General features: G+C 47.4%; 10 protein-coding genes across 10 annotated transcripts in view; all 10 read left to right on the top strand.

Annotated features, from left to right (window-relative positions):
* LOC123356097 (serine-rich adhesin for platelets-like) overlaps nucleotides 1-3,769 on the top strand; it is a 3,872-nt gene extending 103 nt beyond the window's left edge. The window contains exons 1-3 of the mRNA XM_044999070.1: nucleotides 1-49; nucleotides 2,119-3,663; nucleotides 3,744-3,769. The exon at nucleotides 1-49 is cut by the window's left edge and continues 103 nt beyond it. Coding sequence (XP_044855005.1) covers nucleotides 2,157-3,663; nucleotides 3,744-3,769 — 1,533 coding nt within the window. The 5' untranslated portion in view covers nucleotides 1-49; nucleotides 2,119-2,156. The remainder of the gene's footprint in view (nucleotides 50-2,118; nucleotides 3,664-3,743) is intronic.
* An 8-nt stretch (nucleotides 3,770-3,777) lies between these two features.
* LOC123356094 (mucin-19-like) lies at nucleotides 3,778-16,108 on the top strand. Its single transcript, XM_044999069.1, has 2 exons — nucleotides 3,778-15,776; nucleotides 15,959-16,108. Exons 1-2 carry the CDS (start codon nucleotides 4,074-4,076, stop codon nucleotides 16,106-16,108), a joined length of 11,853 nt encoding a protein of 3,950 aa, XP_044855004.1. The 5' UTR covers nucleotides 3,778-4,073.
* Nucleotides 16,109-16,582: 474 nt separating this feature from the next.
* On the top strand, nucleotides 16,583-39,567 carry LOC123356093 (mucin-5AC-like). Its single transcript, XM_044999068.1, has 4 exons — nucleotides 16,583-16,707; nucleotides 16,834-17,052; nucleotides 34,945-39,236; nucleotides 39,535-39,567. Exons 1-4 carry the CDS (start codon nucleotides 16,677-16,679, stop codon nucleotides 39,565-39,567), a joined length of 4,575 nt encoding a protein of 1,524 aa, XP_044855003.1. The 5' UTR covers nucleotides 16,583-16,676.
* Nucleotides 39,568-40,339: 772 nt separating this feature from the next.
* LOC123356092 (mucin-5AC-like) lies at nucleotides 40,340-43,585 on the top strand. The gene is made up of 2 exons (XM_044999067.1): nucleotides 40,340-42,714; nucleotides 43,551-43,585. Exons 1-2 carry the CDS (start codon nucleotides 40,491-40,493, stop codon nucleotides 43,583-43,585), a joined length of 2,259 nt encoding a protein of 752 aa, XP_044855002.1. The 5' UTR covers nucleotides 40,340-40,490.
* A 433-nt stretch (nucleotides 43,586-44,018) lies between these two features.
* LOC123356091 (mucin-5AC-like) lies at nucleotides 44,019-46,668 on the top strand. The gene is made up of 2 exons (XM_044999066.1): nucleotides 44,019-46,094; nucleotides 46,636-46,668. The coding sequence occupies exons 1-2, from the start codon at nucleotides 44,019-44,021 to the stop codon at nucleotides 46,666-46,668; spliced, it is 2,109 nt and encodes a 702-aa protein (XP_044855001.1).
* A 4,700-nt stretch (nucleotides 46,669-51,368) lies between these two features.
* On the top strand, nucleotides 51,369-53,136 carry LOC123356090 (mucin-5AC-like). The gene is made up of 2 exons (XM_044999065.1): nucleotides 51,369-52,562; nucleotides 53,104-53,136. Exons 1-2 carry the CDS (start codon nucleotides 51,369-51,371, stop codon nucleotides 53,134-53,136), a joined length of 1,227 nt encoding a protein of 408 aa, XP_044855000.1.
* A 735-nt stretch (nucleotides 53,137-53,871) lies between these two features.
* LOC123356089 (mucin-5AC-like) lies at nucleotides 53,872-59,608 on the top strand. The gene is made up of 3 exons (XM_044999064.1): nucleotides 53,872-57,402; nucleotides 58,183-58,628; nucleotides 59,534-59,608. The coding sequence occupies exons 1-3, from the start codon at nucleotides 54,015-54,017 to the stop codon at nucleotides 59,606-59,608; spliced, it is 3,909 nt and encodes a 1,302-aa protein (XP_044854999.1). The 5' UTR covers nucleotides 53,872-54,014.
* Nucleotides 59,609-61,638: 2,030 nt separating this feature from the next.
* On the top strand, nucleotides 61,639-65,029 carry LOC123356088 (cell wall protein DAN4-like). The gene is made up of 2 exons (XM_044999063.1): nucleotides 61,639-63,076; nucleotides 64,993-65,029. The coding sequence occupies exons 1-2, from the start codon at nucleotides 61,854-61,856 to the stop codon at nucleotides 65,027-65,029; spliced, it is 1,260 nt and encodes a 419-aa protein (XP_044854998.1). The 5' UTR covers nucleotides 61,639-61,853.
* Nucleotides 65,030-73,525: 8,496 nt separating this feature from the next.
* On the top strand, nucleotides 73,526-116,365 carry MUC16 (mucin 16, cell surface associated). Its single transcript, XM_044999062.1, has 57 exons — nucleotides 73,526-74,344; nucleotides 75,718-75,788; nucleotides 77,369-77,422; nucleotides 78,836-78,982; nucleotides 85,520-85,647; nucleotides 91,037-91,179; nucleotides 91,273-91,340; nucleotides 91,480-91,652; nucleotides 91,779-91,805; nucleotides 92,059-92,204; nucleotides 92,298-92,365; nucleotides 92,505-92,677; nucleotides 92,936-92,962; nucleotides 93,250-93,392; nucleotides 93,486-93,553; nucleotides 93,693-93,865; nucleotides 94,124-94,150; nucleotides 94,429-94,571; nucleotides 94,665-94,732; nucleotides 94,872-95,044; nucleotides 95,171-95,197; nucleotides 95,805-95,917; nucleotides 96,011-96,078; nucleotides 96,218-96,390; nucleotides 97,079-97,105; nucleotides 97,373-97,515; nucleotides 97,611-97,678; nucleotides 97,997-98,169; nucleotides 98,986-99,012; nucleotides 99,513-99,661; nucleotides 99,755-99,822; nucleotides 100,907-101,079; nucleotides 101,480-101,506; nucleotides 101,681-101,823; nucleotides 101,950-102,017; nucleotides 102,423-102,595; nucleotides 103,468-103,494; nucleotides 103,669-103,811; nucleotides 103,938-104,005; nucleotides 104,372-104,544; nucleotides 105,413-105,439; nucleotides 105,614-105,756; nucleotides 105,881-105,948; nucleotides 106,354-106,526; nucleotides 107,404-107,430; nucleotides 107,604-107,746; nucleotides 107,873-107,940; nucleotides 108,354-108,523; nucleotides 108,867-109,030; nucleotides 109,761-109,828; nucleotides 110,844-110,998; nucleotides 111,532-111,692; nucleotides 111,842-111,909; nucleotides 112,663-112,838; nucleotides 112,962-113,006; nucleotides 114,305-114,384; nucleotides 115,714-116,365. Exons 1-57 carry the CDS (start codon nucleotides 73,664-73,666, stop codon nucleotides 115,810-115,812), a joined length of 6,567 nt encoding a protein of 2,188 aa, XP_044854997.1. The 5' UTR covers nucleotides 73,526-73,663; the 3' UTR covers nucleotides 115,813-116,365.
* Nucleotides 116,366-140,403: 24,038 nt separating this feature from the next.
* ACTL9 (actin like 9) lies at nucleotides 140,404-142,021 on the top strand. The gene has a single exon (XM_044998827.1). The coding sequence runs from the start codon at nucleotides 140,518-140,520 to the stop codon at nucleotides 141,853-141,855; it is 1,338 nt and encodes a 445-aa protein (XP_044854762.1). The 5' UTR covers nucleotides 140,404-140,517; the 3' UTR covers nucleotides 141,856-142,021.
* The last annotated feature ends 961 nt before the right edge of the window (nucleotides 142,022-142,982 follow it).

Here is a 142,982-nt window from a genome sequence, read left to right as displayed (position 1 = left end):
CAGTGACAGAACAATACAGAAAGGAGGATTTTACACCCCAGCTATTGATGTGAGTTCTTGCCAGATAGGATGCCAGCAAACTAAGTTTTCTTTAAATATTTTAGGCTCATCCCTTTCTCTGGTGGCGATAGATCGGATCACCTTTCTAACAGCCCCAGATTGCCTGATTTCATTGTGACTAGTTTGGGATGTGAAGATGTGACCGTTCGCTTCCCAGCTTATGGCTGCCTCTGCTGCTTAGCCAAAGGCCTTACTTAGCCTAAGAACAGGGTCTTAGACTGTCACAGTGAGAAAAGGCCCTCAACAGACAGTGATTTTGATTCTTTCTTTTATACCTCTATAACTAGCTAAGTGATAAGAATACACCTAAATTCTCAAAGTATAGACCTAGGGTGACCAGATGTCCTGATTTTATAGGAACAGTCCTGATTTTTGGGTCTTTTTCTTATATAGGCTCCTATTACCCCCCACCACCGTCCCGATTTTTCACATTTGCTGTCTGGTCACCCTATATAGACCAGGGGTAGGTAACCTATGGCACATGTGCCGAAGGTGGCACTCGAGCTGATTTTCCGCGGTACTCACACTGCCCGGGTCCTGGCCACTTGTCCGGGGGACTCTGCATTTTAATTTAATTTTAAATTAAGTTTCTTAAACATTTTAAAAACCTTATTTACTTTACATACAACAATAGTTTAGTTATTTATTATAGACGTATAGAAAGACACCCTTCTAAAAATGTTAAAATGTATTACCGGCACGCTAAACCTTACATCAGAGTGAATAACTGAAGACTCGGCGCACCACTTCTGAAAGGTTGCTGACCCCTGGTATAGACCTTTGCAGACGGGCCTGAATATCTATATCCTAACAATTGTTATCAGGAATGATTCTGTCGGATATTCAAGGTTTCAATTTTCTCTGATCAGTTTTACCTGGAGTTACTTCATTGACTTTGATCTACACAAATGAAAGTGAAAAGATAGGTCCTCCATCTTGAATAGTCTCACAACCCTAACCCCATACAGACAGGCAAACCTCTTTTGCTTAAAGGTGCAGTACAGCAAGAACAGAATCTTACCTATATTCACCACACACGTAATTTTGGCCTAATACAGTCCAGCACAAGACAAACACTAGAAGCTAAAATTACAGACAACACCGAGCAGTCATGAATTGAGTTCATATTGTCCATGTTCAATTTGTGTTACAATGACCAGGTTTCTTAAAGGAAAGTATTCCAAGTTTATCACGTGGGTCTGTTTCAGCAGAACTGGTGATATCGTTTAGTAAAATTGGCATAGATCCATTGGCTACAGAGCAGCTATGCTAATTCACACCAGCGAAAGATCTGGACCAGTAGCTTCTTCCAGCTGTGTGGAACTAGAACCCAAAGAGTCTGCTGAATGTTTTGTTTCTCAAGGCTAAGCAGAAACAACTGATTTGTCAATCTGCCCACAAGAAGATGTTAATTACACCTGAAGGATTTGCACTTAAAACTGAAAATAAAAATGCACTGTAGTAAATCTAAACTGAGATTTAAAAAATACTAGGGGAAGTTAAAATTCCATTAAAATCAAAGGACGTTATGAGTCTAAATCCCATGGATAGCTTTGATAACCTCAATGAGAATGTCTGAGTCTCCAATCAGATAATTAGAAAATGATGACATCAAATTATGGCTGGCCTTGATGAGTGTACAGGGGGGTAGGAGAGAGCAAAAGGTAGAAGATATCAGTACAGTTAATATTTGCAGGGATTTCAAAGTTCTGATAACAGAAACAGTTTCAGGACTCGGCCTCGGAGTTCTGACCAGCTCAAAAGGAATTTCTATTGGTCCAACCTTAGGGTTTCTAGCACTATCGAACAGGTAGACATAATATCTTTCAGATTCCCAGAGGTAACACAAGGGTACAAACTAAAATTGACCAGCTAAAAAAATGCAACAGATCTGCTGGTCACGGTACTTGTTATTCACAATTCTTTCAGTGACAGCTTGGTTCTCAGGGGAAATATTTCCAAATTATAATTCATGCAAATATTTTTATCCTATAGACTAAGATTTAGCCACCAATCATAGAGCCGAAACAATAAATTCTGAACTGTGTTTCTTGACAGAGGAAGCCTCAACGGCATCTAGTGTCACGACAAAAGACATGTCCACAGGAGTGTATGAGAGTACAACCCTTCCCACCACTTTTGACCCTACCACAGATATTGCATTCGGGAGTACAGACACCATAGGCCAGAGCACCATGGAGAAGTCAAGTCCTCCCGCTCTTGACACTACACCTAAGGGGGGCATCACTGATGGAACTGAGAGCACCACCAGCCTCTTTTTCTCAAGTCCATCAGCTGAGACAACCTCGGAAAATGAAACGCCACATTCTCAGACGACGAGTGTCACTGAGACCTCCAGCCAATTTGAGATCAACACACCTGAGTCCCTGCCAACTAGAGACTCAGTCACAACCATCCGACTCTCCAGTAAATCTTCTGGTACTGTAAGTCCAAAGGATGCCTTCACAACTGCAGAAAACACAACTGTTGTGTCACACATCAGCAAGCCTACTGGAACGACAACTGGAGAAGACGCGACAGGAATAGCAGAGACCAGCACGGATCTCTTCCACCCCACTATGTCATCTGAGTCCACAAAAGAGTCCACAACAACAGGTACAAGTGCAACTACAGTGGCTGGAAGCTCCCTCTCTGCTGAGACCACCACTGGCTCTGTAACTAGTCCCCTCCCTGCAGAAACATCGACAACTCCAAGCGATGCAACTGCTGGGACACCCAGCACTATGCAAACAATGGGACCTACTTCGGCAGCGGAAAGTGCTACCCCGCTTCATACTACACTTAAGGTGGGCACCACTGCTGGAACTGAGAGCACCACCGGCCTCTTTTTCTCAAGTCCATCAGCTGAGAGCACTACTGAAAAGGCAACGCCACCTTCTCAGACAACGAGTGTCGCTGAGACCTCCAGCCAAGCAGAGATCACATCTGAGTCCCTAACAAGTAGAGACACTATCACAACCCTTCCACTCTCCAGTAACCCTTCTGTTACTGCAACTCCAAGGGACACCTTCACAACAGCAGAAAGCAACATCGCTGTGCCACACACCAGTTCACCTGCTGGGACGACTACTGCAGAAGACACCACTAGAGTAGCAGACACCAGCACAGTTTCCTTCCATCCCACTACGTCATCTGAGTCCACAAAAGAGTCTGCAAGCAAATCTACTTCCATGACAGACTCGTCTCAGACGACTTCCCAGACTGATAGGACCTTAAGTGTTGGGAGCAGCCCGCCAGAGAATTCATTTGTAAGCACCGCAGAGAGCACTACGACATCAGCTACGCCTACCGGAGCAAGTACCTCGATAGAAAGGGAAATATCCACAGTTCTCCCAGGAATCAGTAGTCCCCAGGCAACAGCTGAAACTTTGGGCACCACTAATGCACCAGGAGAAACCACAACTGTCTCTCCTGCAATTCCATCAGGCAGGTCCACAGAGATGTCCAGAAGAACATCTCTTCCCACCACTTTTGCGCCTCTCGCCGCTACTACAGAGGGCAGCTCAGGCACCGTAGCACAGAGTATGGTGCAAAAATCAAGCCCTAGCACCTCTACTCTAGCACAGACCAGCACCTCTGAAGGCACTAGTGTAACAGCAGAGATGCTCACTTCATCAAGACCAAATTCTAGCCCTAGTGAGACGACCACTATTCCTGCAAAGACAACTCCAGACTTCTTTCCTTCTAGTGCAACAACTGAATCCACAGGAACGGGTACAAGTTCACCTGCTGAGAAGACCAACGCCTCTCTCGCCACAAGCCCAGTCCAAGACACTTCAGCCCTGGCCAGCACTTCAGCAGCTGGATCAAGGCCAACGTCTCAAGGGAGCACTCCCTTCCCTGAGACGGGCACTGTACCAACCGAGACATCTCCTGCTGGGACACACACCAGCACTGCAGCTGAGACGACAAAAAGCACTCTGCGCAGCACTACTGACAGTGGCACAAGCCCAAACACCTCCCTGCCCGGAACATCAGTGGAAACCACAGAGATGGCTGGAAGCTCCCTATCTGCTGAGACCACCACTGGCTCTGTAACTAGTCCCCTCCCTGCAGAAACATCAACAACTCCAAGCGATGCAACTGCTGGGACACCCAGCACTACGCAAACAATGGGACCTACTTCGGCAGCGGAAAGCGCTACCCCGCTTCATACTACACTTAAGGTGGGCACCACTGCTGGAACTGAGAGCACCACCGGCCTCTTTTTCTCAAGTCCATCAGCTGAGAGCACTACTGAAAAGGCAACGCCACCTTCTCAGACAACGAGTGTCGCTGAGACCTCCAGCCAAGCAGAGATCACAACATCTGAGTCCCTAACAAGTAGAGACACTGTCACAAACCTTCTGCTCTCCAGTAACCCTTCTGTTACTGCAAGTCCAAGGGACACCTTCACAACAGCAGAAAGCACCACCGCTGTGCCACACACCAGTTCACCTGGTGGGACGAAAACTGCAGAAGACACCACTAAAGTAGCAGACACCAGCACAGTTTCCTTCTATCCCACTACGTCATCTGAGTCCACAAAAGAGTCTGCAAGCAAATCTACTTCCATGACAGACTCGTCTCAGACGACTTCCCGGACTGATAGGCCCTTAAGTGTTGGGAGCAGCCCGCCAGAGAACTCATTTGTAAGCACCGCAGAGAGCACTACGACATCAGCTACGCCTACCAAAGCAAGTACCTCGATAGAAAGGGAAATATCCACAGTTCTCCCAGGAATCAGTAGTCCCCAGGCAACAGCTGAAACTTTGGGCACCACTAATGCACCAGGAGAAACCACAACTGTGTCTCTTGCAATTCCATCTGGCAGGTCCACAGAGATGTCCAGAAGCAGATCTCCTCTCACCACTTTTGTGACTCTCACCGCTACTACAGAGGGCAGCTCAGGCACCGTAGCCCAGAGTACGGTGCAAAAATCAAGCCCTACCACCTCTACTCTAGCAGAGACCAGCACCTCTGAAGGCACTAGCGTAACAGCGGAGATGCTCACTTCTTCAACAGCAACTTCTAGCCCTAGTGAGACGAGCATTATTCCTGCAAAGACAACTCCAGACTTCTTTCCTTCTAGTGCAACAACTGAATCCACAGGAACGGGTACAAGTTCACCTGCTGAGAAGTCCAACGCCTCTCTCGCCACAAGCCCAGTCAAAGACACTTCAGCCCTGGCCAGCACTTCAACAGCTGGATCAAGGCCAACATCTCAAGGGAGCACTCCCTTCCCTGAGACGGGCACTGTAGCAACCGAGACATCTCCTGCTGGGACACACACCAGCACTGCAGCTGAGATGACAAAAAGCACGCTGCGCAGCACTACTGACAGTGGCACAAGCCCAAACACCTCCCTGCCCGGAACATCAGTGGAAACCACAGAGATGGCTGGAAGCTCACTATCTGCTGAGACCACCACTGGCTCTGTAACTAGTCCCTTCCCTGCAGAAACATCGACAACTCCAAGCGGTGCAACTGCTGGGACTTCCAGCACTACGCACACAATGGGACCTACTTCGGCTGCGGAAAGCTCTACCCTGCTTCATACTACACTACAGGTGGGCACCACTGCTGGAACTGAGAGCACCACCGGCCTCTTTTTCACAAGTCCATCAGCTGAGAGAACTATGGAAAAGGCAACGCCACCTTCTCAGATGACGAGTGTCGCTGAGACCTCCAGCCAAGCAGAGATCACAACATCTGAGTCCCTAACAAGTAGAGACACTATCACAACCCTTTCACTCTCCAGTAACCCTTCTGTTACTGCAACTCCAAGGGACACCTCCACAACAGCAGAAAGCACCATCACTCTGCCACAAACCAGTTCACCTGGTGGTACGACAACTGCAGAAGACACCACTAGAGTAGCAGACACCAGCACAGTTTCCTTCCATCCCACCACATCATCTGAGTCCACAAAAGAGTCTGCAAGCAAATCTACTTCCATGACAGACTCGTCTCAGACGACTTCCCGGACTGACAGGACCTTAAGTGTTGGGAGCAGCCCGCCAGAGAATTCATTTGTAAGCACCGCAGAGAGCACTATGACATCAGCTACGCCTACCAGAGCAAGTACCTCGATAGAAAGGGAAATATCCACAGTTCTCCCAGGAATCAGTAGTCCCCAGGCAATAGCTGAAACTTTGGGCACCACTAATGCACCAGGAGAAACCACAACTGTCTCTCCTGCAATTCCATCAGGCAAGTCCACAGAGATGTCCAGAAGCAGATCTCCTCTCACCACTTTTGCGTCTCTCGCCGCTACTACAGAGGGCAGCTCAGGCACCGTAGCCCAGAGTACGGTGCAAAAATCAAGCCCTACCGCGTCTACTCTAGCAGAGACCAGCACCTCTGAAGGCACTAGCATTACAGCGGAGATGCCCACTTCATCAAGACTAAATTCTAGCCCTAGTCAGACGAGCACTATTCCTGCAAAGACAACTCCAGACTTCTTTCCTTCTAGTGCAACAACTGAATCCACAGGAACGGGTACAAGTTCACCTGCTGAGAAGACCAGCGCCTCTCTCGCCACAAGCCCAGTCCAAGACACATCAGCCCTGGCCAGCACTTCAGCAGCTGGATCAAGGCCAACGTCTCAAGGGAGCACTCCCTTCCTTGAGACGGGCACTGTAGCAACCGAGACATCTCCTGCTGGGCCACACACCAGCACTGCAGCTGAGACGACAACAAGCACGCTGCGCATCACTACTGACAGAGGCACAAGTCCAAACACCTCCCTGCCCGGAAAATCGGTGGAAACCACAGAGATGGCTGGAAGCTCCCTATCTGCTGAGACCACCACTGGCTCTGTAACTAGTCCCCTCCCTGCAGAAACATCGACAACTCCAAGCGGTGCAACTGCTGGGACACCCAGCACTACGCACATAATGGGACCTACTTCGGCAGCAGAAAGCGCTACCCCGCTTCATACTACACTTAAGGTGGGCACCACTGCTGGAACTGAGAGCACCACCGGCCTCTTTTTCTCAAGTCCATCAGCTGAGAGCACTACTGAAAAGGCAACGCCACCTTCTCAGACAACGAGTGTCGCTGAGACCTCCAGCCAAGCTGAGATCACAACATCAGAGTCCCTAACAAGTAGAGACACTATCACAACCCTTCCACTCTCCAGTAACCCTTCTGTTACTGCAACTCCAAGGGACACCTTCACAACAGCAGAAAGCACCACCGCTGTGCCACACACCAGTTCACCTGGTGGGACGACTACTGCAGAAGACACCACTAGAGTAGCAGACACCAGCACAGTTTCCTTCCATCCCACTACGTCATCTGAGTCCACAAAAGAGTCTGCAAGCAAATCTACTTCCATGACAGACTCGTCTCAGACGACTTCCCGGACTGACAGGACGTTAAGTGTTGGGAGCAGCCCGCCAGAGAACTCATTTGTAATCACCGCAGAGAGCACTACGACATCAGCTACGCCTACCAGAGCAAGTACCTCGATAGAAAGGGAAATATCCACAGTTCTCCCAGGAATCAGTAGTCCCCAGGCAACGGCTGAAACTTTGGGCACCACTAATGCACCAGGAGAAACCACAACTGTCTCTCCTGCAATTCCATCAGGCAGGTTCACAGAGATGTCCGGAAGAACATCTCTTCCCACCACTTTTGCGCCTCTCACCGCTACTACAGAGGGCAGCTCAGGCACCGTAGCCCAGAGTACGGTGCAAAAATCAAGCCCTACCACCTCTACTCTAGCAGAGACCAGCACCTCTGAAGGCACTAGAATAACAGCAGAGATGCTCACTTCTTCAACAGCAACTTCTAGCCCTAGTGAGACGAGCACTATTCCTGCAAAGACAACTCCAGACTTCTTTCCTTCTAGTGCAACAACTGAATCCACAGGAACGGGTACAAGTTCACCTGCTGAGAAGACCAACGCCTCTCTCGCCACAAGCCCAGTCCAAGACACTTCAGCCCTGGCCAGCACTTCAGCAGCTGGATCAAGGCCAACGTCTCAAGGGAGCACTCCCTTCCCTGAGACGGGCACTGTACCAACCGAGACATCTCCTGCTGGGACACACACCAGCACTGCAGCTGAGACGACCACAAGCACGCTGCGCAGCACTACTGACAGTGGCACAAGCCCAAACACCTCCCCTCCCAGAACATCGGTGGAAACCACAGAGATGGCTGGAAGCTCCCTATCTGCTGAGACCACCACTGGCTCTGTAACTAGTCCCCTCCCTGCAGAAACATCGACAACTCCAAGCGGTGCAACTGCTGGGACACCCAGCACTACGCACACAATGGGACCTACTTCGGCAGCGGAAAGCGCTACCCCACTTCATACTACACTTCAGGTGGGCACCAATGCTGGAACTGAGAGCACCACCGGCCTCTTTTTCTCAAGTCCATCAGCTGAGAGCACTACTGAAAAGGCAACGCCACCTTCTCAGACAACGAGTGTCGCTGAGACCTCCAGCCAAGCTGAGATCACAACATCAGAGTCCCTAACAAGTAGAGACACTATCACAACCCTTCCACTCTCCAGTAAACCTAATGTAACTGCAACACCAAGGGACACCTTCACAACAGCAGAAAGCACCACCGCTGTGCCACACACCAGTTCACCTGCTTGGACGACTACTGCAGAAGATACCACTAGATTGGCAGACACCAGCACAGGTTCCTTCCATCCCACTACGTCATCTGAGTCCACAAAAGAGTCTGCAAGCAAATCTACTTCCATGACAGACTCGTCTCAGACGACTTCCCGGACTGACAGGACGTTAAGTGTTGGGAGCAGCCCGCCAGAGAACTCATTTGTAATCACCGCAGAGAGCACTACGACATCAGCTACGCCTACCAGAGCAAGTACCTCGATAGAAAGGGAAATATCCACAGTTCTCCCAGGAATCAGTAGTCCCCAGGCAACGGCTGAAACTTTGGGCACCACTAATGCACCAGGAGAAACCACAACTGTCTCTCCTGCAATTCCATCAGGCAGGTCCACAGAGATGTCCGGAAGCAGATCTCCTCCCACCACTTTTGTGACTCTCACCGCTACTACAGAGGGCAGCTCAGGCACCGTAGCCCAGAGTACGGTGCAAAAATCAAGCCCTACCACCTCTACTCTAGCAGAGACCAGCACCACTGAAGGCACTAGAATAACAGCAGAGATGCTCACTTCTTCAACAGCAACTTCTAGCCCTAGTGAGACGAGCACTATTCCTGCAAAGACAACTCCAGACTTCTTTCCTTCTAGTGCAACAACTGAATCCACAGGAACGGGTACAAGTTCACCTGCTGAGAAGACCAACACCTCTCTCGCCACAAGCCCAGTCCAAGACACATCAGCCCTGGCCAGCACTTCAGCAGCTGGATCAAGGCCAACGTCTCAAGGGAGCACTCTCTTCCCTGAGACGGGCACTGTACCAACCGAGACATCTCCTGCTGGGACACACACCAGCACTGCAGCTCAGATGACAACAAGCACTCTGCGCAGCACTACTGACAGTGGTACAAGTCCAAACACCTCCCTGCCTGGAAAATCGGTGGAAACCACAGAGATGGCTGGAAGCTCCCTATCTGCTGAGACCACTACTGGCTCTGTAACTAGTCCCCTCCCTGCAGAAACATCGACAACTCCAAGCGGTGCAACTGCTGGGACACCCAGCACTACGCACATAATGGGACCTACTTCGGCAGCAGAAAGCGCTACCCCGCTTCATACTACACTTAAGGTGGGCACCACTGCTGGAACTGAGAGCACCACCGGCCTCTTTTTCTCAAGTCCATCAGCTGAGAGCACTACGGAAAAGGCAACGCCACCTTCTCAGACAACGAGTGTCGCTGAGACCTCCAGCCAAGCAGAGATCACAACATCTGAGTCCCTAACAAGTAGAGACACTATCACAACCCTTCCACTCTCCAGTAACCCTTCTGTTACTGCAACTCCAAGGGACACCTTCACAACAGCAGAAAGCACCACCGCTGTGCCACACACCAGTTCACCTGGTGGGACGACTACTGCAGAAGACACCACTAGAGTAGCAGACACCAGCACAGTTTCCTTCCATCCTACTACGTCATCTGAGTCCACAAAAGAGTCTGCAAGCAAATCTACTTCCATGACAGACTCGTCTCAGACGACTTCCCGGACTGACAGGACGTTAAGTGTTGGGAGCAGCCCGCCAGAGAACTCATTTGTAATCACCGCAGAGAGCACTACGACATCAGCTACGCCTACCAGAGCAAGTACCTCGATAGAAAGGGAAATATCCACAGTTCTCCCAGGAATCAGTAGTCCCCAGGCAACGGCTGAAACTTTGGGCACCACTAATGCACCAGGAGAAACCACAACTGTCTCTCCTGCAATTCCATCAGGCACGTCCACAGAGATGTCCGGAAGAACATCTCTTCCCACCACTTTTGTGACTCTCGCCGCTACTACAGAGGGCAGCTCAGGCACCGTAGCACAGAGTACGGTGCAAAAATCAAGCCCTAGCACCTCTACTCTAGCAGAGACCAGCACCTCTGAAGGCACTAGCGTAACAGCAGAGATGCCCACTTCTTCAACAGCAACTTCTAGCCCTAGTGAGACGAGCACTATTCCTGCAAAGACAACTCCAGACTTCTTTCCTTCTAGTGCAACAACTGAATCCACAGGAACGGGTACAAGTTCACCTGCTGAGAAGACCAGCGCCTCTCTCGCCACAAGCCCAGTCCAAGACACTTCAGCCCTGGCCAGCACTTCAGCAGCTGGATCAAGGCCAACGTCTCAAGGGAGCACTCCCTTCCCTGAGACGGGCACTGTACCAACCGAGACATCTCCTGCTGGGACACACACCAGCACTGCAGCTGAGACGACAACAAGAACGCTGCGCAGCACTACTGACAGTGGCACAAGCCCAAACACCTCCCCTCCCAGAACATCGGTGGAAACCACAGAGATGGCTGGAAGCTCCCTATCTGCTGAGACCACCACTGGCTCTGTAACTAGTCCCCTCCCTGCAGAAACATCGACAACTCCAAGCGATGCAACTGCTGGGACACCCAGCACTACGCACACAATGGGACCTACTTCGGCAGCGGAAAGCGCTACCCCGCTTCATACTACACTTAAGGTGGGCACCACTGCTGGAACTGAGAGCATCACTGGCCTCTTTTTCTCAAGTCCATCAGCTGAGAGCACTACTGAAAAAGCTACCCCACCTTCTCAGACAACGAGTGTCGCTGAGACCTCCAGCAAAGCTGAGATCACAACATCAGAGTCCCTAACAAGTAGAGACACTATCACAACCCTTCCACTCTCCAGTAACCCTTCTGTTACTGCAACTCCAAGGGACACCTTCACAACAGCAGAAAGCACCACCGCTGTGCCACACACCAGTTCACCTGGTGGTACGACAACTGCAGAAGACACCACTAGAGTAGCAGACACCAGCACAGTTTCCTTCCATCCTACTACGTCATCTGAGTCCACAAAAGAGTCTGCAAGCAAATCTACTTCCATGACAGACTCGTCTCAGACGACTTCCCGGACTGACAGGACCTTAAGTGTTGGGAGCAGCCCGCCAGAGAACTCATTTGTAATCACCGCAGAGAGCACTACGACATCAGCTACGCCTACCAGAGCAAGTACCTCGATAGAAAGGGAAATATCCACAGTTCTCCCAGGAATCAGTAGTCCCCAGGCAACGGCTGAAACTTTGGGCACCACTAATGCACCAGGAGAAACCACAACTGTCTCTCCTGCAATTCCATCAGGCAGGTCCACAGAGATGTCCGGAAGCAGATCTCCTCCCACCACTTTTGTGACTCTCGCCGCTACTACAGAGGGCAGCTCAGGCACCGTAGCCCAGAGTACGGTGCAAAAATCAAGCCCTACCACCTCTACTCTAGCAGAGACCAGCACCACTGAAGGCACTAGCATAACAGCAGAGATGCTCACTTCTTCAACAGCAACTTCTAGCCCTAGTGAGACGAGCACTATTCCTGCAAAGACAACTCCAGACTTCTTTCCTTCTAGTGCAACAACTGAATCCACAGGAACGGGTACAAGTTCACCTGCTGAGAAGACCAGCTCCTCTCTCGCCACAAGCCCAGTCCAAGACACATCAGCCCTGGCCAGCACTTCAGCAGCTGGATCAAGGCCAACGTCTCAAGGGAGCACTCCCTTCCTTGAGACGGGCACTGTAGCAACCGAGACATCTCCTGCTGGGCCACACACCAGCACTGCAGCTGAGACGACAACAAGCACGCTGCGCATCTCTACTGACAGAGGCACAAGCCCAAACACCTCCCTGCCTGGAAAATCGGTGGAAACCACAGAGATGGCTGGAAGCTCCCTATCTGCTGAGACCACCACTGGCTCTGTAACTAGTCCCCTCCCTGCAGAAACATCGACAACTCCAAGCGGTGCAACTGCTGGGACACCCAGCACTACGCACACAATGGGACCTACTTCGGCAGCGGAAAGCGCTACCCTGCTTCATACTACACTTCAGGTGGGCACCACTGCTGGAACTGAGAGCACCACCGGCCTCTTTTTCTCAAGTCCATCAGCTGAGAGCACGACGGAAAAGGCAACGCCACCTTCTCAGACAACGAGTGTCGCTGAGACCTCCAGCCAAGCCGAGATCACAACATCTGAGTCCCTAACAAGTAGAGACACTGTCACAACCCTTCCACTCTCCAGTAACCCTTCTGTTACTGCAAGTCCAAGGGACACCTTCACAACAGCAGAAAGCACCACCGCTGTGCCACACACCAGTTCACCTGCTTGGACGACTACTGCAGAAGATACCACTAGAGTGGCAGACACCAGCACAGGTTCCTTCCATCCCACTACGTCATCTGAGTCCACAAAAGAGTCTGCAAGCAAATCTACTTCCATGACAGACTCGTCTCAGACGACTTCCCGGACTGACAGGACGTTAAGTGTTGGGAGCAGCCCGCCAGAGAACTCATTTGTAAGCACCGCAGAGAGCACTACGACATCAGCTACGCCTACCAGAGCAAGTACCTCGATAGAAAGGGAAATATCCACAATTCTCCCAGGAATCAGTAGTCCCCAGGCAACGGCTGAAACTTTGGGCACCACTGATGCACCAGGAGAAACCACAACTGTCTCTCCTGCAATTCCATCAGGCAGGTCCACAGAGAGGTCCGTAAGCACATCTCCTCCCACCACTTTTGTGACTCTCACCGCTACTACAGAGGGCAGCTCAGGCACCGTAGCCCAGAGTACGGTGCAAAAATCAAGCCCTACCACCTCTACTCTAGCAGAGACCAGCACCACTGAAGGCACTAGCATAACAGCAGAGATGCTCACTTCTTCAACAGCAACTTCTAGCCCTAGTGAGACGAGCACTATTCCTGCAAAGACAACTCCAGACTTCTTTCCTTCTAGTGCAACAACTGAATCCACAGGAACGGGTACAAGTTCACCTGCTGAGAAGACCAGCTCCTCTCTCGCCACAAGCCCAGTCCAAGACACATCAGCCCTGGCCAGCACTTCAGCAGCTGGATCAAGGCCAACGTCTCAAGGGAGCACTCCCTTCCTTGAGACGGGCACTGTAGCAACCGAGACATCTCCTGCTGGGCCACACACCAGCACTGCAGCTGAGACGACAACAAGCACGCTGCGCATCACTACTGACAGAGGCACAAGTCCAAACACCTCCCTGCCCGGAAAATCGGTGGAAACCACAGAGATGGCTGGAAGCTCCCTATCTGCTGAGACCACCACTGGCTCTGTAACTAGTCCCCTCCCTGCAGAAACATCGACAACTCCAAGCGGTGCAACTGCTGGGACACCCAGCACTACGCACACAATGGGACCTACTTCGGCTGCGGAAAGCTCTACCCTGCTTCATACTACACTTCAGGTGGGCACCACTGCTGGAACTGAGAGCACCACCGGCCTCTTTTTCTCAAGTCCATCAGCTGAGAGCACGACGGAAAAGGCAACGCCACCTTCTCAGACAACGAGTGTCGCTGAGACCTCCAGCCAAGCCGAGATCACAACATCTGAGTCCCTAACAAGTAGAGACACTGTCACAACCATTCCACTCTCCAGTAACCCTTCTGTTACTGCAAGTCCAAGGGACACCTTCACAACAGCAGAAAGCACCACCGCTGTGCCACACACCAGTTCACCTGGTGGGACGACTACTGCAGAAGACACCACTAGAGTAGCAGACACCAGCACAGTTTCCTTCCATCCCACTACGTCATCTGAGTCCACAAAAGAGTCTGCAAGCAAATCTACTTCCATGACAGACTCGTCTCAGACGACTTCCCGGACTGACAGGACGTTAAGTGTTGGGAGCAGCCCGCCAGAGAACTCATTTGTAATCACCGCAGAGAGCACTACGACATCAGCTACGCCTACCAGAGCAAGTACCTCGATAGAAAGGGAAATATCCACAGTTCTCCCAGGAATCAGTAGTCCCCAGGCAACGGCTGAAACTTTGGGCACCACTAATGCACCAGGAGAAACCACAACTGTCTCTCCTGCAATTCCATCAGGCAGGTCCACAGAGATGTCCGGAAGCAGATCTCCTCCCACCACTTTTGTGACTCTCACCGCTACTACAGAGGGCAGCTCAGGCACCGTAGCCCAGAGTACGGTGCAAAAATCAAGCCCTAGCACCTCTACTCTAGCAGAGACCAGCACCTCTGAAGGAACTAGCGTAACAGCGGAGATGCCCACTTCATCAAGACCAAATTCTAGCCCTAGTGAGACGAGCACTATTCCTGCAAAGACAACTCCAGTCTTCTTTCCTTCTAGTGCAACAACTGAATCCACAGGAACGGGTACAAGTTCACCTGCTGAGAAGACCAGCGCCTCTCTCGCCACAAGCCCAGTCCAAGACACTTCAGCCCTGGCCAGCACTTCAGCAGCTGGATCAAGGCCAACGTCTCAAGGGAGCACTCCCTTCCCTGAGACGGGCACTGTACCAACCGAGACATCTCCTGCTGGGACACACACCAGCACTGCAGCTGAGACGACAACAAGCACGCTGCGCAGCACTACAGACAGTGGCAGAAGCCCAAACACCTCCCCTCCCAGAACATCAGTGGAAACCACAGAGATGGCTGGAAGCTCCCTATCTGCTGAAACCACCACTCGCTCTTTAACCAGTCCCCTCCCTGCAGAATCATCAACAACTCGAAGCGATGCAACTTCTGGGATACCCAGCACTACGCACACAATCGGACATACGTCGACAGCGGAAAGCGCTACCCCGCTTCATACTACACTACAGGTGGGCACCACTGCTGGAACTGAGAGCACCACCGGCCTCTTTTTCACAAGTCCATCAGCTGAGAGAACTATGGAAAAGGCAACGCCACCTTCTCAGATGACGAGTGTCGCTGAGACCTCCAGCCAAGCCGAGATCACAACATCTGAGTCCCTAACAAGTAGAGACACTGTCACAACCGTTCTACTCTCCAGTAACCCTTCCAGTATTGCAACTCGAGGGGACACATTCACAACAGTAGAAAGCACCACCGCTGTGCCACACACCAGTTCACCTGGTGGGACGACAACTGTAGAAGACACCACTAGGGTAACAGACAACAACACAGTTTCCTTCCATCCCACTACGTCATCTGAGTCCACAAAAGAGTCTGCAAGCAAATCTACTTCCATGACAGACTCGTCTCAGACGACTTCCCGGACTGACAGGACGTTAAGTGTTGGGAGCAGCCCGCCAGAGAACTCATTTGTAAGCACCGCAGAGAGCACTACGACATCAGCTACGCCTACCAGAGCAAGTACCTCGATAGAAAGGGAAATATCCACAGTTCTCCCAGGAATCAGTAGTCCCCAGGCAACGGCTGAAACTTTGGGCACCACTAATGCACCAGGAGAAACCACAACCGTCTCTCCTGCAATTCCATCAAGCAGGTCCACAGAGATGTCCGGAAGAACATCTCCTCCCACGACTTTTGTTCCTCTCACCGCTACTACAGAGGGCAGCTCAGGCACCGTAGCCCAGAGTACGGCGCAAAAATCAAGCCCTACCACCTCTACTCTAGCAGAGACCAGCACCTCTGAAGGCACTAGCGTAACAGTGGAGATGCCCACTTCTTCAACAGCAACTTCTAGCCCTAGTGAGACGAGCACTATTCCTGCAAAGACAACTCCAGTCTTCTTTCCTTCTAGTGCAACAACTGAATCCACAGGAACGGGTACAAGTTCACCTGCTGAGAAGACCAGCGCCTCTCTCGCCACAAGCCCAGTCCAAGACACTTCAGCCCTGGCCAGCACTTCAGCAGCTGGATCAAGGCCAACGTCTCAAGGGAGCACTCCCTTCCCTGAGACGGGCACTGTACCAACCGAGACATCTCCTGCTGGGACACACACCAGCACTGCAGCTGAGATGACAAAAAGCACTCTGCGCAGAACTACTGACAGTGGCACAAGCCCAAACACCTCCTCTCCCAGAACATCGGTGGAAACCACAGAGATGGCTGGAAGCTCCCTATCTGCTGAGACCACCACTGGCTCTGTAACTAGCCCCCTCACTGATGAAACATCGACATTTCAACCTATTACTGTAACAACTGAAGTGCCTTTTACTTCACTCGATGTCACTGTCAGCTCACAACACTCTACTAATGGAATGATGACAGTTTATGCAGCCTCAGAAAGCGGTACGTCCTTCTGCATGAATAATTCCATTACCATATCAAGTACTGTATCTGCAGCCCAAACTTCAGATTATACGGCTAAATCTCAAGAGATTCTAACGACTTTCTTTGTTACTCCTTTATCTCTAGGGATGATTGTTGCTGGTACAGATGGTTTTAGAGCAGAACTGGGAAATACTCTGACCAGTGTTCCTCAAACTCCATCCAGCAGAAGTGGCAGCATTACTTCACCAGCTGAGAAAACTGGAAGCTCCTCTGTCACCAGTACTGTAGCTGAGATATCAACGACCATCGGCACCCATGCTGCAGAAAAGCTGATTATATCTTCCTCTGTCACCAGTCCCCCAGGTAAGACAAGAAGTATGATTCGCAAGAAACTCTGGATCATGCCTGTAGTTCATATGGTGTGCACCAGTAAGAGGTTTCTTCTACTGTGTTTGCTCTGCTGAGCTGGACAATATTTTGGAGGGTGGAGTCAAAACCCTGTCCATTCCATGCCCACATACGCAAGGGGTGGGGAGGCGGTTAGGCAGATCTGTGATGGTTTTCCTCTCTGCTCTATGGTCTGAGATGTAGGTTGTGGGTGCAGGGGATTGAGAAGACACCTTGCATCCAGTGTGCCAGCCTTCCTGGGCATGCCAGAGAAACACCTTTGCCCTAAAGCAATATTTTTATCAAATTAAAGGGGGAAGTCAGTATAGCTCTTTATATTCCCAAAGCACTGACCACTCCTTAGCTGAATCCTCAAGACCTACCATCTGAAGTATCAGTATCCTCATTTTACACATGCTGAAAGAGAGGATTTCAGTGATGGTCACAGACACACAGTAGCAAAAGTGAGATTAGAATTTAAAGTGCCTTTTGGTCCTTTAATAATGAAGAGGATATTAAATAATAATAAAATCGCACACAGTCTCAGGGTCAACCCTGTAAAAGGATCAGTGTGGGAGGACCTTAATGCCTAGATGAGCCTCACTGAAGTAACTGGGAGATTGCACACGGCACTGCTGGGGATTATCTTAATCCGATGTGTGTGTGTGCGCGCGCCCGCGTGCATGCGCAACCTGTGGCTCCGGAGCTGCATGCGGCTCTTCAGAAATTAATATGCGGCTCCTTGTCCAGGCACCGACTCCAGGGCTGGAGCTACAGGCACCGACTTTCCAATGTGCTACAAGGTGCTCACTGGCTCTGCCCCAGGCCCCGGCCCCATTTCACTCCTTCTCCCAAGGCCCCTTCCCCTGAGTCTGCCATGCCCTTGCTCCTCCTTCTCCCCCTCCCCAGCCTCCTGCAGACCACAAAACAGCTGATCGCAGTAGGCGGGAGGTGCAGAGATGGAGGGTTAGGTGCTGCTGGCGGGTGGGAGACACAGGCAGGAGGGAGCTGACCGGGGGTTACTGTGGCTCTTTGGCAATGCACATTAGTAAATTCAGGCTCCTTCTCAGGCTCACGTTGGCCACCCCTGTCTTAATCACTCCCACTAAGCTTTATGTCATCTGCATGGAAACTGTAGTTCCCGAAGGAGACCAGCAGATGGGAGTGTTTAGTCACTAATAACCCACTAAACGCTATGTCAAATAAAATGATAGCAAATCAAAGGGAGCCTTTACCGCAAGCAGCAAAACGCAGCGTGATTCAGTTGGTTCGCAATATGTTACTTGTAATTTCCTGCAAGGACTTTTTTCCAAACGAGCAAAACTGCATGAAATATTTTTGTTCCAGGGCTTGCATCCAAATTGGTTCCAAGTTAAAGCTACAGATATTGAACAATTTCTAAACAGTTCTGTCCCTTATGGGGTGGGCCTTTGTTTGACCGTCCCTTCTACGCAGCATTACAATTGTGCAGAAACTTACATAGACCCATAGAGTTAGAATAGTCTAGTCTCACCCCCTGCCAATATGCAGGATTTGTTGTGTCTAAACCAGTGGTTCTCAAACTAGGGCCGCCGCTTGTTCAGGTAAAGCCCCTGGTGGGCCGGTTTGTTTACCTGCCGCGTCCGCAGGTTCGGCCGATTTCCACTCCCATTGGCCGCAGTTCGCCGCTCCAGGCCAGTGGGGGCTGCAGGAAGGGTGGCCAGCACGTCCTTTGGCCCGCGCCGCTTCCCAAACGTGCAGATGCAGAAGGTAAACAAACCGGCCCGGACCGCCAGGGGCTTTCCCTGAACAAGCGGCGGCCCTAGTTTGAGAACCATTGGTCTAAACTATCCCAGGTAGGTGACTATCCAGCCTCCTTTTGAAAACCTCCAGTGAAGGAGGTTCCAGAACCTCCCAAGGCAGGTCTGGTCCATTGGCCAACTGTTCTTAGAGTCAGGAAGCTTTTCCTGAGACTTAATCTAAATCTGCTCTGCTGTCGTTTGAGCCCAGGACCTCTTGTCCTGCCCTGTGTGGCAAGAGAGAACAACTTTTCTCCATCTTTTTTATGGCAGCCTTTCAAGTATCTGAAGACTGCTATCATGTCCTCCCTTAATCTCCTCTTTTCCAAACTAAACATACCCAGTTCCATCAGCCTTTGCTCACATGGCTGCATCCATCCCTTTGATCATCTTTGTCGCTTGCCTCTGGATCCTTTCCAGTTTCTCTACAACCTTTCTATACATGTGCCCATACATTGCACTTTTGGATTCTCATTTCCTGTGTTGAGGGATTCCAGGTTCATTCCATGCAGCAGGTGATGCACTTGAAGTTAGTGGAAACGGGCTTGTAATTAGGTAGCACTTCCTTGCGTGGAATTTGCTGGCTGATTCTTTTAGCTGCAGTAGCATCAAATTCCACCTCTTAGTCAAGGATTGCGTATAAGTCTCCTGCTTGTCTTTTGGGATGTGGGTGTGCAGGAAATAGAAATTATAAACAGATTCTCCCAGAATGAAGGGTAGGGGGCTATATTTGCACTGGCCATAAAGGTGAACAACAAAAGAAAACATGGGGATGGGGGAGGTTTGCATGTGCCATTTCATACTCCTTCAGGATTCACAACGCTATGTGAAAGGCGAATTGCTTTGTTTCGGAATGTCCTTTTCTGCTTGTTCGTTATATTATATTACATCTCTCTGTTTGCTTAATGACTCTCTGGAGGAGCGGAGAAGTGGAGTAAGGGCGTGACACTGCAGAAAGTCCAAGTATGAAATATAGTTTCCCCAGTCCTCCTTTGTGAGCTATGAAGGACACATTAAGGATTAAAAGGAATGGTCCATATTTTGGGACTGAAATGTTTTCACCCACAGAAAAATGGAGTTTCCTAGAAAGCAAAATAAAACAAAACCAACAAAATCCAGCAGTTTGGGGGGAAATTTTGCAACGAATTAAACAAACGTTTTTTGTTTTGTTTCATGTTAAATTGAAATTTATTTGTTTTTGTTTTCAGCAGCTAAAATTCGTTCAAAATTTTGTATTTTTCCCTTCTCCTGCCTTTTTTTTTGCCACTGCCTTTAATCACACGAAACAGGTCCAGCTTACTCCACTTGCTTTTTTCTTTTTCTTTTTTCTTTTCTCTGCTCTGTAACTTTTTCAAAACTTCCTCAACGGTGCAGAAGTTAAAGTTGGTGGGGGAGAAGTTGAAGTAAAAAGCCCTGCAATATTATACACTGTGCTGGAATCAGTCTTTAAAAAAAAGGAGTGGGGAGAAAAGGAAATCTGAAATTTTGAAACGTTTTGAAAATAATTCACAAAAAAATTAGAAAAAACACCAAACCAAACCAAATTACTCCACTGTGAACCTTGGGAAACTGATGCAGCTTCAAAATTCAAACATGTTCTTCTCGTTGTGTTTCCATGTTTCTACACATGCTAAGCCTATCCCCAGATACTCAAAGAAATCACACAAATACACACAGGTTCTGGAACTAGGGGTGCTGGGGGTGCACTTGCACCCCTGGGCTTGAAGTGGTTTCCATTCTATACAAGGTTTACAGTTTGGTTCAATGGCTCACAGCACCCCCACTCTACAAATTGTCCCAGTACCCTTGGAAATACATCTTCCCACTTCCCAGAAGAGCTCTAGAAGGCCATTTCCCCACACAGGAGATGTGAGGTTTTCTGGATCTCTAAGAAAGTTCCAAGGTTCTGCTCTTATTTAATCCATATTTTAACTTATTCGCCACCAGTGAATTCCCTTTTCACAGCCACTATCCTTCTATTTAAGGAATACTAGATGGGATACTCTTCTATTCTGTTTACTTTTCTCCTTAATTAATTTAGCTATAGGCAGCTGTATGTTAGACATGCTACAGCATGTGCTTGTTATTTTGAGCAGGCAGAATTTATTGGACAGGGGGTTTTCTGTCTTTTTCTTAATTTTTTCTTACATTAAAATGTAAGAATTCCCTTTACACATAACGGATGATACTTGGAAAAATGTAAATATCACGACAAAGAGGATTACTTAGCATGAAGGTGGTATGACCTGGAAATCTCAAATCTTTCAGACTAGAAGAGACCACGTTTCTTTCATTTCAGGCCATAGCTCATTTCAGTTGAAAGATATTAGTTCTACATTTACTAGCTTACTCAACACTGCTCATGCAACATTTTTGTGACGTTGGAATGACCTTTGTGGTGCGCACAAATGATCTACACCCTATTGGTGTGCCTGCAAAAAGATAAGGTGGCACATGCCACTCCACCCAGAGGTGAACATCACGGAGGCTGACTTGCTTTCCCCAGTTACTAGTATCTATAGTATCGGCTCAAAAGCCATCAAGCAGCATAGGGAAATTGCTTAGCACTTTGGTCCCCGTAAAGCAAAGCACTTACGGACCTGATTAATTTTTAGCAGGCAAGTTGTCCCATCGATCACTTTATGCCTGCTTTATTCTGGGGATCAAAGCTGTGCTAAATTGCACTCGTTGGTAATGGCTTCCAGGAGGCCATTCTAGACGCCAGGGATTGGCCAGAAGTACTGGCTTCCCTGGCCACAATCCCTTGTCCCAGCCAGAGGTGCTGGAACTAGAGGTGCTGCTGCATCCCATTATACACGGGGTTTACAATTTGATTCAATGGCTCCCAGAACCCCCACTATACACATTGTTCCCACACCCCCGGTCCCAGCTACATCTCCTACACCAGTGGTTTGAAGGGCTGAGGCATCAGAGCAGCTATGCTCGCCTTATGGCACCAGAGGATTCTCCCACTGCAGGGTTATAGTTATGCAAGTCATTTACCCCTACTTGCTTTATGCTGGGAGATTGGCATAAAGCAGCTGCAGGAGGGGCCAGGATCTGGCCCAGCGAGTGTATCCCAATGAAATACATGCCCACGCTGCTTGCTGGTTCTTGAGCCAGTACTGTAGATGGCAGTAACTGTTGAAAGCAAATCAGCCTCCTTGGTGTTCACTTCTGGGTGGAGTGGCACGTGTCACCTTATCGTTTTTGCAGCTACGCTGATAGGTTGCAGATCATTTGCACAAGATGTCCTAGCGTGCATTTCCCTACAAGTTTTTATTTTTCCTTCTTCCCCATGCATCTTGCCCCTTTTGAATGATTTTTCTGACCTTGGTAGTGTTTGCTGAAAGGTCAAAGAGGCTCTTTACGGCTTCTCCCATCCCTTGCACACCCAGGCAGGAATCGGACACTAACGGTCTCCGAACCATGACGTCTGTCCTCTTAGGAACCTCTTTGATATTCTTTTTAGCTGTATTTGTTACCCAACCAATGGCCAAGTAACTAAAAGAAAACGTATGATTTTTTCAAACATTTGGAACCATAACATTTTGTATAAAAACAATAGAAATTGGCTTTTAAAGAAAAATAACCTTGAAGTTAATGAGTAAATAGACCAAAAAATTTCCCCAAATTGCTTTAATAATAAAATTGAATTGACTTTGGCTTTGATGGTGCCCCGTTTGTGTTTGCTCTCTATTAATATTCTAGCCAACAAGTTTACAAGCAGGAAGGTCTGTGGAAATAGCAGTTTTTATGGGACTATTCTCAAATATATGCATAAAGTGAATTTTGAACTTGGAAATGTATGTATTCACACCAGAACTACACTCAGCCAGGCCCAGCATAGAAACAATACCATGAGACCTATGGGTCCAATCAAAGCGAGCCAGCAGAGATCAAATTTTGGATTTTGGATTCTTGCCAGCAAATGACAAAATTATTGGCTGAAATGATTTGGTGAGTAATCCTGAATAACAGATGAATTCCAGATCTACTAACAGAGAAAGAATGTAGTTTAGCTATATACCACTGAATGGTAAAATTCTGGTGGGTCTTTTAGAGATTCTGCACGAGTAACCTAGTCATTGTTTGCTTTTAGATAGTCCAAGAATTTTTCATTCTCACGCCTCTCCAGGCTTGGGGGGAATCTTGTGGCAAATACTCACGCAGTTTCTTTGGTGTTCATTATTTGTATTCTTACCTGAGGTATATCATCTGTGACCAGAAATTACGTGCTTGGGCTATTAATACGTCCGAGTAATTAGAGATTCTTCCCACCAATGCACCCTGACGCCTGCCCTCTGAGGGACATTACTAATCACCTGGTGATGCTAGGATTGGGTTATATAAAGACATAATCGACAGTGCAAGGGACCAACTCATGTCCTGGACAATGAAACTCCTACATAGGGAGCTGGGAGTGAAATGGGTGTAGGGACCACTCCCTTACCTTTCCCGAATGGCTTAAAAAAAGTCTTCAATCAGACTCTTATGCGCAGGTTCAATTAGTGAATTTCAATGGGCCGGTGTGGGACAAGTAGTTTTGATTTCTCAAGGAAGTGTCAGAGAGAAGGGAACTATATATAGCGAGCGGAGGTCTGAAGAGGGGAAACTGAGACCAACTAGTGTTTGAGCTGTAATTTTATTCTTGCAGATTTGGGGGAGAAACCAGATTAAGCATGGTAAAGCTATCAATAGCCATAGAGATCACCTCGAACTCCCTAAATAGTTACGGCTGTGCCCGAGCATAGTCTAGCTAACTTTCTTAACTCACTGATTTTAACAGCGTCCTTCCTCGTTGTGTTCATTGCCTGGGGGGTGGGGTCTAGCGGTAGCAGCAGTTAAATTTGTTTTGTTTTGCCAGCTTCTCTATCAGTCTGGGTTTCTGTGTCCCTACAGAGCTCCTGACATCTCCACAGCCTTTGCTTGCTGCTTTTTCTGATCTGTGGGGTTTATTTATTTGAACATTTAATAACCTTGCTTATCTGGCTATGAATGATCATCATCTCACTCCTCCATCCACTGTCATAGAATCATAGAATCATAGAACTGGAAGGGACCTCGAGAGGTCATCTAGTCCAGTCCCCTGCACTCAAGGCAGGACTAAGTATTACCTAGACCATCCCTGACAGGTGTTTGTCCAACCTGCTCTTAAAAATCCCCAATGATGGAGATTCCACAACCTCCCTTGGCAATTTATTCCAGTGCTTAACCACTCTGACAGTTAGGACATTTTTCCTGATGTCCAACCTAAACCTCCCTTGCTGCAATTTAAGCCCATTGCTTCTTGTCCTATCCTCAGAGGTTAAGAAGAACCATTTTTCTCCCTCCTCCTTGTAACAAACTTTTATGTGCTTGAAAACTGTTATGTTCCCTCTCAGTCTTCTCTTCTCCAGACTAAACAAGCCCAGTTTTTTCAATCTTCCCTCATAGGTCACATTTTCTAGACCTTTCATCATTTTTGTTCCTCTTCTCTGGACTTTCCCCAAACTTTCCTGAAATGTGGTGCCCAGAACTGGACACAATACTCCAGTTGAGGCCTAATCAGCACGGAGTAGAGCGGAAGAATTACTTCTCGTGTCTTGCTTACAATACTGCTCCTAATGCATCCCAGAATGATGTTTGCTTTTTTTTTTACAACAGTGTTACACTGTTGACTCATATTTAGCTTGTGATCCATTATGACCCCCAGCTCCCTTTCCATCCAGCTTACAGTGGTACCCAGCAGCATGGGGTGTTTGAGCGCCGTAGTATCTGATCTGCCCAGGCCCCTTACTTCTACAAACTCTTTGAATCATTCCCTCATTCCTCTCTCTGCTACACATTGTCTTTTTCACTCACACATCTCCCGCATCCCTACACACTCTCCGATTCCTAATTTTCCTGATTGCTCCATTCCTTCATCCCACTTACTCCTGCACATCCCTTGTCTCCATCCTCTCCTTCCCCCCCAGCCCACTGAAAAATAGCCCCAAAGCCAACAGATACCAGGAAAATCCCCTTCTTGCAGTTACAGTGGTGAGACCGAGAGAGTAATATGGCCATCGAGCCTTTAGCTGGAATCAGGCACTCACTGGATCCAGGATTCCCATGATGAATGGGGAATGTCCAGAGATTGAAAGGTCAAACTGTGTTTTTTTAATTGTTTGTATTTTTTCATTACTCAGAAGATTAACCTTTTTAAATTAGAGTGGCTTGGTGGCTCTGATCCAAGTAAGCACTGAAGCATATGCTTAACTTTAAGCACAGAAGAACTTAAAAAAAAATCAAATGACTACTCCCAGGCTTAAAACTAAGTACATGCTTAAGTGTTCGGTTGGATTGGAGCCTTTATTGCTTCCTAAAATAGTTTTTCTCAAAGTTTTACACCAAATAGCATCACAGAATATTTTTCTATGTACGCACAAAAAGCTATATTGTTTGAACTGAAACTTCCACAAAACTTGACACCCAAAAGTTTGTCTGTCTTAGCTAGAAGAATGCACTGTACTTAAATATCTAGTAGATGAATGTATGATTGTACCCTCCTTAAAGATGTTGATTAGTCACTATTCTCTGTCATAATTTAATGTTTGAATAATGCACAATGACCTTTTCAAGGCACCAGTTTCTTATTTTCCTTACCTAGCGGGAAGGTATGATATTCTAATTTTAAAACCCCTGTGCTGTGAGGTGCAGCTGGGTGTGTCATGTCACCAAACTCAAAGTGCTGGCATTATGCAAGATACTGTAGGTTAACAACACTATATCTTGGTTGTCGGAGTCCTCCTCTTCGCTGGTTGTCAGAGTTATTCTCTTATCATAAAGAGTACAGCAATACAGAAAGGGAATTTTGGACTAAATTAGTAAGACTGTAATTCCAAGAAAATAGAGATGGACTGGACATTACATTTACCTCGGTGTAAACTGCAGAATATATGTATAATCCTGGTACTATGCTGTGTTTCAAGTAAGTTTTATTTATTTACTATTTTGACAGGAGAGAAAATTTGTGGATATATATTTTAAAGGCTTAGATTTTTTAAAAAAATGAAATGACTGTCGTTACCGAAAACTACAGGCAAGGGACCAAATTTTGCTCTTACGTCAGTGTAAATCCAAAGGAAATTCCACTTACTTCCATGAAATTACTCAAGATTTACCTCTGACTAAAAGTGAGAAAATAATGAGCCTTAGTTTTTCCCTAAGGGGCATTGTATCTTGATTACCACAATGTCATTTTAGAGTACACACTTCAAATCAAGCTTTCATCAGCTACTCTAATAGGATAATAGAGAGGAACTTCTCCTCCAAACTTTTGTACGGAAGCTACTTAAAGTACAAACAAGTTTTATAATGAATTAATTGCATTTCATTTAGCAAATCCTATGACACACCTGTATATTGAACTGCTCATAAACGGCTCATTAATCTAATCCTTCAATATCTTTATAATGATGAAAGGTTTTTTAAAATGGCATATAGGAAAAATCACCTTGGTGAGAAATATTACATTTGTTTGAAGAGTTAATGAAAGTTTTCTTCAATTACAAATTTTTCAAATTGTGTAAACTTTTTAAAAGCACCCAAGTGTCTTGAGATCCTAAAGATAAACTTGTCAAAGGCATCTAAGAGACTCAGGAGCCTAAATCACTGAAGTGCCCAAGTCACTTGGACAATGTGACATCAGTGGGACTTAGGCACCTAAGGACCTGATTTGTAAAGACATTCAGGCACCAAAATGCAAATAGGTACCTAGCTGCTTTTGAAAATCCTATTAGGTGCATAAATACTTTTAAAAATCTGACGATACGTTGCCTTTGAAAATAAGACTTAAGCTCCTAAATCACATAATTGATGTTGAAAATTTTACCCTAAGTCTCATTTTCAAAAGTGACTAAAGCATTAAATACTTTTAGGCACTTTTGGAAATTACACCCCTTATTCTTTATGCTTAGTCTTTTGGAGATTGTACTATGTCGATTAAGATCAATTAAGAGATACATTATGATTCAGCTCCTCATAAGAATTAGGTTTATGCTAATACACTGCGGTCATGCTGCTAATGCAGTCAGAGTGGCTACGGTGAGAATGTGACATTTCTGATTTTGTTTGAGGGCAACAACCAGGGAATTTGTGACAGCCTGTTTAGCAGAAATATAAGTATGCTTTTAAGCGTGGTCTTTGGCTATATTTTAAAAAGCCTGTTTCCAGGCATACAGTTGGGATTTTCAAAGGGGTTTAATGGCATTAGATGCCCCCATCCCATGGGAGTTGAGGATCTAACTCATCTGCACTCCTTTGAAAATCGCAGCCAATATTCTTCGTTAGACGTGTTTAATACTCCAGGAGTAATCCTGTATTAACAGGAATGTTGTATGTAAGACACTGGAGATAATTGTTGGAGATATTTGGAGAAAAAGTTCCTAACTGTCAGGGTGGTTAAACACTGGAATAAACTGCCTAGGGAGGTTGTGGAATCTCCATCTCTGGAGATATTTAAGAGTAGGTTAGATAAATGTCTATCAGGGATGGTCTAGACAGTATTTGGTCCTGCCATGAAGGCAGGGGACGAGACTCGATGACCTCTCGAGGTCCCTTCCAGTCCTAGAGTCTATGAATCGTCCTGCTCTACTCGGCACTGGTGAGACCTCCACTGGAGTACTGTGTCCAGGGAACACTTTAGGAAAGATGTGGATAAACTGGAGAGAGTTCAGAAGAGAGTAACAAAAATGATCAAAGGTTTAGAGAACCTCACCTGTGAGGAAAGGTTAAAAAAACTGGGCATGTTTAGTCTTGAGAAAAGAAGACTGAGCAGGAACCTGATAGTCTTCAAAATGGTAAGGGCTGTTATAAAGAGGACTCTGATCAATTGTTCTCCATGTCCACTGAAGGCACGACAAGAAGTAATAGGCTTAATCCACAGCAAGGAAGATTTAGGTTAGATATTAGGAAAACATTTCTAACTATAAGGATAGTTACACTCTGGAATAGGCTTCCAGGGGAGGTTGTGGAATCCCCATTATTAGAGGTTTTTAAGACCAGGTTGGACAAACACCTGTCAGGGATGCTCTAGGTTTACTTGGTCCTGGCATAGTCCAGGAGGTTGGACTTGGTGACCTCTCATGGTCCCTTCCAGCCTGACAGTTCTATGGTTCTATAAAGCTGACCAAAGAGAATTTAGACCCAGTACATTGTAGGTCATTATAAAAGTGTCTTGTCCAACACTGAGTTTTATTTGCAGGTGTAAAACCCTACAGTATTTTTTGCTGTAGGAGATACTGTTCTCTGTTTTCTCGCTGGTGTAACCGAGATCAGAATCTGACCTAGGTGTCTAGTACAATACTCATCAAGGGTGTATGAAAGGCAATATTTCCTGGGCATCAATCCAAGCTGCACTGCACTGACATGTGTATAGGATTGCATACTGCATTCACTGGGGAGTGTCTGAGGAGGTTTTACCAACAATAGACTAGATCCTACCCAGACAATGTAAGTAAACCTGCATAGAGGGCAGGGAAGTTAGTGGATTTTCCCTTGCAGAATGTCCTCTACATTCTGCCACCAGGAGCTGGGCTTGTCTAACCCGTCCACCACCCATGAAAGGAAGTGAAGATCTAGCCCTCAAAGCTTGTGAATCCACAGGGGACACTGGCCACAATTGCCCCTGAGACCTGTCTTAAATAGGTGTGATGGGGATGCATAAATATAACAGCTTCTCTCTGTATCACACTTCCAGAAGATTCTGCATAGTGCCAACGAAGGGAGGGGGAAAATATACATAACCATGCCCTCACTCTGACCCCACCACCCACTCCTCACTTTGCTCACCTGCCTGACTCCCCCTGATGCCCTGGTGCAGATCTTCAGATTTCTGGAGATCTCACTGACGGGGTCAAAAGGGCATGACCTGGACCAATATTATGACAATAAATGGCCAAAGGGTTAACTACTTGTGTGCCACAAGCCTTGCACACTCAACAGGTATGTGGATTTCCACATGACCTACTGAACGCCAGGAAACGTCAGAGAAATGTTTGGCAATCGTACAGGTGCCTCTAACCTGGGCATAGACTGAATATCCCCAGGCTGGTAAAGTGGGTAGGAATTAGGTGGACAATGCTGCTGATAGTGCGTGCTATCAGTTGGGTTATTTGCACTTTGTAAGCAGTTACCATTGGTAAACTCGAATGCTCCTCTGGGAAAGTGTCTCTCTTTTCCTGGAAAGGTCTCTTGATATTTCATGTTTTCAGCAGCCCTTTGTTATCAGTTTTGCAATCCATCTTGTAGTAAGAATCCATATTAGCGGCTAAGTTTCTGAAAAGGACACAGAGACTCCTGTAAACCTTGAAATATCACGATGCAAAGATGGTGTTGGCTTAGATCATTCCTGGTAGTTTTTTGTTTTGATCTCTTCAGAGGTTTCATAGCTGGTCTATAAAGATCTGCGCCAGGCTGAAACTTGGCAGAAAGGATCTCAGCCCACAACTAGATTTGCCCACAAACAGCAGAAAGACAGCTTTAATTTACAACATGATAAATGGCATTATAATGTGCTAGGGTTATCCACTCCAAATACCTGCTTGGGAGTTTGGAACGACTGACCCCAGAAAATCCATTGCATGGCCCAGTATATGCTGGGACGAGACTCTGAGAGTTTATTGAGTTCTGTGTGAATACTGCTGCATAGCAAACATAGTAAATCAAGCTCATAGTCATGTATTTCAGTATTGAACCTCAGTGTTTCATGATATGTTCTGTATAAGTGCAGCTGATTGCCTTTCAGACAGCCTGATTGCTTACCGCTGATTGCTTAAAGCCAATAATAAGCAAATCAGGATGGTCCACTGGGCAGGAGGTTACTCAGAGACTTGGGTTCGATTCCTTGCTTTGCCACAGATTCCTTGTGTGACCTTGGGTGAGTCACTTAGTCTCCCTATCTGTCAAATGGAGCTAATAGCACTGCCCGACAGCATATCAGTTTTATGAGGGTAAATACATTAAAGATTGTGTGGCGTGCAGATACTATGGTAGTAGAGGAGACCACAGCTAGAGAATCAAGATGTGAAATGAATGCGTCATGTTTGGCCTATTCATGTGGTATTTAGAAAAACACAGTAGATATGTTGAATTTGTTCCAGGTAAGGGCGGGAGTCAGCCCTTTAACACAGGGCACATAGATCGGGCTGGGTCAGAACAGAAGGTTAACTTTGTTATATAAACGGCACAGGGTTTCTCCCTCTAAATCAGACGTTGCTGCTCCTACGCAAGAGATTTGCACCTGCTCGCCTAGTAACGGCATGCACTTTTAGTATGGTTACCGTGTTTGTTATTTTTAGTGTCCCAAAGCATGCCACACCCTTGTCAAAAAATATGTAAAAGGGCCGAGCCTTGCCCTAGAGAAATTATAATCTAAAAGGACAAGATAGAGACAAACGAGCAGGAGAAAGGGTGGCACACCCATCCTGGTTACAATGTACAGAGAATTAGAGGGTAGCTGATTAGGTAATGGTGGGAAAAGGAGGGTTTGGAGGAGGGGCTGGGAGGATCAGAAAGGACCGTCCAGGCATGATGGGGAGTCGGGGAGAAGGCATGGATTATTGTACCCTAGACATACACACTGTAAATCAGTCCTAAAAATACCCTAAAATGTCAAGTGTAATTTCTACGTCAGAACAAATCACTTCTTGACTGCATCTAGGTTTTGGATCCTGAGTTTTTACAGCAATAGCAGGTATTATTAATGACTTAGAGCAGAGCAGGAAACAATTTTCCTCTCATGAGATTTTTTTCAAGATTTCAACATTTCTCCCCCTCCTAAAACAGGACAGAGTGAAAATCTTGCAAATTTTCGTGAACAGATATCCCCCATAAGTTCATTTCGGTCAGATTGGTCAACACATTTTGTTTTGATAATTGCAAAATGTTTCATTTTGATTTTGACCTTTTTATTTTTGATTTTTTTTAGTATAAATAAACTAAAATTTCAGAACAAAAATTCATTTTGACTCAAAAAACTAAACTTTGCATTTTGAAAATGTCAAAATGGGATGTTCTGATCATTTTGAAATTTTTTTTTTCCTAATTTTTTTCAAATTGAGAGATTTGTTGAAACTGGTTCTTGCTCATGGACAGTTTAATCAATTTTGACAAACTGACATTTTCTGCGGGGGAAAAAGTTATGGGAAACTTGTTTTCCGGTAGGAAATGAGATGGCTAGATAGCTCTCAAAAGTCCCAATTCAGCAAAACACGCATGTGCTTAAATCCCACTGAAGTCACTGGAATGTAGCCTGCCTGCTTAGAGTTAAGCATATACTTACACTGAACTGGAATCAAAGTGCTTTAGAGAGGTGGTAAATTAGCATTTCTGTTTGAGAGATGGAAAGACAAAGCTGCAGGAAGGTTAAAGGGCCTGAGAGGAAGGATGGTCTCGGGGTTAGGGTGGTAGCTTAGAGCTTGTGAAAGCCAGGATCAAGTCCCTGCTCCACCCCAGACTTCCTGGAGCACTGTAGCAGCTGTAGTGTAGAAACACTCTGAGTATAGAGCCTCTATCCCTTTCTTTCCCCTCGTAGTCCACAATAGCACTAGCTGAAGCAGAACATTGACTTTGAATTTCCTGGTTGGTGTCACAAGCGTTATAGAAACAGAGTGGTTTCTCTTCAGCAGTAAATTAGTCTGCTAAGTGACTCAGGGAACTTGAACATGAATGGATTGTGATGGCATGGAGTGTTACAGCAAAAAAGCGATGAGTAATTATTAATAGAATGGGCCCCTTCTTAAGAACATTTGATCTAGATGACTTTGGACATACGGCTATCGCACAAAGAGAGAGAGTGATTCTTTTGGGATGACAAGCATGTAGGGCTATCATAGTTTAATAAGTTAGTGACCTAGTTTCTAACTCTGGAGACCTGGCTTTGGTCATACGTTGGTGGTTTCCTAACCTACTCATAACTGGGTTTTTATCCACATCACAGTGCCATACATTGGCAGATTGAAAGTAAGTTAGATTTTCCTCACAGTTCTGAAACAAAAAAAATTGAAAATACAGGTCTGTCTCATCTTACGCTGGGGTTACGTTCCGCGGTCAGTGCGTAAAGCGAAAACCACGTATAGTCAAAATTACATTGAGTGTAATGGCGGGCGGAATCGCCCGCACTACAGGAACAGTATTTAAATTGTTATTTTTCTCTTTTGTTGTTGTTTTTTTGGTATTTTTTTTTTGCCAACCGCGTAAAGCTGAATTTGCGCATGTTAAATGCGTGTAAGATGCGACAGACCTGTACAAATAACTACTACTACTTTTCCCGAAAAATTGTTGTTTCGAGTATTTTTTCAGAAAATGACTATCACTGGATGATTGTTTTTCCACACAAAAGTCCTATTTTTACAACCATCTTCTCCTCCCCTCCTCGGATATTTTTTTTCATGAAAACATGTTGACCGGCTCTTTTCAAAACCTCACACAGGACTGGGCTGCTTTTATGTGGGGACAGGGGAGGGGAGTTTTGCTGCTTACGACCCCCTTTGTGGTAATTTGATTGACTGTATATGGTTTGTCTGGAGTTTACTGACTGTTGAGCTGCATGAAGGGAATGTGGTCAGGGCCTTTGCTAGTTTGGTTTTTTTTGGTCCCATGTTACCAAGTAAATAATCCAGAAACCTCAGCCTTTGATTTTTTTGCTGTTAAAGGGGCCTCCTGTGAAGTTTCTCTCCAATCACAAGGGTACATCTATCATGTAAAAAACCAGCTAACCAAATCCTGCAGCAGCAAGTCTCAGAGCCTGGGTCAAGTGACTCCGGCTTGTGTTACGGGGCTAAAATAGCACAGTAGACATTCCTGCTTGGGCTGGCGCCTGGGCTCTGAAACCCGGCGAGTGGGGTGGGTCTCAGAGCCTGGACTCCATCCCGAGTAGGAACATCTAGGCTGCTGTTTTTAGTCCCACAGCGTGAGACCCGGGCGCCTGAGTCAGTTGAGCCAGGCTATGAGACTTGCTGATGCAAGGTTTTTTGGTGTGTTTTTTTTTCGCAGTGTAGATGTACCCTGAGACTCTGGCCTTCCCAGACAGCATAATGCTGCAGAGACACTACCGTAAGCCGTCATGTTTTGGACCATCACTCTGGGGTACCGTGGTGTTTTGGCTATTAGACATACGAAAGCGACAAAGAGTCCTGTGGCACCTTATCGACTAACAGAAGTATTGGAGCATAAGCTTTTGTGGGTGACGAAGTGGGTATTCACCCACGAAAGCTTATGCTCCAATACTTCTGTTAGTCTATAAGCAGGGGCGGCTCTATGTATTTTGCTGCTCCAAGCATGGCAGTCAGGCGGCTTTCGGCGGCATGCCTGCGGGAGGTCTGCCGGTCCCGAGCCTTCAGCGTACCCGCCGCCGAATTGCCGCCGAAGCCGCCAAAGGGAGCCTGACTGCCGCCCTCATGGCGACTGGCAGGCCGCCCCCCGCGGCTTGCCGCCCCAGACACGCGCTTGGTGCGCTGGTGCCTGGAGCCGCCCCTGTCTATAAGGTGCCACAGGACTCTTTGTCACTTTTTACAGATTGAGACTAACACGGTTACCCCTCTGATACTTAACATAGGAAAGCTGTTCAGAGCTACTATAAATGCTTGATGTTTCATAGACTCATAGACTCTAGGACTGGAAGGGACCTCGAGAGGTCATCGAGTCCAGTCCTCTGCTCTCATGACAAGACCAAAGTGTACATCTTGTAGTGTACTAAGCATTCTTGCCCCGATCCGTCAAGTCAATTAAGCATCTGCTTAACTGTAAGCACATGAGCAGCCAATTGACTTTAAATCCCTGGCTGTAAAGGGTCCCCTTATTGTCTTGGACACCAAATTCACCACAAAATAATCTGCAGAGGAGAACCCAAACCTTTCGCTGAATACTTAGTCTAAAAGAGTTAACACCGTTTAGATGCCCTTTCCGACAATAACATTCCAATGGGGACTCAGCCCTTTTATCTGAATAGCTGCGGTGGCCCAGAAGGTTCATGATGACGCATGATACAGACCTTTGAGGAGAAACCTCTCTGTTTGCCTTTGAAACTATGATCTTAATGCACAACAATAAAAAGGGAGGCGAGATGCAGCAAGAGGAAGAAGTGGGACTCAGGGTCACCCTTTGCAAATGTCACATTTGTCACATTCAAGTCTGATTAAATAACACATCTGAATGGGGAGGGGAACAGAAAGGGGATGGAGTGAACAGGTATTTATGGCTCCAGAAAATAATTTCTACTTGTCCATAAAACATAAGCACAATTGGTTAAACAGATCCTCACTCCAACTCAAAGCCTAGGTGCCACTATGTGAAGGACTTAAGGGGGGACTTAACATGATGCTTAAGCAATGTAATGACCTTTCAGATGAGAGGGTAGGGGTGGGCAGTTACACCCAATAAGCATAAACCTTGATCCATGCCTATCTTTGAGCACTACGTAATACAATTACATAATAAATAGTGATAGTGTAATTAATAATAAATAATACCTAGCCCTTATATAGCGCTCTTCATCAGTGAATCTTCAAAAACTGCTAGATTCCAAGCAACCAATGGGCTACCAAACAGCATTGCATTAAATATCTCCATTTTATTAATGGCACATTCTGGAAAACATATAATTCTGATAAAAAGCACAAGTTTCATATGGTGACCAAGACCCTCTCGGTACCCACTTTTGTTAATTCATTGCTTGAAGATATAGTAGCCTCCATATTCATACTTTCACTTCTCTCTTGTATAGTTTGTTTTGTGGACAATGCTATAGAACTAGAGCGAGTTGGAATGTTTTGTTAAACGATTTTTCAATTAAAAAATTAAAAACTGTCTGTTTTCTAAATCAAAAATTCACATAGGAAGGTTTTTTATGAAATTTATTTTTTCTCGAAAAAATTGAATTATTTTTGAATTATAAATATTTGTTTTCCATCTCCTTCCACTTTTTCACCAATGAATAAAATAGAATGAAGACCGTCTAGAGCTTACTTTTTAGCCACGTTTTAATTTTTCTATTTTTCCATTTCTTATTGTCTCTCAATTTCAGTAGAGACTACAAGCATAATAACTCCTATTCCCATTGTACTACCAGAGATTCAAGCTGCAGAGAGTTCTTCGACTACGGAGACCTACATTACTACATTAAAGACAACTTCCGAAGCAAAAACTACAGCAATAACGAGAACAGAGACACTTTCACAGACAAACACAGTTCCTGAAAGCACAGTTCTATACACCTCAATTATAACTGACACATCCACATCTCCTATAGAGACCACATCTACAACAGAGAGGACAACAATAACTAGTAACACTGGAGCTGAAGAGACAACCACGCTTCCCCTTCTTAAAACTTCAGAACCTGGGAGCACAGCTACAGCCACCTCAACTTTTCCAGAGACCTCCACAACTCCTGTAGAAACCCCAACCCCAACAGAGAGGACAACAAGAACTAGTACCACTGGAGCTGAAGTGACAACCACAATTTCCCTCCCTGCAACTTCACAAGCCGAAAGCACAACTGCAGCCACCTCAACTGCTCCAGAAACAACCACAGTTCTGCAAGAGACCACTTCCCCAGCTGAGAGTACACTAATAATTAGTACTTCTACAGTAGAAGGGACAAACACCCTTCCCCTTCTTAGCACTTCACAACCTGAAACCAGTGCTGCAGCCACCTCTACCACAGGAATAACCTCCACCTCTCCTCTAGAGACGACATCTGCAGCTCAAACTACAGCAATGACTAGCAGCACTAGAAGGGAGGAGACAACCACGCTTCCTCTTCCGAAAGCTTCAGAACCTGGGAGCACAGCTACAGCCACCTCAACTTTTCCAGAGACCTCCTCAACTCCTGTAGAAACCACAACCCCAACAGAGAGGACAACAAGAACTAGTACCACAGGAGCTGAAGTGACAACCACAATTTCCCTCCCTGCAACTTCACAACCTGAAAGCACAACTGCAGCCACCTCAACTGCTCCAGAAACAACCACAGTTCTGCAAGACACCACTTCCCCAGCTGAGACTACACCAATAATTAGTACTTCTACAGTAGAAGGGACAACCACCCTTCCCCTTCTTAGCACTTCACAATCTGAAACAACTCCTGCAAACACCTCTACAATAGCAATAACCTCAACCTCTTCTCTAGAGACGACTTCTGCACCTCAAACTACAGCAATGACTAGTAGCACTAGAAGTGAAGAGACAACCACGATTCCCCTTCTTACAACTTCAGAACCTGAGAGCACAGCTACAGCCACCTCAACTTTTCGGGAGACCTCCACAACTCCTGTAGAAACCACAACCCCAACAGAGAGGACAACAAGAACTAGTACCACTGGAGCTGAAGTCACAACCACAATTTCCCTCCCTGCAACTTCACAAGCCGAAAGCACAACTGCAGCCACCGCAACTGCTCCAGAAACAACCACAGTTCTGCAAGAGACCACTTCCCCAGCTGAGAGTACACTAATAATTAGTACTTCTACAGTAGAAGGGACAAGCACCATTCCCCTTCTTAGCACTTCACAACCTGAAACCAGTGCTGCAGCCACCTCTACCACAGGAATAACCTCCACTGCTCCTCTAGAGACGACATCTGCAGCTCAAACTACAGCAATGACTAGCAGCACTAGAAGTGAGGAGACAACCACGCTTCCTCTTCCGACAGCTTCAGAACCTGGGAGCACAGCTACAGCCACCTCAACTTTTCCGGAGATCTCCACAACTCCTGTAGAAACCACAACCCCAACAGAGAGGACAGCAATAACTAGTACCACTGGAGCTGAAGTGACAACCACCATTTCCCTCCCTGCAACTTCACAACCTGAAAGCACAACTGCAGCCACCTCAACTGCTCCAGAAACAACCACAGTTCTGCAAGAGATCACTTCCCCAGCTGAGACTACACCAATAATTAGTACTTCTACAGTAGAAGGGACAAGCACCCTTCCTCTTCTTAACACTTCACAATCTGAAACCACTCCTGCAGCCACCTCTACCATAGGAATAACCTCCACCTCTCCTCTAGAGACAACTTCTGCACCTCCAATTACAGCAATGACTAGCAGCACTAGAAGCGAGGAGACAACCACGCTTCCTCTTCCGACAGCCTCAGAACCTGGGAGCACAGCTACAGCCACCTCAACATTTCGGGAGACCTCCACAACTCCTGTAGAAACCACAACCCCAACAGAGAGAACAACAATAACTAGTACCACTGGAGCTGAAGTGACAACCACACTTTCCCTTCCTTCAACTTCACAATCTGAAAGCACAACTGCAGCCACCTCAACTGCTCCAGAAACAACCACAGTTCTGCAAGACACCACTTCCCCAGGTGAGAATACACCAATAATTAGTACTTCTACAGTAGAAGGGACAACCACCCTTCCCCTTCTTAGCACTTCACAATCTGAAACCACTCCTGCAAACACCTCTACCATAGCAATAACCTCCACCACTTCTCTAGAGACGACTTCTGCACCTCCAACTACAGCAATGACTAGCAGCACTAGAAGCGAGGAGACAACCACGCTTCCTCTTCCGACAGCTTCAGAACCTGGGAGCACAGCTACAGCCACCTCAACTTTTCCGGAGACCTCCACAACTCCTGTAGAAACCACAACCCCAACAGAGAGGACAACAAGAACTAGTACCACTGGAGCTGAAGTGACAACCACACTTTCCCTTCCTTCAACTTCACTACCTGAAAGCACAACTGCAGGCACCTCAACTGCTCCAGAAACAACCACAGTTCTGCAAGAGACCACTTCCCCAGCTCAGACTACACCAATAATTAGTACTTCTACAGTAGAAGGGACAAGCACCCTTCCTCTTCTTAACACTTCAAAATCTGAAACCACTCCTGCAGCCACCTCTACCATAGGAATAACCTCCACCTCTCCTCTAGAGACAACTTCTGCACCTGCAACTACAGCAATGACTAGTAGCACTAGAAGTGAAGAGACAAAAACGCTTCCCCTTCTTACAACTTCAGAACCTGGGAGCACAGCGATAGCCACCTCAATGTTTCCAGAGACCTCCACAACTCCTGTAGAAACCACAACCCCAACAGAGAGGACAACAAGAACTATTACCACTGGAGCTGAAGTCACAACCACAATTTCCCTCCATGAAACTTCACAAGCCGAAAGCACAACTGCAGACACCGCAACTGCTCCAGAAACAGCCACAGTTCTGCAAGACACAACTTCCCCAGCTGAAAGTACTCCAATAATTAGTACTTCTACAGTAGAAGGGACAAGCACCCTTCCCCTTCTTAGCACTTCACAACCTGAAACCACTCCTGCAGCCACCTCTACCACAGGAATAACCTCCACCTCTCCTCTAGAGACGACATCTGCAGCTCAAACTACAGCAATTACTAGCAGCACTAGAAGCGAGGAGACAACCACGCTTCCTCTTCCGACAGCTTCAGAACCTGGGAGCACAGCTACAGCCACCTCAACTTTTCCGGAGATCTCCACAACTCCTGTAGAAACCACAACCCCAACAGAGAGGATAACAAGAACTAGTACCACTGGAGCTGAAGTGACAACCACACTTTCCCTTCCTTCAACTTCACTACCAGAAAACACAACTGCAGGCACCTCAACTGCTCCAAAAACAACCACAGTTCTGCAAGAGACCACTTCCCCAGCTGAGACTACACCAATAATTAGTACTTCTACAGTAGAAGGGACAAACACCCTTCCCCTTCTTAGCACTTCACAACCTGAAACCAGTGCTGCAGCCACCTCTACCATAGGAATAATCTCCACCTCTCCTCTAGAGACGACATCTGCAGCTCAAACTACAGCAATGACTAGCAGCACTAAAAGTGAGGAGACAACCACGCTTCCTCTTCCGACAGCTTCAGAACCTGGGAGCACAGCTACAGCCACCTCAACTTTTCCGGAGACCTCCACAACTCCTGTAGAAACCACAACCCCAACAGAGAGGACAACAAGAACTAGTACCACTGGGGCTGAAGTGACAACCACCATTTCCCTCCCTGCAACTTCACAACCTGAAAGCACAACTGCAGCCACCTCAACTGCTCCAGAAACAACCACAGTTCTGCAAGAGACCACTTCCCAAGCTGAGACTACACCAATAATTAGTACTTCTACAGTAGAAGGGACAAGCACCCTTCCTCTTCTTAACACTTCAAAATCTGAAACCACTCCTGCAAACACCTCTACCATAGGAATAACCTCCACCTCTCCTCTAGAGACAACTTCTGCACCTGCAACTACAGCAATGACTAGTAGCACTAGAAGTGAAGAGACAACCACGCTTCCCCTTCTTACAACTTCAGAACCTGAGAGCACAGCTACAGCCACCTCAACTTTTCCGGAGACCTCCACAACTCCTGTAGAAACCACAACCCCAACAGAGAGGACAACAAGAACTAGTACCACTGGAGCTGAAGTCACAACCACAATTTCCCTCCCTGCAACTTCACAAGACGAAAGCACAACTGCAGCCACCGCAACTGCTCCAGAAACAACCACAGTTCTGCAAGACACCACTTCCCCAGCTGAGAGTACTCCAATAATTAGTACTTCTACAGTAGAAGGGACAAGCACCCTTCCCCTTCTTAGCACTTCACAACCTGAAACCACTCCTGCAGCCACCTCTACCACAGTAATAACCTCCACCTCTTCTCTAGAAACAACTTCTGCACCTCAAACTACAGCAATGACTAGCAGCACTAGAAGCGAGGAGACAACCACGCTTCCTCTTCCGACAGCTTCAGAACCTGGGAGCACAGCTACAGCCACCTCAACTTTTCCGGAGACCTCCACAACTCCTGTAGAAACCACAACCCCAACAGAGAGGACAACAAGAACTAGTACCACTGGAGCTGAAGTGACAACCACGCTTTCCCTTCCTTCAACTTCACTACCAGAAAACACAACTGCAGGCACCTCAACTGCTCCAGAAACAACCACAGTTCTGCAAGAGACCACTTCCCCAGCTGAGACTACACCAGTAATTAGTACTTCTACAGTAGAAGGGACAAGCACCCTTCCCCTTCTTAGCACTTCACAACCTGAAACCAGTGCTGCAGCCACCTCTACCATAGGAATAATCTCCACCTCTCCTCTAGAGACGACATCTGCAGCTCAAACTACAGCAATGACTAGCAGCACTAGAAGGGAGGAGACAACCACGCTTCCTCTTCCGACAGCTTCAGAACCTGGGAGCACAGCTACAGCCACCTCAACTTTTCCGGAGACCTCCACAAGTCCTGTAGAAACCACAACCCCAACAGAGAGGACAACAAGAACTATTACCACTGGAGCTGAAGTCACAACCACAATTTCCCTCCCTGCAACTTCACAAGCCGAAAGCACAACTGCAGCCACCTCAACTGCTCCAGAAACAACCACAGTTCCGCAAGAGACCACTTCCTCAACTGCTCCAGAAACAACCACAGTTCCGCAAGAGACCACTTCCCCAGCTGAGAGTACACCAATAATTAGTACTTCTACAGTAGAAGGGACAATCACCCTTCCCCTTTTTAGCACTTCACAATCCGAAACCACTCCTGCAGACACCTCTACCATAGCAATAACCTTCACCTCTCCTCTAGAGACAACTTCTGCACCTCCAACTACAGCAATGACTAGCAGCACTAGAAGCGAGGAGACAACCACGCTTCCTCTTCCGACAGCTTCAGAACCTGGGAGCACAGCTACAGCCACCTCAACTTTTCGGGAGACCTCCACAACTCCTGTAGAAACCACAACCCCAACAGAGAGGATAACAAGAACTAGTACCACTGGAGCTGAAGTGACAACCACACTTTCCCTTCCTTCAACTTCACTACCAGAAAACACAACTGCAGGCACCTCAACTGCTCCAGAAACAACCACAGTTCTGCAAGAGACCACTTCCCCAGCTGAGAGTACACCAATAATTAGTACTTCTACAGTAGAAGGGACAAGCACCCTTCCCCTTCTTAGCACTTCACAATCTGAAACCACTCCTGCAAACACCTCTACCATAGCAATAACCTCCAACTCTTCTCTAGAGACGACTTCTGCACCTCCAACTACAGCAATGACTAGCAGCACTAGAAGCGAGGAGACAACCACGCTTCCTCTTCCGACAGCTTCAGAACCTGGGAGAACAGCTACAGCCACCTCAACTTTTCCGGAGACCTCCACAACTCCTGTAGAAACCACAACCCCAACAGAGAGGACAACAAGAACTAGTACCACTGGAGCTGAAGTGACAACCACACTTTCCCTTCCTTCAACTTCACTACCTGAAAGCACAACTGCAGGCACCTCAACTGCTCCAGAAACAACCACAGTTCTGCAAGAGACCACTTCCCCAGCTCAGACTACACCAATAATTAGTACTTCTACAGTAGAAGGGACAAGCACCCTTCCTCTTCTTAACACTTCAAAATCTGAAACCACTCCTGCAGCCACCTCTACCATAGGAATAACCTCCACCTCTCCTCTAGAGACAACTTCTGCACCTGCAACTACAGCAATGACTAGTAGCACTAGAAGTGAAGAGACAACCACGCTTCCCCTTCTTACAACTTCAGAACCTGAGAGCACAGCTACAGCCACCTCAACTTTTCCGGAGACCTCCACAACTCCTGTAGAAACCACAACCCCAACAGAGAGGACAACAAGAACTAGTACCACTGGAGCTGAAGTCACAACCACAATTTCCCTCCCTACAACTTCACAAGCCGAAAGCACAACTGCAGCCACCGCAACTGCTCCAGAAACAACCACAGTTCTGCAAGACACCACTTCCCCAGCTGAGAGTACTCCAATAATTAGTACTTCTACAGTAGAAGGGACAAGCACCCTTCCCCTTCTTAGCACTTCACAACCTGAAACAACTCCTGCAGCCACCTCTACCACAGTAATAACCTCCACCTCTTCTCTAGAAACAACTTCTGCACCTCAAACTACAGCAATGACTAGCAGCACTAGAAGCGAGGAGACAACCACGCTTCCTCTTCCGACAGCTTCAGAACCTGGGAGCACAGCTACAGCCACCTCAATGTTTCCAGAGACCTCCACAACTCCTGTAGAAACCACAACCCCAACAGAGAGCACAACAATAACTAGTACCACTGGACCTGAAGTGACAACCATGCTTTCCCTTCTTGCAATTTCACAACCTGAAAGCACAACAGGAGCCACCTCAACTGCTCCAGAAACAACCACAGTTCTGCAAGAGACCACTTCCCCAGCTGAGACTACACCAATAATTAGTACTTCTACAGTAGAAGGGAGAAGCACCCTTCCCCTTCTTAGCACTTCACAACCTGAAACCAGTGCTGCAGCCACCTCTACCATAGGAATAACCTCCACCTCTCCTCTAGAGACAACTTCTGCACCTCCAACTACAGCAATGACTAGTAGCACTAGAAGTGAAGAGACAACCACGCTTCCCCTTCTTACAACTTCAGAACCTGAGAGCACAGCTACAGCCACCTCAACTTTTCCGGAGACCTCCACAACTCCTGTAGAAACCACAACCCCAACAGAGAGGACAACAAGAACTAGTACCACTGGAGCTGAAGTGACAACCACGCTTTCCCTTCCTTCAACTTCACTACCAGAAAACACAACTGCAGGCACCTCAACTGCTCCAGAAACAACCACAGTTCTGCAAGAGACCACTTCCCCAGCTGAGAGTACACCAATAATTAGTACTTCTACAGTAGAAGGGACAAGCACCCTTCCCCTTCTTAGCACTTCACAACCTGAAACCACTCCTGCAGCCACCTCTACCATAGGAATAACCTCCACCTCTCCTCTAGAGATGACATCTGCACCTCAAACTACAGCAATGACTAGCAGCACTAGAAGTGAGGAGACAACCACGCTTCCTCTTCCGACAGCTTCAGAACCTGGGAGCACAGCTACAGCCACCTCAACTTTTCCGGAGACCTCCACAAGTCCTGTAGAAACCACAACCCCAACAGAGAGGACAACAAGAACTATTACCACTGGAGCTGAAGTCACAACCACAATTTCCCTCCCTGCAACTTCACAAGCCGAAAGCACAACTGCAGCCACCGCAACTGCTCCAGAAACAACCACAGTTCCGCAAGACACAACTTCCCCAGCTGAGAGTACTCCAATAATTAGTACTTCTACAGTAGAAGGGACAAGCACCCTTCCCCTTCTTAGCACTTCACAACCTGAAACCACTCCTGCAGCCACCTCTACCACAGGAATAACCTCCACCTCTCCTCTAGAGACGACATCTGCAACTCAAACTACAGCAATGACTAGCAGCACTAGAAGCGAGGAGACAACCACGCTTCCTCTTCCGACAGCTTCAGAACCTGGGAGCACAGCTACAGCCACCTCAACTTTTCCGGAGATCTCCACAACTCCTGTAGAAACCACAACCCCAACAGAGAGGATAACAAGAACTAGTACCACTGGAGCTGAAGTGACAACCACACTTTCCCTTCCTTCAACTTCACTACCAGAAAACACAACTGCAGGCACCTCAACTGCTCCAGAAACAACCACAGTTCTGCAAGAGACCACTTCCCCAGCTGAGAGTACACCAATAATTAGTACTTCTACAGTAGAAGGGACAAGCACCCTTCCCCTTCTTAGCACTTCACAATCTGAAACCACTCCTGCAAACACCTCTACCATAGCAATAACCTCCAACTCTTCTCTAGAGACGACTTCTGCACCTGCAACTACAGCAATGACTAGCAGCACTAGAAGCGAGGAGACAACCACGCTTCCTCTTCCGACAGCTTCAGAACCTGAGAGCACAGCTACAGCCACCTCAACTTTTCCGGAGACCTCCACAACTCCTGTAGAAACCACAACCCCAACAGAGAGGACAACAAGAACTAGTACCACTGGAGCTGAAGTGACAACCACACTTTCCCTCCCTGAAACTTCACAACCTGAAAGCACAACTGCAGCCACCTCAACTGCTCCAGAAACAACCACAGTTCTGCAAGAGACCACTTCCCCAGCTGAGACTACACCAATAATTAGTACTTCTACAGTAGAAGGGACAAGCACCCTTCCTCTTCTTAACACTTCACAATCTGAAACCACTCCTGCAGCCACCTCTACCATAGGAATAACCTCCACCTCTCCTCTAGAGACGACTTCTGCACCTCCAACTACAGCAATGACTAGTAGCAGTAGAAGTGAACAGACAACCACGCTTCCCCTTCTTACAACTTCAGAACCTGAGAGCACAGCTACAGCCACCTCAACTTTTCCGGAGACCTCCACAACTCCTGTAGAAACCACAACCCCAACAGAGAGGACAACAAGAACTAGTACCACTGGAGCTGAAGTGACAACCACACTTTCCCTTCCTTCAACTTCACAACCTGAAAGCACAACTGCAGCCACCTCAACTGCTCCAGAAACAACCACAGTTCTGCAAGACACCACTTCCCCAGCTGAGACTACACCAATAATTAGTACTTCTACAGTAGAAGGGACAAGCACCCTTTCCCTACTTAGCACTTCACAATCTGAAACCACTCCTGCAAACACCTCTACCATAGCAATAACCTCCACCTCTTCTCTAGAGACGACTTCTGCACCTCAAACTACAGCAATGACTAGTAGCAGTAGAAGTGAAGAGACAACCACGCTTCCCCTTCTTACAACTTCAGAACCTGAGAGCACAGCTACAGCCACCTCAACTTTTCCGGAGACCTCCACAACTCCTGTAGAAACCACAACCCCAACAGAGAGGACAACAAGAACTAGTACCACTGGAGCTGAAGTGACAACCATGCTTTCCCTTCTTGCAACTTCACAACCTGAAAGCACAACAGGAGCCACCTCAACTGCTCCAGAAACAACCACAGTTCTGCAAGAGACCACTTCCCCAGCTGAGACTACACCAATAATTAGTACTTCTACAGTAGAAGGGAGAAGCACCCTTCCCCTTCTTAGCACTTCACAACCTGAAACCAGTGCTGCAGCCACCTCTACCATAGGAATAACCTCCACCTCTCCTCTAGAGACAACTTCTGCACCTGCAACTACAGCAATGACTAGTAGCACTAGAAGTGAAGAGACAACCACGCTTCCCCTTCTTACAACTTCAGAACCTGAGAGCACAGCTACAGCCACCTCAACTTTTCCGGAGACCTCCACAACTCCTGTAGAAACCACAACCCCAACAGAGAGGACAACAAGAACTAGTACCACTGGAGCTGAAGTCACAACCACAATTTCCCTCCCTACAACTTCACAAGCCGAAAGCACAACTGCAGCCACCGCAACTGCTCCAGAAACAACCACAGTTCTGCAAGACACCACTTCCCCAGCTGAGAGTACTCCAATAATTAGTACTTCTACAGTAGAAGGGACAAGCACCCTTCCCCTTCTTAGCACTTCACAACCTGAAACCACTCCTGCAGCCACCTCTACCACAGTAATAACCTCCACCTCTTCTCTAGAAACAACTTCTGCACCTCAAACTACAGCAATGACTAGCAGCACTAGAAGCGAGGAGACAACCACGCTTCCTCTTCCGACAGCTTCAGAACCTGGGAGCACAGCTACAGCCACCTCAATGTTTCCAGAGACCTCCACAACTCCTGTAGAAACCACAACCCCAACAGAGAGCACAACAATAACTAGTACCACTGGAGCTGAAGTGACAACCACGCTTTCCCTTCTTGCAACTTCACAACCTGAAAGCACAACAGGAGCCACCTCAACTGCTCCAGAAACAACCACAGTTCTGCAAGAGACCACTTCCCCAGCTGAGACTACACCAATAATTAGTACTTCTACAGTAGAAGGGACAAGCACCCTTTCCCTACTTAGCACTTCACAATCTGAAACCACTCCTGCAAACACCTCTACCATAGCAATAACCTCCACCTCTTCTCTAGAGACGACTTCTGCACCTCAAACTACAGCAATGACTAGTAGCAGTAGAAGTGAAGAGACAACCACGCTTCCCCTTCTTACAACTTCAGAACCTGAGAGCACAGCTACAGCCACCTCAACTTTTCTGGAGACCTCCACAACTCCTGTAGAAACCACAACCCCAACAGAGAGGACAACAAGAACTAGTACCACTGGAGCTGAAGTGACAACCACACTTTCCCTTCCTTCAACTTCACAACCTGAAAGCACAACTGCAGCCACCTCAACTGCTCCAGAAACAACCACAGTTCTGCAAGACACCACTTCCCCAGCTCAGACTACACCAATAATTAGTACTTCTACAGTAGAAGGGACAAGCACCCTTTCCCTACTTAGCACTTCACAATCTGAAACCACTCCTGCAAACACCTCTACCATAGCAATAACCTCCACCTCTTCTCCAGAGACGACTTCTGCACCTCAAACTACAGCAATGACTAGTAGCACTAGAAGTGAAGAGACAACCACGCTTCCCCTTCTTACAACTTCAGAACCTGAGAGCACAGCTACAGCCACCTCAACTTTTCCGGAGACCTCCACAACTCCTGTAGAAACCACAACCCCAACAGAGAGGACAACAAGAACTAGTACCACTGGAGCTGAAGTCACAACCACAATTTCCCTCCCTACAACTTCACAAGCCGAAAGCACAACTGCTGCCACCGCAACTGCTCCAGAAACAACCACAGTTCTGCAAGACACCACTTCCCCAGCTGAGAGTACTCCAATAATTAGTACTTCTACAGTAGAAGGGACAAGCACCCTTCCCCTTCTTAGCACTTCACAACGTGAAACCACTCCTGCAGCCACCTCTACCACAGTAATAACCTCCACCTCTTCTCTAGAAACAACTTCTGCACCTCAAACTACAGCAATGACTAGCAGCACTAGAAGCGAGGAGACAACCACGCTTCCTCTTCCGACAGCTTCAGAACCTGGGAGCACAGCTACAGCCACCTCAATGTTTCCAGAGACCTCCACAACTCCTGTAGAAACCACAACCCCAACAGAGAGCACAACAATAACTAGTACCACTGGACCTGAAGTGACAACCATGCTTTCCCTTCTTGCAACTTCACAACCTGAAAGCACAACAGGAGCCACCTCAACTGCTCCAGAAACAACCACAGTTCTGCAAGAGACCACTTCCCCAGCTGAGACTACACCAATAATTAGTACTTCTACAGTAGAAGGGAGAAGCACCCTTCCCCTTCTTAGCACTTCACAACCTGAAACCAGTGCTGCAGCCACCTCTACCATAGGAATAACCTCCACCTCTCCTCTAGAGACAACTTCTGCACCTCCAACTACAGCAATGACTAGTAGCACTAGAAGTGAAGAGACAACCACGCTTCCCCTACTTACAACTTCAGAACCTGAGAGCACAGCTACAGCCACCTCAACTTTTCCGGAGACCTCCACAACTCCTGTAGAAACCACAACCCCAACAGAGAGGACAACAAGAACTAGTACCACTGGAGCTGAAGTGACAACCACACTTTCCCTTCCTTCAACTTCACTACCAGAAAACACAACTTCAGGCACCTCAACTGCTCCAGAAACAACCACAGTTCTGCAAGAGACCACTTCCCCAGCTGAGAGTACACCAATAATTAGTACTTCTACAGTAGAAGGGACAAGCACCCTTCCCCTTCTTAGCACTTCACAACCTGAAACCAGTGCTGCAGCCACCTCTACCATAGGAATAATCTCCACCTCTCCTCTAGAGACGACATCTGCAGCTCAAACTACAGCAATGACTAGCAACACTAGAAGTGAGGAGACAACCACGCTTCCTCTTCCGACAGCTTCAGAACCTGGGAGCACAGCTACAGCCACCTCAACTTTTCCGGAGACCTCCACAACTCCTGTAGAAACCACAACCCCAACAGAGAGGACAACAAGAACTAGTACCACTGGAGCTGAAGTGACAACCACACTTTCCCTTCCTTCAACTTCACAATCTGAAAGGACAACTGCAGCCACCTCAACTGCTCCAGAAACAACCACAGTTCTGCAAGACACCACTTCCCCAGCTCAGACTACACCAATAATTACTACTTCTACAGTAGAAGGGACAACCACCCTTCCCCTTCTTACAACTTCAGAACCTGAGAGCACAGCTACAGCCACCTCAACTTTTCCGGAGACCTCCACAACTCCTGTAGAAACCACAACCCCAACAGAGAGGACAACAAGAACTAGTACCACTGGAGCTGAAGTGACAACCATGCTTTCCCTTCTTGCAACTTCACAACCTGAAAGCACAACAGGAGCCACCTCAACTGCTCCAGAAACAACCACAGTTCTGCAAGAGACCACTTCCCCAGCTGAGACTACACCAATAATTAGTACTTCTACAGTAGAAGGGAGAAGCACCCTTCCCCTTCTTAGCACTTCACAACCTGAAACCAGTGCTGCAGCCACCTCTACCATAGGAATAACCTCCACCTCTCCTCTAGAGACAACTTCTGCACCTGCAACTACAGCAATGACTAGTAGCACTAGAAGTGAAGAGACAACCACGCTTCCCCTTCTTACAACTTCAGAACCTGAGAGCACAGCTACAGCCACCTCAACTTTTCCGGAGACCTCCACAACTCCTGTAGAAACCACAACCCCAACAGAGAGGACAACAAGAACTAGTACCACTGGAGCTGAAGTCACAACCACAATTTCCCTCCCTACAACTTCACAAGCCGAAAGCACAACTGCAGCCACCGCAACTGCTCCAGAAACAACCACAGTTCTGCAAGACACCACTTCCCCAGCTGAGAGTACTCCAATAATTAGTACTTCTACAGTAGAAGGGACAAGCACCCTTCCCCTTCTTAGCACTTCACAACCTGAAACCACTCCTGCAGCCACCTCTACCACAGTAATAACCTCCACCTCTTCTCTAGAAACAACTTCTGCACCTCAAACTACAGCAATGACTAGCAGCACTAGAAGCGAGGAGACAACCACGCTTCCTCTTCCGACAGCTTCAGAACCTGGGAGCACAGCTACAGCCACCTCAATGTTTCCAGAGACCTCCACAACTCCTGTAGAAACCGCAACCCCAACAGAGAGCACAACAATAACTAGTACCACTGGACCTGAAGTGACAACCATGCTTTCCCTTCTTGCAACTTCACAACCTGAAAGCACAACAGGAGCCACCTCAACTGCTCCAGAAACAACCACAGTTCTGCAAGAGACCACTTCCCCAGCTGAGACTACACCAATAATTAGTACTTCTACAGTAGAAGGGAGAAGCACCCTTCCCCTTCTTAGCACTTCACAACCTGAAACCAGTGCTGCAGCCACCTCTACCATAGGAATAACCTCCACCTCTCCTCTAGAGACAACTTCTGCACCTCCAACTACAGCAATGACTAGTAGCACTAGAAGTGAAGAGACAACCACGCTTCCCCTTCTTACAACTTCAGAACCTGAGAGCACAGCTACAGCCACCTCAACTTTTCTGGAGACCTCCACAACTCCTGTAGAAACCACAACCCCAACAGAGAGGACAACAAGAACTAGTACCACTGGAGCTGAAGTGACAACCACACTTTCCCTTCCTTCAACTTCACAACCTGAAAGCACAACTGCAGCCACCTCAACTGCTCCAGAAACAACCACAGTTCTGCAAGACACCACTTCCCCAGCTCAGACTACACCAATAATTAGTACTTCTACAGTAGAAGGGACAAGCACCCTTTCCCTACTTAGCACTTCACAATCTGAAACCACTCCTGCAAACACCTCTACCATAGCAATAACCTCCACCTCTTCTCCAGAGACGACTTCTGCACCTCAAACTACAGCAATGACTAGTAGCACTAGAAGTGAAGAGACAACCACGCTTCCCCTTCTTACAACTTCAGAACCTGAGAGCACAGCTACAGCCACCTCAACTTTTCCGGAGACCTCCACAACTCCTGTAGAAACCACAACCCCAACAGAGAGGACAACAAGAACTAGTACCACTGGAGCTGAAGTCACAACCACAATTTCCCTCCCTACAACTTCACAAGCCGAAAGCACAACTGCTGCCACCGCAACTGCTCCAGAAACAACCACAGTTCTGCAAGAGACCACTTCCCCAGCTGAGACTACACCAATAATTAGTACTTCTACAGTAGAAGGGAGAAGCACCCTTCCCCTTCTTAGCACTTCACAACCTGAAACCAGTGCTGCAGCCACCTCTACCACAGGAATAACCTCCACCTCTCCTCTAGAGACAACTTCTGCACCTCCAACTACAGCAATGACTAGTAGCACTAGAAGTGAAGAGACAACCACGCTTCCCCTTCTTACAACTTCAGAACCTGAGAGCACAGCTACAGCCACCTCAACTTTTCCGGAGACCTCCACAACTCCTGTAGAAACCACAACCCCAACAGAGAGGACAACAAGAACTAGTACCACTGGAGCTGAAGTGACAACCACGCTTTCCCTTCCTTCAACTTCACTACCAGAAAACACAACTGCAGGCACCTCAACTGCTCCAGAAACAACCACAGTTCTGCAAGAGACCACTTCCCCAGCTGAGAGTACACCAATAATTAGTACTTCTACAGTAGAAGGGACAAGCACCCTTCCCCTTCTTAGCACTTCACAACCTGAAACCAGTGCTGCAGCCACCTCTACCATAGGAATAATCTCCACCTCTCCTCTAGAGACGACATCTGCAGCTCAAACTACAGCAATGACTAGCAGCACTAGAAGTGAGGAGACAACCACGCTTCCTCTTCCGACAGCTTCAGAACCTGGGAGCACAGCTACAGCCACCTCAACTTTTCCGGAGACCTCCACAAGTCCTGTAGAAACCACAACCCCAACAGAGAGGACAACAAGAACTATTACCACTGGAGCTGAAGTCACAACCACAATTTCCCTCCCTGCAACTTCACAAGCCGAAAGCACAACTGCAGCCACCGCAACTGCTCCAGAAACAACCACAGTTCCGCAAGACACAACTTCCCCAGCTGAGAGTACTCCAATAATTAGTACTTCTACAGTAGAAGGGACAATCACCCTTCCCCTTTTTAGCACTTCACAATCCGAAACCACTCCTGCAGACACCTCTACCATAGCAATAACCTTCACCTCTCCTCTAGAGACAACTTCTGCACCTCCAACTACAGCAATGACTAGCAGCACTAGAAGCGAGGAGACAACCACGCTTCCTCTTCCGACAGCTTCAGAACCTGGGAGCACAGCTACAGCCACCTCAACTTTTCGGGAGACCTCCACAACTCCTGTAGAAACCACAACCCCAACAGAGAGGATAACAAGAACTAGTACCACTGGAGCTGAAGTGACAACCACACTTTCCCTTCCTTCAACTTCACTACCAGAAAACACAACTGCAGGCACCTCCACTGCTCCAGAAACAACCACAGTTCTGCAAGAGACCACTTCCCCAGCTGAGAGTACACCAATAATTAGTACTTCTACAGTAGAAGGGACAAGCACCCTTCCCCTTCTTAGCACTTCACAATCTGAAACCACTCCTGCAAACACTTCTACCATAGCAATAACCTCCAACTCTTCTCTAGAGACGACTTCTGCACCTCCAACTACAGCAATGACTAGCAGCACTAGAAGCGAGGAGACAACCACGCTTCCTCTTCCGACAGCTTCAGAACCTGAGAGCACAGCTACAACCACCTCAACTTTTCCGGAGACCTCCACAACTCCTGTAGAAACCCCAACCCCAACAGAGAGGACAACAAGAACTAGTACCACTGGAGCTGAAGTGACAACCACACTTTCCCTCCCTGAAACTTCACAACCTGAAAGCACAACTGCAGCCACCTCAACTGCTCCAGAAACAACCACAGTTCTGCAAGAGACCACTTCCCCAGCTGAGACTACACCAATAATTAGTACTTCTACAGTAGAAGGGACAAGCACCCTTCCTCTTCTTAACACTTCACAATCTGAAACCACTCCTGCAGCCACCTCTACCATAGGAATAACCTCCACCTCTCCTCTAGAGACGACTTCTGCACCTCCAACTACAGCAATGACTAGTAGCAGTAGAAGTGAAGAGACAACCACGCTTCCCCTTCTTACAACTTCAGAACCTGAGAGCACAGCTACAGCCACCTCAACTTTTCCGGAGACCTCCACAACTCCTGTAGAAACCACAACCCCAACAGAGAGGACAACAAGAACTAGTACCACTGGAGCTGAAGTGACAACCACACTTTCCCTTCCTTCAACTTCACAACCTGAAAGCACAACTGCAGCCACCTCAACTGCTCCAGAAACAACCACAGTTCTGCAAGACACCACTTCCCCAGCTGAGACTACACCAATAATTAGTACTTCTACAGTAGAAGGGACAAGCACCCTTTCCCTACTTAGCACTTCACAATCTGAAACCACTCCTGCAAACACCTCTACCATAGCAATAACCTCCACCTCTTCTCTAGAGACGACTTCTGCACCTCAAACTACAGCAATGACTAGTAGCAGTAGAAGTGAAGAGACAACCACGCTTCCCCTTCTTACAACTTCAGAACCTGAGAGCACAGCTACAGCCACCTCAACTTTTCTGGAGACCTCCACAACTCCTGTAGAAACCACAACCCCAACAGAGAGGACAACAAGAACTAGTACCACTGGAGCTGAAGTGACAACCACACTTTCCCTTCCTTCAACTTCACAACCTGAAAGCACAACTGCAGCCACCTCAACTGCTCCAGAAACAACCACAGTTCTGCAAGACACCACTTCCCCAGCTCAGACTACACCAATAATTAGTACTTCTACAGTAGAAGGGACAAGCACCCTTTCCCTACTTAGCACTTCACAATCTGAAACCACTCCTGCAAACACCTCTACCATAGCAATAACCTCCACCTCTTCTCCAGAGACGACTTCTGCACCTCAAACTACAGCAATGACTAGTAGCACTAGAAGTGAAGAGACAACCACGCTTCCCCTTCTTACAACTTCAGAACCTGAGAGCACAGCTACAGCCACCTCAACTTTTCCGGAGACCTCCACAACTCCTGTAGAAACCACAACCCCAACAGAGAGGACAACAAGAACTAGTACCACTGGAGCTGAAGTCACAACCACAATTTCCCTCCCTACAACTTCACAAGCCGAAAGCACAACTGCTGCCACCGCAACTGCTCCAGAAACAACCACAGTTCTGCAAGACACCACTTCCCCAGCTGAGAGTACTCCAATAATTAGTACTTCTACAGTAGAAGGGACAAGCACCCTTCCCCTTCTTAGCACTTCACAACGTGAAACCACTCCTGCAGCCACCTCTACCACAGTAATAACCTCCACCTCTTCTCTAGAAACAACTTCTGCACCTCAAACTACAGCAATGACTAGCAGCACTAGAAGCGAGGAGACAACCACGCTTCCTCTTCCGACAGCTTCAGAACCTGGGAGCACAGCTACAGCCACCTCAATGTTTCCAGAGACCTCCACAACTCCTGTAGAAACCACAACCCCAACAGAGAGCACAACAATAACTAGTACCACTGGACCTGAAGTGACAACCATGCTTTCCCTTCTTGCAACTTCACAACCTGAAAGCACAACAGGAGCCACCTCAACTGCTCCAGAAACAACCACAGTTCTGCAAGAGACCACTTCCCCAGCTGAGACTACACCAATAATTAGTACTTCTACAGTAGAAGGGAGAAGCACCCTTCCCCTTCTTAGCACTTCACAACCTGAAACCAGTGCTGCAGCCACCTCTACCATAGGAATAACCTCCACCTCTCCTCTAGAGACAACTTCTGCACCTCCAACTACAGCAATGACTAGTAGCACTAGAAGTGAAGAGACAACCACGCTTCCCCTTCTTACAACTTCAGAACCTGAGAGCACAGCTACAGCCACCTCAACTTTTCCGGAGACCTCCACAACTCCTGTAGAAACCACAACCCCAACAGAGAGGACAACAAGGACTAGTACCACTGGAGCTGAAGTGACAACCACACTTTCCCTTCCTTCAACTTCACTACCAGAAAACACAACTGCAGGCACCTCAACTACTCCAGAAACAACAACAGTTCTGCAAGAGACCACTTCCCAAGCTGAGAGTACACCAATAATTAGTACTTCTACAGTAGAAGGGACAAGCACCCTTCCCCTTCTTAGCACTTCACAACCTGAAACCAGTGCTGCAGCCACCTCTACCATAGGAATAATCTCCACCTCTCCTCTAGAGACGACATCTGCAGCTCAAACTACAGCAATGACTAGCAGCACTAGAAGTGAGGAGACAACCACGCTTCCTCTTCCGACAGCTTCAGAACCTGGGAGCACAGCTACAGCCACCTCAACTTTTCCGGAGACCTCCACAACTCCTGTAGAAACCACAACCCCAACAGAGAGGACGACAAGAACTAGTACCACTGGAGCTGAAGTGACAACCACCATTTCCCTCCCTGCAACTTCACAACCTGAAAGCACAACTGCAGCCACCTCAACTGCTCCAGAAACAACCACAGTTCTGCAAGACACAACTTCCCCAGCTGAGACTACACCAATAATTAGTACTTCTACAGTAGAAGGGACAAGCACCCTTCCCCTTCTTAGCACTTCACAACCTGAAACCAGTGCTGCAGCCACCTCTACCACAGGAATAACCTCCACCTCTCCTCTAGAGACGACATCTGCAGCTCAAACTACAGGAATGAGTAGCAGCACTAGCAGTGAGGAGACAACCACGCTTCCTCTTCCGACAGCTTCAGAACCTGGGAGCACAGCGATAGCCACCTCAATGTTTCCAGAGACCTCCACAACTCCTGTAGAAACCACAACCCCAACAGAGAGGATAACAAGAACTAGTACCACTGGAGCTGAAGTGACAACCACACTTTCCCTTCCTTCAACTTCACAACCGGAAAGCACAACTGCAGCCACCTCAACTGCTCCAGAAACAACCACAGTTCTGCAAGACACCACTTCCCCAGCTGAGACTACACCAATAATTAGTACTTCTACAGTAGAAGGGACAAGCACCCTTCCCCTTCTTAGCACTTCAAAATCTGAAACCACTCCTGCAAACACCTCTACCATAGGAATAACCTCCACCTCTTCTCTAGAGACGACTTCTGCACCTCAAACTACAGCAATGATTAGTAGCACTAGAAATGAAGAGACAACCACGCTTCCCCTTCTTACAACTTCAGAACCTGAGAGCACAGCTACAGCCACCTCAACTATTCCGGAGACCTCTGCAACTTCTGTAGAAACCCCAACCCCAACAGAGAGGACAACAAGAACTAGTACCACTGGAGCTGAAGTGACAACCACACTTTCCCTTCCTTCAACTTCACAACCTGAAAGCACAACTGCAGCCACCTCAACTGCTCCAGAAACAACCACAGTTCTGCAAAAGACCACTTCCCCAGCTGAGACTACACCAATAATTAGTACTTCTACAGTAGAAGGGACAAGCACCCTTCCTCTTCTTAGCACTTCACAATCTGAAACCACTCCTGCAGCCACCTCTACCACAGTAATAACCTCCACCTCTCCTCTAGAGTCGACTTCTGCACCTCAAACCACAGCAATGACTAGTAGCAGTAGAGGTGAAGAGACAACCACATTTCCCCTTCTTACAACTTCAGAACCTGGGAGCACAGCTACAGCCACCTCAACTTTTCCGGAGACCTCCACAACTCCTGTAGAAACCACAACCCCAACAGAGAGGACAACAAGAACTAGTACCACTGGAGCTGAAGTGACAATCACAATTTCCCTCCCTGCAACTTCACAAGCCGAAAGCACAACTGGAGCCACCTCAACTGCTCCAGAAACAACCACAGTTCTGCAAGACACAACTTCCCCAGCTGAGAGTACTCCAATAATTAGTACTTCTACAGTAGAAGGGACAAGCACCCTTCCCCTTCTTAGCACTTCACAACCTGAAATCAGTGCTGCAGCCACCTCTACCACAGGAATAACCTCCACCTCTCCTCTAGACACGACATCTGCAGCTCAAACTACAGGAATGAGTAGCAGCACTAGCAGTGAGGAGACAACCACGCTTCCTCTTCCGACAGTTTCAGAACCTGGGAGCACAGCTATAGCCACCTCAATGTTTCCAGAGACCTCCACAACTCCTGTAGAAACCACAACCCCAACAGAGAGGATAACAAGAACTAGTACCACTGCAGCTGAAGTGACAACCACACTTTCCCTTCCTTCAACTTCACTACCTGAAAGCACAACTGCAGCCACCTCAACTGCTCCAGAAACAACCACAGTTCTGCAAGAGACCACTTCCCCAGCTGAGACTACACCAATAATTAGTACTTCTACAGTAGAAGGGACAAGCACCCTTCCTCTTCTTAGCACTTCACAATCTGAAACCACTCCTGCAGACACCTCTACCACAGGAATAACCTCCACCTCTCCTCTAGAGACGACTTCTGCAGCTCAAACTACAGCAATGACTAGTAGCACTAGAAGTGAAGAGACAACCACGCTTCCCCTTCTTACAACTTCAGAACCTGAGAGCACAGCTACAGGCACCTCAACTTTTCCGGAGACCTCCACAACTCCTGTAGAAACCACTACCCCAACAGAGAGGACAACAAGAACTAGTACCACTGGAGCTGAAGTGACAACCACAATTTCCCTCCCTGCAACTTCACAAGCCGAAAGCACAGCTATATCCAGCTCTACCACAGCAGAAACATCCAGCTCACCATTCCAGATGACTTCAGCAGCTCAAACTTCAGTAATAACCAGTACTTCTACAATAGAGGTGACAACCATTCTTCTTAATCCCACGACTACACTGCCTGCGAGCACAGCTATGGCCACCTCAACTGCAACAGAAACCACGAAAGTTACGTTAAAGACCACTTCCCCAGCTGAGACTACACCAATAATTAGTACTCCTACAATAGAAGGGACAACCACCCTTCCCCTTCTTAGCACTTCACAACCTGAAACCAGTGCTGCAGCCACCTCTACCATAGGAATAACCTCCACCTCTTCTCTAGAGATGACTTCTGCACCTCAAACTACAGCAATGACTAGTAGCACTAGACGTGAAGGGACAACCACACTTCCTCTTCCGACTGCTTCAGAACCTGGGAGCACAGCTATAGCCACCTCAATGTTTCCAGAGACCTCCACAACTCCTGTAGAAATCACAACCCCAACAGAGAGGACAACAATTACTAGTACCACTGGAGCTGAAGTGACAACCACACTTTCCCTTCCTTCAACTTCGCAACCTGAAAGCACAACTGCAACCACCTCAACTGCTCCAGAAACAACCACAGTTCTGCAAGACACCACTTCCCCAGCTGAGACTACACCAATAATTAGTACTTCTACAGTAGAAGGGACAACCACCCTTCCTCTTTTTAGCACTTCACAATCTGAAACCACTCCTGCAGACACCTCTACCTTGGGAATAACCTCCACCTCTCCTCTAGAGACGACTTCTGCAGCTCAAACTACAGCAATGACTAGCAGCACTGGAAGTGAAGAGACAACCACGCTTCCCCTTCTTACCACTTTAGAACCTGGGAGCACAGCTACAGCCATCTCAACGTTTCCAGAGACCTCCACAACTCCTGTAGAAACCACAACCCCAACAGAGAGGACAACAATAACTAGTACCACTGGAGCTGAAGTGACAACCACGCTTTCTCTTCTTGCAACTTCACAACCAGAAAGCACAACAGGAGCCACCTCAACTGTTCCAGAAACAACCATAGTTGCATTGAAGACCACTTCCCCAGCTGAGACTACACCAGTAATTAATATTTCCACAACAGAAGGGACAAGCATCCTTCCCCTTCTCAGCTCTTCACAACCTGAAACCAGTACTGCAGCCACCTCTAATATAGGAATAACCTCCACCTTTCCTCTAGAGACGACTTCTGCAGCTCAAACTACAGCAATGACTAGTATCACTAGAAGTGAAGAGACAACCACGCTTCCCCTTCTTACAACTTCAGAACCTGGGAGCACAGAAATAGCCACCTCAACTTTTCCAGAGACCTCTGGAACTCCTGTAGAAACCCCAACCCCAACAGAGAAGACAACAATAACTAGTACCACTGGAGCTGAAGTGACAACCACACTTTCCCTCCCTGCAACTTCACAAGCCAAAAGCACAGCTATAGCCAGCTCTACCACAGCAGAAACATCCACCTCACCTTTCCAGACGACTTCTCCAGCTGAAAGTACAGCAATAACTAGTACTTCTACAACAGAAGGGACTACCACCCTTCCCCTTCTTAGCACTTCACAACCTGAAACCACTGCTGCAGCCACCTCTAACATAGGAATAACCTCCCGCTCTCCTCTAGAGACGACTTCTGCACCTCAAACTACAGCAATGACTACTAGCACTAGAAGTGAAGAGACAACCACGCTTCCCCTTCTTACAGCCTCAGAACCTGGGAGCACAGCTACAGCCACCTCAACTTTTCCAGAGACCTCCACAACTCCAGTAGATACTACAACCCCAACAGAGAAGACAACAATAACTAGTACCACTGGAGCTGAAGTGACAACCACACTTTCCCTCCCTGCAACTTCACAAGCCGAAAGCACAGCTATAGCCAGCTCTACCACAGCAGAAACATCCACTTCACCTTTCCAGATGACTTCTGCAGCTGAAACTACAGCAATAACTAGTACAACCAGAAGTGAAGAAACAACCACCCTTCTTCTTCTTACAGCTTCAGAATCTGGGAGTACATCGATAGCCACCTCAACTACTCCAGAGACCTCCAAAACTCCTGCAGAGATCACTTCTCCAGGAGAGACTACGACTATATCTACTATCACTACAGTGGAAAAGGCAACCACAGTTACTCTTCCTACCAGCACCGTAACTGGGAGCACATTTTTGGCCACCTCTACCATCGGACAGACATTCAGCTCTCTTTTAGAGACTACTTCTCCAGTTCAATCTACAGCAATGACTAGTCACACAACATTAGAAGAAACAAGAAGAATTAGTTTTCCTACTACTACATTATCTCAGAACACAGCAGCTGCCTCTTCTTTTCCACAATCCTCTATTGCTCCTCTAGAGACCACTCTCCTAACTGAGACTTCAGAATTACCTAGAACCTCTATAGTAGAGGAGAAAACCACAATTTTTATTCCAGGTACTTTCCCAGTTGAAGCTACCACTTCACTGGCTATCACCACACCAGCTCCTGTGGCCACTTCCGTCACTGTGACCACAACTGGAGTGACTTCTGTTTTACCGTTGACATCTATGGCCCGCCTTGAGACAAGTTTGCCCTCTGATACCACAAGTATTCCCAGCACTTCTACAGAAGTTGAGACAACCACAGCTGCCCTTCTTGTCACTTATCCCACTGCAACCACAAGTGCTGTCACCTCCTCTTTACCAGAGACATCTACAGTTGCTATTGTGGTGACTTCTCCTGCTGAGACCACAGTGACAGTGACTCCCACTACAGCAGCTCTTAAAACATCCACATCTGCTCTGGAGACCAATTCCCCATCTGAGATCCCAATAGCTTTGGGCACCACTACAGAACGGGGGACACCCACAGCATCCCCTGTCACCACTGTTCTCGCCGAGACTAGTAAAACATCACCCATTGCTACAGCAGCAGAGAGAAGTACAGCGGCTCCAATCACTACCCCTACAGAGACCACAACAACTTACACCTCCACAACACGAGAGGGAACAACCACAGCTGCCCTTTTTACAACTTCTCTGGCTGAGACCACAACCTCTCTGGGCGTTCCTATCAGAGGAGAAACAACAGCAGCCATCTCTGTGATGACCACAACATCGCTTTCACCTACCACAGCTGCATTGACAAGTAAGGGCATTATTTTCCTCTTGTTTATCCTTTGAGATTCAAAGAAACAAATTGTTTCTGAGTATTATTATCCTGTTAGAATGGAGGTATTTTGAATACAGCAAAAGTGAAGGTGTCCTGCTACCTACAGTAGCCAGATATTATTTGGGATATATGTAATGAAATTTAGAATTTTCATATATATAGGAAACAAGAGAAAGGTGAACATAAAAGAAAAAATATAGAGAACAGATGGGAGTATTAATGAAGGTTTCTGCTCAACTCAACCCATCTTTGAGGTTGTTAGTTAACAGAATCATGTGAGTGGGAGGGGATACAAATTGATATAAAAAAGGGATTGGAATGGCAATTGTCCCAATTTTTCTTGGTACCTTTTTCTCATTTACAGTAATTGCTTATAAACTTGAAATGGAGTATGTGCTTAACTTTAAGCATATGATTAAGTCTATCCCTTTTCAGCAAAGCACTGAAGCAAGTGAGTAGTCTTGCTGATGTCAATGGGACTACTCATGCTTAAAAAAATATGGTCTGAATGCACAAAAGGAGTTAGGCATGGTGAGGCTGAGTGTCACCTCACCAAACTTTTAGGCAGTTAGAAAGTCACTGAGATTCACAAAGCCTGAGTTAGGTACCTAGGCTGTTATACAATGAATGAGGGGAGGGAGGTTCCTTAGAATGATACAGAGTTGTTCTCGTGCGCCTTTTCTCTTTCTGTGGCCCAAATAACTCAGAGAGAGATAGGAAGATCGAGAGCACGCAAGTGCATGTTAGCCAGGATGGGGAAGGCCCAGGATGCAGTCCCTGGGCCTAGATGACTCTTTAATTATTTATCCTGAGCACAACAGTATGTCTCCCACATCCCAAGTGAGTAACCGAACCACAGAGCTATAAAGTGATGAGGGAGGACCTCCTACTCTCCCTCGCAAGACCTGTTTTGTGTGAATGCACAGGAGGCATGCTCAAGTTATTTTACTTTTGTATTTGGTGTTGGTGCAACTGTTGCTAGAATATTGTGTCCAGTTCTGGTGCCCAGAATTCAAGAAGGATGTTGATAAACTGGAGAGGGGTCAGAGAAAAGCCCAGACAATGATTGAAAATTAGTACGATAGACTCAGTGAGCAAAATCTATTCAGCTTAACAAAGAAAAGGTTGTGGTCAAGTCACCCCTCAATCTATAAGAACCTGCCTTGGGAACAAATATTCGATAAACAGCTCTAGAGCAAATTAAAGTATCACAAGATCCAGCAGCTAGAAGTTGAACCTAGACAAATCTGGATGGGAAAAAACGTGTACATTTTAAAAAACTAGAATAATTAGCCTTTGGAAAATTTTACCAAGAGTTGTGGTGGATACAACACCCTGGGCAATTTTAAAATCAAGGTTAGATTTTTTTTTAATTTAAGTTATTCTCTATTTCAAAAGGGATTATTTTGGGGAAGTTCTATGGCCTACAGGAGGTCAGACTAGATGATCACAGCGGTCCCCTCTGGCCTTGCAATGTATGAAGCTATGAATGAGAGGGCAAATTACAGTTACAACCACTGCAAGAGTAGTGTAGAGATCCGTTCGTTAACTGAGAACGAGGTCCAGAGAGTAGGAAATGGAAAAAATATTCTAGAGCAAACTACAGAATGACTCTCTTATATATGTTCAACATGTAAGTTGTGAGAAATATAGATAGAAAAAATTCAGAACTGGAGAGAAAATGCTGCTATCTTCAAAGGTAAAGAAAACTCTGTGTACGTTAACACTGATGATATATTATCAGTATATATATTCCTTAGATACGCACTCAATATGTGGTGTAAGAACATATATATATATACTAGTATACTTGAGATACATTTCTCTACACAGATCATGAAATAACTGACGTAATCTACCAGAACACTGTTAAGCCATTGGAACAAATTAAAGATAATAATGTCACAACAACACAGACAACTCCTGTGGTTAAAACCACCACGACCCAAAGTACAACATTAGAGAGTACCACCAAAGCAGCAGCTCCTGGGATCCCAAACAAACCTGGGACCATCGCAACGTATCTCACAACGGGAGCAGAATCCACCGCCGCAGCCCCAGTGAGCACTTCCACAGCTGAGACGAAAACTGCAGCTACCTCTACGTTAGCAGAGACATCCACTTCTGCTCGTCCAACCTCCTCCCTGGCTGAGCCCACAGCATTAATTAGCATTTCCACATCACAGCCAACCACGATCATTCTGCCTGCAAGTGCAACATCTGTTATGACCGTTGCAGGCACCACCGCAACAGCAGAAACATCCACATCTCCTCTAGAGACCACTTTCCCAGGTGAGACTACAGCATTACTTGGTAACAGGACAGTAGAGGGGATGACCATTGTTGCTCTTCCTACCACTTCACTATCTCAGAGCACAGCTGCAGCCACTTCTACTATACTAGAGACATTCACATCTCCTGTAGAAACCATATCTCCAGCTGAGGCGACAGCAATAACTAGTACCACTACAACTGAAGGGACAACGAAACTTCCCCTTTCTGCAAGGACACAACCTGAAAGCACAGCTGCACACACCTCTACCATGGGAGTAACCCCCACCTCTCCTCTAGAGACGACTTCTGCAGCTCAAACTACAGCAATGACTAGTAGCACTAGAAGTGAAGAGACAACCACGCTTCCCCTTCTTACAACTTCAGAACCTGGGAGCACAGCTACATCCAAAACAACTTTTCAAGAGACCTCCACAACTCCTCTAGAAACCACAACCCCAACAGAGAGGACAACAATAACTAGTACCACTGGAGCTGAAGTGACAACCACATTTTCCCTCCCTACAACTTCACAAGCGGAAAGCACAGCTATAGCCAGCTCTATCACAGCAGAAACATCCACCTCAACTTTCCAGAAAACTTCTGCAGCTGAAACTACAGTAATAACTAGTACTTCTACAATCGAGGAGACAACCACTCTTCTTAATCCCACGACTAAACTGCCTGTGAGCACAGCTAATGCCACCTCAACTGCGCCAGAAACCACGTCAGTTATGCTAAAGACCACTTCCCCAGCTGAGACTACACCAATAAATAGTAGTTCTACAGTAGAAGGCACAACCACCCTTCCCCTTCCTAGCACTTCACAACCTGAAACCAGTGCTGCAGGCACCTCTACCATAGGAATAACCTCCACCTCTCCTCCAGAGACGACTTCTGCAGCTCAAACTACAGCAATGACTAGTAGCACTAGAAGTGAAGAGACAACCACGCTTCCCCTTCTTACAACTTCCGAACCTGGGAGCACAGCTACAGCCACCTCAAGGTTTCCAGAGACCTCCACAACTCCTGTAGAAACCCCAACCGCAACAGAGAGGACAACAATAACTCGTACCACTGGAGCTGAAGTGACAACCACACTTTCTCTTCTTGCAACTTCACAACCTGAAAGCACAACTGCAGCAAGCTCAACTGCTCCAGAAACAACCAAAGTTACGCAAGAGACCACATCCCCAGCTGAGAGTACACCAATAATTAGTACTTCTACAGTAGAAGGGACAAGCACCCTTCCCCTTCATAGCACTTCGCAATCTGAAACCACTGCTGCAGCCACATCTACCATCGGAATAACCTCCACCTCTCCTCTAGAGACGACTTCTGCAGCTGAAACTACAGCAATAACTAGAAGCACTAGAAATGAAGAGACAACCACGCTTCCCATTCTTACAACTTCAGAACCTGGGAGCACAGCTACAGCCACCTCAATTTTCACAGAGACCTCCACAACTCCTCTAGAAACCACAACCCCACCAGAGAGGACAACAATAACTAGTACCGCTGGAGGTGAAGTGACAACCACACTTTCCCTCCCTGCAACTTCACAAGCCGAAAGCACAGCTATAGCCAGCTCTACCACAGAAGAAACTTCCACCTCACCTTTCCAGACAACTTCTGCAGCTGAAACTACAGCAATAACTAGTACATCTACAATCGAGGAGACAACCACTCTTCTTAATCCCACGACTACACTGCCTGCGAGCACAGCTGTAGCCACCTCAACTGCACCAGAAACCACAACGGTTACGCAAAAGACCACTTCCCCAGCTGAGACTACACCAATAATTAGTACTTCTACAGTAGAAGCGACAAGCACCATTCCCCTTCTTAGCACTTCACAACCTGAAACCAGTGCTGCAGCCACCTCTACCACAGGAATAACCTCCACCTCTCCTCTAGAGACGACTTCTGCAGCTCAAACTACAGCAATGACTAGCAGCACTAGAAGTGAGGAGACAACCACGCTTCCCCTCCTTAAAACTTCAGAACCTGGGAGCACAGCAACAGCCACCTCAAGGTTTCCAGAGACCTCCACAATTCCTGTAGAAACCACAACCCCAACAGAGAGAACAACAAGAACTAGTACCACTGGAGCTGAAGTGACAACCACACTTTTCCTCCCTACAACTTCACAAGCGGAAAGCACAACTGCAGCAACCTCAACTGCTCCAGAAACAATCACAGTTCTACAAGAGACAACTTCACCAGCTGAGAGTACACCAATAATTAGTACTTCTAGAATAGAAGGGACAAGCACCCTTCCCCTTCCTAGCACTTCACAACCTGAAACCACTCCTGCAGCCACCTCTACCCTAGGAATAACCTCCACCTCTCCTCTAGAGACGACTTCTGCAGCTCAAACTACAGCAATGACTAGTAGTTCTACAACAGAGGTGACAACCACTGTTCCTAATCCCACGACTACATTGGCTGCAAGCATAGCTACAGCCACATTAACTGCTCCAGAAACCACCACAGTTACACTGAAGACCACATCCCCAGCTGGGACTGCACCAATAATTAGTACTTCTACAATAGAAGGGACAACCACCATTCCCCTTCTTAGCACTTCACAATCTGAAACCACAGCTGCAGACACCTCTACCATGGGAGTAACCTCCACCTCTCCTCTAGAGATGACTTCTGCAGCTCAAACTACAGCAATGACTAGTAGCACTAGAAGTGAAGAGACAACCACGCTTCCCCTTCTTACAACTTCAGAACCTGGGAGCACAGCTACATCCAAAACAACTTTTCCAGAGACCTCCACAACTCCTGTAGAAACCCCAACCGCAACAGAAAGGACAACAATAACTCGGACCACTGGAGCTGAAGTGACAACCACACTTTCCCTTCTTGCAACTTCACAACCTGAAAGCACAACTGCAGCAACCTCAACTGCTCCAGAAACAACCAAAGTTCCGCAAGAGACCACTTCCCCAGCTGAGAGTACACCAATAATTAGTACTTCTACAGTAGAAGGGACAAGCACCCTTCCCCTTCTTAGCACTTCACAATCTGAAACCACTGCTGCAGCCACATCTACCATGGGAATAACCTCCACCTCTCCTCTAGAGACGACTTCCGCAGCTCAAACTACAGCAATGACTAGTACTTCTACAACAGAGGTGAAAACCACTGTTCCTAATCCCATGACTACATTGGCTGCGAGCATAGCTACAGCCACATCAACTGCTCCAGAAACCACCACATTTACACTGAAGACCACTTCCCCAGCTGGGACTACACCAATAATTAGTACTTCTACAATAGAAGGGACAACCACCCTTCCCCTTCTTAGCTCTTCACAACCTGAAACCACTGCTGCAGCCACCTCTACCATCAGAATAGCCTCCACCTCTCCTCTAGAGACGACTTCTGCAGCTGAAACTACAGCAATGACTAGTAGCACTAGAAGTGAAGAAACAACCACGCTTCCCCTTCTTACAACTTCAGAACCTGAGAGCACAGCTACAGCCACCTCAACTTTCACAGAGACCTCCACAACTCCTCTAGAAAGCACAACCCCAACAGAGAGGACAACAATAACTAGTACCACTGGAGCTGAAGTGACAACCACATTTTCCCTCCCTGCAACTTCACAAGCCGAAAGCACACCTATAGGCAGCTCTACCGCAGCAGAAACATCCACCTCAATTTTCCAGACAACTTCTCCAGCAGAAACTACAGTAATTACTAGTACTTCTACAATAGAGGTGACAACCACTCTTCTTAATCCCACGACTAAACAGCCTGCGAGCATAGCTACAGCCACCTCAACTGCGCCAGAAACCACGTCAGTTACGCTAAAGACTACTTCCCCAGCTGAGACTACACCAATAATTAGTAGTTCTACAGTAGAAGGGACAACCACCCTTCTCCTTCCTAGCACTTCACAACCTGAAACTAGTGCTACAGGCACCTCTACCATAGGAATAACCTCCACCTCTCCTCTAGAGACTACTTCTGCAGCTCAAACTACAGCAATGACTAGTAGCAGTAGAAGTGAAGAGACAACCACGCTTCCCCGTCTTACAACTTCAGAACCTGGGAGCACAGCTACATCCAAAACAACTTTTCCAGAGACCTCCACAACTCCTGTAGAAACCCCAACCGCAACAGAGAGGACAACAATAACTCGGACCACTGGAGCTGAAGTGACAACCACACTTTCCCTTCTTGCAACTTCACAACCTGAAAGCACAACTGCAGCAACCTCAACTGCTCCAGAAACAACCAAAGTTCCGCAAGAGACCACTTCCCCAGCTGAGAGTACACCAATAATTAGTACTTCTACAATAGAAGGGACAAGCACCCTTCCTCTTCTTAGCACTTCACAATCTGAAAGCACTCCTGCAGGCACCTCTATGATAGGAATAACCTCCACCTCTCCTCTAGAGACGACTTCTGCAGCTCAAACTACAGCAATGACTAGTAGCAGTAGAAGTGAAGAGACAACCACGCTTCCCCGTCTTACAACTTCAGAACCTGGGAGCACAGCAATAGCCACCTCAACTTTTCCAGAGACCTCCACAACTCCTGTAGAAACCCCAACCGCAACAGAGAGGACAACAATAACTCGGACCACTGGAGCTGAAGTGACAACCACACTTTCCCTTCTTGCAACTTCACAACCTGAAAGCACAACTGCAGCAACCTCAACTGCTCCAGAAACAACCAAAGTTCCGCAAGAGACCACTTCCCCAGCTGAGAGTACACCAATAATTAGTACTTCTACAGTAGAAGGGACAAGCACCCTTCCCCTTCGTAGCACTTCACAATCTGAAACCACTGCTGCAGCCACATCTACCATGGGAATAACCTCCACCTCTCCTCTAGAGACGACTTCTGCAGCTCAAACTACAGCAATGACTAGTAGCAGTAGAAGTGAAGAGACAACCACGCTTCCCCTTCTTACAACTTCAGAACCTGAGAGCACAGCTACAGCCACCTCAACTTTTCCAGAGACCTCCACAACTCCTGTAGAAACCAGAACCCCAACAGAGAGGACAACAATAACTCGTACCACTGGAGCTGAAGTGACAACCACACTTTCCCTTCTTGCAACTTCACAACCTGAAAGCACAACTGCAGCAACCTCAACTGCTCCAGAAACAACCAAAGTTCCGCAAGAGACCACTTCCCCAGCTGAGAGTACACCAATAATTAGTACTTCTACAATAGAAGGGACAAGCACCATTCCCCTTCTTAGCACTTCACAATCTGAAACCAGTGCTGCAGCCACCTCTACCATGGGAATAACCTCCACCTCTCCTCTAGAGACGACTTCTGCAGCTGAAACTACCGCAATGACTAGTAGCACTAGAAGTGAAGAGACAACCACGCTTCCCATTCTTACAACTTCAGAACCTGGGAGCACAGCTCCAGCCACCTCACCTTTCACAGAGACCTCCACAACTCCTGTAGAAACCACAACCCCAACAGAGAGGACAACAATAACTAGTACCACTGGAGCTGAAGTGACAACCACATTTTCCCTCCCTGCAACTTCACAAGCCGAAAGCACAGCTATAGCCAGCTCTACCACAGCAGAAACATCCAACTCAACTTTCCAGACAACTTCTGCAGCTGAAACTACAGTAATAACTAGTACTTCTACAATAGAGGTGACAACCACTCTTCTTAATCCCACGACTACACAGCCTGCGAGCACAGCTATAGCCACCTCAACTGCGCCAGAAACCACGACGGTTACGCAAAAGACCACTTCCTCAGCTGAGACTACACCAATAATTAGTACTTCTACAGTAGAAGCGACAAGCACCATTCCCCTTCTTAGCACTTCACAATCTGAAACCACTGCTGCAGCCACCTCTACCATGGGAATAACCTCCACCTCTTCTCTAGAGACGACTTCTGCAGCTCAAACTACAGCAATGACTAGTAGCACTAGAAGTGAAGAAACAACCACGCTTCCCCTTCTTACAACTTCAGAACCTGGGAGCACAGCTACATCCACCACAACTTTTCCAGAGACCTCCACAACTCCTGTAGAAACCACAACCCCAACAGAGAGGACAACAATAACTAGTACCACTGGAGCTGAAGTGACAACCACACTTTCCCTCCCTGCAACTTCACAAGCCGAAAGCACAGCTATAGCCAGCTCTATCACAGCAGAAATATCCACCTCACCTTTCCAGACAACTTCTGCAGATGAAATTACAGCAATAACCAGTACTTCTACAATAGAGGTGACAACCGTTGTACCTATTCCTGTGACTGCACTACCAGGGAGCAGAGCTATAGCCACGTCAACTGCGCCAGAAACCAACACAGTCACGCTAAAGACCACTTCCCCAGCTGAGAGTACACCAATAATTATTACTTCTACAATAGAAGGGACAACCACCCTTCCCCTCCTTAGCACTTCACAATCTGAAACCACTCCTGCAGCCACCTCTACCATGGGAATTACCTCCACCTCTCCTCTAGAGATGACTTCTGCAGCTCAAACTACAGCAATGACTAGTAGCACAACATTAGAAGAAACAACCATAATTATTTTTCCTACTACTACACTACCTGAGAGCACAGCAGCAGCTGCCTCTTCTTTTCCACAGACATCTATTGCTCCTCTAGAGACCACTCTCCTAACTGAGACTACAGAATTACCTAGAACCACTATAGCTGAGGAGAAAACCACAGTTGCCCTTCCAAATACTTCCCCAGTTGGAGTTACCACTTCACTGGCTATCACCTCACCAGCTTCTGTGGCCACTTCCCTCACTGAGACCACAACTGGAGTCACTTCTATTTTACCATTTACATCCACAGTCCGTCTTGAGACAAGTTTGCCCTCTGAGACCACAAGAATTCCCAGCACCTCTACAGAAGTGGAGACACCCACAGCTGCCCGTGTTGTCACTTATCCCACTGTGACCACAAGTGCTGTCACCTCCTCTTTAGCAGAGACATCCACGGTTGCTGTTACGGTGACTTCTCCAGCTGAGACCCCAGTGATGCTGACTCCCAGCACAGCAGCTCCTAAAACATCCACATCTGCTCTGGAGACCAATTCCCCATCTGAGATCCCAATAGCTTTGGGCACCACTACAGAACTGGGGACACCCACAGCATCCCCTGTCACCACTGTTCTCGCCGAGACTACTAAAACATCATCCATTGCTACAGCATCAGAGAGAAGCACAGCGGCTCCAATTGGCACTACCCCTGCTGAGACCATAACAACTTACACTACTATTAGAGAGACCTCCGCTAGCACTCTGGAGACCACTTCCCGACATGAGACTACAACAGTAACTGGTACCACGGCAGTAGGCGAGACAACCACAATTAGTCTTTCTACTACTACAAAAACTCAGAGTGCAGCAGCCACTGCCACGTCTTCTGTACCACAGACCTCCACTCCTCTGCTAGAGACCACTTTCCCAGCTCAGACTACAAAAATACCCAGCACAATTACATTGGAGGATAGAACCACAGTTGCCCTTGCTACCACTTCACTATCTGAGAGCACAGCTGTAGCTACCGCTATTATTCCAGAGACCTCCACAGCACCTCTAGAGACCACTTCTCCTACTGAGACTACAGGAATAATTAGTACCACTGCTCTTCTTACCACTTCATTACCTAAAAGTACTCCTGTAGTGACCTCTGCCATAGCAGAAACACTCACAACTCCTTTAGAGACCGGTTCCTCAGCAGAGACTACAGCAGTAACTACTGCCACTACAGTGGAGGAGACAACCACAGTTGCCCTTCCTACTACTTCCCCAGTTGAAACAACCACCACTCTGGCTATCACCACACCAGTCCCTGTGGAAACATCCCCCACTGAGACCACAACTGGAGTCACTTCTACTTTACCCTTGACATCCACGGTACATCTTGAAACAAGTTTGCCCTTTGAGACCACAAGAATTCCCAGCACCTCTACAGAAGTTGAGACACCCACAACTGCCCGTCTTGTCACTTATCCCACTGTGACCACAAGCGCTGTCACCTCCTCTTTAGCAGAGACATCTACAGTTGCTGTTACGGTGACTTCTCCGGCTAAGACCACATTGACACTGATTCCCACCACAGCAGCTCCTAAAGCATCCACATCTGCTCTGGAAACCAATTCCCCATCTGAGATCCCAATAGCTTTGGGCACCACTACAGAACTGGGGACACCCACAGCATCCCCTGTCACCACTGTTCTCGCCAAGACTACTAAAACATCATCCATTGCTACAGCATCAGAGAGAAGCACAGCGGCTCTGATCACCACTACCCCTGCTGAGACCTCAACAACTTTCACTTCCACTACAACACAGGCAACAACCACATCTGCCCTTTTTACAACTTCCCCAGCTGAGACCACAACCGCTTTGGGCGTCCCTATCAGAGGGGAGACAACGGCAGCCATCTCTGTGACAACCACAACATCGCTTTCACCTACCACAGCTGCATTGACAAGTAAGGGCATTGTTTTCCTCTTGGGTAGTCCTTGTAGTTGCAGAATTTTCTCCACCATAAGACCAGACCCATTTTAACCAGCAGGTTCCTGGGTGGTCATCCTTTTGAAGACTCAAACTAAACATTTTTGAAAGTTTATCCATTTAGAATTGAGGTATGTTGAGGATAGCAAAAATGAATGTTTCATGCTACCTAGGACAGATGGATTTTATTTGGGCTTCAAGGGGCAAAATGTACAAATTCCCAGAGTATAAGAAACAAGGGAGATATGAATCTAAAAGAAGAAAGAAATAGAACATATGGGAGTTTTTTATTATAATAATGTCGCCTGCTTAATGGAACCCTTTAAAGTTGTTCGTTAACATCCATAAATATGGACGGGGGAGGGGATAGGAGTGGCTAAAAAAAGGTATTGGAATGGGAATTCTATGAATTTTTCTTGGTAGTTATTTCCCATTTACAACAACTTCTTGCAAACTTGAAATGAAAATATTACGAACTAAGGCCCCAATCAGGAAAATGATCAGGGTCCAGATCCTCTGCCCAAATGACTTTCTTTATCCTCAGTGCAACAGTTTGTCTTCCACATCCAGGTGAGGACCCTAACGACTGAGCTAAAGATTATGGAGGAGGAACTTCTCCTCCTCCTCTTCTCCCATCGAAGCTGCTTTGTGTGAACTCAACTGAGTGGCCTCCTCTGGGAGGCATGCTCAGGTTATTTTACCTCTGTACAGGGCCACTGCTGGAATATTGTGTCCAGTTCTGGTGTCCACAATTCAAGAAGGATGTTGCTAAATGGGAGAGGGTTCAGAGAAGAGCCCAGAGAACGAGTAAAAGATTAAAAAATATGCATTATAGTGATGCTCTCAAGGACCTCAATCTATTTACCTTAACAATCAGCAGGTTAAGGGGTGACTTGATAACAATCTGTAAGGACCTGCCTTAGGAACAAATATTTGATAATAGGTTCTTCAATCTAGCAGACAAAACTATTACAAGACCCAATAGCTGGAAGTTGAAGCTAGAGAAATTCAGAAGGGAAAAAATGTAAATTTTTAAACGTGAGAATAATCAACCATTGGAAAAATTTACCAAGGGTTGATGTGGATTCTCCATCATTGGTAATTTTAAAATCAAGGTTGTTTAAGACCTGCTCTAATTCAAAAGGGGTTATTCTCGGGAAGTTCTGTGGTGTTCAGGAGGTCAGACTCGATGAGCACAGTTGTCTCCTCCAGCCTTGGAATCTATGAATATAGGGGGTTTGAAGAGAGTGCAAACTATAGTTACAACCACTGTTGGAGCAGTGTATGGGAACTTTAGTGTAATCAGGAATGAGGCCCAGTGAATACAAAATGCAAAAATGTATTCCAGAGGGAACTGCAGAGTGAATTTCTCATTCATTCTACATGTAAATTGTGAGAAACGTAGAAAAATTCACAACTGGAGAGAAAATGTTGGAATGCTTAAGCTAAAACAAACACTGTGTATATTCACAATGACCATATATTACTGATATGCACATTCCTTAGATTTGCACTTAATATGTGCTGTAAGCCCCTATATAAAACAGTATAATGGAGATACATTTCTCTACACAGATCGTGAAATAACTGAAATAATCGACCAGAAGACCGTTAAGCCAATGGAACAAAATAAAGATAATAATGTCACAACAACACAGACAACTCCTAGGGTTAAAACCACCACCATCACAACCACCAAAAGTACAACATTAGAGAGTACCACCAAAGCAGCAGCTCCTGTGATCCCAAACAAACCTGGGACCACAGCAATGTATCTCACAATAGGAGCAGAAACCATCACCGCAGCCCCAGTGACCACTTCCACAGCTGAGACTAAAACTGCAGCTACCTCTACGTTAGCAGAGACATCCACTTCTGCTCATCCAACCTCCTCCCTAGCTGAGCCCACAGCACTAATGAGCACTTCCACATCACAGCCAACCACAATCACTCTGCCTGCTAGTTCAATGTCTGTTATGACCATTGCAGCCACCTCTGCAACAGCAGAAACGTCCACATCTCCTCTAGAGACCACTTTCCCAGGTGAGACCACAGCATCACTTGGTAACAGGACAGTAGTAGAGGGGACGACAATTGTTGCTCTTCCTACCACTTCACTACCTGAGAGCACAGCTGCAGCCACCTCTACTAATCCAGAGACATCCACAGCTCCGGAAGAGACCACTTCCCTGGCTGAGACTACACCAATAATTAGTGCTCCAACAATAGAGGGGAGAACTACACTTCCCCTTTCTACAGCTTCTCAACCTGAAACCACACCTGTAGCCACCACGACTGTAGGAGAAACATCCACCTCTCCCCTTGAGATGACTTCTGTCCCTGAAACTACAGCAATAACTAGTAGCACTACAGGAGAAAAGACAACCGCAGTTCTTCCACCTACTACTACACTTCTTAGGACCACAGCGGCAGACACCTCTACTATAGTAGAGACAGCCACCTCTCCTGTAGAGACCATGTCTCCAGGTGAAATGACAACAATAACTAGTACCACTACAATTCAAGAGACAACCACACTTCCCCTTTCTAAAACTTCACAACCCGAAAGCACAGCTGTATTCACAAGAACCACAGGAGAAACATCCTCCTCTCCTCTAGAGCCTACTTCCCCATCTGAAACTACAGCAATGACTAGTAGCTCTACTGTAGAAGAGACAACCGCACTTCCTCTTCCTACCAGTACACTTCTTAGGACCACAGCGGCAGCCACCTCTACTATTTCAGCGAGCTCAACCGGTGCTCTGGAGACCTCTTCCCCAAATGAGACTACAGCAGTAACTGGTACCACTGCAGTAGGCGAGACAACCACAATTACTCTCCCTACTACTTCAGCCCATGAAAGTACAGCTATAGCCACCTCTACTATACCAGAGACCTCCACCTCTCCCGTAGGGACCACGTCTGTAGCTAAGACTACAGCAATATCTAGTACCAGCACAGCAGAAGAGACAACCATGGTTCTCTTTCCTACTGCTTCACTACCTGGCACTATGGTATCAGCCACTTCTGTTATTCTACAGACCTCCACAGCTCTTCCAGAGACCATGTCGCTAGCTGAGACTGCAGCAACAACTACTACTACAGTCAAGGAGAGAACCACAATTGTCCTCCCAACCAGCTCACTCTTTGAGACCAAATCTCCTCTACAAACCACTGAGACTACAGCAATAATTAGTACCACTAAAACTGAAGAGACAACAAGACTTCCCCTTTCTACAATTTCACAACCCGAAACCACAGCTGTATCCACAAGAACCATGGGAGAAACATCCACCTCTCCGCTAGAGACAACTTCTGCAGCTGAAACTACAGCAATACCTAGTACTACTACAATAGAGGGGATGACCTCACTACCTCTTTCTACAACACAACTTCTTAGGACCACAGAGGCAGCCACCTCTCCTATTTCAGAGACCTCAACCGGTGCTCTGGAGACCTCTTCCCCAAATGAGACTACAGCAGTAACTGGTACCACTGTAGTAGGCGAGACAACCACAATTACTCTCCCTACTACTTCACCCCATGGAAGTACAGCTATAGCCACCTCTACTATACCAGAGACCTCCATCTCTCCCATAGGGACCACGTCTGTAGCTAAGACTACAGCAATATCTAGTACCAGCACAGCAGAAGAGACAACCACGGTTCTCTTTCCTACTGCTTCACTACCTGGGACTATGGCATCAGCCACTTCAGTTATTCAAAAGACTTCCACAGCTCTTCCAGAGACCACTTCCCTAGCGGAGACTGCAGCAACAACTAATGCCACTACACTAGAAGAGACAACCACCGTTGCCTTTCCTACCACTTCTCTTCCTGAAAGCACCACAGTAGCCTCGTCTCTTATTCCAGAGACCTCCACAGCTCCTTGGGAGTCCACTTCCCTGTCTGAGACTACAGCAATAACTAGTACAACTATAGTAGAAGAGACAACCACGGTAGCGCTTCCCACCGTTTCATTACCTCAGAGCACAACCGTAGCCACTTCTGCTAGTCCACAGACCTCCATTGCGCCACTAGAATCTACTTCCTTAGCAGAGACAGCAGCAATAACTACTGCCTCTACAGTCAAGGAGACAACCACACTTCCCCTTCCTACAATTTCACAGCCTGAAAGCACAGCTGCAGTTACAACTCCTATTCTACAAACTTCCACAGCTACTCTAAAGACCACTTCCTTAGCAGAGACTGCTGCAATAACTAGTACCACTAAAGTAGAAGACACAGCCACGGTTGCCCTTCCTACCACTTCAGCCCATAAGAGCACAGCTATAACCACTTCTACCATAGCAGAAACATTAACAACTCCTGTAGAGACCACTTCTGCAGCTGCGACTACAGTAACAACGAGTTCCAGCTCCATGGAGGAGACAACCACAGCTTCATCTCCTACCACTGCACTACCTGGGAGCATGGCTGTAGCTACTTCTACTATTCTAGAGACCTCCACAGCTCCTGTAGAGACTACTTTCCAAGCTCAGTCTTCAGGAATAACTGGCTCCTCTACAGTGGAAGAGACTACCACGGTTCCTCTTCCTACCACTTCGTTACCTAAGAGTACACCTGTAGGGACATCTACCATAGCAGAAACACTCACAACTCCTTTAGAGACCGGTTCCTCAGCAGAGACTACAGCAGTAACTACTGCCACCTCAGTGGAGCAGACAACCACAGTTACCCTTCCTACTACTTCCCCAGTTGAGACAACCACCACTCTGGCTATCACCACACCAATCTCTGTGGCCACATCCCCCACTGAGACCACAACTGGAGTCACTTCTATTTTACCGTTGACATCCACAGTCCGTCTTGAGACAAGTTTGCCCTCTGAGACCACAAGAATTCCCAGCACCTCTAAAGAAGTTGAGACACCCACAGCTGCCCGTCTTGTCACTTATCCCACTGTGACCACAAGCGCTGTCACCTCCTCTTTTGCAGAGACATCCACAGTTGCTGTTACGGTGACTTCTCCAGCTGAGACCACAGTGACACTGACTCCCACCACAGCAGCTCTTAAAACATCCACATCTGCTGTGGAAACCAATTCCCCATCTGAGATCCCAATAGCTTTGGGCACCACTACAGAACTGGGGACACCCACAGCATCCCCTGTCACCACTGTTCTCGCCGAGACTACTAAAACATCACCCGTTGCTACAGCAGCGGAGAGAAGCACATTGACTCCAATCAGCACTACCCCTGCTGAGACCTCAACAACTTCCACTTCCACTACAACACAGGCAACAACCACATCTGCCCTTTTTACAACTTCCCCAGCTGAGACCACAACCGCTTTGGGCGTCCCTATCAGAGGGGAGACAACTGCAGCCATCTCTGTGACAACCACAACATTGCTTTCACCTACCACAGCTGCTTTGACAAGTAAGGGCATTGTTTTCCTCTTGTGTTTCCTTTGTAGTTGCAGAATTTGCTTCCCCATGAGTTCAGACCCATCTTAAGCAGTAGGAGTCCGGGTTGTCATCCTTTTGAAGTCACGCATTAAAAGAAACAATTTTTATTAGGGTTTATGTAATTCGAATGGAGATATTTTGTGGCTAAAAAAATGAACTTTTCATGCTACCTAGAGTAATTGAATATTATTTGGGATAGAAGTGGCAAAATGTAGACTTTCCATGGGTATAGGATACAAGGGAGATATGAACATAAAAGAAAGAATAAATAGAACATATGGGAGTGTCTTATTATAAAAATGTTGCTGGCTTAACTGAAGTTAAGTAATCTTTTTCAAACTTATTAACGAACATAAATAAATGTGGGAGGAAAGGGGATACAAACTGACAAAAAGGGTATTGAAACAGGAATTCTCTGAATTTTTCTTGGTAGTTATTTCCCATTTACAAGAGTATCTTGAAAGCTTGAAAAGGAAATATTAAGTACTAAGGCCCCAATTCAGGAAAATATTTAAAGCCTGAATGTACAAATGGCACTCGCTCTTGTGATGCTCTTATAGGAAGTTAGAAGATCACTGTGTATCACGGAGCCTCAGATAGACACCTAGGCGCCTATAAAATGAGTGTGCAGGGATAGGAGGAGAGAGAGAGAATGTGTAAGAATGATTCTATATCTTTTTCATTAGAGCACTCTCCTGGGATGTGGGAGATTCAGGACCCAGATCGCCTGCACAAATGATTCTTTTATTATTTATCGACAGTGCAACAGTCAGTCTTCCACATCCCAAGTGAGGACCTGAACCACTGGGCTAAAAGTTATGAGGAAGGACATTCTCCTCCTCCTCCCCCGAAGCTGTTTTGGGTGAACTGACATGAGTGGCCTGCTCTGGGAGGCATGCTCAGGTTATTTTACCTCTGCAGTGAATCTCTCGTGCATTCTACATGCAAATTGTGATAAACATAGAAATTTACAACTGGGGAGAAATTGTTGGAATGTTCAAGCTAAAACAAACACTGTGTATATTCACAATGACCGTGTATTATTGATATGCATATTCCATCGATTTGCACTCAAATGTGGTATAAGCACCTATGTAAAATAGCATAATGGAGATACATTTCTCTACACAGATCGTGAAATAACTGAAATAATCGACCAGAAGACCATTAAGCCAGTGGAACAAAATAAAGATAATAATGTCACAACAACACAGACAACTCCTGTGGTTAAAACCACCACTACCACCACCACCACGGCCAGAAGTACAACATTAGAGAGTACCACCAAAGCAGCAGCTTCCGTGATCCCAAACAAACCTGGGACCACAGCAATGTATCTCACAACAGGAGCAGAATCCACCACCGCAGTCCCAGCGACCACTTCCACAGCTGAGACTAAAACTGCAGCTACCTCCATGTTAGCAGAGACATCCACTTCTGCTCATCCAACCTCCTCCCTAGCTGAGCCCACAGCACTAATTAGCACTTCCGCATCACAGCCAACCACAATCATTCTGACTGCTAGTTCAACATCTGTTATGACCGTTGCAGCCACCTCTGCAACAGCAGAAACGTCTACATCTCCTCTAGAGACCACTTTCCCAGGTGAGACTACAGCATTACTTGGTAACAGGACAGTAGAGGGGACAACCATGGTTGCTCTTCCTACCACTTCACTACCTCAGCGCACAGCTGAAGCCACCTCTACTATTCCAGAGACATCCACATGGCCTCCACAGACCACTTCTCCAACTGAGACTACAGCAACAACTACTACTACAGTCAAGGAGAGAACCACAATTTTCCTCCCAACCAGTTCACTCTATGAGACCAAATCTCCTCTACAAACCACATCCACAGCTGAGACTACAGTAATAATTAGTACCACTACAACTGAAGAGACAACGAGACTTCCCCTTTCTACAATTTCACAACCCAAAAGCACAGCTATATCCACAAGAACCATAGGAGAAACATCCACCTCTCCGCTAGAGACAACTTCTGCAGCTGAAACTACAGCAATACCTAGTACTACTACAATAGAGGGGATGACCTCACTACCTCTTTCTACAACACAACTTCTTAGGACCACAGAGGCAGCCACCTCTCCTATTTCAGAGACCTCAACCGGTGCTCTGGAGACCTCTTCCCCAAATGAGACTACAGCAGTAACTGGTACCACTGCAGTAGGCGAGACAACCACAATTACTCTCCCTACTACTTCAGTCCATGAAAGTACAGCTATAGCCACCTCTACTATACCAGAGACCTCCATCTCTCCCGTAGGGACCACTTCTGTAGCTAAGACTACAGCAATATCTAGCACCAGCACAGCAGAAGAGACAACCACGGTTCTCTTTCCTACTGCTTCACTACCTGGGACTATGGCATCAGCCACTTCTGTTATTCAAAAGACCTCCACAGCTCTTCCAGAGACCACTTCCCTAGCGGAGACTGCAGCAACAACTAATGCCACTACACTAGAAGAGACAACCACCGTTGCCTTTCCTACCACTTCGCTTCCTGAAACCACCACAGTAGCCTCGTCTCTTATTCCAGAGACCTCCACAGGTCCTCGGGAGTCCACTTCCCTGGCTGAGACTACAGCAATAACTAGTATGACTATAGTGGCACTTCCCACCATTTCATTACCTCAGAGCACAACCATAGCCACTTCTGCTAGTCCAGAGACCTCCACCGCTCCACAAGAATCTACTTCCTTAGCAGAGACAGCAGCAATAACTACTGCCTCTACAGTCAAGGAGACAACCACACTTCCCCTTCCTACAATTTCACAGCCTGAAAGCACAACTGCAGTTACAGCTCCTATTCTACAAACCTCCACAGCTACTCTAAGGACCACTTCCTTAGCAGAGACTACTGCAATAACTAGTACCACTAAAGTAGAAGACACAGCCACGGTTGCCCTTCCTACCACTTCAGCCCATAAGAGCACAGCTATAACCACTTCCACCATAGCAGAAACATTAACAACTCCTGTAGAGACCACTTCTGCAGCTGCGACTACAGCAACAACGAGTTCCAGCTTTGTAGAGGAGACAACCACAGCTTCACCTCCTACCACTGCACTACCTGGGAGCATGGCTGTAGCTACTTCTACTATTCTAGAGACCTCCACAGCTCCTGTAGAGACTACTTTCCAAGGTCAGTCTTCAGGAATAACTGGCTCCTCTACAGTGGAAGAGACTACCACGGTTCCTCTTCCTACCACTTCGTTACCTAAGAGTACACCTGTAGGGACATCTACCATAGCAGAAACACTCACAACTCCTTTAGAGACCGGTTCCTCAGCAGAGACTACAGCAGTAACTACTGCCACCTCAGTGGAGCAGACAACCACAGTTACCCTTCCTACTACTTCCCCAGTTGAAACAACCACCACTCTGGCTATCACCACACCAGTCTCTATGGCCACATCCCCCACTGAGACCACAACTGGAGTCACTTCTATTTTACCGTTGACATCCACAGTCCGTCTTGAGACAAGTTTGCCCTCTGAGACCACAAGAATTCCCAGCACCTCTAAAGAAGTTGAGACACCCACAGCTGCCCGTCTTGTCACTTATCCCACTGTGACCACAAGTGCTGTCACCTCCTCTTTTGCAGAGACATCCACAGTTGCTGTTACGGTGACTTCTCCAGCTGAGACCACAGTGACACTGACTCCCACCACAGCAGCTCTTAAAACATCCACATCTGCTCTGGAAACCAATTCCCCATCTGAGATCCCAATAGCTTTGGGCACCACTACAGAACTGGGGACACCCACAGCATCCCCTGTCACCACTGTTCTCGCCGAGACTACTAAAACATCACCCGTTGCTACAGCAGCAGAGAGAAGCACATTGACTTCAATCAGCACTACCCCTGCTGAGACCTCAACAACTTCCACTTCCACTACAACACAGGCAACAACCACATCTGCCCTTTTTACAACTTCCCCAGCTGAGACCACAACCGCTTTGGGCGTCCCTATCAGAGGGGAGACAACTGCAGCCATCTCTGTGACAACCACAACATTGCTTTCACCTACCACAGCTGCTTTGACAAGTAAGGGCATTGTTTTCCTCTTGTGTTTCCTTTGTAGTTGCAGAATTTGCTTCCCCATGAGTTCAGACCCATTTTAAGCAGTAGGAGTCCGGGTTGTCAACCTTTTGAAGTCACGCATTAAAAGAAACAATTTTTATTAGGGTTTATGTAATTCGAATGGAGATATTTTGTGGCTAAAAAAATGAACTTTTCATGCTTCCTAGAGTAATTGAATATTATTTGGGATAGAAGTGGCAAAATGTAGACTTTCCATGGGTATAGGATACAAGGGAGATATGAACATAAAAGAAAGAATAAATAGAACACATGGGAGTGTCTTATTATAAAAATGTTGCTGGCTTAACTGAAGTTAAATAATCTTTTTCAAACTTATTAACGAACATAAATAAATGTGGGAGGAAAGGGGATACAAACTGACAAAATGGGTATTGAAACAGGAATTCTCTGAATTTTTCTTGGTAGTTATTTCCCATTTACAAGAGTATCTTGAAAGCTTGAAAAGGAAATATTAAGTACTAAGGCCCCAATTCAGGAAAATATTTAAAGCCTGAATGCACAAATGGCACTCGCTCTTGTGATGCTCTTATAGGAAGTTAGAAGATCACTGTGTATCATGGAGCCTCAGATAGACACCTAGGCGCCTATAAAATGAGTGTGCAGGGATAGGAGGAGAGAGAGACAATGTGTAAGAATGATTCTATATCTTTTTCATTAGAGCACTCTCCTGGGATGTGGGAGATTCAGGACCCAGATCGCCTGCACAAATGATTCTTTTTATTATTTATCGACAGTGCAACAGTCAGTCTTCCACATCCCAAGTGAGGACCTGAACCACTGGGCTAAAAGTTATGAGGAAGGACATTCTCCTCCTCCTCCCCTGAAGCTGTTTTGGGTGAACTGACATGAGTGGCCTGCTCTGGGAGGCATGCTCAGGTTATTTTACCTCTGCAGTGAATCTCTCGTGCATTCTACATGTAAATTGTGATAAACATAGAAATTTACAACTGGGGAGAAATTGTTGGAATGTTCAAGCTAAAACAAACACTGTGTATATTCACAATGACCGTGTATTATTGATATGCATATTCCATCGATTTGCACTCAAATGTGGTATAAGCACCTATGTAAAATAGCATAATGGAGATACATTTCTCTACACAGATCGTGAAATAACTGAAATAATGTTTCATGCTACCTAGGACAGATGGATTTTATTTGGGCTTCAAGTGGCAAAATGTAGAAATTCCCAGAGTATAAGAAACAAGGGAGATATGAATCTAAAAGAAAGAAGAAATAGAACATATGGGAGTTTTTTTATTATAATAATGTCGCCTGCTTAATGGAACCCTTTAAAGTTGTTCGTTAACATCCATAAATATGGACGGGGGAGGGGATAGGAATTGCTAAAAAAAGGTATTGGAATGGGAATTCTACGAATTTTTCTTGGTAGTTATTTCCCATTTACAACAACTTCTTGCAAACTTGAAATGAAAATATTAAGAACTAAGGACCCAATCAGGAAAACACTTAAGTTCTTCCGTGCGTGCGTAACCGAGCAATCTCACTAAAGTTAATGGAACTGAAAAACTAAAACTTAAAAAGTTAAAGCTTGGATGCACAAATGGAGTTAAACAATGTGATGCTCTTACAGGTGGTTAGGAAATCACTGCGATTCACAAAACCTGACTTAGTCACCTAGAATCCTATACAATGAAAGAGGACAGAAGGGAGGAGAAGAGAGAGAGCACACAAGAGTGATTCTATACCCTTTGGTTTAGCGCACTCACCAAGGATGTGGGAGACACAGGGTCCAGATCCTCTGCCCAAATGTCTTTCTTTATCCTCAGTGCAACAGTTTGTCTTCCACATCCAGGTGAGGACCCTAACGACTGGGCTAAAGATTATGGAGGAGGAACTTCTCCTCCTCCTCTTCTCCCATCGAAGCTGCTTTGTGTGAACTCAACTGAGTGGCCTCCTCTGGGAGGCAGGCTCAGGTTATTTCACCTCTGTACAGGGCCACTGCTGGAATATTGTGTCCAGTTCTGGTGTCCACAATTCAAGAAGGATGTTGCTAAATGGGAGAGGGTTCAGAGAAGAGCCCAGAGAACGAGTAAAAGATTAAAAAATATGCATTATACTGATGCTCTCAAGGACCTCAATTTATTTACCTTAAGAATCAGCAGGTTAAGGGGTGACTTGATAACAATCTGTAAGGACCTGCCTTAGGAACAAATATTTGATAATAGGTTCTTTAATCTAGCAGACAAAAGTATTACAAGACCCAATAGCTAGAAGTTGAAGCTAGAGAAATTCAGAAGGGAAAAAATGTAAATTTTTAAACGTGAGAATAATCAACCATTGGAAAAATTTACCAAGGGTTGATGTGGATTCTCCATCATTGGTAATTTTAAAATCAAGGTTGTTCTAATTGAAAAGGGGTTATTCTCGGGAAGTTCTGTGGTGTTCAGGAGGTCAGACTCGATGAGCACAATTGTCTCCTCCAGCCTTGGAATCTATGAATATAGGGGGTTTGAAGAGAGTGCAAACTATAGTTACAACCACTGTTGGAGCAGTGTATGGGAACTTTAGTGTAATCAGGAATGAGGCCCAGTGAATACAAAATGCAAAAATGTATTCCAGAGGGAACTGCAGAGTGAATTTCTCACAATGTAAATTCTGAGAAACATAGAAAAATTCACAACTGGAGAGAAAATGTTGGAAAGCTTAAGCTAAAACAAACACTGTGTATATTCACAATGACCATATATTACTGATATGCACATTCTTTAGATTTGCACTTAATATGTGCTGTAAGCCCCTATATAAAACAGTATAATGGAGATACATTTCTCTACACAGATCGTGAAATAACTGAAATAATCGACCAGAAGACCGTTAAGCCAATGGAACAAAATAAAGATAATAATGTCACAACAACACAGACAACTCCCATGGTTAAACCCACCACCATCACAACCACCAAAAGTACAACATTAGAGAGTACCACCAAACCAGCAGCTCCTGTGATCCCAAACAAACCTGGCACCACAGCAACGTATCTCACAATAGGAGCAGAAACCATCACCGCAGCCCCAGTGACCACTTCCACAGCTGAGACTAAAACTGCAGCTACCTCTATGTTAGCAGAGACATCCACTTCTGCTCATCCAACCTCCTCCCTAGCTGAGTCCACAGCACTAATGAGCACTTCCGCATCACAGCCAACCACAATCACTCTGCCTGCTAGTTCAACGTCTGTTATGACCGTTGCAGCCACCTCTGCAACACCAGAAACGTCCACATCTCCTCTAGAGACCACTTTCCCAGGTGAGACCACAGCATTACTTGGTAACAGGACAGTAGAGGGGACGACCATGGTTGCTCTTCCTACCACTTCACTACCTGAGAGCACAGCTGCAGCCACCTCTACTAATCCAGAGACATCCACAGCTCCGGAAGAGACCACTTCCCTGGCTGAGACTACACCAATAATTAGTGCTACAACAATAGAGGGGAGAACTACACTTCCCCTTTCTACAGCTTCTCAACCTGAAACCACACCTGTAGCCACCACGACTGTAGGAGAAACATCCACCTCTCCCCTTGAGATAACTTCTGTCCCTGAAACTACAGCAATAACTAGTAGCACTACAGGAGAAAAGACAACCGCAGTTCTTCTACCTACTACTACACTTCTTAGGACCACAGCGGCAGACACCTCTACTATACTAGAGACATCCACCTCTCCTGTAGAGACCATGTCTCCAGGTGAAATGACAACAATAACTAGTACCACTACAATTCAAGAGACAACCACACTTCCCCTTTCTAAAACTTCACAACCCGAAAGCACAGCTGTATTCACAAGAACCACAGGAGAAACATCCACCTCTCCTCTAGAGCCTACTTCCCCATCTGAAACTACAGCAATGACTAGTAGCTCTACTGTAGAAGAGACAACCGCACTTCCTCTTCCTACCAGTACACTTCTTAGGACCACAGCGGCAGCCACCTCTACTATTTCAGCGAGCTCAACCGGTGCTCTGGAGACCTCTTCCCCAAATGAGACTACAGCAGTAACTGGTACCACTGCAGTAAGCGAGACAACCACAATTACTCTCCCTACTACTTCAACCCATGAAAGTACAGTTATAGCCACCTCTACTATACCAGAGACCTCCACCTCTCCCTTAGGGACCACGTCTGTAGCTAAGACTACAGCAATATCTAGTACCAGCACAGCAGAAGAGACAACCATGGTTCTCTTTCCTACTGCTTCACTACCTGGCACTATGGTATCAGCCACTTCTGTTATTCAAAAGACCTCCACAGCTCTTCCAGAGACCACTTCCCTAGCGGAGACTGCAGCAACAACTACTACTACAGTCAAGGAGAGAACCACAATTGTCCTCCCAACCAGCTCACTCTTTGAGACCAAATCTCCTCTACAAACCACTGAGACTACAGCAATAATTAGTACCACTACAACTGAAGAGACAACAAGGCTTCCCCTTTCTACAATTTCACAACCCGAAACCACAGCTGTATCCACAAGAACCATGAGAGAAACATCCACCTCTCCGCTAGAGACAACTTCTGCAGCTGAAACTACAGCAATACCTAGTACTACTACAATAGAGGGGATGACCTCACTACCTCTTTCTACAACACAACTTCTTAGGACCACAGAGGCAGCCACCTCTCCTATTTCAGAGACCTCAACCAGTGCTCTGGAGACCTCTTCCCCAAATGAGACTACAGCAGTAACTGGTACCACTGCAGTAGGCAAGACAACCACAATTACTCTCCCTACTACTTCAATCCATGAAAGTACAGCTATAGCCACCTCTACTATACCAGAGACCTCCATCTCTCCCGTAGGGACCACTTCTGTAGCTAAGACTACAGCAATATCTAGTACCAGCACAGCAGAAGAGACAACCACGGTTCTCTTTCCTACTGCTTCACTACCTGGGACTATGGCATCAGCCACTTCAGTTATTCAAAAGACTTCCACAGCTCTTCCAGAGACCACTTCCCTAGCGGAGACTGCAGCAACAACTAATGCCACTACACTAGAAGAGACAACCACCGTTGCCTTTCCTACCACTTCTCTTCCTGAAAGCACCACAGTAGCCTCGTCTCTTATTCCAGAGACCTCCACAGCTCCTTGGGAGTCCACTTCCCTGTCTGAGACTACAGCAATAACTAGTACAACTATAGTAGAAGAGACAACCACGGTTGCGCTTCCCACCATTTCATTACCTCAGAGCACAACCGTAGCCACTTCTGCTAGTCCACAGACCTCCATTGCGCCACTAGAATCTACTTCCTTAGCAGAGACAGCAGCAATAACTACTGCCTTTACAGTCAAGGAGACAACCACACTTCCCCTTCCTACAATTTCACAGCCTGAAAGCACAGCTGCAGTTACAACTCCTATTCTACAAACTTCCACAGCTACTCTAAAGACCACTTCCTTAGCAGAGACTGCTGCAATAACTAGTACCACTCAAGTAGAAGACACAGCCATGGTTGCCCTTCCTACCACTTCAGCCCATAAGAGCACAGCTATAACCACTTCTACCATAGCAGAAACATTAACAACTCCTGTAGAGACCACTTCTGCAGCTGCGACTACAGTAACAACGAGTTCCAGCTCCATGGAGGAGACAACCACAGCTTCACCTCCTACCACTGCACTACCTGGGAGCATGGCTGTAGCTACTTCTACTATTCTAGAGACCTCCACAGCTCCTGTAGAGACTACTTTCCAAGCTCAGTCTTCAGAAATAACTGGCTCCTCTACAGTGGAAGAGACTACCATGGTTCCTCTTCCTACCACTTCGTTACCTAAGAGTACACCTGTAGGGACATCTACTATAGCAGAAACACTCACAACTCCTTTAGAGACCGGTTCCTCAGCAGAGACGACAGCAGTAACTACTGCCACATCAGTGGAACAGACAACCACAGTTACCCTTCCTACTACTTCCCCAGTTGAAACAACCACCACTCTGGCTATCACCACACCAGTCTCTATGGCCACATCCCCCACTGAGACCACAACTGGAGTCACTTCTATTTTACCGTTGACATCCACAGTCCGTCTTGAGACAAGTTTGCCCTCTGAGACCACAAGAATTCCCAGCACCTCTAAAGAAGTTGAGACACTCACAGCTGCCCCTCTTGTCACTTATCCCACTGTGACCACAAGTGCTGTCACCTCCTCTTTTGCAGAGACATCCACAGTTGCTGTTACGGTGACTTCTCCAGCTGAGACCACAGTGACACTGATTCCCACCACAGCAGCTCTTAAAACATCCACGTCTGCTCTGGAAACCAATTCCCCATCTGAGATCCCAATAGCTTTGGGCACCACTACAGAACTGGGGACACCCACTGCATCCCCTGTCACCACTGTTCTAGCCGGGACTACTAAAACATCACCCATTGCTACAGCAGCAGAGAGAAGCACTGCGGCTCCAATCAGCACTATCCCTGCTGAGACCTCAACAACTTACACTTCCACTACAACACAGGCGACAACCACATCTGCCCTTTTTACAACTTCCCCAGCTGAGACCACAACCGCTTTGGGCGTCCCTATCAGAGGGGAGACAACAGCAGCCATCTCTGTGACAACCACAACATCGTTTTCACCTACCACAGCTGCTTTGACAAGTAAGGGCATTGTTTTCCTCTTGTGTATCCTTTGTAGTTGCAGAATTTGGTTCTCCATGATTTCAGACCCATTTTAAGCAGGTTGTCATCCTTTTGAAGTCACATAGTAAAAGAAACAATTTTATCCGTGTTTATCTAATTAGAATGGAGATATTTTGTGGAATAAAAAATGAACGTTTCATGCTACCTAGAGTAATTGAATATTATTTGGGCTTCAAGTGCCAAAATGTAGACTTTCCATGGGTATAGGAAACACGAGAGATATGAACATAAAAGAAAAAATAAATAGAACATATGGGAGTGTCTTATTATAAAAATGTTGCCTGCTTAACTGAAGTTAAATAATCTTCTTGAAACTTATTAACGAACATAAATAAATGTGGGAGGAAAGGGGATACAAACTGAGAAGAAAGGAATTGAAACAGGAATTCTCTGAATTTTTCTTGGTAGTTATTTCTCTTTTACAAGAGTATCTTGAAAGCTTGAAGTGGAAATATTATATATTAAATCCCCAATTCAGTAAAATTAAGGTCTAGAGTGTAGTTAAAGAAGTCTGGGCTGGATGAATGGACGGTAAGGTGGATAGAAAACTGGGTAGATGGTCGGGCTCAACGGGTAGTGATCAATGGTTCCATGTCTAGATGGCAGCCGGTATCAAGTGGAGTGCCCCAAGGGTCGGTGCTGGGGCCGGTTTTGTTCAATATCTTCATTAACGATCTGGAGGATGGTGTGGACTGCACCCTTAGCAAGTTTGCAGATGACACTAAACTGGGAGGAGTGGTTGATACGCTGGAGGGTAGGGATAGGATACAGAGGGACCTAGACAAATTAGAGGATTGGGCCAAAAGAAATATGATGAGGTTCAACAAGGACAAGTGCAGAGTCCTGCACTTAGGACGGAAGAATCCCATGCACTGCTACAGACTAGGGACCGAATGGCTGGGTAGCAGTTCTGCAGAAAAGGACCTAGGGGTTACGGTGGATGAAAAGCTGAATATGAGTCAACAGTGTGCCCTTGTTGCCAAGAAGGCTAATGGCATTTTGGGTTGTATAAGTAGGGGCATTTCCAGCAGATCAAGGGATGTGATCATCCCCCTCTACTCAGCACTGGTGAGGCCTCATTTGGAGTACTGTGTCCAGTTTTGGGCCCCACACTACAAGAAGGATGTGGATAAATTGGAGGGAGTCCAGCGGAGGGCAACAAAAATGACTAGGGGGCTGGAGCACATGACTTATGAGGAGAGGCTGAGGGAACTGGGATTGTTTAGCCTGCAGAAGAGAAGAATGAGGGGGGATTTGATAGCTGCTTTCAACTACCTGAAAGGGGGTTCCAAAGAGGATGGATCTAGACTGTTCTCAGTGGTAGAAGATGACAGAACAAGGAGTAATGGTCTCAAGTTGCAGAGGGGGAGGTTTAGGTTGGATATTAGGAAAAACTTTTTCACTAGTAGGGTGGTGAAGAACTGGAATGGGTTACCTAGGGAGGTAGTGGAATCTCCTTCCTTAGAGGTTTTTAAGGTCAGGCTTGACAAAGCCCTGGTTGGGATGATTTAGTTGGGTTTGGTCCTGCTATGAGCAGGGGGTTGGACTAGATGACCTCCTGAGGTCCCTTCCAACCCTGAGATTCTATGATTCTATGATTCTATGAAATGGAAAAGAGCAAACTATAGATTGACTGTCTTATATATGTTCAACATGTAATTTGTGATAAACATAAATAGAAAATATTCACAACTGGGGAGAAAATGTTGGAATGTTCATGCTAAAACAAACACTGTGTATATTCACAATGACCTTGTATTATTGATATGTCTGTTCCGTGGATTTGCACTCAATATGTGGTATACGCACCTATGTAAAATAGCATAATGGAGATACATTTCTCTACACAGATCGTGAAATAACTGAAATAATCGACCAGAAGACCATTAAGCCAGTGGAACAAAATAAAGATAATAATGTCACGACAACACAGACAACTCCTGTGGTTAAAACCACCACTACCACCACCACCACGACCAGAAGTACAACATTAGAGAGTACCACCAAAGCAGCAGCTCCTGTGATCCCAAACAAACCTGGGACCACCACAATGTACCTCACAACAGGAGCAGAATCCACCACTGCAGCCTCAGTGACCACTTCCACAGCTGAGACTAAAACTGCAGCTACCTCCATGTTAGCAGAGACATCCATTTCTGCTCATCCAACCTCCGCCCTAGCTGAGCCCACAGCACTAATGAGCACTTCTGCATCACAGCCAGCCACAATCACTCTGCCTGCTAGTTCAACATCTGTTATGACAGTTGCAGCCACCTCTGCAACAGCAGAAACGTCCACATCTCCTCTAGAGACCACTTTCCCAGGTGAGACTACAGCAGTAATTAGTACCTTTACAGTAGAGAGGAAAACAGTATGAGTTTCTCCAATGCTTACTTCAGGTATGAATGCCTAGACAGATGGATAGTTAATGGTAACCCCTGCTTTTTACTATAGATTTATATTTTACAGTGTTCTGCCATTATTCTTAGTAGAAGTAAAACCACATACTCATGTCAGCCGGTTGTTTTGCCCAGCTTAGAGATGGCATCCTCAAAAGTACCACAACCCACTCTATGTACTGCTTGCACTTGCCTTCAGATGACAACTTCCTTCTTCCCAGCCACCACTTCCTAGCCAACAAGCGAGACATTTTCTTGGGCTAGATTCTTTAGACAGGACCAAAAAAAAATGCTAATAGGGAGTCTTTGGTCTTTGAAAGGTATCATTTCCAAAAGCACCTAGGGTATGTCCAGATTTTCAGTAGGACATAATCACTCAGATCAGGGGTTCTCAAACTCTGGTCGGGACCCTCCAAGGGCTCGTGAGCTGTCAGCCTCCACCCCAAACCCTGCTTTGCCTCCAGCATTTATAATGGTGTTAAATATATTTAAAAATGTTTTTAATTTGTAAGGCTTGCTATGCAAAAGGGGTCACCAGTACAAAAGTTTGAGAACCACCGACTTAGGTGCTTCTGAAAATGTTACTCTAAATGCTCAAATGTTTCTATTGTTTCTTGGGATGAGTTAGAATGCAGACTCCTTGGGGCTCAGCTCCACACCTTCGCTGTGTGAGAGGGAAGGTCATACAGCTTTCCAGGAGCATGCATGGAAGAGATCTCTGAGCCAGCTCTGCACAGGACAGCCTGGAGGGCATGGATGGGGCAGACCAGGGAAGAGGCCATGAGATACACATTTACATGGATCTAGTGGTCCCTACAGGCTATAGGAATTAAAGCCAGTGGTAAAATAGAAAAAAAAATGGTCCCCCCTGCCAGATGGAAACTTTTCATTAATGTTTTGTGCTTAAAAATCTTCAAAAATTCAAACCATTTCGACCAGTTCTAGTGCAAATGATGTAAAGGGGCTGCAGGGTGAATGGCAACCTGTGCCCCCTCTGAGTGTGTCTTGGAGTCAATTTCACTTTCACAAGCCACCCACACAGAGCCACATTACTTAGGACATATACAGGTGATGTGAGCTTCAAGCCACCCTTACTCATGCTGAAAAGTATTTTACTCATTGACTAGTCTCATTGAAGTCAATGGACTATACTTAGAGTCAGGGACTATTCTGCAGGACCAAGCATGGCAGAATCTGATCCTATGGATGTTAGGAACATGATGTCAGATGAAATTCAACAGAGGCAATTGCTAAGTAATACATAGGCTTGGAAGGATAAGATTTTTATTGATAAATGTCGGTAAACATTACTTCCACAGTACACACACAACCTGATGAAACAATATTTCCATTGATAATAATGGAAATTTACAGATAGGCAAAGTCAGAAAAATGCTGCTTGAGAACTTCTCAGAGTTTGCTTTAAAGATGTTCACTTTGTATATTTTTATATGTGATGTTGAGAATTTGTGTATTAGCAAATACTTTAACTTTTGGAATTTCAACATCTATTGCCATTAAATAACTATTGTCTGACACTCCCCACTGACACCCCTCAAACAAAAAAATTAAACGCTTAAAACTCAATTTTGCACAAAGTGAACATTCAAATCAATTAAAAAAAATTAAAAATGCTTAAAAATAAACATCTATAATATCTGGCAAAATTATAAAATATTAAAATCTAATTCTGCCAATGCCAGTAATAGAAGGAACAGTTGTTTGCTTAGATCTAATCTCACAGGTAAACGGTATCAATGTCATTGTGAGCAGAGCACAGTGTACGAAGCTTCCAAATACTGTAGTACGAAAAAAGTTCTGCATATTGTTATTTTGCATAGCTAGAGACAGTCCAATATTCCAATACAATTCGCAGTCTAAGGATAATGGCTTAATGGTTCCCTTAGGAAAATAAAAAATACCTTTATATCCAATATTACTGCATCTGTTTTCCCAGCTACATATTCTTACTGTTATCATGGGTGAGTTCATTGATTTTTCATTGTTATTTCCTTTTTTGCAGCTGTTTCACCAACCTCAACCCACACTCCAGCAATTGAACATTTCACAGTGAACTTCACCATAACCAATCTCAAATATGATTCACAACTGGGATCTCCTCATTCTACCCGGTTCAATGCTACTGAGAAAGTCTTGATCTCCTTGGTAAGTGTGACTCGCTCACAGCTGTTCCAGGCACTTTGGGGTCTCTGGTGCTCTCAGCAGTATGACAGACTAATGACATCCTCTCTTTGCCAGCTCAACCCACTATTTGGAAACAGCAGCATCGGCCCATCGTATATAAGATGTGAAGTGACGGCTTACAGGTAAGGATCCAGGGGCTGAGATTACCATATTACCCTACAACGTGAAGGTTCATTTGCTGTCATTTTGTTCGGCATTGGACAGTCACAAGCAAACAATTTAAACACAGGATCAGATCTGACATTGGCTTTTCTATTCCAGACCGGTGAGAGCTGGGAATGACATCGGTGTAGATGCCGTCTGCACCTACAGGCACGAATCCACGGCTCCCCCGTTTGACAGAGTGGGTGTTTACCATGAAATCCGCAACAAGACAAATGGCATCACCCAGCTGGGCCCCTACACTCTGGACAAGGACAGTCTCTATGTCAATGGTAATCAGCCGATTTCTTAACAGTTTTCTTTACTGCTCTTTCTGGACCACCCTTGCATCTACTTGTCTCTTCCTTCCCTCCCCTCATGTCTAGTTGCCCTCTGATCATTTTCCCCTCTCATTCCAGGTTATAACGAAGCACCAGCTCTGCCAAGTGAGTATAGCTCAGAATGATCCCTACTGAAATAATTGGAGAGATACAAACTTTCAAAATTTAACATAAGAGAGGAGGTGATTAGTGCTTGTCTAGAACTCTGAGTCTGCTCACAACGGAATGGAGAACTGTCCGTAGTACCCTTGGGGAGAATAAAAACCCATTTGTGATTTTTATTTGTGGAATTGTAGATGGGTTTTAGTGTGTCTGTACGGGTGAGCTCATTGATTTTTCATTGTTCTTTCTTTTTTAGCAGCTGTTTCGCCAACCTCAACCCCCACTCCAGCAATTGAACATTTCACAGTGAACTTCACCATAACCAATCTCAAATATGATTCACAACTGGGATCTCCTCATTCTACCCGGTTCAATGCTACTGAGAAAGTCTTGATCTCTTTGGTAAGTGTGACTGGTTCACAGCCTCTCCGGGCACTTTGGGGTCTCTGGTGCTCTCAGCAGTACGACAGACTAATGACATCCTCTCTTTGCCAGCTCAACCCACTATTTGGAAACAGCAGCATCGGCCCATCGTATATAAGATGTGAAGTGACGGCTTACAGGTAAGGATCCAGGGGCTGAGATTACCATATTACCCTACAACGTGAAGGTTCATTTGCTGTCATTTTGTTCGGCATTGGACAGTCACAAGCAAACAATTTAAACACAGGATCAGATCTGACATTGGCTTTTCTATTCCAGACCGGTGAGAGCTGGGAATGACATCGGTGTAGATGCCGTCTGCACCTACAGGCGCGACTCCACGGCTCCCCCGTTTGACAGAGTGGGTGTTTACCATGAAATCCGCAGCAAGACAAATGGCATCACCAAGCTGGGCCCCTACACCCTGGACAAGGACAGCCTCTTTGTCAATGGTAACCAGCTGATTTCTGTACAGCTTGTCCGTTTTATGTAATTCATTGCAGCGATGTAACCATGGAAACACAATATATTTGATGGACGTTAAGGATCACATATAGCTAGAAAGAGTCCGAACTCCAGAATAACCAAAGAGCATAGAAAGTCAGTGACTGTGTTATGTCCAACTGCCCTTTCTGGACCATCCTACTTCTCACTACCTTCCCTCCCCTCATGTCTAGTTGCCCTCTGATCATTTTCCCTTCTCCTTCCAGGTTATAACGAAGCACCAGCTCTGCCAAGTGAGTATAGTTCAGAATGATCCTTACTGAAAAAATTGGAGAGATACAAACTTTCAAAATTTAACATAAGAGAGGTGGTGAATGGTGCTTTTCTACAACTGTGACTCTGCTCACTATGGAATGGAATTGGCCCTCTAAGGAGAACTGTTGATAGTACCCTTGGCTGGGAGGCTGGGGAAATAAAACCCCATTTGTAATTTGCATCTGTGACATTGTAGATGGGTTTTAGTGTGTCTGTACGGGTGAGCTCATTGATTTTTCATTTTGTTATTTTTTTCTCTTTGCAGCTGTTTTGCCAACCTCAACCCCCGCTCCAGCAATTGAACATTTCACAGTGAACTTCACTATAACCAATCTCAAATATGATTCACAACTGGGATCTCCTCATTCCACCCGGTTCAATGCTACAGAGAAAGTCTTGATCTCTTTGGTAAGTGTTACTCGCTCACAGCCTCTCCGGGCAGTTTGGGGTCTCTGGTGCTCTCAGCAGTACGACAGACTAATGACATCCTCTCTTTGCCAGCTCAACCCAATATTTGGAAACAGCAGCATCAGCCCATCTTATATACGATGTGAAGTGATGGCTTACAGGTAAGGATCCAGGTTCCGAGATTACCATATTACCTTACAACTTGAAGGTTCATTTGCTGTCATTTTCTTCGGCATTGGACAGTCACCGGCAAATAATCTAAACACAGGATCAGAGCTGACATTGGCTTTTCTATTGTAGATCGGTGAGAGCTGGGAATGACACTGGTGTAGATGCCGTCTGCACCTACAGGCGCGACTCCACTGCTCCCCCGTTTGACAGAGTGAGGGTTTACCGTGAAGTGAGGAACAAGACAAATGGCATCACCAAACTGGGCCCCTACATCCTGGACAAGAACAGCCTCTATGTCAATGGTAACCAGCTGATTTCTTTACAGCTTGTCCGTTCTATGTAATTCATTGCACCGATGTAACCATGGAGACGCGATATATTTGATGGACGTTAACGATCACATATAGCAAGAAAGAGTCCCAACCCCAGAATAACCTCAGAGCATAGAAAATCAGTGACTGTGTTATGCCCAACTGCTCTTTCTGGACCATCCTACTTGTCACTTCCTTCCCTCCCTTCATGTCTAGTTGCCCTCTGATCATTTTCCCTTCTCCTTCCAGGTTATAACGAAGCACCAGCTCTGCCAAGTGAGTATAGTTCAGAATGATCCTTACTGAAAAAATTGGGGAGATACCAACTTTCATAATTTAACATAAGAGAGGTGCTGAATAGTGCTTGTCTACAACTGTGACTCTGCTCACAATGGAATGGAATTGGCCCTCTAAGGAGAACTGTCCATAGTACCCTTGGGGGGGGGGGCGAATAAACCCCATTTGTAATTTGCATCTGTGGAATTGTAGATGAGTTTTAGCCTGTTTGTACGAGTGAGTTCATTGATTTTTCATTGTTCTTTCTCTTTTTGCAGCGGTTTTGCCAACCTCAACCCCCGCTCCATCAATTGAACATTTCACAGTGAACTTCACCATAACCAATCTCAAATATGATTCACCGCTGGGAACTCCTCATTCTACCCGGTTCAATGCTACTGAGAAAGTCTTGATCTCCTTGGTAAGTGTGACTGGTTCACAGCCTTCCCGGGCACTTTGGGGTATCTGGCGCTCTCAGCAGTACGACAGACTAATGACATCCTCTCTTTGCCAGCTCAACCCAATATTTGAGAACAGCAGCATCGGCCCATCTTATATAAGATGTGAAGTGACAGCTTACAGGTAAGGATCCAGGGGCAGAGATTACCATATTACTCTACAACGTGAAGGTTCATTTGCTGTCATTTTGTTCGGCACTGGACAGTCACCAGCAAATAATTTAAACACAGGATCAAATCTGACATTGGCTTTTCTATTCCAGACCGGTGAGAGCTGGGAATGACACTGGTGTAGATGCCGTCTGCACCTACAGGCGCGACTCCACTGCTCCCCCGTTTGACAGAGTGGGTGTTTACCATGAAATCCGCAACAAGACAAATGGCATCACCAAGCTGGGTCCCTACACTCTGGACAAGGACAGTCTCTATGTCAATGGTAACCAGATGATTTCTTAACAGTTTTCTTTACTGCTCTCTCTGGACCATCCTTGCATCTACTTGTCACTTCTGTCCCTCCCCACCGGTCTAGTTGCCCTCTAATCATTTTCCCTTCTCCTTCCAGGTTATAACGAAGCACCAGCCCTGCCAAGTGAGTATAGTTCAGAATGATCCTTACTGAAAAAATTGGGGAGATACCAACTTTCAAAATTTAACATAAGAGAGGTGGTAAATAGTGCTTGTCTACAACTGTGGGTACGTCTTCACTACCCGCCGTATCGGCGGGTAGCAATCTATTTCTCAGGGATCGAAATATCGCGTCTCATCTAGACGCGATATATCGATCCCCGAACGCGCTCCTGTCGACTCCGGAACTCCACCAACCCGAACGGTGGTAGCGGAGTCGACATGGGGAGCCGCAGACATTGATCCCGCGCCGTGAGGACGGTAGGTAATTCGATATAAGATACTTCGACTTCAGCTACGTTATTCACGTAGCTGAAGTTGCGTATCTTATATCGATTTTCCCCCGTAGTGTAGACCTGCCCTGAGACTCTGCTCACAATGGAATGGAATTGGCCCTCTAAGGAGAACTGTCCATAGTACCCTTGGGGGGGGAAATAAAACCCCATTTGTAATTTGCATCTGTGGAATTGTAGATGGGTTTTAGTGTGTCTGTACGGGTGAGTTCATTGATTTTTCATTCTGTTATTTTTTTCTTTTTGTAACTGTTTTGCCAACCTCAACCCCCGCTCCAGCAATTGAACATTTCACAGTGAACTTCACCATAACCAATCTCAAATATGATTCACAACTGGGAACTCCTCATTCTACCCGGTTCAATGCTACAGAGAAAGTCTTGATCTCCTTGGTAAGTGTGACTGGTTCACAGCCTCTCCGGGCACTTTGGGGTATCTGGTGCTCTCAGCAGTACGACAGACTAATGACATCCTCTCTTTGCCAGCTCAACCCAATATTTGGAAACAGCAGCATCGGCCCATCTTATATAAGATGTGAAGTGACAGCTTACAGGTAAGGATCCAGGTTCCGAGATTACCATATTACCCTACAACATGGAGGTTCATTTGCTGTCATTTTGTTTGGTGCTGGATAGTCACCAGCAAATAATCTAAACACAGGATCAAATCTGACATTGGCTTTTCTATTCCAGACCGGTGAGAGCTGGGAATGACACTGGTGTAGATGCCGTCTGCACCTACAGGCGCGACTCCATTGCTCCCCCATTTGACAGAGTGAGGGTTTACCGTGAAGTGAGGAACAAGACAAATGGCATCACCAAGCTGGGCCCCTACATCCTGGACAAGGACAGTCTCTATGTCAATGGTAAGTTGCTAATATCCTTATCAGTATAATGTGCTCTTATGTGTCTGATTGCCTGGGCATTTTCTTTAATAAATTAATAGACAAAGATTATGGACCTGATCCTCTGCTGCCCTTTGTTTTGAATCCTCTTGACATCCATGGAAAGTTAGTTTATAATGTACCAGGTTGGACGGGTTATACTTTGCGAGATGTAAATTAGGACACAAGACAGAAGGCAGGTGAGATTCTCTTCTGTTTCGAAGCAGGGAAGGCAGCATTAAAATCCACAGAGCAGTAGGAGCTAATGGCCATCTTTGACTACCACTAGCTGGCAAAGGTCTCAAGGCCTTTGTAGAACATGCTCTGGAAACAAAACCAAACCCCCTCAACATGCAGTATAAAAAATGTTGTTATTATTTGTTGTACTTTGGCAGTGTGTTTGTACTGCACCTAGCACTGGAAACGTATCGAAAAGTCATGCAGTAAAATAGGGCCAGGGTCTCCCACCATTACACACAGGAGCAGGACAGCTGACTTCAGCATTATTTTTATGACAATCGGCTGCCGGAACGGACCCAGGCCACGCCTGTGTAAAACAAAGTAACACTTTCTGCTTTACGTTTCATGGAATTGTTTTTGCGGTCAGTTCTCTGTCTTCCTTTCCCAGCTGCCTAGCATGACCTTTATTTATTGTCTCTTTCCTTTCCAGGTTATAACGAAGCAAACCCTCCGCCAAGTAAGTGTCTTTAAGAACTGGTGTATATTGAAACTATACATTAGAGTGTCAATCTACAGGAAGTCTAAAATAAATCAGAGCCAGCAATATGCTGGTGGTTCAGTGGGCCAGCTCCTTTCATAAGGACCAGTTTTCCAATTGAAAGACTAAAACCTCATTGAATACTTTGTGTGCAGCTGTGCCAGCAGCCAACAGATTTTTTTTAAATAAGTCCGTAGGGGGAAATGATTTGATTTAAATTTCTGGTTGCTATTCACTTTTTTCCAGCTGTGATGCCAACTACAATTCCAGCTCCAACAGTTGACTATTTCACAGTGAACTTCACCATCACAAATCTCCAATACACATTCCAATTAGGAACCCCAAATTCCGATAAATTCAATGCTACAGAAAAAGTCCTGACCTCTTTGGTAAGTGTGAATTGCTTCATTCTTTCCTTTTTCGTTCTTTTTGATATTATGATTCCCTCGGCATGATGGACTCATGACATCTTTTTCTTTGCCAGCTTGACCCATTGTTCAAAAACAGCAGCATTGGCCCCGTCTATATGGGATGCAAAGTGATGACTTATAGGTGAGGATAATAAGCTTTGGAAGATTTGTTCATATTCTTCCATCTGATGCTATAATGTAATACACACAGAGGTCTCTTTACGGCCCTTCTCCTTGTTAATTTTAGTATTGTAACAAGAAACCATCTACACTGTCATTTTCAATGCACACATCTCCATAAATACATTTTATTTCATGCTTTCATCTATTTGGGTTGAAGTTAATTTCACAATTTTGGCAGATGCATCTCATAATGGAATTGTATAAGCAAATACAGAAATATCTAGCATGAATATCAGAGAGCTCAGGAGCAAACAAGAACATGTCCTGCTTTCTCTAGGCCTGTGAATAATGGAGATGACACCAGCGTAGATGCCCTCTGCACCTACAGAACTGACTCTACCACATCCAGGTTCGACAGAGTGAGGGTTTACCATGAGCTGAGCAACAAAACAAGTGGAATCACCAAGTTAGGACCCTACAGCCTGGATGACAAGAGCCTTTATGTTAATGGTAAACAGCTGGTTCCTTTATAGCTGTAGGGATACAATCACATGGCCCATAAATGCCTAACGAATGAAAGAAATAGTGTAGCAGTGACTGCAAAACAGATAAGCAGGGTTTAAAATGTGCCATTGTTTGGGTGAAAGTGCTTTGTATTCACACAGCTGCATCCTCTACACAAACTTCTCCTCCTCACCCTCTGTGCATCTGCCTCCAATTAAGGCACTTATCTCCACTGGCTTTAAGTTCAGACCAATGTAGTAGTTCAGGGGTTCTCAAACTTCATTTCACCACGACCCCCTCCTGGCAACAAAAACTACTACACGACCCCAGGAGGGGGGAACCGAGCCCGCCTGAGCCCCACTGTCCCGGGCGGGGGGGCCCAAAGCCGAAGCCTGAGCCTCACCGCCCCAGGACCAAAGCCGAAGCCCGAGGGCTTCAGCCCCAGGCAGGGAGCCTGTAACCTGAGCCCTGCTACCCAGCCAGGGCTGGTGCCCTTGGACTTTAGGTCTGACCCTGGGCGGCGGGGACTGGGTCTGGGGTAGTGGGGCTCGGGCTTTGGAAAAATTTTCCTTCTCCACAGAGCATTGAGCAATCTTTTCAAAATGCACTCCACCGTGTACCCCACCAAAATGTACCCCCCCGTGTACCCCACCAAAATGTACCCCACCATGTACCCCACCAAAATGAAACCCCCCATTAGCTGCTTTGAATGGGTCATCCCGTTGTGGAATGTTTCATTTATCCAGACGTCTCCAAATCGATTTCTCGTCATTCATCCCCTGCCTGCCTCTCTGATTCTATTACTGTCCCTTCCCTTTGCAGGTTACAATGAAGCGCGTTCTGTGCCAAGTAAGTATCTTTCAGAACTGAAAAGGTCATAAAGCTTTGCAAAGTTAGGAGAGAAGAGGGAGTGATGACGCCTGTTTAGACACCTTTTCATTGGTTGATATTATAATTGAACTAAAATTAGAAATAAGGCACACATTTTTCACACTGAAAGTAACTGCCGAGCTGCCAAGGGAAGTGGTGGATTCTCCATCTCTTGATATCTTCACATCAAGACTGGATACCTTCCTGGGAGAGCTGCTTAGTCAAACACAAGTTACTGGCCTCTGTACAGGGGTAGCTGGATGAAGTTCTAAGATTGGTGTTATATAGGAGGCTGCACTAGATAATCTAACAGTCTCTTTTGGCCTGAACATCCATGCATTTATTAATTAGCTCTCCTAAGGTTTTCCTTTAACCATCTGGTATGGAATATTGACACTACACCGGGTTAATGCATTTTAGTGTGTTTTGGGGAGTAATACCTGTCTTTAAGTTAAAACTGTTATTCACCATTTTCCCAGCTACGATGCCAACTGCAACCAGTGCTCCTGCTCCAACAGTCGAACATTTCACAGTGAACTTCACCATAACCAATCTCCAGTACACTTCCCAACTAGGAACCCCCAATTCCTTGAAATTCAATAATACCGAGAAAGTGCTGACCTCTTTGGTAAGTGTGTCTAAGTCCAAGTCATGTCCAGTCTTTTGGGGGGGCTGCAATTATCTCTGTGTGATGGACTCATGAAATCCTCTCTTTTGCTAGCTTGACCCACTGCTCACAAACAGCAGCATCGGCTCAGACTACAAAGGATGCAAAGTGATAGCTTATAGGTAAGAACAGTGGGGAGAAGGCTTTTCATTTTATATCGTATTTACTATTTATTCTGCTTGATTCTTTATTTATTAAAAGTATAACATGATCCCGTCACAATTGCCCCTTGGCACATATGCCTCACTGAGAAATAATACTGTGCCCTATTTTAAGTTAACTAAACAGATCGTTATCCCTAAAAGAGGCAAATCAGATTCACCTCCCTCCATGGGAAAGGTCGGGGGGAACTGATGGGGCTTATGCCACACCCTAAAGTTCAACACACTTTGATTCTGTTGGACCAAGGAGGTGTTTGTAAACTCCAGGGCCTTCCTGAAAATGCATCGTCCTCATCCACCAAAGGTAGACTGGTAGCAAGTGCATCCCGACTAACCAGCTTCACAATGACACACAAGAATGGAGGCGGCCTATGCTATATGGTTATCATTTGCCTTATGGCTGACAGCATCGGCCATGCTTGTTAAATTTAATTAGAGAGGAAGGATGGCACCTTGGAGGCCTGGGTTCCATTCCCTGCTCTGCCACAACCATTCACTGTGACCTTGGGTGAGTCACTTAAGTCTCTCTGACTCACCTCCCAATTTGTAAACTGGGGATAATCATACTGCTGCTCCTCCCAGCGGTATTGTGAGGATAAATACATTAAAAAGTGTGAGGCTCTTGGATACTAGAGCAATGAGGGCCCAACAAGTACCTTAGATCAACAACTAATATGTGAATCTATCCTTGTTAATGTTAGCTTTGTGAGGGGAAAACAAACCTTCTCTACTTTATTATTTTTCTGCAGACTTAACATGCTGCAGATTTCAGAGGATTTTACCTGATGGTCTGTGGGCAGCAACTGCATTGAGAACCAACCATTTGGGGTGGAGGGGAGGGCAGGTAGGGAGTGAGAAGGGGAAATGGGTCCAGGAGAGGATTTCTCTCTCACAAAGTGGTCGACAGATTTAAAACGTTGGCAAACCCACTAGCTACCTTACCTAGCATTTTATTTCATCTCCTGAAGCTTTTTAAAATTTTCCAAAGTTATAAATGGATAGGAAAAAAAAATCACATGAAACTTCCTTGTTCTGTTGTCCCCAGCCCTGTGAAGAATGGTGACGGCACACGCGTCGATGCCCTCTGCACCTACCGAAAGGACTTCACCAGACCCAAGTTTGACAGAGCGAAGGTTTACCATGAGCTGAGCAACAAAACAAGAGACATCACTAAATTAGGTCCTTACAACCTGGACAACAGCAGTCTCTACGTCAATGGTAAATAACTAACGGCCTCTTGTTCATTGCTGTGGCAGGCACGGTGTTAAGAATGGAAAAAGCAATGTAACACTCTGCAACACAAGCACAATTCACTGTATACATACAGCTACATCCACTGTGCGCAGCTTCTTCCATACCCTGCGTGCTCCGTTTATGTGTACACTGCATCTAATAATTTACATGCCTGGAGTGGCTTTAAATCCAAGCCATTACACTGCGGCTATTAGCTTTCTGCATCACACACCAATTAATTCCCAAGAGCTGTGAAGCAGCATTGGAATCTTCAGCGCTTGGCTTCTGGCGGTCCATTCCTGAGTTATCTGTTTTATGCTCTTTCGTTTTTTAGTCTCTCTGTCCATAGCCCTGTTTCTTAATGATAATCTCTGTTCCTTTCCAGAATACAACGAAGCACTTCTTGGACCGAGTAAGTGTTTTATCAAATTAATTCATATTAAAGCTCTCAAAGGAAACTTAGTGGGGAAGGAATCCTCGAAAGCCCTGTAGAAGTGTAGAGTTCTGTTGGGACTGAGGGGGTCTTTGAGGGTGCAGACGGCTTTGTTTATTGCTATGTTATGATCCTTTCTCTCCTATATCACAGCTCTGAGCCTAACTACCCCCCAGAGTCCAACAGCTGGGCATTTCACACTGAACGTCACCTTAACCAACCTCCGCTACACCACAGACCTGGGGACACCGGGTTCCCGCAAATTCAATTCTACAGAGAAAACAATACTCTATTATGTAAGTCTGACAGACAAACGCTGCCCGGCCTGTTTCATTTGTTGGCTCTTGTTCTCTCCCCTTTGCACACCCCCATTTTCCCCCCGCACACGTGTCGGACTAAGGAAATTATCTTTTCCTTGGCAGATTGAGCCTCTGCTCAGAAACAGCAGCATTGGCCCTATCTACACTGGATGCAAAGTGATGGCATTTAGGTAAGGCTGGTATACTTCTTCAGTTACGCCGCAGTGTAGGGCTTCATGTACATTTGATGGACACGCTAATAACTAACAATCTATAGTTCCTTTCCTTTTCCATTTTCTTTAATATTTAAAATATCCATGTATCTAACCACCACCAGTGTCCGGCATTTAGTACCTGGGAACCAGCGTCATGAAAGCTGCTGTGATTTCTGAGATACCCTTTTTTTCATAAGATTGATTTCATAATGATATTGTGATGTTTCCATAAGCTTCCTTTAAATCCAAATTCAAACCATTATCCTGTCCCTCTGAATAGTGCGGCTTGAGTTTAGTTGGTTCTGTTTAATATCATATCGAGGACCGAACACAGACAAGGGCACTAACTAACAGAAATCTCCATAACGTCTGATTTCCTAGGTCGGTGAAGAACAGGGATGACACAGGAGTAGACGCCTTGTGCAGCTACAGGAATGAGCCCACAGCTCCCAAGTTTGACAGAGTGAAGGTTTACCGTGAGCTGAGCAGCATGACAAAGGACATCACCAAGTTAGGGCAATACAACCTGGAGAACAAGAGCCTCTATGTCAATGGTAATCGGATGATGGTCTCACACCTCCGGGGAGCTCTCACATCGCTCCTGGGTTTAACGCACATGAATAAAAAAGATGAAACCTCTGAAAAATCTACACAAAAAAATGACATCCACACAGCAGAGAAGTCAGTCCAGACTTGAGGAAAATATTTGTGAGCTCAGAAAACAGCTGATTTCTTTACGCCCCATGGAAACACTCCTTCATTGGGGTGACAGCTGCCATAGTAGGACAAGATAAATTCCCCAGAAGACGGAAAGGGGACATGGAAAATACAGGAAAGTGAGAGCTGGTCTTAGGCTCCCATTCGGCAGGGCATTTAAGCACTTCCTTAACTTTAAGCACGGAAGTGTCCCATTTATGTTTATGGAATAAAACGTGCTTAAAGATGAGCACAAGCCTAAGAGCTTTGCTGAATCAGGGCCTTATTTAAGAACATGGGTAAAATGGTCACAAACACTTAAGTAATTTAGGAGACCAAGTCCCATGGATTGGCAGGATTTAGGCTTCTGAGTCCTACAGGAACTTCTAAAATTTTTACCTTACGGCCCATTTTTAGAAGTGACTTGAGCGATGTAGGAGACTAGGTCCCAGCGACAATCACTGGGATTTAATCTCCTAAATCATGTAGGTATTTTTGAGCTTTTATCCCAACAGTACACACAGCTTTTCTCTCCGAGTTGCAGTTCTTTGAGATTATAGTAAAATACACCCGTTCTTAAGCAACGGGGTTTCTTATTTGATAGATACACATCTACAGCACTTGGCTTCTGGCGGTCCATTCCTGAGTTATCTGTTTTATGATCTTCTTTCGGTTTTAGTCTCTCTGTCCATAACCCTGTTTCTTAATGATAATTTCTGTTCCTTTCCAGAATACAACGAAGCACTTCTTGGACCGAGTAAGTGTTTTATCAAATTAATTCATATTAAAGCTCTCAAAGGAAACTTAGTGGGGAAGGAATCCTCGAAAGCCCTGTAGAAGTGTAGAGTTCTGTTGGGACTGAGGGGGTCTTTGAGGGTGCAGACGGCTTTGTATATTGCTATGTTATGATCCTTTCTCTCCCATATCACAGCTCTGAGCCTAACCACCCCCCAGAGTCCAACAGCTGGGCATTTCACACTGAACATCACCTTAACCAACCTCCGCTACACCACAGACCTGGGGACACCGGGTTCCCGCAAATTCAATTCTACAGAGAAAACAATACTCTATTATGTAAGTCTGACAGACAAACGCTGCCCGGCCTGTTTCATTTGTTGGCTCTTGTTCTCTCCCCTTTGCACACCCCCATTTCCCCCCTGCACACGTGTCGGACTCAGGAAATTATCTTTTCCTTGGCAGATTGAGCCTCTGCTCAGAAACAGCAGCATTGGCCCTATCTACACTGGATGCAAAGTGATGGCATTTAGGTAAGGATGGAATATTCTTCAGTTACGCTGCAGTGTAGGGCTTCATGTACATTCAATGGACACGCTAATAACTAACAATGTATAGTCGCTTTTCCATTTTCTTCAGTATTTAAAATATCCATGTATCTAACCACCACCAGTGGCCGGCATTTAGTACCCGGGAACCAGCGTCATGAAAGCTGCTGTGATTTCTGAGATACCTTTTTTCTCATAACATTGATTTCATAATGATATATTCAAACAATTATCCTGTCCCTCTGGATAGTGCAGCTTGAGTTTAGTTGGTTCTGTTTAATATCATATTGAGGATCGAACACAGACAAGGGCACTAACTAACAGAAATCTCCATAACGTCTGATTTCCTAGGTCGGTGAAGAACAGGGATGACACAGGAGTAGACGCCTTGTGCAGCTACAGGAATGAGCCCACAGCTCCCAAGTTTGACAGAGTGAAGGTTTATCGTGAGCTGAGCAGCATGACAAAGGACATCACCAAGTTAGGGCAATACAACCTGGAGAACAAGAGCCTCTATGTCAATGGTAATCGGATGATGGTCTCACACCTCCGGGGAGCTCTCACATCGCTCCTGGGTTTAATGTGCATGAATAAAAAAGATGAAACCTCTGAAAAATCTACACAAAAAAATGACATCCACACAGCAGAGAAGTCAGTCCAGACTTGAGGAAAATATTTGTGAGCTCGGAAAACAGCTGATTTCCTTACACCCCATAGAAACATTCCTTCATTGGGGCGACAGCTGCCATAGTCGGACAAAATAAATTCCCGAAGAGACGGAAAGGGGAAAATACAGGAAAGTGAGAGATGGCCTGCTTGGGCCTTAGGCTCCCATTCGCCAGGGCATTTAAGCACATCCTTAACTTTAAGCACGGAAGTGTCCCGTTTATGTTTATGGAATAACACGTGCTTAAAGGTGAGCATGAGCCTAAGACCTTTGCTGAATCGGGGCCTTATTTAAGAACATGGGTAAAATGGTCGCAAACACTTAAGTGACCTAGGAGACCAAGTCCCATGGATTGACAGGATTTAGGCTTCTGAGTCCTACAGGCACTTCTAAAATTTTTACCTTAAGTCCCATTTTTAGAAGTGACTTGAGCGATGCAGGAGACTAGGTCCCAGCAACAATCACTGGGATTTAATCTCCTAAATCATGTAGGTATTTTTGAGCTTTTATCCCAATAGCTTTTCTCTCCAAGTTGCGGTTCTTTGAGATTATAGTAAAATACACCCGTTCTTAAGCAACGGGGTTTCTTATTTGATAGATACACATCTACAGCGCTCGGCTTCTGGCCGTCCATTCCTGAGTTATCTGTTTTATGATCCTCTTTCGTTTTTTAGTCTCTCTGTCCATAACCCTGTTTCTTAATGATAATCTCTGTTCCTTTCCAGAATACAACGAAGCACTTCTTGGACCGAGTAAGTGTTTTATCAAATTAATTCATATTAAAGCTCTCAAAGGAAACTTAGTGGGGAAGGAATCCTCGAAAGCCCTGTAGAAGTGTAGAGTTCTGTTGGGACTGAGGGGGTCTTTGAGGGTGCAGACGGCTTTGTATATTGCTATGTTATGATCCTTTCTCTCCTATATCACAGCTCTGAGCCTAACCACCCCCCAGAGTCCAGCAGCTGGGCATTTCACACTGAACGTCACCTTAACCAACCTCCGCTACACCACAGACCTGGGGACACCGGGTTCCCACAAATTCAATTCTACAGAGAAAACAATACTCTATTATGTAAGTCTGACAGACACGCTGCCCGGCCTGTTTCATTTGTTGGCTCTTGTTCTCTCCCCTTTGTACACCCCCATTTTCCCCCCGCACACTTGTCAGACTCAGGAAATTATCTTTTCCTTGGCAGATTGAGCCTCTACTCAGAAACAGCAGCATTGGCCCTATCTACACTGGATGCAAAGTGATGGCATTTAGGTAAGGCTGGTATACTTCTTCAGTTATGCTGCAGTGTAGGGCTTCATGTACATTTGATGGACACGCTAATAACTAACAATCTATAGTTCCTTTCCTTTTCCATTTTCTTTAATATTTAAAATATCCATGTATCTAACCACCACCAGTGTCCGGCATTTAGTACCTGGGAACCAGCGTCATGAAAGCTGCTGTGATTTCTGAGATACCCTTTTTTTCATAAGATTGATTTCATAATGATATTGTGATGTTTCCATAAGCTTCCGTTAAATCCAAATTCAAACCATTATCCTGTCCCTCTGAATAGTGCGTCTTGAGTTTAGTTGGTTCTGTTTAATATCATATTGAGGAGCGAACACAGACAAGGGCACTAACTAACAGAAATCTCCATAACGTCTGATTTCCTAGGTCGGTGAAGAACAGGGATGACACAGGAGTAGACGCCTTGTGCAGCTACAGGAATGAGCCCACAGCTCCCAAGTTTGACAGAGTGAAGGTTTACCGTGAGCTGAGCAGCATGACAAAGGACATCACCAAGTTAGGGCAATACAAGCTGGAGAACAAGAGCCTCTATGTCAATGGTAATCGGATGATGGTCTCACACCTCCAGGGAGCTCTCACATCGCTCCTGGGTTTAACGCACATGAATAAAAAAGATGAAACCTCTGAAAAATCTACACAAGAAAATGACATCCACACAGCAGAGAAATCAGTCCAGACTTGAGGAAAATATTTGTGTGCTCGGAAAACAGCTGATTTCCTTACATCCCATGGAAACACTCCTTCATTGGGGTGACAGCTGCCATAGTCGGACAAAATAAATTCCCGAAGAGATGGAAAGGGGAAAATACAGGAAAGTGAGAGACGGCCTGCTTGGGCCTTAGGCTCCCATTCGCCAGGGCATTTAAGCACATCCTTAACTTTACGCACAGAAGTGTCCTGTTTATGTTTATGGAATAAAACGTGCTTAAAGATGAGCACAAGCCTAAGAGCTTTGCTGAATCGGGGCCTTATTTAAGAACATGGGTAAAATGGTCACAAACACTTAAGTTACCTAGGAGACCAAGTCCCATGGATTGACAGGATTTAGGCTTCTGAGCCCTACAGGCACTTCTAAAATTTTTACCTTAAGTCCCATTTTTAGAAGTGACTTGAGCGATGTAGGAGACTAGGTCCCAGCGACAATCACTGGGATTTAATCTCCTAAATCATGTAGGTATTTCTGAGCTTTTATCCCAACAGTACACACAGCTTTTCTCTCCGAGTTGCAGTTCTTTGAGATTATAGTAAAATACACCCGTTCTTAAGCAACGGGGTTTCTTATTTGATAGATACACATCTACAGCGCTCGGCTTCTGGCCGTCCATTCCTGAGTTATCTGTTTTATGATCCTCTTTCGTTTTTTAGTCTCTCTGTCCATAGCCCTGTTTCTTAATGATAATCTCTGTTCCTTTCCAGAATACAACGAAGCACTTCTTGGACCGAGTAAGTGTTTTATCAAATTAATTCATATTAAAGCTCTCAAAGGAAACTTAGTGGGGAAGGAATCCTCGAAAGCCCTGTAGAAGTGTAGAGTTCTGTTGGGACTGAGGGGTCTTTGAGGGTGCAGACGGCTTTGTATATTGCTATGTTATGATCCTTTCTCTCCCATATCACAGCTCTGAGCCTAACCACCCCCCAGAGTCCAGCAGCTGGGCATTTCACACTGAACGTCACCTTAACCAACCTCCGCTACACCACAGACCTGGGGACACCGGGTTCCCGCAAATTCAATTCTACAGAGAAAACAATACTCTATTATGTAAGTCTGACAGACAAACGCTGCCCGGCCTGTTTCATTTGTTGGCTCTTGTTCTCTCCCCTTTGCACATCCCCATTTCCCCCCTGCACACGTGTCGGACTCAGGAAATTATCTTTTCCTTGGCAGATTGAGCCTCTGCTCAGAAACAGCAGCATTGGCCCTATCTACACTGGATGCAAAGTGATGGCATTTAGGTAAGAGTTCTGTTGTAGGGGTGGTGCCATTCTCTTGACAGACACTAATTGGACCAAGACCCCAGCTGGTTGTTAAGCAGCATAATTCTTGATAACCCCCGTTTCCCCCAACTGAGATCTGCCCACGTGTCTTTACGACTTAATTCTTCCTCCCTTGGCGCCTGTATATTAATGTTCATATTGCAATTGGGATAGTCAGTCCAACTCACCCCCTTAAACCTTCACGATTTCACTTTATTATTGGTTCTGTCAATTAACCCCCCCCCCAACTCTGCCATGCAGCTGTTGTGATTGTGAATGAAGACTGACTGTGGCTGGGTTTCTCAATCGCCAGCTTTCGCAGTAACATAAATAAGGCAGGTGATTTTCTGTCCACGTCAGCCGGATCTTAAAGCCCACCTGTGATTCTCTAGGTCTATGAATAATAAGGACACCGGGATCAATGCAGTCTGCAGCTACATGAACAACTCCACAGTCACCACGTTTGACAGAGTGAAGCTCTATCATGAGCTGAGCGGCATGACAAAGGGCATCACCACGCTAGGACCCTACACCCTGGAGAAGAACAGCCTTTATGTGAATGGTAAACATCCAGAGAGAACATCCAGCGGTGCATTAGGGGTCACCTGGAGACTTTAATTCATGCTTTCACTTCATCGGGGCTTGAGCTGTCTAGCAGCACATGATGAACTTCCCCTTCCATCAATGATTTCCAGTTTATGGCAGTCCATAGGCTTTGGCACAAGGACTAAGCCAGTCCAGCATATTGGTGCTTTCACGGAGGTTCTTCATTTAGCTAATAGCTAGGTTAAAAAGCTCACTGCTAAATGAAACACAGACCCACTCCGATTGCCTTTGGTTAGGTGGATAAAACTGCTGTCAAAAACCACCCTTAACCGTTTATTTTTTCAAATTTATTTATTTAGGTTTCCGCCTCTCAGACATAGCTACTGCTACAGAACCTCCTTCCACAGTGGCTCCAGAGAATGTGGGGTATCTGCTCAACTTCAGAATAATCAATGTAAACCTAACCAACCCAGACCCGAAGTCTTCGGCCTACCAAGCATTACAGAAAGACATTGCTGACAAGGTGAGATGCCACCTTTCAGAAGCCATCTTGGCTATTCCATCTGATTTTCACACCAACTTCCAGGAACAGTTTGATAAATTTTAATGGTTGACCTTCAAAATGTGGACAAAGAAATTGGCAGTGTTTCAAATTTCAACCAGCTCTGCTGCTGCCAGTCCCAATAGTGCCTGTGCGTTGTGTAACATAATTCATGAGAAGCTGCAGGATTTGTTACGTTAGAGGGGGGTCTGCATGCTTCAGAGCAACCACAAGACTGGATCATCTCTAAAAGAGACAAGGCAGAGGCCATCTATTAAACCCAGCCTGTTGGCACCTGTACCTTAATGACCAAATTTAGGAGTAGGCACAAACTGATCCCAACATATACAGGCGTAACCCACCGGTGAGTGTGCGACAGGTCCTCCTCCACGCCTGATCCACAGAATACATGAGTCTGTTACACCTCTACCTAGAGAAAGAGCAATTGATGCTCTTAACTCTGCAAGTTGCCGGTTCAGTCGCTGGAGTGTTAACCAAGATGGCAGCCAATGATCATCTCTATTGGTGACGGGAAAAGATGAGAAGGGCTGCCATGCTCAAAGTCAAGTTGGAACCATGAGAACACTTACCACACGATGCACATTTCAAATATAAAACCAGTCACATCCTCAACCATGTCCTGTTGCCCTAAAGCATCAGGCATGAGGTCACCCCTTACTTCTGGAAATATCTAATGGCATGTTTCTTTCAGATTAACCAGCTGTACAGAAAGAGTGACCTTCAAGGCGGATTCCTGGTCTGCAGTGTCACAGGCTTGAGGTTTGTGCTACGATTCAGTTTTGTTTATTAAAGTGCGCGGATGCTCATGCCTTTCCCCGTGTCCCCTGCTCCCTTGCAGAATTCCTCTCTGCTCCAAAGTTTGACATGCAGTTTAATTCCCGCCCTGTCTGAATAACTCACAGGAGCCACTCCCTTACCTCTTCATTCTCACGCACATGCCCAGGGTTTAAATATCAGGGATTAAAATCAGTAAGAGGCTTGAGGCCGTGCACCATGCTGTAGTTGATCTGAGAGTGAGTCATAAACTCTGGGTATTAAGGGACAGATGAGCTGGAGATGGACTCCTCTCCAAGAACATTCCTGGGTTCAGCTCCGCCGGCCCCTGGAAGCACTGCTAGTGCCAACAGAACTGTCACCAAACTACCTGTTTCCTTACTTGGCATTTCATGCAATTAGCATTCTTCACAAAACTGGGGTCGTAGGGAGACTCAGGGGCTGGGTCACGACACCCCCCTCACCCCTCTCACATCCAGGGAACTAGTCTGAATCTATCCCACGTTGGAGGGTCAGTGGCCCGTGGGGAATGAACTGGGTGGCTCTTACTCTAGTTCCCACTAGACAAGTCTCCACATCAAACCCTCCACCACCCCCCGCCCCCCGGTATACTTAACTGGGATTTTCCAAGGGAGTTAAGCACCCGGCTCCCATTGACTTTCATGGGGATTTAAGCACCTTCAGGGCCCCTTTGAAAATCCCAGCGCTTGTTGGCAATCTCAGCAGAGGACAAGGATGGAATGGATCATAGAGATAAAACCCCTCCTTTCTTTTAGCCCCCAGAGCTGGCCCCTACCGGTTTAGGAACACTGGTGTGAGACTTTGTAAGGGGAGCAGGTGGCTGGTCTGTGGATAAAGAGCAATCTCATGTCTCCAGGGCTACATCCAGCACCCGCTTTCTGTAAAACCTCCATGAACATTTCAAATAGCAGCATGGCCCATAAAAAGGGGATCATCTGAGGGCCGATTTGTTTAAGAGCCTTGACCTCTCTGCCCCCAGGATTGGCTCTGTAGTGGTCGACTGCAACTGCTACTTCAAGCCAGCACCCAACCGCAGTGAGGAGACCGTTCTAAGCGCATTTCAGAATGGAACGAGGAATGCAAGCGCACAATGGCTGGGAGGCAGCTACCAGCTGCAGGGAGCCAGGGTGAATGGTACGTAAGCCATACAGAAGAGCTGGCTGCCCAACTTTCATTCTGGTTAATGCAAATCCCCGCGGCAGATGAGAACGTCTCTGCCTTTCTTCTCTTCCACCGAGAAGTCTCTACCTCCCTGGTCCAAGCCGGTGAATTCCCAGAGCGTACGTGCCAGGTTTTTGGCCCATTACGTTTGGCTCAATCCAACATGTCGGGTCCCCAGTGACACGCTCAGTCTTTCATTGTTAGACAAGGGGAGGGGTAACTGAAACCATTCCTTGGGATTTCAGAAAGTTTGGATGTTTTGAATAAAGAAAAGGATGTACGAAATCCCCAAGAAATGACAGGAAGGTTTTTAAACACTAGAGGACTGGGGCTTTCAAAGTGGATTAAGGGAGTTTGGCACCCAAATCCTACTGAAATTCAAGTTCAGCTAATGCCTCAAGGCTCCTTCCAGTCTCCCCATCTTAACCAGGACAGCTCTGGTCCAATGGGCCTTTGCCGGCTTCTCTTCACTGTATTTTTGACTGCTTTCTTTTCTTTCTTCTCAGTTTTGGAGCCAGTTATTAAGCCAGTGACTCAGCTGCCCGTCAGTGCTCAGCGAGAGACTTTCAGGTTAAACTTCACCATCACTAACCTCTTCTACTCGTCCGAACTGAAACAACCCAGTTCAAATCTTCATCGACTGAACAAGCAGATGATTGAGAAAGCGGTAAAGTTCTACGGGTCTGCAAATGGGCCCGATCCTGATCCCTTGGGAATTTTGCCCTTGGTTTCACTCCTTTCTCTTGTTCAAACATAATTTGATACACTCCTGTTTGTGCCCACGTGGCAATCATTCTTTTTTCCTTTTCCACCCAGCTTGACAATATTTTCAGAAATAGCAGTGTCCAGAAGTACTTCGCTGGCTGTTCAGTTGAAAGCTTTAGGTATGTCTCTTCTCACGGGCTGCATCACACAAAAACTGTTGTTCTTTCAATTCCAATGAAATGTTTATTGAAAGTCTCACTCAGGAGCCTGTGCTGGTTCATGTTATTTGAGGGTATTGCGTTCGTCTGTCTGCCCTAGCCCAAACCTCAGGGAGATGAATGGAGGGTGTTCACTGGAGGGAAAAGAAAATCACATTCCTTTTTTTGCCTTGCCTCAATTGTTTCTGCAAATGCCAAAAAAAGTGCTTTTATTTGTGCTGGGAAAGTCATTTTCATGCACAACTCAGCTCTAGGCAAAAACAGATAATTTCACCCACATCTAAAACTCAAAATTAAGCAGCTTTGCAAAAGCGTAATGAAAATTGACCAGCCCAGGCACAAAACCCACTAACCCGCCTTTCTCCACAATCCCAGATGATAATTGGGGTGGAGTTGGGGGGGGAGGCAAGAGTTTGTCTAGCAGAAAAATGACTTGTCCAGGGTGAATGGAATTTTGTAAGACTAACAGCAGCTCCTCCCTCTTTCTAAGAAGAGAGGTAATTTAAAGGTGAAAACCGCCCTGCGAGCTAACAAAACATTGCTCTGAGATCTGCATGCATGAGCTGAGCACGAACACCGCCCTGACCTGTTTATCACTCTTTCATTGACTTTCATCCCTGTTTCACGCTCCTGGACTAGCTCGCTCAGTAAATGTCAGCGTGCTCTGTTGTGTGCCTCCCCCATCATCAATGGCTGGTGGCTTGTCTTTTCCAGGCCCATCTCTGGGAAAACGTACACTGGTATTAACGCCATCTGCAAATTTACGCTGGACAGCACCTCCAGGGCCTTTCAAAGAGAAGAAGTGTATGAGGAGTTTAAACGTCTCACCAACGGAGGCACTCAGCTAGGGGACAGCTACACGCTAGACAAGGACAGCTTGCTTGTTAATGGTGAGAGGCAGGGCAGAGCCCTGGAAACTAGAGCAAGTTGCTGCGGTTGAGGTTCTGCTGGAATTTTTGAACCTGCTTTCTCGCTGTTCTCCTTTTCTTCACAAGTTCCTCTTTCCTTTCCAGATTATTCTCCTCTCAACACAATGGCAGGAGAGCCTGGTAGATCGGGTAAGTGTTTTTTGAGAAGCAATTCACGTTAAAGGTACTGAACAAACGTGAAGCGTCAGAAAGTTAGTACAGAACATGCCCAGACGTGGGTTTAGACTCACATCACCATGGCTTCGGGGAAAAGAGTGTAGAGAACTGGCTTTCCCGGCACGGAGCCAGCACTCAAGCAGGAGCAGTTAGAATCATGGATGAGTAGCCGGTACAGATACCTTGGGGCCAGCACAACTGTCACAGTTGTTCCAGTCACCATTTGGGCCTGTAAAACTCGACCTCGCCAATATTGGCAGCAAACAAATGCAAAAGAGCCATGAGCCTGGCCATGGTGAATCCATTACACACTTGGGACTCATGGGAAATCCTTGCATTATCCACCTAGCACTACAGCGTATCCACCAAACACCACATCCTGGGGAGCAGCAGCACCCGCTTCCCCTGCACCACCAGGCTTCTCCTCAGGCCTAGAGAGACAGGGCCGGCTTTATGACCCACGGGGCCCGATTGGAATACTCGGCGGCGGTCCGGGGCTTTGGAGGCAGGGGGAATCCACTCCGGGTCTTCCGCGGCACCGAAGGACCCCCCGCTGTCGAAATGCCGCTGAAGACCCCCAGAGCAGGGCCCCCTTAGACGCGGGCGCAGGGCCGTCTTCAGCGCGGGGCCCGATTCCAGGGAATCGGTGGAATCGGCGTAAAGCCGGCCCTGTAGAGAGTCAGAGTTTGAGGCCAGAGGGGACCACCAGGTTATCTAGTCTGACTGCCTGTACATCACAGGCCTCCAGCCCCACCTAGCTACCCCCCACCCTGCCCACCAGCCAGAATTAGATCCAAGTGTTACAGGCCTCAGGAGACTAACCTACTGCATGCCACAGGCAGAGAACAGGAAGGCCCGAGATGCACCGAGAGACCTGATCAATGGTGAAGAGGGGAGTTTGCTATCCAGGAACCATCCAGTCCTGGGCCTTTCTGCTGCAGCTGCCAATAGAGGGCCCAATTAGTGCCCGTTGCAGTGGCGTTTTACCAACATGGACATTTTGCACTAGAAACTCACAGGCCACTGCACATCCATCCCATGATTATGGCTCTTAAAGAGAAGTAACCCTGAAAAGACATAGGGAGCATTTAACATCAGCTTTTTTCCCCTCCCACATTTTCAAACTGCCCCTTTAAGTTGACAAGTGCCCTTGAAATTTGGCCGTAGCCAGAATTCTGCCAAATCACCCGCCGGGCCTTGTGTGTAATCTTGTTTCAGACCCAAATGACTGTGAATTTAGAGATCTGTAATTCGTCCTCTTGTCCTTCCAGAGCTCCCATTCTGGGCCATAATCCTCATCTGCCTCTCGGCATTGCTTGGCTTGATTCTCCTCCTCCTCGTGTGTTTCTTGGTAAGTGGCCACTCTGCTGTCCTGCTTCTCAGATTCACAGGTACCATTGTGGCCCAGTGGCTGGAAAGAAGGGAATTAGGGAATCGGGCATGCTGGCTGATTTAGACACATTGAAAGTAAATCCTACCAATAAACTAGTAAGCTAAGAGCAAACAGGGAACACAAGTGGGCTGGCAATATGCATGGGAAAACAATAAGCATTTTGGACCAAATCCTCCCTGCTTTACTCGTGTGACTTCCATGGGGCCTGCTCACATGAGCGAGGAGAGGAATATGGCCCATTGAATACGTTATTAAGGAAGAAGGTTGAAAAGCATAAAGGAGGGATATGGAAAAAAACAGGAAAGTGGAGGTAAGGTCAACCCCCCAAAAGACCAGTGGCTTCTTTTTCTTGCTCTTCTTAGACACTCTCCCATCCCTAAATCTCTGCAGAATGGTGAGGACACAGAGCTACTGAATGCAGAAAGTTCAATAGCTTTACACAAATGACCAGCTTCAGGAACTGCACTGAATACTTCCCATTCCAACTTCTTAGCAATAGGAAGAAAGCTGAAGTCCCCTTCCAGGGTCAGACTCCAGCTGCATCTCTGCTGCACAGGATGTGGATGGTTGGATCCTCCGCTAATCTCCCAACAAGGATACTACTGGGGGGCCTGAGGGTAGGGAGGAAAGCGTCTCCTTTTTAGTGTCCTCTGTTTCCAGGGCTCTCACAACCCAAGCTGTGTATCCTTCTTTCCAGATAGGCCACCAAAGGTTGCAAAGAGAAAACTGGTTAATTGTACGCAGATGTTCAAGAAGGAAACAGCTGGCCATTCTGAACAGGGAACTTTGGAAAGGAGAGACACTTAGGGCAGGTCTACACTATGGGGCTAAGTTGACCGAAGTTACGCAACTCCAGCTACGTGAATAATGGAGCTGGAGTCGACGTACCTTAGGTTGACTTATTGCAGTGTCTGCACCGCGCTGAGAGTTTCTCCCGTCGACTTACCTTATGTTTCTCATTCCGGTGGAGTACCGGAGTCGACGAGACAGTGATCGGCGGTCGATTTAGCGGGTCTTCACTAGACCCACTAAATCGACCCCCGGTGGATCGATCACTGCATGTTGATCCCCCCTCTGGAAACAAGCCCTTAGGGGCTGAAACTGGAGCTTTGCCATGGATTGGCTTTGTGGCCTTGGGTCAGTCATTTTACCTCTCTGCCTCTGAGTCACATCATCTGTAAAATGAGGATAATATCTACCGACCTGGTAAAGCACTCTTAAGCCCTCAGAGGAAAGGTGATACAAAGGTTCACGTTTCTCGCATTAACGTTGCTTTCTTCCCACCAGATTGCCTTTTGTCTGAGAAGAAAGGGAGGCCTGTACGACGTCCAACAGAGCATATACGGGGTCTATTTCCCACATCTGGACATGAGAAAAATGCACTGACGAACGTATTGCTGAGACGAACTCCTTGCACTCAGAAGTCTCTCTTCTCACTGACTCATTCATCCACCAAGAGAGAAAAAATGTTTACAACTGCAGTAAAGAATGTTCTATTTTTCCCTTAGTAAATTATGATTAGCCTGAGACACATCTTTCCTTGTGGCCTTTATACAGAAGAAAACCTTTGCACTGATCCCAGCAATTATTTGTGGAAAACTGCCAGCAATGAAGATGTGTTGGGGATAGATATTTATTTTTGTATGCACTGTGGGATTTTGAGCAAATGTTATACATCCAAAAAAATAAAACAGAAAATGAAGTGAATGCTAGATGTATGCAGTCTACAGGGCTCCTCAGTGTTATGCAGTTTTTCTGAAGGGGGAGACTAAAATTATGCTCATTTATGGTGTTTTAGTTACTGACTATTGTAAATGAACAAACCGAAGAAAAAAGCACTTTAATTCTACTTTGGTTTTTTTCTGCTTTATCATTTAAAAATTATATGTGTATGTATTTTAAACAAATGAGAAAAATAATTTTATATTTTAAATGATGCCAGGAGAGGCTTTTTTTTTTTTTGGTTAATGATGCATTGTTAAATATAATTCTTTGTGAATTTGGGAGACTGTTGTCCCATGTCACTCAGGACAGATACTGGAACACAGACTGCAATTCAGAAATAAAGTATCAGAAATCATTCCAATAAGGCTGGGAGTTTATTTTATTCAGCATCTAAGAATAATCCCTTTGTGAGGCTCTCTTTGTTTTGGGCTGGGTACCGAAGTGGCAGAGAAGTCTTTGGAGTGGGATGGAAGAAAAGATGCCTAAGTTTGGCCCTAAAGAAGCCTTGAAATAAATCCAATCAGTTTGGTCCTTCCGGGGCAGATTGTTATTAACAAGAGAGTTACTAGCATTTTCCCAGGATCGCAAGCCCAAGTCAGCAGTGGCTGAAAGCTGATACTATCCCAGAACTGTTTTTTGGTCGATGTGACACACATTGTTCCCTTCAAAAATCACCTTCAAATTAGCAGTACCGTTCCCTTCTGCTGGCAGTCTCAGTGGAGAAGCCAGGGACTGACCGGATCATGGAGACCAGATTCCTCTCTCGCCTCTCAGAGGTAATCTTGGCAGAACAAGATTGACACAGGCCAGGGCAAGATGGGGAAAACCAGCCTGGCTTTCATTCACGCTATAGAATCATAGAATCTCAGGGTTGGACGGAACCTCAGGAGGTATCTAGTCCCACCCCCGGCTCAAAGCAGGACCAACCCAGGGGTGAAAGTAACTTATAGGACTTACCGGTACTGCCGGAGTCCTGAGGGGGCGTGACCTCACCCGGAAGAGGCGTGGCCTCTCAAGATTTAAAGGCCCTGGGGCACCGGCTGTGGCTGGGAGACCCAGAGCCTTTAAATCAACCAGGGGCTCCCAGCTGAAGAGGTGACTGGGAGCCCCCCCGGGGCTCAGGGGCAAATTAAAGGGCCCGGGGCTCCGGCTGCCGGGGGGAACCCCGAGCTTTGCGGGGTTGGGGCAGGGATTTAAAGGGCTCAGAGCTCCTGTCCCTGAGGGGAGCCCCGAGCCCTTTAAATCCTGGCCCCAGCCCAGCCGCCAGAGCCGTGTCGGGGATTCAAAGGGCTCTGGGCTGCCCGCAGCCCCAGGGAGCTCTGAGCCCTTTAAATCTCAGCCGCTGCCGGGATTTAAAGGGCTCTGGGCTGCCCACAGCTGCGGGGAGCTCTGAGCCCTTTAAATCCTGGCCCCTGTCTGGCTGCCGGAGCCGCGGCCGGGATTTAAAGGGCTGCAGCTGCCCAGAGCCCTTTCAATCCCTGCCGTGGAAGCTGGTGCAGTCCAGCATGCCGTACTGACTCTTGCCGGTACGCTGGACCGGACCGGACCAGCTTACTTTCACCTCTGGACCAACCCCAACTATCTCCGTTCTGTGGACAAACAGGTCTCCAGGACTGTTGTTCTGATACCTTTTCATCGGCCTGAAATTCACACATGAAAGTCTGCTTCCAAATGCGTTCTCGCTGCCGGTACACAAATACACCCGGGGGCAGCAAACAACAGACACAATCATTATAGGCCACAGAAGGGTAACTGGGCTGAAAACACTTGTAAACAATGGAAGCAGGGGCTGTTACCACTTCACCGAACGCAACCCTGCTTTCACGAGGAGCATGTCTCATTTTCCCTCTGTGGAGCCACTCACTTCAGGCACACGCCCAGCCAAAGGCCTCAGTTCAGCAAAGCACTTGGGCACATGTGCTGAAATCCCAGAGGGAAGAGGCTCTGTGTTTTGCTGAATAGGTCTGGGATTATTCCCATGTTTAGAACAATTCTGTTAAAATTAAATCGATTCTCCCCAACCGTCCAGAAGCGCCTCCATCATTCGCCTGCTGCTTTTCTCATCCACCACAGTCACAGCGCCCCGAGAGCCAAAGGCCAGGGCTCTACTCAGCACCCTGGATGATCCATCCTAGGTACGTATCTGACCCCATCACTGTCGTACGTGAGCGTCTCACAATCATTAATACAGTGGGACCCCGTTTATCCAACCCTCCATCAGCTGGCTCTCTGTATTAACCAATCAACCAGCGCACACGCGTCCAGAAGCAGGTGACCTCACCTGCAACTGCTAGAAAGCGCTGCAGCCTTGCACTTTCCCATGCTCTGGATTATCCAACCTGGCCCCGGTCCCAATTAAGTTGGATAAACGGGGTTCTGCTGTATATTTACCCTCACGATCACCCCTGCGAGGCAGGGAAGTGCGGTTATCCCCATTATCCCCCAAGGGGATTGAGACACAGAACTCAAACCAGGTTTGTAAAGGCCCGAGGTCACACAGGAAGTTTGTGGCAGAGGAGGTTCCTTAGCCCTGGGGCTGTTGCTCCTTTGACTAATACACACTTCATACAAAAAAAACAAAACCCCCAAAAACCAAAAAACCCAAGGAGTCCTGTTACTTTAATCAACAGGGAGCTGGCCACTGTATCTGTACAATTGGATTAAACAGGCCAACGCATGGTCGTCTCTTTACTTGTCACTTTGAGGTCCTGATTCTCCATTGCCCTGCACCGAGTGCAGCCATTCACGGCAGCGCATTCACTGCCATTCTGAACCGAGAGCATTTTACACCCAAACTTTTCTCCGGTGCCACTGACTGAACAAAGTCATGGGAAACAGAAAATCAGCCGGGTCTTTCAGAACTAACTTCAAGCAAATAAAGATCCAATAAAAGATATTACCTCACCTACCCTATCGCTTTCACATCCCGGAATCAACTCGGCTACAACAACACTGCAAACATCAAACACACGGCCAGCTTGCAGGTCATCACACAACCCCTTCTGCACAGCGGAGATTAAAGAGGTCGGGTAGACTGTTAAATTGGATTTTTCCTTCTATGGAAAGCCACCTTTAATAATAAAACAGGGCTGTCTGAGGAATTGAAAATAGCACCCCAGACCTGGGCAGCAAACAAGACAGGCCCAACCAGTAATATTATACACGCGCACAAGCACACACACACAGCTTCAAAAGGGCTAATTTCCCAAAGTTGTGGAAAACTATGAATGAACTTGATTGGGATGAAAAATGTAGCTGGAAAAATGTGATTGAAAAAAGGGGGAAATAAGATAGCAGTTGGTATACTTTAGAAGTTATGAAGTGTATAAAATTGATTAGGGAAGCTAAAACTATCAGGGAATAATCCATAGCTGACAAGGTTAAGGACAAAAAGGAGGAGTTTAAATATATTAGGAACAAAAGAAGTCCTAGTTTAGGCCCATTTCTAGATGGAAATGGTAAAACTTAATTAATGATGCAGAAAAGGCAGATATGTTCAATAAATATTTCTGTTCTGCATACTGTATTTGGAAAGAAGGATGATATTCTCGTATCGCATGAGGATGATGTGCTACATTCCAGTCTGTTAGTAACAAGGGAGGATGTTAAATATCATCTACTAAGGACAAATGTTTTTAAATCAGCAGGCCTGTAAAACTTGCATTTAAGATTCCTAAAAGAGCTGGTTGAGCTCTCTAGCCCACTAGCGTTAATTTTCAATAAAGATTGGAATACTGAGAAAATTTCAGAAGACTTGTAGAGTGCTGATACTGTGTCAATATTGAAAAAGGAAAGCGGGATGATCTAGGTAATTACAGGCCAGTTAGCCTAACATCAATCCTGAGCAAAATAATGGAAAAGCTGATAGGAGATTTAATCAATAAAGAACTAAAGGATCAGAATATAATTAAGGTCAGTCAATGTGGTTTTATGGAAAGTAGGACTTGTCAAACAAATCTGATTACATTCTTTGATGAGATTACAAATTTGGCGGATAAAGTGAACTGTGTAAATACAATATACTCAGACTTTCGTAAGGCATTTGACATTCTGATTAAAAAAATAGCGCTACACAATATCAACAAAGCACACGGTGGGGTTAAGAGTTCGCTAAGTGACAGACCTCAAAAGTAGTTGTCAATAGCGACTTGATTACAGTTTACAAATACCTTCATGCAGAGTGAATACCAGGTACTAAATGGCTTGTTAGTGAAGAAAGGCAGAACAAGAACCAACACTTGGAAGCTGAAGCTTGGTTACTAGCTGCCATCTGGAGAGATCACAGCGAGGCCAGACGAGCTCTTTGAGAAGCTTACAAACATCAGCAGGAGGCAGCTATGGAGACAGAGTCACCTGTACAACAAGTTGCAGTGGGGGAGGTTTAGGTTGGATATTAGGAAAAAAATTTTCACTAGGTGAGTGGCGAAGCACTGCAATGGGTTCCCTAGGGAGGTGGTGGAATCTCCTTCCTTAGAGGTTTTTAAGGTCAGGCTTGACAAAGCCCTGGCTGGGATGATTTAGTTGGGGGTTGGTCCTGCTTTGAGCAGGAGGTTGGACTAGATGACCTCCTGAGGTCTCTTCCAACCCTGAGATTCTATGAAGAGCTGGAGAAAGACCCCCAGCTTATCACAAAGAGACTTCTGAATGGCCATCAAATGGTAACTGCTCTCAGTCACTACTGGCTTAGGCCAGATTCCAACCAGCTAAGTAAGCGGGCACGGCTTTTTTGTCACATATTTACTGATAAGCAGAGGCTTGTCCTCTGCCAATGACCTTTTCACTAACACCCTCAGAAAGCCACCTGGGTGGGGTGTGGACTGACGGTGTCTTTCCTCCCAAAGCAGCTATGCTTTGGATGTGGCATTTTGATGCCATGGAGCTCAGAGCTGAGACACAATCCGAGGTAAGATCTCCCCACACACCCTCCCTTCATCTGTGCACTTGGGGGCTGGCAGCATTGAAGAGTAGGGAGCCATCCAAGATGGCGATGCAGAGAGGACCGCAGAGTTGCTCTTTACCTCAGAATGGCCCCAGCTTTCAGTGAAGCATCACCACCACAAAGGGTTTAAACACATGGCAGCCGGAATGATATTGAACTTGAATTTCAGAGCGAGGCAAACCTCAGAGTGAATGACCGAGCCTAGAGAAGAGTGCAAACCACTGTTGGTTAACCCCTTCCACCATCCCTATGGTGGAGGTCTAGCTCTTCAGGACGGGGACTGTCCACTAGTACATTAGTACAGCACCTGACACTACAGGGCCCCACTCTTGGTTGGCTCTGAGGCAATACCGTAATAACCAGGATTTATAACAATAATTATCAAGTCAGTCCCTCATGCGATGTGCCAGCAAAGGGCATTGTGCAAGGCCTGCTTAGGCACTCCTCAGTAACACAGCAGGCTGAAATAGCTCCATCTGTCAAGGCTAGTTAAAGACATCTTCATTCATGGATCAATGACATGACAGGTATTGGTGATTCAGAAAGCGGTGGATTCAGAAGAGGGCTTCTGTCTGACTCAGTTCTGGCCAGTGACCCAGCAGGGCGTTAGGGGCATATGCTTCTGAAGGGGCCATGCTTCAGAGGGCATCTCAAAGTCAAATTCTGTGCGTTCCTGGACATGAAGATCCCATGAGCCTTCCCTGAAGAATGAGCTTTCCCCTCATTGTCCTGGTCAAATTCCAGTTGGGGTCACTACCTCTTGCCTCTCTAAATTCCCCCGCGCGGTTTGAATTGGTTATAGTACTCTTCACTTCCTTGTGTCACGGCGTGCCATATACCAACTGCTGTGTTCCCATTTCCAGGGCGAGCCTGGGATCCTTCAGACTGAAACACACTGGGAAAAGATCAAACATCGGAGCTTCATTCTGCCACTGCACTCTCGGAGAAGAGCCTTATTCCCCAAGCAGTCCTACTCAAATTACTGGGGCTTCTAACAGGGTAAAGTACTAGGCAACGAGCGTGGTAAAAATCGGATCACTACTATTATTTTAGACAGTTGAGCCAATGTTGAGCCACAATTCATTAAGACTTGAGGGTTTTTTCCTTAACTCACACCTTTTGGGCCAAGGGGCTGCCACACCCGTGTGCAATCTCTCTCACACACAGCCGGGCGCACGCACAAAACCATGAGCTGAACAAAGAATTCATCCATGCAGCAAGCCTGAGAAACCATTACAAAGTCATTAGCGCTTCGCAGTTTCCCTGTGCCACATCCAGGGCTTAAATTAAACAAGGCTTCCAGGCAAGGAGTTGATAAACCTTCTGAAACACCGAAGGATCTTCTGATCCATTGAGACCTCCACACACAATTCAGTGAGATGGTCAGAAAGATGGGAAAACTCTTTGCTTTCACCTGAGTCAAACCTTGCAACAATTTTCATCCCAAATCATAACAGATTTATGCAGCAGCACAGCCCTCCGGCACCTGATCTTTGACCCACAGATACCAGAGACATCCTCTGATGGTCAGTGTCTAATGGTAATTGACAAATCCACATCCATGCAGCAGTAGATACCTAGGGAACTCCTGTCTGGGCCTGTCACCCATTTGCACTGTGGGCTGTAAGCCAGATGTTCCAGAGAGCTCAGGACTGAATTTTCAGGTCCTCAGCACTCACCATTGGGCCCAGATTTTCCAAAGAACTGGGCATGTTGGGTCCAGGATGGGTGCTGAGCCCATGTGAAGATCTGGCCATTAGTCACACTGGGAGCAGAGCACTTGGGTGGGTGCCCGAATGGGATGTGAATCTGTCCCTGAATGGGATGTATAAAGTTTCCTGTCAAAAGTCAAGTGAGATTCCCCCCAGGAGCCATTTCTCAAGCTCTTCCTGGATGCGCTTTCCAAATTTGAAGCGTGATCATTACTAGAAATGAAACACACTTTCCTCCCTCCCAATGACGGCTTCGCGGAAGGCTGAGGTTTTACCACAGGCGATGCAGCTGGGAGGAAAATTAATTCAACCCAGGGCTCTGTGCAGGAGTGCCGGAACGGGGTGAGCGGGAGAGGGGTCTGGGGGCCATGGGCCTCCCCACTTTTAAAAGAGGGAGGGCTATGCCCTTCTGCTTTTTATTGCCCTAAGGATGAGAGACAGGGAGAGGGGGATGGGATCTTGGAGAGCAAGGGGCAGCGTGGGGGCGGTGCCTCGGAGAGACAGTGCAGTGTGGGGGCAGGACCTTAGGGGGGCAGGGGTGGGGCAGGGGTGGGGCCACAGTTCAGGCCCCACACTCTTGGGAAAAGGAAGCTTCCGCCGCCCCTGGCTCTGTGTAATGGTGTGATGCTATCACTAAATGAACTCTCCGCTCTACTGGGAACAGAAGCTTTAGCGCCAATGCAACCGTGATATAATGGGCTTGAATCTTTCCTGCAGAGCTAATGTTTTCACCTGGCAAATCAAACCTCCCTAACAGCCTTGGAGCCAAATCAGCGGACTGCAGCAGCTTGGCTCCCGTTCAGCTCCTGGGGCTGGTTTCTGAATGCAGATTAGAACATTACAGGCAGAGGATTATAAACCTGCTTGCTTGATCCGTTACAGACAAACAGGGCTTTCAACACCCAACACGGTGTCAGCTACAAAAGCGTACCGTGTTTTTACAGCCGCTTGCGAAAGAGGCTGGCAGTGGTGCATGCAGAGCTTTCGGGCATCGTGGGCGGAGAGGTCCCAGTGGTTTCAATAGAATTGTCAGGACCCCCAGGCTCAGCAATCGAGGATCTACCATAATTCCCATGGGGTAAAGCAGAGCAGGTCACGTTACACTCACCAGAGCCTTAGGATGAGCCCACTACTCTGGGATCAACTCACCTGCAATATCACCCCATGTTACAGGCTCAAAGCCTCAGAGTAGCACCAAAGAGGGGCCCCTGGCTGGGGGACTGGATTGGACTGGGACACAGGAGACCTCAGCTGTGACCGACTGTGACCTTAAATGAGTCCTTTGTTTCCCCTCCCACCCTTTGTCTCTCAATCCTTTCAGACCTTTGGGGCAGGGACTAACTCCACACACCACAGGGCCCCAATCTTGGGCTACTTATATACCAGACAACAGATAATCAAGACACCTACGAACACCAGTGAGCGGTACTGTCGTGGAGAGCACATGGTACTGGAAAGGCTCCCTGGTGGTCCTTCTTGGGCTTGTGCACAGTGTCTGTGGTTCAGCGTGTCTGGCCGAGGGGGCAGGGAGGTCTGATGTGCAGGGGTGGGAAGGTTTCTCTTTCTAGGTCTTTCCTAACATTTTTTACTTTTTCTGTTGACGCAAGCCGCAAAGGGCATGGGGTGAAAATAGAATCCAGGTCTCTGAGCAGCTGTTTGAGTCACACCGCCCCTGGGGCGAGAGCTGTATCCAAACGCAGGTGTGTCACATACCAGGACAGAGCCCAGGCCGCATGGTCACTAGTTCCTAGGTTTTGTTTTCACACTCTATTCTCTGAAACACCAGCATCCCATCCCCCTTCCTCCCACCCGGTCCTTTCTGCCTCTCCGACCACCACTTTGGCCTGGTCTACACTTGTGGGGGGGCGAAGGGGATCGATCTAAGTTACGCGACTTCGGCCACGTGAATAACGTAGCTGAAGTCGACGTACTTAGACCTACTCACTGCGGCGTCTTCACTGCGGTGAGTCGACTGCTGCCGCTCCCGTCGACTCCGCCTGCGCCTCTCGCGGCGCTGCAGTACGGGTGTCGACAGGAGAACGCTCGGGGGGTCAACTGATCGCGTCTAGACTGGACACGATCAATCGACCCCCGCTGGATCGATCGCTGCCCATCGACCCGGGGGGTAGTGTAGACATCCCCTTTGTGTTACGTGGCATCAAATTTGGACCCGTTCCCTTGCCCGGGCGCCCACTCTGAACTCTGCTTCATTTCAGTGGGGCTTCTCCACTCTCTCCACCGAGCGACTTCAATTAGAAGTTGATGGGATGGGGCAGTGTTTAATTTGTGCCAGGGCTGTCTAGAGGGACCCATGCCTTGGGCCCATTCTTCCTGGAATGCCCTCTCCTCGCCTTCCGCTAAGGCTTCCAGCAAAAGGGGTCTGCTAGGGCCATGCGCGGTGCTGACTCTTGTGACAAGCAGGACTACGAGGCCCGCCACTCAAACCATCACAGAATCATAGGACTGGAAGGGACCTCGAGAGGTCAGCTAGTCCAGTCCCCTGCAGCTCATGCAGCTCCTCAGAAGACAACTTACTCCCAGCCTGGGGCACATGCAGGCCAGCCACCTGGAGCGGACATTCTCCGGGCCCTGAGCTGTGAAAAGCGACATTCTGGGCCACCGAGCGGGATGGGGGACCAGCCAGCCAGCAAACACACAACGCCAGATGGCCTCAGGGCTGGCTAGTCCTCAGGGAGGAGGGTGGGAAGGGGAACTAGGAGCTGCCGTCTGTCACAACAGCGCAAACTCCCCATTCCGGAGGTATTTGCTGCGCAGGGGTGACTGCAACTGAACCAGAGAGGTAGCTCGGGGGAACAGCACCCGGTCGGAGCAGGAGCCCAGGGTGGGCTGAGCTCCAGCATGGTGCTTAGAGGGGGCAGAGGGTGGTACTAGGACAGCGCTCAAGATCAGCTCTTTTACTGGCAAAATTCCAGGGCTGCCCGGGGGGGGGGGAAGTGGGGCAATTTGCCCAGGCCCCACAGGGGCCCCCCAGAGAATATACTATTCTATAGTATTGCAACATTTTTATGGAAGGGGCCCCCAAAATTGCTTTGCCCCAGGCCCCCTGAATCCTCTGGGTGGCCCTGCAAAGCTCAGCCCTTGCATTCCCCTCCCCAGCGTCACCAGAAGAACCCGATCAGCGATGCAGTCAAGGGGCTGAGAAGGAGCATGGCCCTGGAGCCCCGAGGAAGGCAAAAGCAACACATTCCCCTGCACCCGCCTGACCGGTTTGGCAGGGCGCTCGGTGACTGGCTCCGTGCATGACCCCAGGGCGGTTTCCTTTCTCTGGTTGCTGCGGTAAAGGCAGAGATGATGTTCGCAGAGGGCATTTCTGGGGCAGCACCGGGACCGCTGGCCAGGCCTTCTTTTTCCCTGGGCGTGCCTCTTGCACGGATGGTTGGACATGAGGGTAACAGGGCAGCCTTCACCATGGCTCTGTGCCACATTGGCCAGCTCTTTGTCTGCCTTCAGTGTACCGCAGACTTCACAGGTCAGGAAGCTGGGCCCTCAGCGTAGGAGGGGCTTTGCAGTGGGGTGCTTGCTTTTCCCTGCCCTTGCCTGCCCCGTGTCACCCCCTCAGAGCCCTCTGGGCAGCCACTGCTGTTACAGCAGCCTGGTATTGAAAGAGCCAGGGATGTTCAGACCCTCAGAGCGGGGAATGCAGGGGAGGTGCTTTTCATTAGCTGCAGGTGTAATCCCAGCTCATGGCCCTGCAGCCTGGGGGGTGAAGAAGGGAGGCTGTGACCTAATTAACTGCATTAGAGGGCCAGTTCTTCCGCTGATGTAAACAATTAACACCCACTAACACCCCCACCCCCAGCAAGTTACACTAGGATCTGGCTCAGAGAGTCCAGGGGCAAGAGGCTGGTTTATTCAGCCAGATATTCCAACCACACCACTCTAGTGCCAGTGTTTTCACCCAAAGCACCCTAAGGGTCCTGGCTCACTCCACGTCAGGCCTGTGGTCGCACCTAAATACATAGGGATTGTGTGACTGGTGGGGACAGACCACACGGGGGAGAGAGAGGTTTATATACACAGCTCTTTCTATGGAAAGATTTGCCCCGCGTCCTAGCTCCACAGTTAGGGTGACCAGATAGAAAGTGTGAAAAATCAGGACAGGGGGTGGGGGTAATAGGTGCCAAAACCCCAAATTATCAGGACTGTCCCTATAAAATCAGGACATCTGGTCACCCTATCCGCCCTGCAGGTCAAAAACCGGACTCAGGATGGGTCACTTACAGTACACAAAACCGTCGCTTTATTGAAGCCACTAACTTAATGCTGGCTATGCCTACGTGCCAGGAGGTGGTGCTCTGTTGTCTGTGCGTATGGAGTTAGCTATCTCTTTCCTATGGCTCTCCTGTCATGCTGAACATCCGGCCCCCCTCTCAAGATGGGCTGAACCAAATCCTGGAGCCAGCTCCCAATACCGTGATGTGAGCCCCTCCCTCTGGGCTAGGTAGGGATCACAACTGGAACATGCTGGGAAGCAGGATTCCAGGGCAGTTCACGTCCCTCCACTGTGGCTGGCTAAACCACCTTCTGCAGACTGGTTTCCAAACTCCTCTGCAACAGGACCAGGCGGAAAACGCTCCTCTGCAACAGCAGGAAAATGCTTTGGGATCCTCCAGAGGAGATGTGCTTTCCCAGGAAAAACAACCCTAGGAGCACACCCACCATAAAGTGCTGGGCCTGAGACATTAGGAGAATGCTGTGTCCCTCGCCCTGCGCCGGCTGCTGCTGAGAGTCGGCGATGGAGAATCCTCTTGCCCACTGCTTTATCATTCTGCCTGAGAGGCTCTTGTAGCTAAGGCACGAGCCTGACAAGCAGAAGCTGTGGGTCCAATTCCGAGCTCTGCAACCAACTCCCTGCAGAGCTTATGGCGGGGAGGAAGGCCGGGGAGGATTTATTTTTAATGCAGTGAAGCTCCTAGGGTCATACAACCAAGCCACAGAAGCTGGGAGTAGAACCCCTGAGTCCTGGCTCCAGTCCTCTCCTCCAACCACTACTCTCTTCTGCCTCCACACCTAGTCAGCAGCTCTCCCAGGCAGAGCTTACCACCACTTTACATCACACACCCCACCATCACCACAGAGCTAAGGGAGCGCTGGACTCTCTAAGGGGCCGATAGACTCATCCTAGCAGGCCTAGGGCCAGCAGGCTAAATATAGAATTGCAGCTCAGGCTCCCAGGCCTAGGGCAGTGGGTGAGTTTACGTGCCCAAGCTGCAACGTCCACATTGCAACGGTTAGCCCTCCTAGCACGAGTCTGTTCACTCCGACCAGGGGGGCTCGCTGCCAGCTGCAGCATGGAGACACCCTCCCGTGCGATACAGAACCACCCCGGGCCAACAGGCCGAGTCACACGTGGAGCTTCTGTCTTACCAGCCAGCTTTTGCTGGGAGACTTTTACATCCAAACCAGCCACAACAATTTTGCGCTTTAATTCATTACTAAGGCAGGGACAAGATTCTAAGCAAGAGAGAGAAAGGGGCTCCTCCCCCAGCATGGAGAAGGGAGCTGAGAAAGTGTGCACGGCTGGATGGTTTTGTCAGGTTTCTTCTTGCCCAGAGCAAGAATTTAGCTTTGCAGCAAACACCCTGGCAACGCCCACCAGTCACCTGTGTCATTAGCCTTCCAGCTGACAGTACAATTGTGTGTGTGTGTGTGTGTGTGTGTGTGTGTGTGTGTGTGTGTGTGTGTGTGTGTGAGAGAGAGAGAGAGAGAGAGAGAGAGAGAGAGAGAGAATGGTAGTGGCAAGTTTGCACATCTTCCAAGCTTCTTCTTCCTGAGCCGCCCTCCAACAGGGAGCATCACAGCTCACGACTCTCTGGGCATCCTCTGCACCACATCCCCACCTGCTGCACTGAGCCCTCAGACTCCTTGGCCAACGTTTGCCCATTACTGTCTTGGTACGAGCCAGCCACGGGCACAAGCTGCTCAAGACAGACCCAGGACTGGCTCAGCAGGGTGGAGCATGAGACAGGAGTGGGAAAGCGAAGAGCACGGTGGGGCAGGACTGACGGTTGACCTCGCCCTTAGGTACCAGGTGGTCGAGTAGCGTGAGAAGCTGCCTGGTTTGTGCTGCGTTGCTCTCTCAGTATTGCCAGCCTGACGAGCTCAAAAGGCCCGAGTCGGATCCCCCAGGAAGCCAAGAGATGCATTTTTTAAAATGACCACGTTGTGTTTGCTGCTCTGGATTTCTATGGTGAACTCCCCCTGTCCATCCTCAGCGTGTGTCTGAGACACGCGTCATGGTGCCCGCTGTCCCAGATGATTTCAGCCCCCCCGCAGGAGTTCTCACCCCCACCTCTGCCCCCAACCTCCAAGTCAGTCCTGTTCCCCCGCCCAGCACTCACATCTACCTGCCCTGCCCCGCCCCCCAGCATCAATTCAGCCCCCACCCAGCCTTGCACCTGCCCAACCCAGGCCCATGAGTTCAGCTACCCCAACCTCTACCCTCCTCCTGGGTTCTGTCTCCTCAATCCTCACATACACACCCCATTAAGGCAACAAGACATTGGCTCCTCCTTCTTTACCCCATTTCTATAGTGTGCTGGGGGTGGGGGCTAGTCCGTGGCCTCGCTCTCAGTGCTGACAGCCCCTGAATGTGCTAGTTGGTCATTGATGGTCTGTGCCTCACCCCCCGTCACAGAGGAGCAGACTCAATAAAGGAACTTCACTGTGCATCTGAGTGACGGGCGCACCAACCCACCCATTCAGGCCCTTGACAAGCCACAAGCTAGACACCACGGTGATAGGAGCAGGCACCTTCCGGGTGAGACGGAGAGCTCGCCCCTTAGAGCGACCGCAGCGCACAGGCCAAGCGCTGTGGAGGGCCCAGAACCGGAGCAACGCCGGGGAGGTGGGTCTGAATAAAAGTGACTAGGCCGAGTGGACAGGGCCATGAGTGGGATGCTGAAGGTCGGCAGCGAGGTGCCTGGGTACAGCTTTCTGGAGGGGAGCAGGGACCTAGCGGTGCGGGCTCCATGCAGCTGCACAGATCCCTCAGTCTAGCAGCTGAACCCCCTGCTTTACCCCGCAGGGACTCCCCTGTTGCTATTGATTGGATGTGGAAGGGGCTCCTCTGACAAACGCGGGTCACACTGTGCATTGGAACATTCTGTAGCCAAGGAGAAGTTGGCCGGGGCAGGAATTTCTAGAATCGGGCTGGTTCTGCAGAGGACACTCGCGTCCCCTCCTTGACCCTGCGCCTCAGCAAGCTGACAGGTGTTTGGCAGAGGGTGGAGGGCCTCCTACACACTCACTGACACCACAACGGAATCGCCCAGCCCCTCCCCACAAATACCCTCCCTGTGACTCATTCTCTGTCCGCCGCGTGTCAGCTTATGGGCACGGCTGCCTGTGTACCCTTGCGGAGCTCCCTGCTCGGGGCGGGCGGCCGACCTGGCTGTCAGTCCAGCCCTTCGGCTGCTCCGGGGCAAGACAGGTGAGAAGAGCGACGCTGGCTCCTGGGTGGGAAGCATTCCTGAGCTGGGGCTGGAGACAAAGCTGCCGGTGGCTCCTGCCATCTCCTGGCCACTGCTGGGCAGTGCAGCGCATAATTGGAGCACCACATCTGGGGATGGAAATTGTACGGCGGGCCACAAAATGCTCACAAAATTGGGGGTTGCGGTGCGGGAGGGCTGCGGCTGGGGGTACGAGCTCTGGGGATAAAGGGTTCGGAGGGTGGGAGGGGGATCAGGGCAGGGGCAGGGGCATGGGCCGGATCAGGGGTCAGGCTCCAGGCAGCGTTTACCTCAAGCAGCGCCCGGAAGCAGCAGCATGTCCCCGCTCCTAAACGGAGGTGTGGCCAGGCGCCTCTGCGTGGTGCCCCATCCGCAGACACCGCCCCTGCAGCTCCCATTGGCTGTGGCTCCCAGCCAATGGGAGCTGCGGGCGCAACACTTGGGGCGGGGGCAGTGTGCAGAGACCCCTGGCTGCCCCTACACATAGGAGCTAGAGGGGGAACATGCTGCTGCTTCCAGGAGCCATGCAGAGTGGGGCAAGGCCCAGATCCTGCTTCCTGGCAGGAACTCAAGGTCCAGATTAAAACACCTGGAGGGCTGGATGTGGCCCCCGGGCTGTAGTTTTCCCACCCCTTGTGTGGATCAACCTCTGTGCCTGATTCACAGAGGAGGTGGGCACCACCCCAGCAGGACCAGTCAAGTTCTAAGGCTACGTCTACCCTGCAATCAGAGGTGTAACTGCAGCACCTGTAGTTATACCCAAGCTAGCTAGATCGAAGCCGCAGTCCCGCCTCTGGCTGGACCATGGTCAGACCTTAGTTCCCAGACATCAGACTGGAGCACCCCCTGTTAGGAGGCGGTTGATCAAAATAATTGTGCATCTCTCGTCTGACCTCTTTCTGATCAAAGGCCAGAGACTTCCACCTGGGGATTCCTGCACCCTGGCCTCCGGATTAGTGACACAGAGAAGGGCAGCAGCCTCCGAGAGGGAAGGAGCTGCAGAGCTGGGGCCGGCGTTAGATGTTTTGCCACCCAGGGCAAAAAAAACCAAAAACCTGTTCCGCATCATCCCCACCCCCAAGCCGACAGTCCAAAAAAAAGGCAGGGAGACGTGGCACCCCCAGCCCGTCCAGATTCTGGATTTGGCACCGCCGGAAGTTCGCACTGAGGGCAACTGCCCCTACGAGCTGCCCTGCACAGAGCTTAGCAGCCACCAATGCCTCACCTGGCACAGGACTCAGAATCCGAGTCCCAGATTGTTAGACAGGCACATAATGCCTGTCCCTGGCTTCCGCTACAGAGCCCTACGTCTCCTTGGTGAAGGGATCCCTGCTCCTTATTTTCTGCCTCTCCCCGTCCCTCAGCCAGTGTTTGCTGCGCTGTGCATCCTCGGTCCCGCAGCACTGTTAGAGCCAGGCCAGGGAGGGAAATAAGGGGGTTGATTTGTGAAAACGGTTGCCTGGTCTTGGAAAGTAGCATTTTGGCAACGCTCCAGGCTCGACACACCCTTCTTACCGACCAGCTTAAACCAAGCTAGTCCAACTTCCTCCTAGAGTGCCAGGTGCATTCCGCTCTCGGCCGATGCCCTGCCTCCAGGGCCATCGCCGACAGAGATGCAGAACACCGGCTGTGCTCTCAGGGCCCAGAGGAAGAATGGCCTTGTGGACTGGGATTGAGATCCAGTCAGTTCCTGGCTCTGCCAGCTCATTGACTTCAAGCAGAACATTTCACAGATTATTTCTTGGCTGGTTCGGGTGTGGAGGATTGCATCTAGTTTTGGTCCCCCCACGACAGAAGGGACGTGGATAATTTGGAGAGAGTCCAGCGGAGGGCAATGAAAAGGATTAAGGGGCTGGGGCACATGACTGACGATGAGAGGCTGAGGGAACTGGGCTTATTTAGTCTGCAGAAGAGAAGAGTGAGGGGGGATTTGATAGCAGCTTTCAACTACCTGAAGGGGAGTGTGACAGGTTCAATTACAGAAACCCCCTTGGGTCTGTCACCTGCAGTGCTGAGACTACCTCTGAGCCTGTTTTTTCTGCTAGTTTGGGCCTCCAGAACCCTGCCTTGTTGAGCCAGACACACCAGTCTGCTCCACCACAGACCCAGGGTCTGAACCACACGCCCCAAAGCTGCAGATTTAACTGAAAACAGCTTAAGAAGTGCTCCTGTCTCCAGCACCCAGACACCCAGCTCCCAATGGGATCCAAACCCCAAATGAATCCATTTTACTCTGTATAGAGCTTACACAGGGTAAACTTCTAAGTTGTCTGCCCTCTATAACACTGATTGAGAGATATGCACAGCTGTTTGCTCCCCCGGGTATTAGTCACTAACTCTGGGTTCAATAATAAGCCAAAGTGGTGTTATATTTAACAACAAGTAGGATTTAAGTGGTTCCAAGAAACAACAGGCAGAACAAAGTAAGTTACCGAGCAAAATAAAACAAAACACGCAAGTCTAAGCCTAATACAGTGGGAAACTGAATACAGGTAAATCTCACCCTCAGAGATGTTCCAATAAGCTTCTTTCACAGACTGGACTCCTTCCTAGTCTGGGCCCGATCCTTCCCCTGGTACACTCCTTGCTAGCGCCAGCTCAGATGGTAACTAGGGGATTTCTCATGACTGGAATCTCCTTTGTTCTGTTCCACCCCCTTATATAGCTTTGGCACAAGGCAGGAATCTATTTTCTTCTCGGGTCCCCACCCCTCCTTCTAAATGGGAAAGGCACCAGGTTTAAGATGGATTCCAGTACCAGGTGACATGGTCACATGTCCTGCGAGACCCCCCCCCCCCCAAGCCTTCATTCTTCCTGGCCTGACTGACAGGGAGGCTTGCAAGTAAACAGAGCCATTTATCACCAACTGTCCTAGTTGATGGGAGCCGTCAAGATTCCAAACCACCACTAATGGCCCACGCTTTGCATAATTACAATAGGAACTTAGAGTTTTATTTTATATTTTTAGTTTTAAGATACACAAAATGATACATTTATACAACTAGGATGACCACATTCAGAAGATTATAAGCTTTGCAATGATACCTTACAAGAGACCTTTTGCATGAAGCATATTCCATATTCACACTCACTAGCATATTTTCATAAAATCATATGGAGTGCAACATCATAGGGGGTTCCAAAGAGGATGGAGCTCGGCTGTTCTCAATGGTGGCAGATGACAGAACAAGGAGCAATGGTCTCAAGTTGCAGTGGGGGAGGTCTAGGTTGGATATTAGGAAACACTATTTCACTAGGAGGGTGGTGAAGCACTGGAATGGGTTCCCTAGGGAGGTGGTGGAATCTCCATCCTTAGAGGTTTTTAAGGCCTGGCTTGACAAAGCCCTGGCTGGGATGATTTAGTTGGGGTTGGTCCTGCTTTGAGCAGGGGGTGGGACTAGTTGACCTCCTGAGGTCTCTTCCAACCCTAATCGTCTACGATTCTATGGTGATATCAAATGGTGAAAGTTCATTGGGTTCTGAGTTATGTGTATGCAAAAAAGTTATAAACTGGAGGAAACAAGGAGTTAAAAACTCACCTGGCGGCATCGGTCACTACTTCTCCGACTGGCTCATCAGGGCGCAGGGTGGACGGGCAGGTAATGAAACTGGATGGCAGTGCTGAGTTACAGGAATTGCAGGAATTGCATTCCACACTCTGTATTCAGAGAAAACTCCGGCTGGAGGCACAGAATTCCAAAGGGACTGGCTGGCATCTGGGCTGGGATTAAGCAATAAGCCATTGGTGCCTGCCTGGTGTTGCAAGGCACAGGACAAAACATATAAGGGCTGATGATTCTCTGTGCTCAAGACGGGCACAGAGGGCCCCTGTTTCTGGGCCTCGCAGGAGTCTGCACATCCTCCGGTGTAAATTAAAGCAGCTTTAGGGCAGTTCTATTTCAGGCACATATACAGCCCTCTTGCTTGAGTGTTTTTATTCTCATAATACCTCTGTGCAGTATAGAAACGCTTATTATCACCACTTTACAGAGGGGGGGGGGGCTAAAGCACAGAGAGACTAGGTGACTCACCCAAGGCCAGATAGGGAGTCGGTGGCAGAGCAAGGACTTGAAACCAAGTTTGCCAAACCCTAAGCAAGTGCCTTAACCACTGGACCATCCTTCCTCTTTGCTTCCTATTTGAACTCACATGCTGCTTCCCACGGGCTTTGGTAAGCAAAGAAACGCTGTAATGTGGGGCTTTCCAGCCACGCCTCCGGATTTTAAACATCGATTCCCTCTATGGCCGGGAAGCCAGGGTTCAGAGTGTTTTTAGTAATGTATCCTTCCCCTAAGAAAAACAGCGACTCACCAGTCGGCGTATCCCCCCACGGCTGGGCCTGGCATGGCTGGCTCTCCTCCTCTGGTGCACCCGGCAGACAGCTGCTGTTGCCCAGGCCACGGGCTGCTGCTTCTCGTAGCTCAGCTCACGTGCAGGCCGACCCCTCCAATGGTGTCAAAACTCCCCCTGCAAACAACTATCTAAGAGCCGAAGGCCGGGACTTCAGTCCCCACTCTGGGCTCTCCTCCTCCCCCCTCCTCCCCCAGGGCTTCCTGCAGTCCTGGCTCCCCTCAGCCTCCTGGCTGCCTCCCTGGATAACATCCTGCCCTCACTCTGCCTCAACCCTTTCCAAGCCCTGCTGAGTCCTTGTTCTGAGGGACGCCTCCCGGGGCTTTGTCCCCAGAGGGCCAGCTTGTCCGCTCCCATCCAGGGCCGCCCCGGGGGAGGCGGGGGGGAAGGAAAGTGGGGCAATTTGCCCCAGGCTCAGGGCTCCACAGGGCCCCCCACGAGAATATACTATTCTATAGTATTGCAACTTTTTTTTACGGAAGGGGCCCCTGAAAGTGCTTTGCCCCAGGCCCCCTGAATCCTCTGGGTGGCCCTGCTCCCATCAGGGCTCATACAGGAGCACCTGACCCCCCCTCTCCCATGCACCGGTCTGAGGAAAGGAGCCTATGGCTCCCTTCGCCCCCCAGCTAGCATTCATCCTGAACTGGGCCTGGCCCACCCTCCAGGTGCAACTCGGTTCACTAATTGCTCCCTGGCTCCACTTAACCCTTTCACTGCCCGTGTGGCACAACCCTTCACAAGTTCCTGACAGGAAATGACCTGAGAGAAAGGTTTTAAGCACCTTTTTTTCCAGAGGCCTGGACTCTGCTGACCCCCTTCTCCCGCCTCCTCTGAGGCCCAGCTCCAGCTAACACCCTCAGCTCACATCTTGCATTGCAACAGCTGAACGCAGAGGGTTGGAACACTACTGCCCTAATTTCTAATCAATATGAACCAAATGCCAGGGCTACTGAGTGTGCGGGAAGAGACCACGTTGGCTTAAAATCCAGCAATCCTTTCCCAGGCAGCCAGAATCCTCACCCAGGAGTACCCACTCCCCATGCGCCGGCTAGAGGCTGTACCACCCCCCCAAACCACTTCCACTAGCCGTTCCCTCCCTTTGCCTCTGCCATGTCACTCTGACCTGCAGCCCTGCTAGCGGGGCAAGGAGAACCCAGCACAGTCATTTATAGAGTCCAGGGTGCTACTTAAGCCTCATGCTTCAGGGCTTAAACTGAGAGCTTGAAGGATCAGGAAGGCATCTCCTCCAACCTCTATTTAATGGGCAGCAGGTTTAAAACAAATAAAAGGAAGTTCTTCTTCACATAGCGCACAGTCAACTTGTGGAACTCCTTGCCTGAGGAGGTTGTGAAGGCTAAGACTATAACAGGGTTTAAAAGAGAACTAGATAAATTCATGGAGGTTAAATCCATTAATGGCTATTAGCCAGGATGGGTGTCCCTAGCCTCTGTTTGTCAGAGAGTGGAGATGAAGGGCAGGAGAGAGATCACTTGATCATTGCCTGTTAGGTTCACTCCCTCTGGGGTAACCAGATGTCCTGATTTTATAGGGACAGTCCTGATTTTTGGGTCTTTTCTTATATAGGCTCCTATTACCCCCGACCCCCTGTCCCAATTTTTCACATTTGCTGTCTGGTCACCCTAACTCCCTCTGGGGCACCTGGCATTGGCCACTGTGGGAAGACAGGATACTGGGTTGGATGGACCTTCGGTCTGACCCAGTCTGGCCGTTCTTATGTTCCTATTTACAGAACTCCACAGCTAGTCAGGTGCATTATGGGATTATTTTTTCTTCTTTGAATCATCGGCTATGGGCCACTGCCAGAGCCAGGAGAATAGGGCATGTAGAGTAGGGATCTGATCTTTTTACTGTTGCCCCACTCGTTAAAACGGCCTTGCTCCATTCCAGGGCCTCAGAGCCGGTCACAGGGATCAGCCATGCCGCATGGAAATGTTCATCTGAGATAAGAACCTATAGTAACACTTGCCCTTTGCAGGGCATTCTGTCGGAGCCCTGCCCTGGTTTACTGTTTGTCGGTGCTGACATTTGTGTGTCTGTGACTATAATCGCTGCTATTCAGACCATGCCAGACCGCAGAACAAATGGGAGAAGTAAATAAATGTAATAATGAAGACAATGAACCTTGCAGACAAAAGGGTAGCAGGGTAGGCCAAGGGGTGCTGGCTTGCTAGGCAGGACACCTGGGTTCTGCTCCTGACGCTATCGCTCATCAGCTCTGTGTCCTCAGGCAAAGCTCTGTGCCTCTGTTTCCCCTCCCACCCTCTGTTTTGACTATGTAAATTGTCAACTCTTTGGGGCAGGACGTGTCTCCCGCTTTGTGACTGCACAGCACCTAGCACCACAATAATGGCACGTAGCCCTTGCAGCCGGAAGTCGGAAAGCATTTTACAAAGGAAGTCAGCGTCCATTTTGCAGGTGGGGAAACTGAGGCACCGAGCGGGGAAGTGACTTGCCCACTAGGCCACACTGCCTTCCCAGATGGGACCCTCATCTCCAGGTGGGGCTCCATACAAATCATCTTTAGTGAGTGTTCAAAGAGTTACACATTGTAGGAGCTGGCTCAGGCAACCCACAGCAATTAGAGATGGCAAAGCCCTGGTGGGCCACCTTTCCCCCGGCTGGTTTGCGAAAACTCAAACCAACACAACACACCCGACCCATCTCAGCACACGACCGCATGGTTCTCAGGACACGGGACAGATTGTGAGGGCAGCGTTGCCTGAGCTATAGCTCTGACCCCCCTCCCCCACCAGCCACAGAGCTTGAGTCCTGAGTCAATTCCACACCTTGCTGATCGCAAATGCTTTAGTGACATCATCACGACATTCCTTCACTATGGCAACAGATCCCAACAGCTGCTAGCCCAGAACTGTGCCAATAAATAAATGCAATGGACAAAACAGGGGACCCTGTGTTGGGCATGCACTAACGTGTGCTCCAGATTCATGGCAGCCTGTGAAATAATAATACCTACCTCTTATCTAGCACTTTCCATCAGTAGATCTCACCTGGCTTTCCAAAAGAGGTCAGCAGCATTATCCCCATTTTACAGACGGGGAAACTGAGGCACGGGACCAGGAAGTGACTTAGAATCATAGAATATCAGGGTTGGAAGGGACCTCAGGACGTCATCTAGTCCAACCCCCTGCTCAAAGCAGGACAAATCCTCAACTAAATCATCCCAGCCAGACCTTAAAAACCTCTAAGGAGGGAGATCCCACCACCTCTCTAGGTAACCCATTCCAGTGCTTCACAACCCTCCTCGTGAAAAAGTTTGCCCAAGGTGATCCCAGGCTTGTAATCACACTCTCTCTAGAGTCCAGAGTTCACTTCAGACAGGAATGATGTCAAAAGAGCACAGGAAAACCCTCTCTGATATGCTTTTGGGAATGCAAATACAATGCATGCCACTCTTAACTGAGACATCGCCTGCAGGGTGCAATGACACATGTCGGGAAGCACATGGAGCTGCAGCCCCTGTGTTTGCCTTGCAGCCTGAGAGCAGCTCACTCTTCTGCGGAGACGGGCCAGGGATTTTGTTGCATTAGAGCAGGGGTGCTCAAACTTCATTACACCGCGACCCCCTGCTGACAACAAAAAATTACTACATGACTCCAGTCGGGTGGACCGAAGCCCGAGCCCTGCCGGGAAGCCCAAGAGCTGCAGCCCCAAGTCCTGGCCTGTAACCTGAGCCCTGCTGCCCAGGCCAGGACTTGGGGCACAGAGGAAGCTTGCAATGCTGCTGCCCAGGATGTGCTTTGCTGTGGTTTAACAGAAAACCTTCCTCAAAGGCTGCATGGTCCAGCAGACAGTGCCTTGGCCTGGGGTCTGTTTCCTGCCCTTCCACTGAGCTGCTTTGTGACCTAGGGCGAGTCACATCCTCTCTTTCCCCTCTTACCTCTGTGTCTCTCACCTGGCTGATTTAAATCGTAAGCTCATCAGAGCAGTGATTGTCTCTTTCACCATGGTTTTTGTACAGCACCTAGCACATTGGGGCCCAGATCTCAGCCACAGCTTCCGAGTGCTGCTGTCATAATACTAACTAACCCTGTCTCCAGAGCTGTCACCCTTTACAAGCCCTCGACATACTTACAATATTTAAAAGAAATCATCAAAAAAGCCAGTGGTGCTGGTCCCTTGACACCTGTCCCTTTCTGCTAGAGCTGCAACTGTTTGCAGTGCAGTAGTGACACCTGGTGGTCAGGGGGATCAGCAACACGCATGTAGGGTGTCCTACAGTCTGCTGTTTTTTAAAGGTTGGAGAGAATAATCCATTGTTTTAGGGACTGATTTTTAAAGGCCCCTAAGTGCTTTTGAATATCCCACTAGGTGTCTATCTGCATCTTTAGACACTTAAACACCTTTAAAAACTGGCATTGGTGCCTCTGCTAGGGTGACCAGATGTCCCGATTTTATAGAGACAGTCCCGATTTTGGGGTCTTTTTCTTATATAGGCTCCTATTACCCCCCACCCCGTCCCGATTTTTCACACCTCTGTCTGGTCACCCTAGCCTCTGCCCAGGTCTCCCTCCAACTGGCAGTCCCAGGGATGAGGATAGTCGGCTACTTTCTCACAACTAGAGGAGTTCTCGGTTGGCTCAAGCGGCAGAGACCCGGCCTGGGATTGACGACAGAGTTAAAGCGAGTTAGATGCCCATGTTTCATGGGACTTGGGCCCTTATTCCCCTGTACCCCTTTGATAATACCAGGTTTGCTGCTAACAGTCCGTCACTCAATCCCTGCCAATTACCATTTGTATGTTTTGTTACAACAGCGTTAATGAGGAATTATCTTTTTGCTCCTTTAAAATAAGGTTGCCAACATTCAACTGATATCAGTTGGGACAAAAGTTCTTCCTCTACCTTGGTGGGTCCTGCACTTATTGGCAGATTTCCTCACCTCAGTGATCTTCCCCACAGTCTGGGTCAGCTTCTCCTGTGTCTGATCAGGAGTTGGGAGGTTTGCGGGGAACCCGGGCCTGCCCTCTACTCCGGGTTCCAGCCCAGGGCCCTGTGGATCGCAGCTGTCTATAGTGCCTCCTGTAACAGCTGCAGGACAGCTACAACTCCCTGGGCTACTTCCCCATGGCCTCCTCCCAACACCTTCTTTAGCCTCACCACCGGACCTTCCTCCTGGTGTCTGATAACGCTTGTACTCCTCAGTCCTCCAGCAGCACAGCCTCTCCCTCTCAGTTCCTGGTGCCTCTTGCTCCCAGCTCCTCACACGCCCCCCTCACTAACTAACTGGGAGGCTTTTAACTAGTTCCAGCCAGCCCTTGATTGGCTTCAGGTGGCCCAATCAATGTAGCTGTCTCCACTGCCTTCTAGAAAGATCTTAATTGGCCCCAGGTGTCTTGATTAACCTGGAGCAACTGCCATTTGGTTACCATGGTACCAGGGATTTGGTTAGCCTGGGGCTAACATACCTGTTCCTTACTACTTTACTGTAACCATCTGGCCTTGCCCCATCACACAGTATAAAGCTCTTAGAAAGGATCACGAAGCAGACACGTTATATTGGGTTCCTTTGGCCCAAAGACTGGTTCGTTCAACTTCTAGCTTTATCCTATAGCTATTAGTTAAAAAAAATGGAACAGGCACAATGGTTAGTGCAAGTACACATGGGGTCAGAAAGATACAGTGAAAAATGAACGACAAAAGTCTCGTTTCAAATCAGATGGGCAGGGATGAAGAAAGGCAGAGAATGAAGGCAAACAGGAATCAGAAGGGAAACAGCTTCACTGAAGAAGCTGGAATGATGTCATAGTTCTCGCTATGACAACAGTGATCAAACCTGTCCTGGACCTAAGCTAACTCCCCTAAAAGCCACTTCCCATTTTACCTTTAGGGAGGTCGTTTCTGTCTCCACTAGAATGTCTTCAGACAGCCCAAGGACAGGTAGCTCAAGACTATCCAGTCCAGACCCCGTGACTCCAAGGTCAATGAATCCACAAACAGGCAGGCTAGGGACAAGGAGCCCCTCTCGAAGATCCAGGGCCCATTCTTCAGATCAGTACCTCAAGGCTAAAGGAGCAGCAGAAGAAAGCCGGTTCACTAGAGAGCGGTCTAGTTCCCCTGTGAAAGACCGCCCGGTTGTGAAGAAGACAGGCGCCGTTGTGATAGAAACGGGTACTGGGAGCTGTAAAGCAGGGTTTGCTGGGCAGCAGAAACCCAAATCCATTGTTGGTACTTTGGTCGGCCATCTTTCGGAGAGGTCAATAAAGTCTGGAGGGACAGGACCAGACACTTTTATTGGAGAGAATGCCCGACTGCAACCCAATGTGGAGATCATTTTTCCTGTGAGGAATGGCATCATCATCGATTGGGAGGCAGCAGAGGTCCTCTGGAGACACATGTTCTATCACGACCTTAAGGTTCCTCCAGAAGAGCATGCTCTATTGATGTCAGATCCACCCCTCAGCCCTACCACCAACAGAGAGAAGATGGTGGAAGTGGTGTTTGAATCTCTGAACTCTCCTGGCATGTACATGGCTTATCACTCTGTCTTGTCAGTATATGCCCACGGGAAAATCAGTGGCTTGGTGGTAGATACGGGTTACGCAGTGACCCACACTGTACCGGTCCTGGAAGGTTACAACTTGCCACATGCCATTGAGAGAATGGATATTGCCGGATCTCACTTGACTTCCTTTCTGCTACAGCTTCTCGGGGACACGGGGCATGCGTTTAATGAGAGGATGATGCATATTGTGGAAGATATCAAGCATAAGTTCTGCTATGTCGCTGCTGACTTTGAAAGCGAGTGCAATCTTCCCAAGGCGGAATACATGGTAGATTTCCAGCTGCCGGACGGCCAGATCATCAGCCTAGGGAAAGAGCGATTCCAGTGCCCAGAGAGATTATTCAACCCCCCAACTATGCCCGGTGTTTCCCTCGTGGGCATCCATGGCATGGCCCTGAGAAGCTTAAAGAAAGTCCCCAAAGAAGCCAGGAGAGACATGCACCAAAATGTACTTCTCTGTGGAGGTTCCTCTCTCTTTGAGGGGCTGGAGAAGAGGTTTTCCAGTGAGCTCCTTCAGAAAGTGCCAGCTAACACCAAGCTGAGAGTTTCCTCCATCCCGCTGAGGAATTATGCTGCTTGGACTGGAGGCTCCATCCTGGCTTCCTTGAAGAACTTCCAGTCGTGTTGGATTCGAAAGGAGAAGTACCAAGAGTATGGGCCATACATTGTCCATCGGAAGTGCTACTGAGTTAAACTGAAGGCACAGGAGCCATCAGGAGAAGTGAGTTTGCACCAAAATTGTAATTTGCTTGTGGATCCTGGTTGGGAAAGGGACAGTTGTATCATTAATAAATACGGCACCATCTATTCCAGGATCTCAGGACACTCCTGGCTGGAATTTTCAGAGGAGCCTTAACGAGTTTGGGAGCTCAAATCTCATTGAATTCCACTATCAAATATGGGCTCGATGGCAGGGCATGCGTCCCCTTGACACACAGCATCCCACCACACCCTAGGCCTTAGCCCTGCTCTGGAAAGAGCTCCCCTTTACAGAGGAGAAGGGTGCTCCATCTCCCTGGTTCCTTGGCCTCTTCGCTAAGGCTGCCCACAAGGAGGGGCAGTTCATCCCAATGGAGATGGGAGAGTGTGTGAGATATGGGTGGAGACCCAGCACCTTGTTTCAGGTGGGGCTGCTGAATGGATGTCAGATAAGAATGACTTGCAGGTGCTGAGACTGAATTGGAACTGGCACCCTCTGAAGGGGAAAGGCCTCATATTCCAGCCCCAGACTCCCTGAACCAGCCAGTCCCCTGCCCTGGGGCTAGATTGGAGCCAGCACCTCAGAAAGCAGAAACGTCTCTCATATCCCCTTCCCTATGCGCTGAGCCAGCAGTCCCTCTGACCAGACGCTAGATAAGAACTAAAACTGTCTCCAAGGGAAAAGGCCCCGTATCCCAGGCCCTGAGACAGCCAGTCCCACAGGCAAACTGTCTGCCACTTGCTGGCCCTGAAGTCACCGCTGTCTCATTCATGCCATTTAGTGTCCAAGCCATGCTGCCATCTCCTGGCAAACACTGTCCCTAATCTATGTGGTGCATTATTTCCCCACTCTGTCTTTGGCTATCACCCCTATTTCCCGGCACATCCCGGTGGGATATGCAGGCTGTGGTATGATACCTATCTCCCCCTGCCCATCCTGTCCCAAACCCCTGTGTGGTCTCTGGAGTAGCTACACGAAGAGATAACCGTGACCATCTCTGCTCCCCCAGCATCTCTCACTAGCCCCACAGGCTTTGCAAACTGTGATAGCTTCCCTCACCTATTGGAATGCAGCTGCAACTGGGGTGGAACAGGCTGGTGGTTTAACAGCCGTGC

The sequence above is a fragment of the Mauremys mutica genome, chromosome 24 (assembly GCF_020497125.1).
Source record: "Mauremys mutica isolate MM-2020 ecotype Southern chromosome 24, ASM2049712v1, whole genome shotgun sequence".
Taxonomy (NCBI): domain Eukaryota; kingdom Metazoa; phylum Chordata; order Testudines; family Geoemydidae; genus Mauremys; species Mauremys mutica.
Note: the sequence above shows the minus strand (reverse complement) of the source record. Positions and strands in the feature narration are given on the sequence as shown.

What these genes read in the sequence shown, in the direction of transcription:
- LOC123356094 (XM_044999069.1), top strand. Translation starts at nt 4,074, where the DNA reads ATGGCTGGAAGCTCCCTATCTGCTGAGACCACCACTGGCTCTGTAACT. An exon ending in GCCCGCCAGAGAACTCATTT is followed by an intron (nt 15,777 to 15,958) that starts GTAAGCACCGCA and finishes TCCATCAAGCAG; the next exon opens with GTCCACAGAGATGTCCGGAA.
- LOC123356093 (XM_044999068.1), top strand. Translation starts at nt 16,677, where the DNA reads ATGATGACAGTTTATGCAGCCTCAGAAAGCG. An exon ending in CTCTGTCACCAGTCCCCCAG is followed by an intron (nt 17,053 to 34,944) that starts GTAAGACAAGAA and finishes TTGTACTACCAG; the next exon opens with AGATTCAAGCTGCAGAGAGT. An exon ending in CGGAGACCTCCACAACTCCT is followed by an intron (nt 39,237 to 39,534) that starts GTAGAAACCACA and finishes CCTCTTCTCTAG; the next exon opens with AAACAACTTCTGCACCTCAA.
- LOC123356092 (XM_044999067.1), top strand. Translation starts at nt 40,491, where the DNA reads ATGACTAGCAGCACTAGAAGCGAGGAGACAACCACGCTTCCTCTTCCG. An exon ending in AATGACTAGCAGCACTAGAA is followed by an intron (nt 42,715 to 43,550) that starts GTGAGGAGACAA and finishes TCTTCTCTAGAG; the next exon opens with ACGACTTCTGCACCTGCAAC.
- LOC123356091 (XM_044999066.1), top strand. Translation starts at nt 44,019, where the DNA reads ATGACTAGTAGCAGTAGAAGTGAACAGACAACCACGCTTCCCCTTCTT. An exon ending in CAATAATTAGTACTTCTACA is followed by an intron (nt 46,095 to 46,635) that starts GTAGAAGGGACA and finishes CCTCTTCTCTAG; the next exon opens with AAACAACTTCTGCACCTCAA.
- LOC123356090 (XM_044999065.1), top strand. Translation starts at nt 51,369, where the DNA reads ATGACTAGCAGCACTAGAAGCGAGGAGACAACCACGCTTCCTCTTCCG. An exon ending in CAATAATTAGTACTTCTACA is followed by an intron (nt 52,563 to 53,103) that starts GTAGAAGGGACA and finishes CCTCTTCTCTAG; the next exon opens with AAACAACTTCTGCACCTCAA.
- LOC123356089 (XM_044999064.1), top strand. Translation starts at nt 54,015, where the DNA reads ATGACTAGCAGCACTAGAAGTGAGGAGACAACCACGCTTCCTCTTCCG. An exon ending in AGAGAGGACAACAATAACTA is followed by an intron (nt 57,403 to 58,182) that starts GTACCACTGGAG and finishes CCCTTCTTACAG; the next exon opens with CCTCAGAACCTGGGAGCACA. An exon ending in TTACTCTTCCTACCAGCACC is followed by an intron (nt 58,629 to 59,533) that starts GTAACTGGGAGC and finishes CGTTCCTATCAG; the next exon opens with AGGAGAAACAACAGCAGCCA.
- LOC123356088 (XM_044999063.1), top strand. Translation starts at nt 61,854, where the DNA reads ATGACCGTTGCAGGCACCACCGCAACAGCAGAAACATCCACATCTCCT. An exon ending in CCAGAAACAACCAAAGTTAC is followed by an intron (nt 63,077 to 64,992) that starts GCAAGAGACCAC and finishes CCTCTCCTCTAG; the next exon opens with AGACGACTTCCGCAGCTCAA.
- MUC16 (XM_044999062.1), top strand. Translation starts at nt 73,664, where the DNA reads ATGGGAGAAACATCCACCTCTCCGCTAGAGACAACTTCTGCAGCTGAA. An exon ending in TGTAGAGACTACTTTCCAAG is followed by an intron (nt 78,983 to 85,519) that starts GTCAGTCTTCAG and finishes CCACTTCTGCAG; the next exon opens with CTGCGACTACAGTAACAACG. An exon ending in TGCAAAGTGATGGCATTTAG is followed by an intron (nt 105,949 to 106,353) that starts GTAAGGCTGGTA and finishes CTGATTTCCTAG; the next exon opens with GTCGGTGAAGAACAGGGATG.
- ACTL9 (XM_044998827.1), top strand. Translation starts at nt 140,518, where the DNA reads ATGTCTTCAGACAGCCCAAGGACAGGTAGCTCAAGACTATCCAGTCCA.